Below are 144,179 nucleotides of genomic sequence, written 5' to 3'. Positions count from 1 at the left end.
TGGTGCGCTGCAACTTCTGGCTTTCCCCAAAACTAAAATCACCTTTGAAAGGGAAGAGATTTCAGACCATTGATGAGATTCAGGAAAATACGATGGGTAGCTGATAGTGACTGGGAGAACTGTGTGAGGTCCCAAGGTGCCTACTTTGAAGGATATTGAGGTGTCATTGTCCTCTGCACAATGTTTCTTGTATTTTGTATTTTCTTCATTAAATGTCTTTATTTTTCATATTACATGGCTGGATACCTTCTGGGCAGACCTCAGTACTATATATATAATACATATTATTTATATATAATACTATATATAAATATATACTTATAACTAGTGTAGAAATAGTATATAAATATATAAACAGTATATAATAAAAATGATAAATAAGTATACAAGTGTATATATTTTAAATAAAAAGTAAGTCTTATTATCATTATTTCTCTTACAATATGGCCTCCAACACAGCCCCTACCATCCCTGTCTGGTCCAAAATTTTCTCTAGATATTTTCACTTGGATGTTTCAATGCTACTATAAATCTATCTAATTTCCTGCCCCCTTTGTCTAAACTATACTTCCCTTCCTGTGCTCTAGATCCAACATCCTTAGCCTAATGGACTTCTACTTCAGTATCTTTCAAAACACATCTGTCATGACCCAGCTCCTTGATCCCTCAGGTGCTATATAGCTCTATCCAAAATGTTTGAATAGGTACAAAAGGGAAAATCCAAATAACTAATGAATGACTTTTCCCTCACTTTAAAAAAAAATTTATTTATTTTTAGAAAGAGGGGAAAGGAGGGAGAAAGAGAGGGAGAGAAACATCGACTGGCTGCCTCTCACATGTCTCCAGCTGGGGACCTGACCCCCAACCCAGGCATGTGCCCTGACCAGGAATCGAACAGGTGACCCTTTGCTTTGCAGGTTGATGCCCAACGCACTCAGCCACACCTGTCAGGTTTCCCCTCACTTTTAATATATTTATTGTTCTCAGGGATGCCCTTGCTCACCTAAAAGAAAGTGATATGATCCAGGATAGCAGAGGGAGCTGTTGCTGCCTGGAGAGCCCACAAATTCAAAGAGCAGCACCAAGGTAGCATCCTGGGTTGCCCAGTGGGGAGTGGTAACCTGAACATCATGAGGTGGTGATGGCCAATTTAACACCGAGAGAGTCAGTTCTTCCTCATCAAGGCCTCTCCTGGCCAGCAAGCCTCCTCTAACCATTGTCCCCTGTAATCTCATTGACTGCCTGGTCCAAGTCCATCTGTGGAGCCACTATCTCTGCCATGTAGTGGGAAGGAAACACAGTCTGTAAAAGCTGTAGAAGTTGGGAGCAAAGGTATGAAGTGCATGGCCAGGTAAGGTGGGGAGCTCACCCACTGCACTGTGCACATCTGCTGTTGACTAGCAGGGACAGTGGCCATCTCTCAGCAGTCACTCAGGTTCTGGTTTGCTCAGTTCAGGCAGGTTGGAAAGTTCTGGAATGTGATGTGATAGATTTTCCAAAGTTCAATCAGATCAATGAACTAGATGCCTCTATTTCTGAATATTTGAGTAAATTCCTATCTGGGTGGCCTAAGCCAAAGGTCACTTGTGTTGAATCTAAAGCCTTGTGTTGTTCTATGTCTACTGTCAGGAGGTGGCCAGCCACATGAAGAGGAGAAAAAAGGAAGGGACAGTAAAGAATCGCCATTTGAGAAATTCTCTGTGAAAGAGTAACGACCCCCTCCAACACACACACACTATCCAATGAACTGGCTCCAACTGTTCGTAAAGACTTGTGTTAAGTATAAATAGGAGAGTGGGAGAAGGCCTTTGTTTTACAGTCCTTCAGATGCACAAGGGAAAAAACAGGGGAGACAAAATTGTCCTAAAAGAAACGTTATTAGTGAAATAAAACATGGCATAGCCAATATGTCAGAGTGAAGAGACAGGTTAATGAAATGAATCTGGGAGAAAAGTGAGTTTATTTAATTATCCATTTATTCATTCAGTCATTCACTCCAACTATGTGCCATCCACTGCCATTGGGTCTAGAGACACAAAACCAAATAGGACACAGGTGCCACCATCACAGCCGGAAGCGCGAAGACAGGCAGCTAAGCAAACAAAAACACAAATGTGTCATCAGAGCTATCGTAGACAGGTACAATGTTCAGGGCGATTCCAACCAGGTGAGGAGTCTGCGGGCAGAAGTCAACAGGAGGCTGTCAAGAAGGGCAAGGGTGACAGCTCTGATGACCAAGGGAGAGCAGTGTGTAAAGAGCAGGTGTAGGGTCTGAGGTGCTGTATAATCTTAGAAACCCAAGCGCCAAAGCAACTGTTCGGTGGAATGCCTTTAAAACCTGGAAGGCAGCACCTTTACAGGAAAGGTGCATGTTCCAGGGAGAACATAATGATGGGGAACCACTGGCCTGTATGAACTGGCCGGACTCCCGCTGGGCAGGCCCCTGCCCTTGTCAGGGCAGCTGGTTATCAGACCGGTGATGCCCAGTCAGCACGGGAACCACCTTGATGAAGCAAAGAGCAAGCTGACCCAGCAAAGCTGCTTTTAAGAAGTGTTGCCCTAAAATTGCATCTCTGGAGTGGGCAGAAAGTGTCCAGGAGGTCCTGGGAATGGACTGGAGGTAGACAAACCCGAGTTGGAAGGCTGGCTCTTTATTTAGCAGATGGACAAAACACCTTTATGAGTAAGAACTTACTGATTGCAAGTAATAGATACTTGAACCAGCATAAGTGAAAAAGGTCAATTTAACATAAAGATATAGGGCTATCTCTTAAATAGAGAGCAGGAAAGCACGCAGGTGCCAGGAAGGATCAGAGCAGAGAGGTAGACGGCTACCTACCAGGAACCATATGGTGAGCTCTTCCTGTCTCTGCTTATCTCTAGGAATCTGCTTTCTCTGTCTCTTTCTCCCCCACTCTGTCTCAGCCTGGAGGCATATGGCTACCCATGGGGTTCTTGTTACCATCTTGCAGCTCCCAGCCCATGGAAAGCTTGAACTCTCACTGGACACAGTTCCAGATGCCTGGGAGACTCTGAGTCAGCTGAGGACAGGAGAGTAGGGTTCAAGCTGAACAGATGGCTGCTGGGAGCTACCACTGGTTCTTGTGAATCAGGTAAGTATCTCAAAAGAGCTCAACCATAGTTCTTCATATCACTGGACCCTGACCCCTGAAAACAACAGTCATTCCTTTACCTCATTATTGAACAGATTTGATGAGTTAATATATATAAAACAACTACTATAAAGAGCAGTTCCTTAGAAAATGGAAGTGATTATAATTATTATATTATTCAATAGAGTTAAAATATGTCCTTTTTTAAAGAAAGCCCAATCTAGGAGACAGGCATGCAGCTTTCTGTCCTCTATCATAAAGATGTGGTGCAAGGCTTCTCTTCTTTCGCCTCATCTCTCATCCCTTAGAGTGTTTACAACTTGTTAACTTACCGTTAAGTTTATAACTTAAAACTCCCAACCCCATATGCCCCCCAGGCTTTCTTCACTATTACAAATCAATCACTTACTCTTTGGGTCCTTGCCACCCCCACATGATTACAGTTAGGAGTGTTAATTTTATACAGCAATTATATGTCTTCCTTCTTTATTAAACTTTAAGCCATGGGCTGAAAGACCACATCTTGATACCCAGGGCCTGCCATCCATCTAGTGTTCACTTGATAATATTTGTTGATTCATCATGTTTCCACAGCAAGGGCAATATCCCTTTATAGACTCATAAAAGGAATCTCAAGAACCCATTTATTCTGGGCCACTGCCTTTAACCAGGATAAGGTTGAAGCTTCATAAATAAATGACATTGTGTTGGTTTCTACTCTAACGTCAGCCGACAGTCATACCACCTGGGGTTTGGCAGGGACCTGTAGATCTGTCACCCCCTGCTCCGGGTTCCTGCCCTGAGCCGTGGGCAGCTGGTCTCCACTTGAAGAGGGAGATTGTTGCCTTCCTAGGAAGCTTACTCCAGCTTTATTCTTTTATAATTTAGGGAGCTTTTTGTATAAAGAATCTCAACACTGCTTCTGCATCACTTCCATTAAATGTTCCAAATTGTGAAGGACCAGAACTAATACCTCTTCCCCATGGCAGCTTCCCTCACACATGGAGAGAGGGCCATGTGTGCTGTACCACATCCCCTCTAAACCTCTCCTCTTCAACCCCGGAAATCCTTCTCCCCTTCACACCCTGATCGGTTGTGATTCCCTTTGTTAGAACTCAGAACCCAGCCCTGCACGTAATACTCAGTGTGGTCAGGGTGCTCAGGACAGTGGGGTTGGGACCTTTGTTCTAGATAGAGCTACTGTGATTTTATTAATGCTGTGCAAATTTGGGCTAGTTTTTATTTCTTTTGCGGGGGAGAGCCATCACAATTTTGGCTCATATTAGTTTTAAAATTGTCATATATTTTCATAAAATGAGGAAATTACTTCTTCTTATAAATACAGTATACATTCATTATGGAAAATTCAGGGGGGGGAAAAAGCAAACCATGAAAGGGTAAAGAAGAGAAAAACAAACATATTGTAATTTTTCTTCTTCAACATAACTATTGTTTACATTTTGGTACCTTTTTCCCAGACATTATTTTCTCTGCATAAACACACACACTCTTTTACAGAAGTGGGCTTAAACCTCTGTGGTAGAGGAAACACAGCTGTTAATTCTTTGCCACTCCTCTCATGGAAAGGTGGGGTCTCTTTCCTCTCCCCCTCTCCTGGGCTCGACCTGAGGCTGGCTTTAACCAACACAATGCAGGGGAAGTAACGTTGGGTAACTTCCAAGGCTGGGCCTAAAGAGATCTCAGCTTCTGACTTCATCTCTTGGAAGATTCTCTTGGAGCCCAAGCACGTGTGTGAGGAAGCCCAATCAACCATATGGAGAAGGCCACATGGAGAACTGCAACCTGTGACGGAGCGTCCACAGAGCTCCAAGACGGCAGCTCACATCAGCTGTCAATGATGTGAGTAAGGTCCCTTTGGACCTTCCAATTACACCCAGAACCCCAGTCAGTACCAAGTGGTACAGAACAACTCACAGAATCGTAAGAATAGAGACTGTCATTTCAGAATGAAACCTTGCCATTTGTGACAGCATGGATAGACCTAATGGGTATCATGCTCAGTGAAATAAGTCAGAGGAAGACAAATACCACATGATTTCACTTATATGTGGAATCTAAAGGACAAAATAAATGAATGGACAAAATAGAAACAGACTCATAGGTACAGAGATAGACTCTTGTTTGCCAGAGGGGGAGAGGGCTGGGGAATTGGGTGAAAAAGATGAAGGTATTAAGAACTACAAATTGGTAGTTAAAAATAGTCCAAGGATATAAAGTACATCATAGGGCATATAGTCAATAATATTGTAATAATTTTGTACGGTGCCAGGTAGGTACCTAAAATATTAGGGGAACATTTTGTAAAGTACATGATTATCTAACCACTATACTGTGTACCTGAAACTAATATAAAACAATAATGAATATATATTGTATTTGACAAATAAAAATGTTTAAAAACTGTCATTTTAAACCACTAAGTTTTGGGGTAGTTTTTTACAACAGCAATAGAAAACTGAAACACACATAATGAGAGCAAATGCTTATGCAGTGTTTTCTATATGAGGTAAGTATTATGATTATATATTATTGTCCCCATTTTATAGATGAGGAACCTGAGAGACACAAGGAAATAAGAAACTTGCTCAGAGCCACAGTGGGAGTAGGTGATGGGGCTGAGATTTGACCCATCAGTCCATCAGGTTCCAAGAGTCTGTGCTCTAAACCATCGTATCCCATTGCCTTCCTGCTGCTTTCTCTCATTTAAGATATCATGAACAACTTTCAATGTCAATAAATATCGGTCTACAAAAATCGTACATAAAGGCCACATGTTGAAATCTTGATTATCCAAACTATTAGCAATCTCTTCTAGTTCTTTTTAAAGATTTTATTTATTTACTTTTAGAAAGAGGGGAAGGGAAAGAGAAAGAGAGGGAGAGAACCATCAATGCGAGAGAGAAACAGTGACCATTTGCCTGCCCCATCCGGAGCCTGAACCTGCAACCCAGGCACATGCCCTAACCAGGAATCAAACTGGTGACTTTTGCTTTGTGGGATGACACCCAACCAACTGAGCCATGTCAGTCAGGGCAGCAATCACTTCTAGTTTTGAAATTCTCTTTATTATATATCTATTAAAGTCTTCAAGTTGATAACATTTGTTGACTAGCACAGAGTTCAAGAGTGAGCCCCCTTGAACCCACCTGAGATATTCTACCAGAGTGACATCTTTTAGCAACACTCTTTAATTTTTAAATACAGACTCTTCAACAGTCTGGAAACTGCTTGGTGTTCTAGTATTTTGCCACAAGTGCAGGCAGGGAACTAGGCTGCATAGAAATCATGCAGGCACTTGTTAAAATACAGATTTTTGGGCCTTCCCCCAGACCTTCAAACAATAGAATCTCTGAAAATGGAGCCCAGGAATCTTCGTTCTAACAGCCCTGCATATGATTCTGATGACAACTAGACTGAAAACCACTGATCTAATTTCCATTTTCCCTTCTCATCTGTGTGGATAGCTTTGTCAAATCCCTCCCCAAATTCCACATACACTAAGACTCTAGCAATCATTTGGGAGGTCTAGTAATCAGCTGCTCTTAACCAGGTATATGATTTCATCTTTGGACTTTTTCATCTGTAAAATGAGGAGATTGGATTAATTATTACAGCAGAGGCTGTCATATGCCCACACATCCCTTGTTCAAGACTGAGTCACTCATTCCATGAGGGGATTGGAGTGTTGACTGCTGACAGATCACAGGTGGTGCAAGGTCTTATCTCCTTTAGGAATGTAGCCTGGACCCAGTGACTGGTTGATGAAGAAGCATAAGGACCCAGCCCCTCAAAGTGAGCCAGCTCTGAAGAATCATCCCATGGGATTGACTTCCGACCTTTGTTGCACCTGCATCGCAGTTCAACGTATCCCTCTGCCCACTTGTACTCCCTTCACTTGACCATGGGAGTGGATCCCAAGGGCGTGCTCAGCAAACTTCCTGTACACAATCTCCATCTCAGACCCTTTCCTCAGGAACTTATTACAACAATGATCTTTTGCTCCTGATTTTAATTGAATCAACAGCACAGACTCTCTTTTCAGGACCTTTTCAACTATCCTGGGCTCTCTGTTCAGCTTGAAAGGCATTCTTCTCTTCATACTCCTCCCATCCATTCTTCATTCACTGAAGGAACTTTCACTGTACTCCTACTACGTGCCAGACCCTGAGCTCAGAGTGGGGATTCAGAGACTCGCCCACGTCTTCAATAGTGAAAAGAGAGCAAGCAATTGGGAGCTGAATGTCTCTTCTGTTTCTCTGTCATTTGTTAACATGGACTAGGCTGTGGGGCCAGCCCATCTTCTTGCTCTGAACGTGACCCAGTAGGCCTTTTTATTGCCCTTGCCATGGTTGGCAAGGTCCCCTCTTTATAGAGGCTTTAACCTTCTTTACACTATTCTTATGGATTTGTGTCTCTCTTTGTATTCACTTCTTAGCTTCTGGGTTCCTCCTTCCAGTTCTTGTAGCCAGGCCTGGCAAGGGCCAATATAAATGTTTCATTCACTTAGGACTCCAGTGCCTATTTCATGCTTACTTGGCTCAGGGTAGTTAAAAATCTAGAGAAAAGGTTCTTAAAGCCTTCCCAAAGGGCTAGGACAGAAGGGATCAGGGTGCAGGGCCTACACACCTCAGGTGAAACTGGAATCAATCAACTGCATTTGCTGCTGGCACCCCTCTCTTCGATCAGCGCCAGCCCCCTGAGGGCACACTGTGGCGTGGCCTCCCAGCTCTCTGCTCTGCACACTGCCCCACCCCCTCCTGCCAATCATTTTCATTTTTTACTTGAATGAGACTGAGTCATAATGCTCATAATGCAATAATCCCTTTTCCAGGGATCATCACTCTTTAAGCTTTTAAAAAAAATATCAGATTGCAACTGAAGAGGCTTTGCCCAATGGACAAGGACAAGGCATTGATAGACATGAAGAAAACAGAGGGCTCTTTTTAGCTCTTTTGCAATCACATCATGATCAAGCGCTCTTCCCTGAACAGATACAATAATCTAGCGTAAGAATAAAAGGAACCCAAGCCCAACACTCTCTTGGTATGGACGACAACCAAGAAACAGGGAGGTCAAGCAGTGCTCCATAGGTCAAACAGTAGTAAATGCCAGGGCAGGAAAAGCAGGCACCTTCATTAGGCGACGAGAGAGTACACGGATGGTACACTTTAGTACGGGCTCTGCCTATGAGAGGTGCTCATTTCGCAGTACTACCCAAGAGTGTTACTTTGATCCATGAGGTACAGAAGTGGCCCTGTTCTTATTAGTCAGGCCTCTTTGACCTGTCACTCCTCCACAGTGGGCAAGACTAAGACCTAGTTGCCCTTTTTGATGGATCAGGAACAAACAACTGGGTTCCAGTCCACACAGTTGCATGACTTACAAGTTTTTGACCTTAAAAACACCATTTAACTGTCATTTCCTTAGTCCCCCAGCCTGGCCTTCCTCCCACAGTTGTGGGGTGTCAGGCCAAGCTAAGGCACACAAAATCTGTCTGAACGATGGAGAGCACCGTGCAGCGTGAGGAGTTATTTTCCATCTTGTCTGGGAACCGGAATCATCCATGGAGCTTGACATTGGGAGTGGGGAAGACTAGGGATGGGGGAGTCGGAGGGTGTGGGGGTGGGACCTGGTATCTGGGAGCTTTTTTAAAGCTCCACAGGTAATTTTGGTGCACAGTGGAAATCATTGATGAGACGAATAAGGGAGAGAAATAAATTACACTATTAACTAAAAGGAAGTTTTAAACTCTATTTAGAGTGGTTAACCAAGGGTCAAACCTAAAGAACAATAAAATTGCCTACTTTTTTCAGAGCGCCCAAAATCCTAATCTCAGGTCCCTTTCCTTCCCCTAGAAAAGATCTATATTATTTCAACGACATTTTTCTTACCTTGCAGAACACACACACACACACACACCCACACACACACCATGAGTCATCTCTACCTCCCTTCAGGCTGAAGTCAGATTCCAAGTACAGTGGTACCTCGGTACTCGTCATGAATTCCTTACGGAACTCGTGAGGAGTGGTGAAACCAATGAGTTCCGAGCAAGCGCTGAGAGCTGCAACATTTTTTTCCCCCCATCAAAATGCAACGAGTACAGGGTTTGACGAGTTCTGAAGCTGACGAGTACCGAGGTATGAATGTAACATCTGCTAATCTTTGGTCTCTGAGTCATCACTCTGGCCCTAGTCTCTTCTTTCAGGTTGAGAAAAATAAGTTGCTCAGGCCCTGGGAAATGGATTCAGAACCCAAACCCAAATCTCCTCAGGGTGATCCATAAACCAGACTGTTCGTGTACTCCTTGGAGACACCCCATTAGCATCCTAGTTCCCTTTTTTAAAATAATTAAGTGGCCTTGAGCAAGTTGCTTAATCTATGTCTCTAAGGTGATTATTGCCTGATCATGACCCTTTCTTTACACAGTATCTCCGTCCATGTGACACTTCTCTTTGGAATACCAGTTGAGTGTCATCAGAAACTTGCTGCAGTGGCCATAGCATTAAAGGAAATGCAGAAGACTGAGAAGAATGAATTTGAGGAATGTTCCACTCAGTCCCTGAGACGCCAAGGTTGACAGCTGTTACTTGTGTCTGCCTAGCATCTCTTTCCTCTCTTTTGGGAACAGAACTTCTTCCCTTGAAGGAACTTCTCTTTTCTTTCTCCACATGGTTCTGAGCTACTGATCAAAGTCCCCTGGCCTGCACCTCTGGGGCCACAGGGGTGGACATGTGACCCTGGCTTAACCATAATGACTTCCTACTTACTTCACCTTAGCAATTGGTCTGGAGATTCATTCAAGGACCAATAGACACACACACACACACACACACACACACACACACACACACACACACAAAACTACATACAGGAATTTTTCTAAATAAAACTGATGGGTAAAAACTATGTATTCCTTCTGGTCAAGTTGCTATGGCACTGTGACATCAGAGCTGCCACACGAGAAGGCTGGGAGGATGAGGCCACCATCCAGAGGTGAGGCTATGAGAAACAGAGAAGCAAACAAGGAAAGAGCAAGTTTTTATGGTGGCAAGTTCCATCAGACTGTCCTGGCAATAGTTGTACCAGCAACTATTCTTTTGATTCTTTGGGCTACCCTAAGACTTTTTTTTTTTTTTTTTTTTTTGCAAAAGCTTCTTTTTCACTTAAGCCAGTTTGTTTTAGGATTTGTCACTTGCAACCCAGAGTCTTGATAAACAGAAACACTCTGACAAGCTTTCTTCTCTACTGTATTTTTTTTTAAATCCTCACCCAAGGAGATGTTTCTTGATTTTTAGAGAGAGAAGAAGGGGAGGGGAGAGAGGGAAACATCGATCAGCTGCCTCCTGTACACATTGCCTGGGGATCAAACCTGCAACCTAGGTATGTGCCCTTACTGGGATCAAACTCACAACCTTTTGGTGTACAGGACAACACTCCAACCAACTGAGCCATCCAGCCAGGGCTACCATATGTTTTCTTGAAACTTCAAAAATTTGGGGTCTGTGTGTGTAAGAACTGAGTGTTTTCCCACATTTATGTGATCAGAGTGATGGATTGTCTGGCCACCTTGGTTATACTGGGAACTGTATTTCCCAGCACCCCCTTCTCTGTATGACTCTGGTTAGAGCTGGCCAAAACTGAAGTTGCATCGGATGTGGGAGGCAGCAGTGAAGCAGTGATCATACTCTGAAGGCCACTGTTGGCTGGAGCTAGTGATGGGGAGACACAAAGACGTAGGCTGGCCCCTGTGCGTTTCCACTCTCCCCTGCTCCATACTGTTGGCCCTGTTGACCAGCAGTTACTCCATGCCCACTGTCAGACGTTTTGCTACAGACTCACAGGCAGTATCTACAAGAACCAAATCCTCTGAAGATGCTCTGCGAGCCCCATGCCAGCATCCAGACCTGCCTTACTTTCTACAAGCTCTACTTTGTTCCCCTGTACCAAGGTTATTTTCCTATTTACCTAAAAATAGTGACTATTCTATAAGGCTTCAACACCTCCTTTCAGACATTCAGATCTTTACTCCTCCAGCTCCTCCCACAATTGTGTAAGATCTAATACTTAATAATAAATTCTTTATTCCATCATACTCATAATGGTATGCCTCCATACTCTGTAACTCTGACTAATGCAAATGGCATTGGGTGGACCCGGACAAAGCAGCTTCCTGCTTCCTTTCTATGCTTCATGTCCACACCCAGCTCTCCTATCTCGAGAGCTTTCCTCTTCTCTGCTCATTATGCTTCAATTTTTCATATCCCCTCCATGTGTTTATGGGAAGACCTGATCCCGTTCCGGCTCACCTTACCATTGTGCTATTGGTTGTCCTGTCTCAAGCTACTCTTGTCTTTGACTTCAGCCTGATTCACTTGCACGCTATTTCCTACTCTTCATTCTAATCACAAGACGATGTCTAGCAGGCAGCCTGGAGGTTTAACACAGACGGGCAAATCCTGGGATGTCCTGCCCACAGCCTCCTACTCCTGATTTCCAAATAGGAAAGGTCATTAGATTAAAAAATAACTGTCCTCAAAAAGAACTTAACGTGCATTAAGTGTTGCCTACAGTAGATGACAAAGAAATATTTTTAGAGTGAATTAATGAACTAAAAAAGTATTTGAGTTGGACATTATCAAGGAATATTTTAAAAGTGAACGTATGTGGTATGCTGTTGGCCCATTGAATGCTGCATGCATGGGTCTGAAATTTCCACTGGGATGGGCTCAAGGTCTCTTCCAGCTCTGTGATAATAGCTCAAAGGCCAGAGCTATTAATCTCAGCCAGCCATTGCTCAATGCGACCTTGGTTGTGCCAACTGGCCTCTCTTGGCTTTGGCTAGTCTATCTGGATCAATGAAGTAAACAGAGAAAGATTAAAAAATGGTGATATCTCAGGCCTGGAAGCAACCTTAGGAGTCACCCCTAATTTGGGCAGCTGACCTTGCTTATCTCCATACAACCCCACTGGCTTTGCTTGACCCTTCCCTCAGCTGGGGCCCTCAGGCCATGTACCACTGGCCCGCCACGGCAGGCAAAGGCTGAGGATGGTGACTCAGGCCTCTGTTGGGATTCTGTCCAAGAGTTGAATTGTCTTCACATAGAACTAGAAACCCTAAATTTGGCCCTGGCTGGCATGATCAGTGGATTGAGTGTGGCCTGTGAACCAAAGGCTTACTGATTTGATTCCCAGTCAGGGCACATGCCTGGATTATAGGCCAGGTCCCCAGTTGGGGGCATGTGAGAGGCAACCACACATTGATGTTTCTCTCCTTCTCTTTCTCCCTCCACTCCCCTCTCTCTAAAAATAAATAAATAAATAAAATCTTAAAAAAAAAAAAGAAAGAAATTCTAAATTTTAAAAAGGGCCCTGTTCCCAGTTTGACATGAGACAAATGGCAGAGTATAACCAGATAAGAACGGAAAGAACGTGGACCAAGCAGGAGGAAGAAAAATTTATTACAAAGAAGAATAAAGCAACTAGCTACCAAGATTGGGCATCTAGTATGTGCCCTCTCTCTCCCCTCAGCCTTCCACGCTACCTCCTGTCTCCAGCCCCAGGTCTATGCCCTTTCTGGGACCCCACAGTGGATATCGCAAGATGTGTTTTAAGATGCAGTTAGAGAAGGTTGTAGACTGCAGAGGGTAATCGCGAGGCCTGCCGGTCAAAGGTACATCTTCGAGCCAACCCTGGGGCCCTGGGTGAGTTCTGAGCTCTAGAGCCAGTGTGTCCCCTCAGCACAGAGAGGTGAGAGGCTCCAGGAGAGCTGACAACGCGCTGTGGTTAGGAACCTGAACAGGAGAGGATGAGTGAACCTGGAGGATGGGACGATGGCTTGACCCTGAGAAAACATTCCCAGAGTCCTTTGGTGACCGTTTATGGGTGAACAGTCTCCTGACTGAAAGTTCTGTTAGTTTACTGTGTTGGCCACCTAAAAACAACCGTAAGGACTGCGGTGGGTCTTGGTGGGATGGAGAAGGATACAAAGGCAGTCCCAGAGGCTCAGAGCGTTCATGGTGTGGAAAACACCACTGCGGGCCCAGTCAGGTGTCCCTCAGCCAGAGCCCCCCATTCCTGCCCCATCAGGGGTCTTGCCCTAGTAAACAGCTATGGAATGTGGACAGAGAGGTGAATGTGGATGCAGCTGAAGATCCTGGACATTAAAACACCTTTCCTGCCAGAATAATCTCAGAAAGTAGTTGGATAGAGCAGAGAAGGACATGGACCCAGAGAGCTTAAAAATTTTTTTTGCTAAAACCAAATACTGTTTACAATGTAAATGGCCCTGCAGTTTTCAGGGCTTCCATTCATGTTTCAAGATTTCAGTGATAAGGAACTATATTCTTAAATTATTTTTCTATGCCTGTAACATATCTTGGAAAATTAGAAGTTGAGGTGAATTATTTTTTCTTACTGCAGGGCCATTAAAAATATTAAAACAAACTTTTTGATTATTTTAAGTAACACATGCACCATTTAGAAAGAGTCACCTCCATGATATATTGACAGACTCCCCAGACTTTTAACTTCTGCTCCTGTACATGAAAATACAGTTGATCCTTGAACAATATGGGTTTGAACTACACGGGCCCACTTATATGTGATTTTCTTTCTGTTCCCTCAGATTTTGCATATGTGGATTCGACCAACTGTGGATAGATCAACAGAATTTTTGCTCCTCCATTGGAAATGCACTGTTTCCAATGTTTGCTATTACAAACAGGGGTGTTATAAACATTCCCAAACCTGTCTTCCTGGGCCCAAATGCAAAGGTTTCTTCAGTAGAAATTAAGGATGGAATTTCAGGGTCATAGAATATAGCTATTGTTAGCTTTATTAGGTGGTTCCAAAAGGGAAATCACCACTTACCAATAAAAATAAAAATCGTTGCCAATTAATAGGTAAAAGTTTAAATCTCATTGCTTAAATCTGCATTTCTTTCCATACAGTATTTGCCTTCCTCTGACTTATTTCAATGAACATAATTCTAAGCATAATGTTCTTTTTTATCATACAGTTCTTACAGTTTGGTGTGTGGTGCTTTTTGTCATTTGAAAGTTTTAAATTTGTATGTAATCAGAGCTACCATTCTTTTTCTCTGCAGATTCTGCCCTTTCTGCTGGCAGGGCGATGCTCAAACATATTTGTCCACTCCAGGATGGCCTGTGTGTTAAGGTGGCTTTATTTTTTCATAGATACCTCGCAGCTGGTGGTTTTCCAAATTTCCTGACCAGAGATAGTAATGGCTGCGTCAAGGTGTGACCCAGATGCTATTTCTGCTATGCAGATTTTAGAAGCAGGTGTGGTAATGAAGTTTCTATTATCTGGAGACCTGTCTTCATCATACAGAGAGTAAAAAGTGAACTGAGCTGTGCTAAAGCCAATTCTTTGCTTCTTGTACAAGGAAGTAGAAGCAATAGTGTCTTCTCCCCAGAACCCAACAAACAGGCTGGAGTCCTGGTGGCAGGGAAATTTCACCAAAGGGGAATACCTGAGGGACAAAACTGGTCTGCCAACGAGGAATAAAGGAACCGTCCAGCGGTGGCCTGGCATGGGCTCCCCTCCCATAGGGGCCGTTGATTGCTCAGGCTTTTACAATTCTCAAGCCCTGTTCCAAGGAGCTTTTGTGGTTTAAATCAATGTGCTTCTGGGAATAAGTGCCCTTATTATTCCTAGTTCACATTGTTTGCTGTACTCTTACACCACTGTGATATAATGCTCTTTGTGCCACTGTACAATAACAGTCCTTTCAGGAATCTCTAAGAGCTTTCTAATTAGGACCCACAACCACATGACAGTTGTAGAGAACTGAAGCCTAGAGACAGAAATGACACAGCTTTACCTTGGTCTCAGAGGAGTCAAGCCCTGGTCTGACTCCTCCAGGGAGGTTGCAGGGTTGGGGCTACACGACCGGCGAGGAGCGGGCCCCTGCAGCACTGGCTGCAGCTTCGTTAGGCTGCCCCGGCACACGGCGCGGGTGCTGGGCCCCTGGCGGAGCTGCTTGCAATTATCTAAGCAGTTGAGCTATTGAGTTGAGGACTGAAAACTAGAAATTCCCAGCAATGGTTGAGCAATAGCTCTTGTGTTTAAAACTAGTGTTTAGTGACTAAAGTCCTAGGATGGGGTAAGGCTAGGTCACTTGAAATGGAATTCTGCATTAAGTAATTAAATTTGATCGACTGCCTACTATGTGCAAAGATGAACTCCCAATACCCCCGGTGGATGTTCACATCCTAGATGAAAAAAGAGACGGATATGATAGTGAGGAGTTATAAGAAGCTGAGCACTTTAATAGAGAGCAGACCGGAAGGTTGGGGTGGCGCCCAGCTCTGCGGGGCTTTCAGGAAAGCTTCCTGGACAGGAGAACTTGAACCTGGGCAAATCTTCAGAGGTGGACTGAGCCTGCTACGCAGAGCCACGGGGAGGAGAGCATTGCATGCTGAAGGTCAAGTGCGGACAAAGGCCTGGAGGTGTGAAATGCACAGGGGTTCAGGGAAAAGTAAAAACATCAACACGCCGAAAGTGGCCATGGTTATCCCACTGTTCTTTCTCCGTTCTATTTTTATAGTCAAAACTCTGTCTCTTTTTATCCTCAGTATCTTATCTTGGATGTTGAAAAGACTGAGTTTGTTTGTCTTTGTCTTTGCACTATTGCTTTAACCCTCCACTTCTCAGGGCATTGTAGATGCCTCTGATTAGGGAAAGACCATGTACTGGGGAATGCCCAAAAGAAAAGCACAGAGATGAATATCCCGCTGCGTTATAAGGACACAGAGGCAGCTCAGGGAACTTTGGGCAGGAACTTCTGTGGGCCGTTTTCCTTTACTGTCCGTATAACAGTGAACATGGTTTTGGATGACTTCCAGGCTTACCTGTCACAGGTCCTGCCACCAAGAGGTTAGGCCCTCTGGTCTAAAAGCTGTGCAGTAGACGCTGTACCTGAAAGCAGGTGGGGGATGGGGATGCAAGAGGAAACAGGAGCTGGCTGGCAAGCTACCAGGTGACCCACAGAGGAGCGAAAGCACTGGTTGTGAGCTGTGTGAGTCTGGTTGCAGCTGGCTCTGGCGTCAGGCTGCACTGGAGCGGCCGCCCCTGGCTCCGTCTCCCTGCCTTTCTTTTCCTTGCTATCTTTCGTTGCCCACCCTGCTTCCCACGGGGTGCTCGGGCAGCACTTCGTAAGCCTCCTCTGTCAGTGAGAACAATAACGTGGAGCACCTCTCAGGTCTCTCCTGAGTGCGATTTCGATGCCTCTGCCTGCTCTTGGCACTACAGACAAATGCCGGACAGTCACTGAGCAAAGCTTCCTGAGAGCCGGGACTCTACCTGCTGTAGGGTCTTACCGGTACCAGGTACAACAGGTCCGTGGAAAAGAAAGGCAGAGAGAGAAAGGGAAGGAGGGCGGAAGGATGGACAGGGAAGAACCTGGCAGGAAAGTGAAACCCATTACCCAAAGCAACAACATATTCTAAAGTCTGACCAGGAGAAGGCTATTGCTGGAGGAGAGTGAAGGTGGTTCTACGGAAGGAGGCAGATGAATCTTATTTTTACTTTCTTGTGAGCTCCAGACACTGGCCCATGCCCTCTAGCCTCGCACCTCAGATCGGATCCTGAGTGGCACTCGGGCCACTGCTGGACCTCTGCGATACCAGTGCGCTGTGCTCCTATCTTTCTGCTGCTTGGGGCTTGCAACTCGTAGCGCGCTTGCTTTACCCTCCTGGCTCCAAAGTGAACGTCGGTCAGTGGGCACGTTGTCAGGACTGCCCCGTGCAGGGATGCCCATGAAGCAGGGCCTGGGGCTAGGCTTGAGCTGCATTATGGAGGGTCTTAAATGAGAGATGGAACCAGGCACCTAACCCCAGGGCCGGCTGTTTGTGGTAGCAGCAGTTTAAGCAGAAGGTGCTGACAGCAACAAGATCTTGTTGCCTTTGGGGGCTGTAGCTGTGTCCCTCCAAGTGAATTGGGAGGTTCTATACCTCTGGGGGGAAAAGTGGGGTGGGAGGGGAAAAAAAGAGAAAAATGAGAGATGGGAGAATTCAGGGTGTATTGGGAACCCAATGGGAAGAGGATTCACATTGGACGAGATGAGTGAATTGGGAAGCAGTGGGAAGAGCGGATTACTCAGAGGAGACAGACTAGCAAGCAAGGACAACAGGAAGCGAAAGTGACAGTCCGGGAACATACAACGAGGCTGTGAACTAGGGTGATGGGAACAGAAGGGAGGAAACACCAGGACGAACAGCCCCCTTCCTCAAAAGTAGGACAGCTCCTCGCCCTGCCTAGACACATATCTCATATAAAGACTCGCTTAGGAGGTGAGAGAAAACATAACCTCTTCACTTTCCTTCTTTCCTCAGCTGTCAAGCCTCCTAATGTCCGCCCTCCCATTTCTCCGTGTCTCTCCATCCCATTCTGGGCAGTGGCCAGAGGCATTTACTCTAAGGACAGAAAGAGTCACGAGGGGGGTTATTTATATCTGCAGCTGCACCGCCTGAGCCCTCTGTCGGGAGGGCATGTGTTGGGTGGGTGGCAGGCCCGCGCCGCCTCGCCCAGCAGAGCCCTGGGCCGGGGTGCACAAGGTCCTGCCGACAGGGGCACAAGCGCTCAGAGAGTCCACCGCTCTGCCTCCAGAGGGGTTGTTGGCAAAGGTGCCCCTATGGTTGGACAGAACAGCTTACACAGTCCAAATGCCCTTTCCTTTAGTATTTAATTATTTTCGCAGCTCACTTCTTCCTTAGGCCCAAACTAAATTTCTTACTGCGATTTTGTCCTCATGTTCTATTTGGGGGAGACAGCTAACTCTCCAAAACCTTTCAGTAGGGAAATAGTTCTGATCAGTCAGGTAGAAAGTGTCCATTGAATCATGGGGCTTGTGCCCAATAGATTTGATAGCAAGAACTAACTTTGGACATAAGCCCATTTATTTTGCAGTTACTAAATAACCCAGAGAGAATGACAGAGAAGCACGGGTTGGCTCGCTGAGTTGGTGACACTTCCTTTTTTATCCTCTCGCCCCAGGGCTCAAGGCTTGTGTTGACAGAAAAGCTGGGTGGACAGAAATGCCATCCTCCCAGGAGAAAAGAATAAATGCCTCTTAAGCCAAGAAATTTTAGTCCCCTTAAGGTTCTAAAATGACCCGGAACATCACTTTGCTTTCCGGCAGAGCCGACCTGCTGCAGGGCTGCTTCATGGGGCGAAGCTTCCTTCCCTGCTGTTCCCTGGGGCAGTACCCCATGCCAGACGCTGCCCCACAGGCGGAAGGCAACCAACACGCGGCCGGCCCCTGCCGAGGAGCAGGCTTTGTGCACCTATTATTACATTTAATTTTCACTACAGGGCAGGTGTCAGCCCCATTTCACAGCTGAAGAAGCCAAGGCTCACAAAAAGGTTCTGAGAGGAAACTGAGACTAAATAGCCAGGGGGCTGGTGTGGAGCACGGAGAGCTGGAGGGGGCTCCTCGTTCCAAGTTAACAGGGCAGGGCAGCTTCGGCCACCATCTGTCCACGTTTATGCCAACCCCAGGGTCAGGCAGTGCATGGTCCATAGGACTCGCTCTGATGCTGGCCACAAAGGGACCGGTACGAAGAGTGCAGTCTGGTTGGAGGAATGAGGGCCAGTGTGTTTCTGCCAGGTCTGGAGGGACAGATGGGTGTTTCAGGGTGGCGGAGCAGGGGTCAGGGGGTCAGGGGGCACTCTGATTAGCACTATTTCCCTGCGACCACGTTTTGGGGAGCTTGCCATCTCCCTCAAACACAGAGAATTGAAGCAGGAGGTTAATTAAAATTGCTGTCAGGGGGTTAGGTTGGGTATAAGAAAAAACTTGGTGAACTGGAGGCGCAGCTGCTCAGGCTGAGAGCTTTTCTGAAGGGCCACACAGGAGACGGCAGGTACTCTGACCTGGGCGGATCTGTGCGAACTCATTCCTTTCCCCCCTTCACAGGAGGAAATGATCAACCACCAAGGAAGCTCAGGCCCAACATAACCAAAGCCTTCTCTCCCACGGTGTGTGCAAAAACAAGGGGCGGCACAGTCGTGAACCCAAGGAGCTAGTCCATCACTGTATTCCCACTTCCTGCAACCCTGTACATATTCAAGAAAGATTTATTGAATAAAAGGTCACCTCTTTAGAAAATTGTGTTCTTGTTGGCTGGGCCTTTGGCATAGATCTGGAAATCTGCTTGAGCTCACAAATTCCTGCTCAGACAAATGTTGCTGACTGAGCTATAATGCCCTGCGATCTCAGTGGAGTTACCCTCAGTACTCAGGATGAAGGAAAAATGCTTCCCATCAGTTACTCTTGGTCAGCCACATGGGGGAGGGGAGAGGGGGGCGGCAGTGCTTAGGACACACAGGCCCTCCGGCGTCAAGGGTCCTCAAGGAGGTTCCAGATGCATTCGATCTGAGACAATTCGAGCCACAGCTAGTATGCTTTTGCACATCCCCGGTGACACCGGAACACTAAGACAGATTTGACATCGCTTAAGTGATTCCATGATTACAGTCACTTCTCTCTAAGGTCCTGATAACTTGGCATGTGACATCGAGGGATCCATGTCATCCAACAGCCTGGTAAGAAGCAGCAGGAGCTTCAGCAACGTGGCACAATGTTTACTTCATTTTGAGTGTTAAGGATCTATCTCCTTGAGGCAAATATTGACTTTACACTTTACCTTTTGTTCCAAATGCTCTTCTATTCCTCTCTGGCTTCCAAGTAGGAGGTACTCAATTGTCTCTGATTATGTCAAGAAGAGGCTTTCTGAGCAGGAAGGAACACCTGCATTCCCAGGGCTGCAAAAGGAGAAAATGCCACATGGGGGCTACTTTTCTAATTACCTAGGAGCCTGTCCTGACTGCAACGTCCAAGGGGTGATACTATCATAATTTCAGAAATGGCATCTTTTGTACTCTGTCAACAGGTTTTATAAAGCCCTCTTCACATCCTCTGAAAATAGAGGTCTTGCCCTGGTTGGTGTGGCTCAGTGTGATTGAGCACCGGCCTGCCAATTAAAAGGTCGCTGGTTCGATTCCCAGTCAGGGCACATGCCTGGGGTGTGAGCTGAGAGGCAACCCATCAATGTTTCATCAATACCTGGCATGGTATGGGCACATCTCAGGACACGCCCTCTCTCCCTGCTTGCATTTCTATAGGTTTTTCACCCACATCTCTTGCCACATGGGGAGAACTTGGGAACTGACCCTCCTGATCACATGCGGTCTGCCTTTGCTGGTGGGTGGGGGTGGGGAAGGGAAAGCAAGGTTGGGGTTATGAGTATTAACAATTCACCATCTCTTTTGTTCCTCTCCTCCAGGTGAGATGGCGCACAAAGACAAAAAGCACCATTAGCCTCACTCTTTCCAAAGGTAGAATGAACTTTTGGGGCAACGCAGCTTACTTTCACCTTCCATGGCATTGGGAAACAAAAATAGACTTTAGTATCTTCTCATAATGCCTCAGTCAAATTCAGTCCTATTTTATTTGTCCTAGTCCTCTATTTTAAGTATTTTTGACTCATAGCCACAAATAAGCTTCATCAAAATCCACATATAAAATCTCCCAGGAAAGCCAAAAGGTGAACTATAGAATATTCTTCTCTGCGTACAATCTCTTTTTCTTGAACTCATCTTGACTTTTGAGGATACGGGGTAGAGGCTCATTTTCCTGATTGATCTAATTCATTTAATATTGTATCACCTCCATAATTTCACTAAAAAAAAAAATCTGGAAACCACAATAAAAAATATTTTTTAGTCTGTTTTCCAGCTAGGTGTCAATAAACAAAGGCTCACCTGTAGACATGATCCGTAAGGAAGACAGTTCCCAAACTCTTTTCACCAAGTTTCAATCTTTAACCTGCATGATAAGCAAAGAGGGCAACTGCACAATGAACTTGGCTGTGCAGGAGAGAATGGCTCTGGGACAGATTAACAAGCGAGCAGAGGACAAGGTAAAAGATGCAGACTGAAAAGTGTTTTGTAACTGTGTAACTGTAGTTTGAAAAAAGTTAATTTACATTTCATGTTCTTCATTAGAATGTGGAAATCAATGGCTCTAGGTCTTGGTATGTCATTTAAGGAAAACAACACAACTCACTCTGTTTGAATCTCAATTACAATTAAAAATTAACTTGCTCATAGAATGAGTACTTCAGGCTACATACCACAGGATAATGCATTAGCTTCAGCTAAGCCAATAAAATACACAGCCCATAATGTTAAAAGGTCTTTGTGTTCTTGGGCAAGAAATGGAGTATAACTGGTAGGAAATCTAAGCCAATTCTCCAGACTTTTTGACTTCTCACTACATCCCATCATGCTTTTAACATTGTTGACTGACAAAGGCTAAATCCAAGGGCACATTATAGAAAGGACAGGGCTGAGTGTTTGGTTGAGTAACAGTTTGCTTTGCATCTGGTGGTATTTTATCACCAGATGCAAAGCAAACGTAAAAATCTCAAATACCTTGTCATCTACACAATCTTCCATGTGAAACCATTGGTGTGTTGAATAATTCCAAGGTAGATCCCTTGTCTAGAAACTTAGAGTTATCCCTGTCAGGGTAATAGTGGATTTCATTTCTTCACTGCTCACTCTTGCACTGTTCAATTCTATAGGAAGTAGCCATATGAGACTAATTGAATTTAACTGAATTTGAAGTAAATAAAAGATCAGCCACACTAGCTGTATTTTAGATACTCGATAGCTGTGTGTAACTAGCGGCTGAACAGGATAGTGCAGACTTAGAACATTTCCATCACCACAGAAACTTCTATTGGACAGTGCTGTATATACTCTATGTACCCGCTGGTGGGGTCACCCTGTTCTCAACACTGTTGGCAGATATTGGTATGGAAAGATCAAGTGACCTATCCAAAGATTCATGGCAAGTGATCTTATAAATAGAACTTAAACAGACATCTCTGAGACCCTAATGTGACAATCTTGTTTGGTTGGTTGGTTCTTCTTTGAACTGTATCTTAATATAAAAAGTGACTGAGAGCCTCCAGTTGCAAATTACCTGGTACCTTGGTTTGAGTTAGAAAGGTGGTATCTCAAATCTCTGTTTTAACTGGCATATAGTAGTACTTTAATTTTGAAACAGTTAATATTGCTATCACCCTTAAAGGTAATCAGTAGCCTTAGAAAGCATTTTCATAATTTTCTTTGTATGTTTGTCTTTAAATATTTTAATTAAATAGGATTTACAGAAGTATAGACAGAAATCCCATTTTAAGTCAACATTAAATTATTTTGTTATTGCTCTATGTACCCAAATTGAATAGGAGAGAAGACAGCTTAAATGTGTTTAGTAGCAGGAAAAGGTAACTTTTATTCTGAATAAATAAAATGCTGAGATTAAAAACTGGTCTAACACTGTGAAAGATAATACCAGTGCGGGTGACAATGATGACAGCAAACACATATATCTACTTACTTTGTGCTAGGTAAGTTCTGTTTATATACATATTAATTCTATAATAATTTGCTTAATCCTCACACCTATCCCATGAAACACTACTGTGCCTCCTCATTTTAGTTAAAAGGAAAATGAAGCATAGAGAGATTAAACAGCTTGTCCAAGGTCACAAATTAAAGAGTTAGGGTTTAAACTGTGCCAATATGGCTTCAGGGGTTGTGCTCTTAACCATCAGGTTACACTGCAAAGTTACTAAACACTGAGAAAGCTAAGTCCTGTTTTCTTAGAATCAATCAGCCTGTGCCCTTTATTATCCATATTTCTAAATTCAGGGAACATACTCACCTCATAATCAGTATGTGTATTTTTCTGTTCTGCATAATTCCTTGAGTTATTTCTTTTTCTTTTCATTCACTAGTGTTGAAATTATAAAGTTTCCTTGCACCACAACTAATTGTTTAACAGTTGATGCCAAAAATGCAGTAGATATTATACCAAGCATAATATCAGAGTCCCAAATCTGGATCTAATAGATGTACTGAAATAATATAGCTTTCTTTCTTTTCTTTTTTTTTTTTTTATACAAAGTTCTTTTTATACTCAACTATTTGGATGTTTTTATTTTCACAATTCTTTTCCAAGTCTGAGCCAGGGGCCCAGCGGCACACCAAGTCACAGAGTTTATAACTAGAGCTATCAAAATTTTCCCCCAAGATTGGCTTCTTTTCTAGAGAACTCTGCCTTGAAACAGTACCAGAAATCTGAAATCAACAATGTAGAATTTCCTTTGGAAAATATCCATTTAATGAATAAAAAAAGATTTTTCCCCAATTTTTTTTTTGGTGGGGGCGATCTTTAAGTCTTTCACACGTCTGATAACAAAACTCTAGACTGGAGTCCAGTGTCGCAAGCTAATTCAGCCATTTTACAGACAAAGCAACTAAAGTCTACAGAGATGAAGTGACTTGCCCCAGGCCACAGAGCTAATTCATCAAGGCCCAAAGTGGAGCCCCTTCTTTCTGACTCAGCTCTACTAGTAAAAGAGCGGGGCGGGGCGGGGGCGGGGCCCATCACATCCTCCGCACTGCGGGCAATTCTTCCCAAAGCTTCCGTTCTCAGATGCTGTCATGACTGTGCATATCACGTACTGGGTATAACTGGGCCACATCTACACAGATGTCATCTACAGTGGCCGCTATAGATTTACATGTTTTGTGACAATGTTCTGTTAGCAGTGGAATGTATTGCGGTGTGACAATAGCTCATGAAGCCAAGTGATCTTGGAAAGACCCGAGTTGCCAATTACTTCTCACCCACAAAGGCCATATGACAAGGAAATAAAACCAAAACCTCATTTTTTCCTTTCAACTCCATCCCTCATTTGAGCCAATGTCAACTTTAAAGAGAAAAAGGCAAACACAAGCAAAGAAATTGAGAGATTTATTTTAAAAAGAAACTTCCAAGGAATGTGCCTGCTTCATCTTAGGAGCTGCTTTGAGCGCAAGTGCCCACATCACCAATATCTCAATGCCGTGATCCCTGATGTTCAGAAATCATGATCCCAAAGAACTGAATGATCCCCAATCAAGAAGGAGCAGTTAAATTATATCTAGTATACTGTATTAAGACAGGAAAGTATATTATTATTAGATTTTATCATGGTTTTCAACGAGTACTGAAATAGAAAAAAGGGGATTTCTGGATAACCAGAAATTTCTATTCCCTGAGCATTCCAACTAATTGAAGTTGTGCTATAAAGAGATGTTCTTTCTAGACAGTTGAGTCTAGCATTACATCACTTGCCAAGAAGAAACTAAACCAATCAAAGACCTGCCCTCCTACTTAAAAACATTAAGAAATTAAATGAGAGTGATTTTTTTTCACTCTTAGAAACAATGTAGAAAGTCCACACAATTGCACATATTATTAGAAAAAAACAAATTATTAATGTCCAACCTTTCTATGTAATTTACTTTAAGCTGCTCTTTGGGTCAATTAAATACTAAAACAATAAATTAAATTTGCTTTAGTACAGAACTGATAGGTAAGTAGTTGAAATAATATAGCAGGATGTTTCAATTCTGTTGGACTGCCTGCTCTCATAACCCAGAAGAACGGATGTTTCAGGAGACTGTCAAGTCCACTGATGGGAGGACTCAGTTTCTTACACTGCACTTGCTGGTCAGAACCTCCCAAGGCTTAGCTCAGAATCGGAGGTCTGTGTCAGGCTGCAAGTGATATGCTTTGGTAAGAAGCAGTCAAATTTACTAACTCAATGATCCCAATATGTGACTTAAAAGAAAAAGGAAAGGCTCAGCAACAGTTAAAAGAATAATATTAGAATGAAAATGTCAAATATGAGATAAAGAACCTGGTTAAAGGAAAAGAAAAGAAATCTGGTTAGGAACTCAGTTTTTCTCAAATGAAATTTTTAAGGAAAAAACCCACATTGTTTCAGAATATTACATTACAAAAACCAATGAGTAAATGGACTCCACATTATAACTTCCATATCTTAATCCATATGAAAAAGCAAAGTATTTTTGTCAATTTATTCAATCCCTGTAAAGTCTGTAGTGCATTCGTCTCATGGTTAAAACCGCGTGTAGGCATTTCGTTGTTGCTGCTGTTGTAATGGTTGCTGGGCTTGCTGCTGCTGCAGGCGAATTTGCTGGGAGTAAGGGTCTTCCAGCGATTTTACAAATATGGTAGTTCTGGGACCGGTCTTCCATACGATGCCATTGGCGTCTTTCACTGAAGATTCCACTGTAATGTTGTGTGTTCCAAGGATGGCAAAGTTCAACAGAAATTGAGTACTAAAGTAATCATTATGAGGCTCAACCCTCTGCTCCATCTCATTGGTCATATTGTCAATGGGTATCTGGAATGAAAGAATTGTTAAATAACAACAATAGCTAACATTTATTGAGTGCTTATTATGAGCTAGGCCCTGCCTAAGTGCTTACTTAATCCATGCAAACCACCAAGAGGTACGTACAATTACTATCTTTGCTTTATAGATAAGAAAACTGAGGCAGAGAGGTTAAGTAATTTCTCCAAGCTCAAGCAGGAATCAGTGGTGGAGCCAGCTGGCCTCTGAACCTGGGCAGGCTAAACGCAGGGCCTATGCTCTTAGCTCTGGAGGGACCCGACTCTTCACTGTCCTTGCAGAAGGAGCTCCCAGAGTCTCTCAACCCCTTCCTAGGCTTGCCTCCCTTCCTGGTGAAGGCGTTTGGGACACGTCACCCCAAAACATGCTGCTTTGGCATCCTGACTATTTTGAGCTAAAGGTACTAGAGAAACAACAGATGCAAGCAGGGGTCTCTGACCTGCTCCTGTTTACCTAAAATAGGCAGTAAAATTTCCCACAAGAAAGGTAGCCTCCCTATACCAGGAAGAGAAGAGCATCCTTATCAGAGACTGGGCACCGATGTCGAAATGGATCTGTACAAACCTACTAAAATAACCCTTATCTTCCACTGGTCTGGCCCACTGCCCCGAAGGGTGTCCTAGTCACCTCTTCACAATTTAACGCCCCAAGCCCGAATACCTTTGTCTTGTCATTTCGTAGTGAAGTTATCATTTCTGTGTCTAAAGGTACATAAACTTTCTGCTCTGGTAACTTCATCGGGTGTTTATTCTCTTGTAAAGATTCCCATCTACATGTAAAATTCTACTAACATTTGTACGCTTTCCTCCTGTTAATCTGCCTTAATGTCAGTTTAACCTTAGGCCCAGCTGGAGACCCTCAGAGGACAGAAGAGAAATTTTTCCTCCCTTACACTTGCTTACCTGATCCCAACTCTAATTCCCATCTTTCTTTAGTCTGTGAAAAGGCATTCTGAAGAAATAGGAAGCAACCACCTGTTTCCAGGATTTTAAAATGTAAGAGGTTGCAAAGAACGTAACACACTTGGTATATATAAGTTAGGCTTTTTTCCTCCTAGTCTGCTTTTATATCTCTTAAGTAATACAGCGATTCTTCCCTCCTTTAGTATTAACTTTAGAATTAAATTATCTTCAGAACTTGTACATCGCTCACTGATTCAGTGTCTTGTTCAGATTGGCAGTACTAAATACTGTAAAACACAGATTTATGGGCTTATTAATTTATTTAGCTAGACAGACACTCATGCTGTTGTCCTCCAAAGTCAAGATGTAACCCTACCTCGACACAAGATGAAGTATGTCAGAGACACTTTTTCTGACAATGCATATAAAGGTAAACATAGTGAGTATTTGACTGCATTGCTCTACGTTTAAGTGTGCTTCTGTTGTATAATTAATTATATAAATGTGCCCTCAAGCTTTGTCTTAATAAGCAGTTATCAAGTCAGTTTTCCATGGTCATTTACATGTAATGTTAATGAAACAATGTCACCAACCAATTCAAGATCCTGGAATTATTTATAGGTCTTTTTTTTGTTTTTGTTTGCATATTCAACTTTTGTAGGGTTTTTATTTTCCTAAAGAATATGCCCACCAAAAAAGAACTTCCTTATAAGGACCAGAGAAGGACCTCATGGCTTTAAACGGAGGCTGCATTTTAAGTTGCAAACCCACCGCAAACAACATTACAAAGCAACCATGTACAACATGATTTACTGTATCAGCTTCATGACTTTAGTCACTGCCTCTCAAGCGGTAAGTCAGCAAGCAAAAGACCAGTACTTCTCAGTTTTAATGTTTTTTTCTTCATAGTAGAAATCATTATATATAAGGAACAGACAGAATCATGGGTACTGTTCTTTCAAACTCAAAGTGAGGAGAGGGCTGCAGACAGTTAACCATGTAAATTCTCACTATGATTTTCTGAGACAAGAGAGACCACCTAAACATAACAGTTGTACTCTAAATAGAGTAAATGATTTTTTCGTCACCAAGCATCTAGTGAGTGGCTACATAAGGCACCACGCTTTGGGTCATGAAAGTCAGAGGAGAGGAAGAGAAGAAAATGAAGACCGAGCCTTATCAGACAGGGCGAAGAGTGCCAGAGAGCGCTACCGAAGTAAAGAAAGCGAGGATAGCCTAAACCAGACCTCCCCTTGGCTTTTTTAGCCTAAAACCACCAGAGAGAACAAAATGTTCTCCTGGTCTTTGCTGATACTCCTTTCCTTGCTATGAACCCCAGTTCAAGCACGCCCCCCAAAAAACCCGGACACTGGCAATCTGAGCCTCTGAACAATTCTGTTCATACAACTGTGTTCTTGATACCTTGCTCTATTTACTGGGAATAAACCACTGCAGAAGGAGAAAGAGATGTCTCAAGGAAGAAACATTCTATGTTTGGAACACTGGCATTTCATGGACACAAATTCAGAATCTTAGCTTTGGTTAACAAAGCACGCATGATTTTGGTTAACACAGCCCATGATTCTCAAAACAGCAAATCCCTAGGGTTATACCCATAGGAAAGATTTTACCTCTGACCACTGTATGTCAATGCTGTACTGCACTTTTTTTTTTTTTGAAAATGCTAAAATTTCTTTAGAATAGAGAAAAATAAATAGACCTGTTCTTTTGGGGGCAGAGAGGCTATGGAGACACTTACTCCCCACTCCTGCTGTTTCCCTCAACATGAAAGGACCTTTCATTAGGTGAACAGTACCAGTCTCCTGAGGAGGTGGTGAATCCCACTGACAGTGAAGTTTCGGGGTGGGGACCGGGCATGGGGAGCTCAGTATATTCTCTCTTCCTTCTTCAGGCTTCAGGTGCTCCTCTCTGCGTTAGTTTTACGGGGCAGGCTTTGTGTGCACTGGCTGAGGCTGAGTGGGAAAATGAAATTCAGAGGTACGAGCCCAGAGGTCCTTACTACCAGGCACCCAAGCTAGGTTTCTCCCTGGCTCCAACAGCAACAACACTCACAGTTTGATCTCTGTCTGCGTGGGTGTTTGGTCTATCAAATGGTTCAGGCAGGGAAAAGACAAGTATCATTATCAGCCTCCGAAACCCTAATATGTGCTTTTACCTCGTGTCCATCTGATCCCCGGGGAGGCAGAACTGCAATCTGTTTAACCACGAAAAACACTAGAAAACTTCCATCAATGAGCTGATTAAATCACATCATAATTCTGCCCCTTTAATTACCTTGTAGTCTTGTCCAGATTTACTTTGTAGCGTGGAAGAAACATTCAGACAGACAGACTGAATTTTGCGAAAGAGCCCTGGTTTAGATCCATGCTGAACCACTCCCTCCACCTTCAGCGCCAGCTGCTGGTTGTTCTGGACAGCAATGGGCTCCGCAGGGTTCCGGGGGGATGGGGACAGAGCAAGCTGGAATAACAATATCAAAAGAAACCTTCATCACCAAGAATAGGCTTCCTTCCAACGCATGTCCGTGCTAATCTCTGGTTATGGGTTAAAACGTTTCTCTCTCTCTCTTTTTCTCTCTCTCTCTCTCATTCCGACTAGGCTGGGACAACCAGACAGATGTACCTTTAAAGTCAAGGGTTCCTCATTCCTAATGTCTCCTTTTAAATACACATTTTTTACTATTTTTTTTTAACCCCAAGCCCCAGTCCTATTTGAGGGTAACAGAAGATTAGAGAAAAGTGAAGGCACTTCTCTCCCAATTTCTGTGGAGAGGTATTTCTTTGGCAATGAACCAATTCTAATAGGGAAATACACTATGTAAATTTTCATGTCCAGCAGGTGTCTCTTTGGTCTTAGGTAATTTTAAATTGACTAAATTCAAATGCAAATGAACTTAAAATTCTAGGATTACATACATAACCAAGTCACCATGGTATAAAAGTTAATTCCCACAAATGGACCAAATGACATTTTAAAACCTCTCATTAGAGTAGTTTTTCTTTAAAAAACATATTAAAAATCCACTTCAACTACAGAAAGCTCAAGTCCTGCTAAATAAAAAGATGGAAAAAAAATTGGGTCTTTTTGATAATGCTGTTGAACCACTGAATTAATCAACTCTGGAGACCTGCTACCTTAGGGTTTCTTATTTCGATAGTCAATTTTCTTTATCCAGGTTGTTTGAAATGGCCTGCTTTGTTATTTGCAATCAAAAACATTTGAATGGATGCCAAAATGTACTAAAGACATTTACTGACAGGAATAATCCAGGAAATGTGTCAGAAGTGACAATTTCCCCCTTTCCCAATAATTCCATTCTTTGAAACAAAAATGGCTTTCAAATTTTAAGTAGTTTAAATATTTTAAAATACTAATTCTATTCATTGGTCAACTCCTCAAAAGTTGTTAAAGACAAAAGTACTTTGGAGGAAGGACTGGTTTTTGCTGGACTTGTTTCATTTGAAGTTAGGTCTGAATAGACTGACCAGAGGTGAATTCAGCTCAAGATCCTTGTCGGCAACTATGCTGAAAACCACTTAACATGCCCTTGCAATAGGGAGCCAAAGAACAGATCTCCAGGGACCCAAACGTTTGTCTCGCTGCATTTTGTACTGACAGGCATTCCATTCCCTTCACCAAACCAATTGGTAAAGGGAAGAAAGGCTTACAACTCAAGAGCATAAGTTTTATCAAAACCAAAGGTCAGATCAGGAAGCACAGTTACACCCCATTTAATCTGTAGAAGTTAACAGGGTTGTTAATCTCTATTAACTTTAGCATTCTTCCTATATTACCTTAATGCTGGTAGATTGCAGTTTCTGGAAAAAGTATCTCTGAAATGAAAGAGGGACTTTCAGCAAAGCAATGATGGCATTGCAGAGGCATGCTGTATGCTGTAGGGGGGGAAAAAACCTGAATCAAGTAAAAATAAATTTCCGAATTTCATCAACAAATGGTACATTCAGGAAGAAGTTGCTACAAACATTCATATATATTATTACAAAATCAATAATAATACTGTCAATGAGGAAATAGTCATAATACCCATGAACTGTGAACATTTGCCAAATCATTCATGTTAAGGAGTACAATTACAGATTTTTACTTTATTTTGAAGTAGTACATTCAATAAAAAATAAATGACAAAAGGGAGAAAATCCACATTGCTCAAGGCCAAGCAATATGCAAAATTTGCATTTCTATGGAGCTTAGAGCTAGTAAACATATTATGACCTTAAAATAGACAGTAACTATCATTTTTATAAAGTATGGCAAAGTATGAGAAAAAGTATATGGTAAAGAAGCGAGAGCAGTATATTGACACTCGAGAGCTGACACCAAATCCCACGTGGAACTTCGACTTTGCCTCATTCTGTCGACCCTTCTCCACAGGGCAGTCCCCTGACCCTATGGCCATGAGGTCCCAGAGAGTGGGCAATGGCAAAATCTTACTGGAATTCAGATTAAGAATGACTATATAGTCCAACTCTACAGAATTCTGAAACTTTAATAAAATACCTTATTTCTCGTATTTCACAAACTTCACTGAGTTTTGAAAATCCTAGCATTTACTACAGATTAACAGTAATACTATAGTAAATCCTTTGAATCTTACTGAAAAGGATCACGGAACCAGAATTTAAGAGTTCAAAGATTATTTATTTATTTAATTTAAAACCATTCTACTGATATACAATAACATACAAAAAGCTGTATATATTTAATTTATACAACTCGATGGGTATGGAAGTAATTATACACCCATGAAAGCATCAAAGCTATTTTTTATATATATAAAAATATTTATCTATTATTTATAAAATTTTATATATTATTTACACATAAATATATAAATTATATCTAAAATATACTTTATATATAAAATTTATATATAAAATTATATATTTATATAAATATATACATTTATATTTATGTCTTACATATTTACATATGTATAAAATTTATCCTCACCTACGCTGTAAACACTTTTCATAAGTTGGGCAGTAAGGCCGAGAGCCAGAAGAATCCACTCCTCACTGGTTTCAGGCTATTGAATATTTTGTGGCTGACTGACTAGTACTAATACAAATGCCAGGTCTATTACTTGAGAGAATGATAACACAGATCTAAAGACACTGGGTCTATTTTTTTTTCAGGTTTAACTGCTGAAACAGCACCATTCATTTTCCGGCTGGGAAGCATTTGCAGGGATATCCTATTTGTGGTGGAACCTTTGATGCCACAATAGTGTGTAAGAAAAGAAAACATCTGTAAAGGATAAACTTAGAGGACTCCAAGTGACCTCAGGACTTAGTGGACTCCAAGTGACCTCAGGCTGCTCCCAGGCAAAAAGCACCATTCTCCCTTTTAAAAGAATGGATACATATTTGCAAGTCCCCTCTGGGAATGCAGGACTACCTCTGAGGCCACCAGCCCTGGGGCACAACTCCCCAGGTAAGTTAACAGCAATTTACTATTACAGCAACAGGCTGGAGATGTGAAATCGCCTATCATGGTTTCTAAACCAAGCAGGAAGACGAGTGCATCACTGACACCCTCTTCATTGCCAAATCCTATACTTTTCAGCCTCTGTATGTTTTTCTTGAAGATTTTATTTATTTATTTTTAGAGAAAGGGGAAGTGAGGGAGAAGAAGAGGGTGAGAAACATCGATTGCACGCCCCCAATAGGGGACCTGGCCTGCAACCCACGCTTGTCCCCTGACTGGGAATGAAACCAGAAACCTTTCAGTTCACAGGCCAGTGCTCAATCCACCAAGCCACACTAGCCAGGGTCAGCCTCTGTATTTTTGACAATACTGTGGCACCTGATAATACTCTTCTTCCAAGGAATTTCATTTATGGCCGCTGCCCTCACTTTTCCGAATCTTCCCCTTTCCATCTTCTTTCCTAAGATGCTCTTCCTTTGCTTCTTCCTTAAATGTTGATGATCTCCTTAGTCATTTTCTCTTTTTAGTCCTTAGTTCCTAATGGGCAATTTCTCTACTCCCATGACTTTAAGAACCTCTACGCTCATAATGACCTTACATGTTTCCCAGCCTGTCTCCTTCTGACACAAGACTATCATCCAATTGCCTATAAGACAGCCACAGGTTTAAAAGTGAAACCTTCATGTTCTTCCACCATCCCTCTGTAGTCCCTGTCTCAGTAAAGGATCAACCACTTATGTGGTTGCTGACCTGGAAACCTGGAGGTCATGCCTCCATCCTCTCACATCTAATTAAACCAATCAACCGAGCCTTGACAATGTCGCCCCTCAGTACCTTTCTTACATATCCGTTCTCATCCCTGCTTCTTACATTCATCAGGCCCTTACCCTGGATTACAGCAGAAGCCAAACCTCTTCCCTCTAATTTCTTGACCTCCAAGCCATTACCTGTTCTGTGCCTACATAACAGGTACATGCACAATCTTAACCACTTCTCTCCCCTACCCATTAAAAATTCCTAAAAAACATGCCAGTGCCTACAGGATGAAGTGCAAACTCCCTAATACTGTGTTCAAAGCCTTCTGTCTACCTCTCTTCCCAATCTGTACATTCTGCTGCAAAGTAAACTGTGCACAGAAGACACCATCTGATTTCATGCCTCTGCTTTTGAACATGCTGTTCTGTGCCTGAAATTATCTACCCTCCTTATCTGCCTGGAAAACTCATATGCAAAGACATCTTCTGACTTACACGTTTACCCCATTTTGCCTATCCTTTGACATGAATTACTTTCTCTTTTGTGCTACATCTTTACCTTCTGCAGAGCTCTATTTCTGCACATACATTGTATTGTGTTTATTTACAAAATCTTCCTTATTAGACTACAGGCAACACGAAGGGAGACCCTGTGTCTGCCATTTTTCTATTACTAGGATTCAGTAAATACTTGTGGAACTGAATTTGGGGCTCAGATAATATCAAATATGTAAAATACAATGTGGAGAAAAAAAGAGAATATTTATTAACTACTACTATGTGCCAGGCCAGGCGCTGTGCTAGGCAATACACATTATTTCATTTAAACTTCACAGTAACTCTATGAGGTAGATGTTGTCTCCGTGTCATAGAAAAGGATGTTTAAAATCTGTTGAAAATTACAGACCTGCTGAATGGCAGAGGGTGAGTTTGAACCTAAGACTCTTTTCTCTGTACTGTGCTTCCTACTGAGCACAAACTTCCCCTTCTTTCCATATATTCAGTGGATTCAACTCCTTTAAACTCAAGTTACTGTTTGGCATCTACTTAATTTCTTAGGGTGCAGCTTAGAGGGAGTATGAAAATAATTTAATCAATGTCTAACACAGATGTGTGTGTTTACTTCAAAGATCATCTTTACAATCTCCCTTAGCAACCAATCTGAGTGTCAGACCTGTGTCAATCAATTCAGCAAATATGTACTGATGACTTTACATGGGATGCTGTATGTCAAGGAAAGTATCTGTCCTTAAAATCTAATCTAACTCTTTAACAACATATCCTGCCAATTTCTTCTAAAATACCTAATAAATGGTGAAAATACAGAATGAGAAGAGCAGGAACTAGAAGAGAGCTATGGGGAATATCAGCATCTACTGTGTGAGCAAGGCAAGAGAAACTCTCCAAGGAGTAAAAGTTCAAAGACAGTGTTATGGACTGAATGTGCATGCCTTCTCCAAATTCATATAACAAAGCCCTAACTCCCAATATATTGGTATTTGTGGAGATGGAGCTTCTGGAAGTTGACTAGGTTTCGATTGGTCATGAAGGTGGTGCCCCCATGATTGAATTAGTGGCATTATAAAATGAGAGGACCAGAGCTCTATACAACATGTTAGGACACAGTGAGGCAGCCTACAATCCAGCAAAAGGACCCTCACCAGGAACCAAATTGGTTGGCATCACTTAGCTTGTTAAAAAAACGATCCTGAACGTCAAGCTTCCAAAACTGTGAGAAAGAAATATCTTCTGCTTAAGCCACCAAGTCTACAGTATTCTGTTCCAGTGACCTGAGCTAAGACACTGGAGACTGGCCAGATGCGGAAGAGAAAATCTAGGTGAGAGGGTGTCCATCAGTACTGCAACTGGGGAGTCAGGTGACAGACTGAACAGACTGAGTGCTCACCAGTGCCCAAGGCAGCAGAGATTCAGGAGGCGAAAGGCAGACAAGTCTACTAAACAGTGTCATTGGCGTCACCTTGCAGAACTGATTTACTGTCAGTCATATAACAAGCCCAGTTCTTTCGGTATCAATTAGTCTACAGTTTCTCTCAACTCTGGTAGCATGAGAGAATTACCTGGGAGCTGTCAAAAATGCTAATGCCTGGGCCTCAACTACACATATTCAGAGTTCATTTGGTCTGGGGTGGGGCCTGCATACTGATGTATTTTTTAAAAAGCTTCTGAAGTGATTCTAATGTATAGCTTGGGTTGAGAACAATTACAACTTCAGTTAACTTGTTAAAAAAGAAAAGAAGTTGTATCTGCATTCTGGTAGAGCAGATCTGACCTCTTAATGCGACTGTAGCAGCTACAGATGTGCTAAGTGCTTTCATGGATCATCTTCTCATGTCATCCTCATAACAGTGCTGTGAGGTGCATGCCATATTAACCCTGCCACAAAACAGGCACAGAGGAAAGAGGCACAGACAGGCTGACTTGTTGAAGTCACACCCTAAGTACCAGAAATGGGTAAAGACCCACTTGCACATAATAAAAACTCAGTGAAACAAATGCAACTTGCCATGTAAGAAACAGGAGTATATTTCCGATTGAGTGATTCCACCTCCTCCAAGACATGATTATATACAGACATCATTCTTCTCTCATATTCACTGTCGGCATGGGCTGCTCCAACAGATCCATATTCCTGGAAACTGAAGTTAAAAATCAGTATCAATTAAGCAACCACAACAGTAACTATGTTACGCCTAAATGCATCAGGCTCTTTCCACACATTCTCATTTCAGTTTTTAAAATGAAGTATGCACTGTTAATTCCCTTTTATAGATAAGGAAACTGAGGCTTGGAGAGGTTAAGTAATTTGCCTTCAGTCTCATGTACGTAGTAAGTGACAAGCTGGAATTCAAACCCAGACTTGACTTCAAATTACATATGTGTCTTTATCATTTCGGTTGTTAGGTAGTATAAAAGTATTTAAAACTGTCCCTGTAGTTGTACCCTTATTTTGTAGGCAGTATAAATAAAGGTTAAATGTAAAGGAATCATGACAGACTGAATAAGAAGCTAGAATAGTAAAATGTAATGAACAAGCATCTCAAAATATTTTTTCCTGATAGTCCTGAAAGTTGGTATAAGGTAGATAATAACATTCATGATTATAAACATCGCTCCCATCCTGTCACAGATTTACTGATACAGCAGCACAGGTACTATGTTTGCTACTAGAGATACAAAGTTGAACAAAACAAGGTGTCTTTTCCCAAAAAACACCTTCTAAGTTATGAAAGAGATACACAGATTTCTGTAAAAACTACAATGAAATATCAATGTCACACATCATTCTTTTGAGGTTCTTTTTAGCAGTAGGCCCTTCTTTACTCAGAAGGTCTTTTTAGCAATAGGCCCTTCTTTACTCAGAATATATACTATCAAGAAAAGAAGTTTTAGGAGGAATCTACTCCTTGTAGTTAGATACTATTGCAAATAAAACCCAAAGACCTCTCCGTCAAAGTACCAGGTTTTCCCCTAATTTTTCATTTCTATGAAGGGAAAAGGCTAGGGGAATGGGTCTGAGGGATAAAAGGGGACAGAGGAGCGTGAAGAAAAGTGGTAGGAAGGGGAGAGGGTGAGAGAGCAACATTGCAAGCTGGCTAGATCCGTCCCTGTACCCCATCCTTGCTGACAATGTGCCTATCTCTCTGATCACAAGTTAATCAAGAAAATCACTAATTTCTCTTATGTCAACCAACAGTACAATGACACTTGATTTTTAAGTGGTTATATACTATTGTATAATGAGAAATGGTGTGACCTGATCAATTAATTGCAAAGATTCTGAAAAATATGGAGGTTTAAGAACATCTTCAAATTTAAACAGGAGGAGCTTGTTTGGAAAAAAAAAAACAACACAGCAAGTCAACACTGCAGACTAGGGAAAATAAACACAGACGAGAGAAGGATAAATAGACAAAAAATAAAAATTAGCATGTCATGAAAATATTAAAATAGGTCAGATAAGTGGGTAAAAAAACAAGTGGACTTGTCTGAGAGTAAGTAGTACTTTAAAACAGAACACAAGGAACTTGGTATTGCCCTGAAAGGAAACAGTGACTCAACCTTTTAGGATAAAGAAATTTAAAATGAATTGCTGATTATATTCTCTTTGAGAAAGTTGATCTTGGAATCACAGGCCTTACTAGATTTGAAATTATAAAGAGCTGAAAATTCATATTCCAAAAATAGAATATTATAATGGGAAAAACCAATGGGTCATCTTTTATTAAAATATTTGAATAATTAATTAGTTAATGGTGGAGGGAAGAATTGTAATAAAGCAAAAATGGCAGTATCTTTTTGTTTGGGAAACCAAAGGAAAAAAACATAAAGTTCAAGTTTAATTATATTATTAGCTCAATTTTTCATACCAAAATTTAGTTATAATAAATGAAAAGAAAATGTTCAAATTTAATGAATTTCTTCCCAATTATTTTTTGAAGTCAATGCTGAGGAACTAGGAGTTAGGAAATAAGGAAACGATACTGTCAGAAAACCCAGGTTTTGTTACTAGCTACATGACCTTAGACAAATGCTGAAGAAGTTTTTCATCTGGGTCCCCCCTCCCCGCCCTTTATAATACCTCTTCTAAAACACTGTTGTGATAGTTATGTAACATAACATATTTAAAAGTTCTCTTTAATGTAAACTATTATTAGAAATACCTTGCGGATTCTGGGTCCAAAATCAGAGCTTCTATTGCATGAGATATCAGTAAACAGCTCTGCTGCTGTCTGGATTCATGTTAAGGTTATACCTGAAAATAAAGAAATCTACTATAGACTTTATATTATCTGACTATTAAAGAAGTCAAGGTGAGGATCATAATTTTAGTGAAGCACATGTTATCTAGTTTGGGACTCTATTTTTTCCATTTAAGGGCTATATGGTATCGGAAACAGTTACTCTCAACTTCTGTATCAGGAAGTGTACTCCAGAGGCTGCCAAGTTGGGGAAGGGAAAACCAAGCAACAGGTTCTATGATTCATAGAAACTGTTTTTTTTTTTAAAGATTTTAAATTTATTTTTAGAGGGGAAGGGAGGGAGAAAGAGAGGGAGAGGAACATCGTGTGGTTGCTTCTTGTGTGCCCCCTACTGGGGACTGGCCTGCAACCCAGGCATGTGCTGACTGGGAATTGAATCAGTGACCCTTTGCTTCGCAGGCTGGCATTCAATCCACTGAACTGCACCAGCCAGAGCCACATAAACGGTCTTTAATCTGTTTTAGGCATAGCAGTTTCTCTGATAAAGGCTAACAACAATGGTTTGCAGAGTAGATCCTACACTGGCACTCAAGGGATCTGTTAACAGGACTACACTTGTATGCAGATTTTGAGGGGTAGGTGCATTACCGTATTTTGCTGTCTGTAATACGCACATTTTTGCACAAATTTTTGAGGGAAAAATAAGGATGCACATTATACATGGGTAATACTAATTCCATATCTATATAAATGCTTTTAGTTCTTTTATTTATGCTTATGTGTTAAAAGTGTAACTCTAGAAAGCAATAATGATATCCGTGTGTTCAAAAGTAAATGTTAAAATTCCTTTATAATACAAAAAACAAGTATCTAAATATAAATAAATAATTGAATTAAAAATTTAAAACAGAAGATTTTTTCCCCTGAATATGTGGGCCAAAAACATGGGTGCACATTATACCCAGGAGAGCATTATACATGGCAAAATATGGGTATGTTCATTTTTTAGGGGAAAGGGCCCATAGCATTCATTAGGTTTTCAGTCAGTAACCCAAAATACCAAGAACTACTGATTTATAGGTCTTACAACTTAAAACAATTTATCTATTCCTTCTTCTCAAAAAGGACTTGAGGCTGCTTAATAAGAAAATATGGAGACCTTAAAGAGAGCTTAGGGAACAAAAGTGATGACTAAAACTATTTAATAGATCATTAATAACGGTGATGGGAACTGGGGTTGTTGGCTATAAGATAAAAGGTAAGACAAAGCGGAAAACAGTTTCCTGGTGCGAAAATGTTTTGGGTTGTCTGCTGTAGGTCAGGTGTGCACAACATATGCAAGTCCTGGTAGGATCTGGGTTTTGAATGCTCTTCCTAGAGGTGGAGAAAGACCACTATTGAGTCACCACTTTTTAAAAAAGGCTGGTTTAAGTTAAAAAGTAAAATTATCCTTCTCATACTAGATTCCAAAAGGGAAATTATTAATTATAATAAATTTATAGGCTTATCTGATATATAACATATATATTTTAGTCAAGCATAGCTGAGGTATTCACATTTAAAAAAATACTTCAAAAGAACAAGACACATTGGGGCAAGTTCAGGATACAGCTCTACATTCCTTAAAGTTGCTGAATCAGCATCAAAAGATGCCTGATAAAGATCCCCATATCGGGAAGCAAGGTTTCGAAATTCTTCCATGGACTGCTTCATCTATAAAGAAGGAAAAAATATTATTTATGATAAACAAACATGCTATCGTTATTGTGTAAAAAAACCAAAACAGTCCAACCATAAAAAATACCTAAAAAATATTTAAACTTTTTCATTTTCATTCCATCCATTTCTATAAACTTTGTTAAATAAAATTAACAAAGGGCAAATAAAATTACAAATGGGCACAAAATTATGGTAATTTATATCTGAGGTACAGACACAAACAATAAAAAGCTGCATTTTCAGCTTAAGTTATGCTAAAATAATATAAACACCACAAGGTTTCTTTAAAATGTATATCCTTTCTCTTTATATAAATATGTAGCATTTAGTGAGACATCCTCAATCTCTTTGTTGTAATAAAACATCAGCCTATTTTTGGCAAAATAGATGAGGCAATAAGCATTTGAGGTTTAATGTCTGAGTCAAACCACTGATTTGTAAATTTCAAGATTTTTTGCCTCACAAATAACTTCAAAAACGAATGTAAATAAAAACTGCACTGAAAACAAAATTCAGACATGCCTGATTAGAGATGCGACCACACCTCTGAAGGTCATTCCCTAAGGTCATGGCAATTGTTGTGGCGATTGCAGGTGGGGGGCTTGTCTTGAGGCTGTTACAAGTACAGATGAGTTGAGAGAAGGCTTGTAGAAGGTCAATCCTGAGTTTTACAAATTCACACTGAAAACTTAAAGGATTCAGCGGTGTACTGGCAGCCTGGAAAAAATAAAAGATATATTTAAGATAAAATAAACATACAAGCAAGATGGTGCAGTACAAAAACAAGTTTTAAAGGCAATGATAATGTCTCATGTGCTAAACTGAGATATGTTTTATTATTTATATACCCTACATAAAAATATGTAAATATTTTATCTATTCAATACTTAGTAAAGAGAAAAAAACAAATGAAACATCTGCCACTGTAGGCAGAATGCTAAAATGGTTCCTCTGATTCATACCTCTCTGGTATCCACACCTTGTGTAATCTCCCTGCTTTGAGGGTGGACAGAACCTGTAACTTGCTTCTAACTATGAAATATGGCAAAGGTAATGAATTTTGAGAATGTAATTTAGGTCCCTAATGAGTTAAATTTATATTAATCAAGAGGGAGATTATTCTGCGTGGATTTCTCATAATCTGGTGAGTCCATTAAAAGAGGGTCTTGAAGGTGAGCAATTCTCTTGCCAGCCCTGAAAGCTTCCCCAAGTTCTACAGCTGTGAGGAAATAAAGTCTACCAATAACTACATAAATTTAAGGACCCTAAGCCTCCTTGAGTCTCATTAAGATTGGCCCTGGCTAACGTCTTCATGGCAACTTTTTCACAACATGAACAGAGGACCTAGCTAAGCCATACCCGGACTTCTGACTCATGGCAACGGAAATACTAAACAGGTGCTTCTTTAAGCTACTAAATTTGTGGTAATTTGTTATACAGCACAGAAAATGAACACAAACATTTTTTACAAGTTTTATTCCTAGGAAGTAAGAAAATTCTATCATCACTGTGTTGGGAAATTAGACACCCAACACTGCTACAGGGTCCGCATAAGCACAGAATTTTGAACTTCTCATGTTTAGTTTGGCTGAAACAGGTAAGAAGCATAATAATTCTCATCGATGTACAATCTCAGGTTAGACCATTCATGTGTCAGGGAGCACAAAGGGCAGCTCATGCTCATACCCTCTTAGTTAAAAAGATAGAAGGGTAATGTCATATCCATACTTGCCAAGTGAACAGATTAAAAATAAAATCTTTAAAACCCCCTGATGGTATAGTACAGTAAGAAATGTGGGAAGTGCCAAATGGCTCAAAGGACCACACTGCCTTCCCCTCTAGAACTATTTGCAAATGGAGAATCTTTTCCTGATTTATTATTTTTTAAATTCACAGCAGCGAGTGCTTACAGTCTGTTGAATAAAAGAACAACATTACAAAAGGAGATGATTTGAGGTCCAAAAACCTGTCGTAGGTCACAATGTGTTAATGGCAAAGTGGAGACTAAGACAAGAGGTCTTCTGTTTCCTGTGTCAGAATTCAGTCCTTAATTACTACCAAAGCCTCATTAAATACACATTCCACACAAATCATTACAAGACTATTAAACATTCAACAGGGTTTTTCATAATATTAGTTCTATCTGCCTCAGAGTTTCGTGGGCTTGTTTCAGTTTTTAGCACTTACTGTACTGAATGAGTAATAATTTTCTGCTCCACATAAGCTAGAATATTATGTAATTCTACTGATTAGAACCAATAATTGTAGCTTTTAATTTTCTGAGGCATTTATTAGCCTGATATAGGCAACAACAATCTTTTCCTAGAATAATCAAGAGGAAAAAATCATAGTAGTCAATGGCACTTTTTAAAATGGAGAGGAGTTTCTGTTTTAAAATAGCCATTGATCCTAACCAAAAAAATCATACTTCAAACGATATGTACCCACAGTACTCTAAATATTCTGTTTCTTTTGTGACATCAGTTTATTCTTTGTTCTACTTTGAAGTATTTCTTTTAGGATGTGCTACCATTAAAAATATTTTTGATTATGTGATAAATGTATATAAACAGTTACCAAAAGTTTTATGCCCCATCTATATATATACAACTTTAAAAGCTGTATGAGAATATTTTAAAAGTGTTTAATGTTGATTATATAAACTTTTTCCTCGTTTTAGGGAACAGGTTCTTTTTTGGGACTATAACTGATTTCAAGAAAACAAGAAATGTTAAGTGTCTGCCTTCTCTGCAACCCCTTCACTTTCTTGGCAGAGAAAATGAAAAATTTAGCTGGCTAACTATTAATTTGGCACAGGGGGGACATGGGGTCGGGGGCACTAATATCCTTGATAATTTCTTCTTAACCCACAAAGCCAGCAACTATAGTTTCTTAATGTGTAGCTGCAAGGTATGAGATGGGTGGGGATTTACGCTGATGGTGGTAGTGACCCAGGCTGGGGTCTTACTAAGAACTGCATTACTAACAGGATTTTGGAAAGGGAGGATCCTATTTCCATTTATCCCTTCTGCATAGATTCAGCAATCTTCTTCATTTGTGGTTCCTGATATTTGATAAAAACAAAGTGATAAACTCTCAACAATCTACGAATATTAAGAGGTAGGGGAGGGGTTAAGAATCTACTTCCATGTCCTACTTATTATTTTAATATTGCCATATATATGTATATCAGTAGATGTTTCAAGGTGGTTAAAATGGGATAATAAAAAGAGACAGGAGATCATTCTCATACAAGTCATCATCACCAAAGAAGAATAAAGAGGACTTACTGTTAAGGATGCAATCCCTTTGTGGTAGAATTTTAAAGACTCAGCAATGCAAGAAAGTGCTGAACTATAATTCTCTTCTTGCAACCCAGTGAAACACTGTTCTGCATGTGAGAACTCCTTCAAACTATTCAGCCAGAAGTAGAAATGTTCTGAGGCAACCTGAGTCAGCAAACTCTGATAGAGCTCTCTGGCCATGTCATGGTTACCCTAAAAAAAAAATCATGGCACATAATGAATTCTGACTCTTGAATTAGCAACTAAAGGACAAACCTAAATCTTGGATAAGCTTTGACTATCATTCCTCACATTATGTAATTATCTGAGATTCAGTCTAAGTATTTTCTCAAAGAACATGTGCTGATATATAACTTAATGCCTGCAGTTCTTCACTAAAACAGTTCCAAAGAGAAAATAAATGGAATTATCTACAACCTGCGTCTACAATTTTAGTTCAAAATATAGAAAGTATAAATACTTACTGTATGTTATTTGGTATGAGCTACTGAGTGGGGTAGGGGGAAATTCCAGTAAGTTCCATTAGGTGACTATCAGGAAGAGTACAGTGCCTGCCGCTGGAAGTGACTGGGGGACAGGGTAGTCACTGGGGGGAACGTGGGCCATTTAATGCTCAGGGCCCTGCAGTGCTTGGCTGCTTGGGACAGGGTGAAATACAGAACTGGCTTGTCAGCAGTGGTCCTCCTCTTGTCTGAGAAACAATGAAAACGTGTGCTTCAATCCCCGCCAGCAGAGACCACCAGCCTCCCTCCAGGCAAGGACTGCTACCAGTCTGGGCCTGTTAGGAACCCGGGCCGCACAGAAGGAGGTGAGCTTGCATGTAATATGGCTGAATCATCCTGAAACCATCCCCACACTCCATGGTCCGTGGGAAAATTGTCTTCCACAAAACCGGTCCCTGGTGCCAAGAAGGTTGGGGACCACTGTCCTACAATAATGCTTCTCCAACTCTACTCTTCAGACTTAGCCCAAAGGACTTCTATACTACCCAAAGCTCTGTGTCTCCTTCTTCTCAAACAAAATTAATGAAAATTGTTAGGCTTTCCATATGGCTGAGAAGAGAACAGCACACTTTCATTTGTATGAGGAAGACTTCCCGCTTCTACATATGAACGGTAAGGTTAAGGAGAGAAAGGGATTAAAGAATTGGCATATTGATAAAAGAGGACAGAAACAGGGAGACAGCTGTGGTTATGAAAATATGGGGCGAAATAAAAGTGGTGCTAGCAACCTACAGCCAGAAAGAGCTCAGATTTTTGTAATTCCTGGGAACTTCCCCATAACAACATACATGCCATTCTCACATGAAAAACACTAAAAATGAGGACTTTCTGTTCATGATCTTTCAATCCCATGACTAAGACATACTTCTATCTTCATTTTTCAGTTTTGACCAGGAGTAACAATCCCACAGTCTAAGGTATGTAATCTGCCATCTTCACTGACACAATTCACTCAGAAGGACCCCACCTACCATTCTGGATGCCTGTCTGGCAATTCGGTACACAGTCCATCCATTGGAGACACTTTCGAGCTGCTGCTTAATGACTGCCTTTACTTCAGCAGATAGTGCTTTCTGACTGGCGACAAAAATCACAGTGGCCAAACTCACCTAACATTGAGCAAGAAGTAAGACAATTTAAAAAAATCCCGTAATTCTATCAATAGCACAGATAACTTTACTCCAAAGGGATAAAAACTAATGAGGGCCCACCAAAAATGAAAATTTGTTCCCCCTTGACATTTATTAGTTTTTCACTTTGATGTTATTGAGCAATTTATTCCATTTTTCAGACAACTGTTTATAATAGCAAGTAATTCTGATAAATATGGATAAATTATAAAATTGCACAAGGAAATACTATACGGCAATGAAATGAGTAAGCTAGAGATACACTTTTCAACATAGATGATTTAAACAAAACAGGAATAGGCAAAATGCAAAAGATTACATGCAGTATGATAGCATTTATATAAAGTTAAAATATGCAAAATAATATGAGGTACATATTTCTTCATATATACACTAAGGTAGTAAATATATAATGATATGCATGGGAACGATAAACACCAAGTTCAGGAGAGTGATTATCTCTAGGAGAAGGGAGGGGTACAGGTAGGTACAGTTCAACTGTGTTGGTAGTATTATTTTCTTAAGCTAGGTAACAGATGCACAGGTTTTCATCGTATTACTCTTTACATTTTAAAAAAAATTATGTTTCATAATTTAAAATTGCCTTAATGTAGTACTAACAAAAAAAGGGATAAAGAATATTAGTTGAAAATGCTGCTCTAATAAAAACAAAACAAAACAAAACAAAACAAAACAAAACAACTTGGCTAACGACTTCATAGTATCCCGAAGGTGATATATACAAAGGTCCATCCATATTGTGGTAACTGGGTGGTGTCACTCCCATGGCCACCACTGCCGCTTGGTCCTCAGGGTACCCCCTCTCCTGATAGCAAGTGATGAATTAAGTTTTAATCTTTTACAAAATACACCCTGGAGAATTAAATATAAAATAGGCTTGACTAATTTCATTAAGCTTTACCCAATCCCTAAATTACGATGAGCAGAAACAATATGGAGTGGACAGCTTAAGGCTTACATCTAATTGATGCCTATTTAGAAGGTAGCTACTCTCAGCCTGGTAGCATTTCAATTAAACAACACTCTATCACTTCTGTGGCTTCTGTTTCTTTATAAGCATGCATCTTTCCCAATCTCAGGACTATACTGAAACCTAAACTGGATCCTAAACAGCTAAAGAGGTCCTGGATTGCAAAAGAGTAATCTGTGCTAATTTATGGTTGCTGTTATTATTAGGTCTTTAACTTACATCTTTAGAAGCCCAAAATAGAGTCTAATTCATTATTTACTTGCTTTGTATAAAAAAAGAAAAAATCCATTATCATTTTGTTCTTTGTAATAGAATAATAACAGATTGAAGGTTTTGGCTATACCAAGATGACTTGATAACAGTTATGAAAAAAGAAGTTCTAGATCTGAACTCAATAGGGCTTACTCAATCAAAGTGGAAATAGTAAAAAGCTCATGGTTCCAATTCTATTTTGACTTCAGCATTCCCTTGGTCTTAGATAATTGCTTTAACCTGTTGTTTGTTTTGCTTTCTAAGTAAAGCCAAATAGTAATGTTAACTTCTTAAAATAATTCTCACTAGACCAGATCCTATTCATCCATAGCAGGTTTACCAGAAGTTCCTGTTGCTTGTCTGTGGATGATCGGCCAATGACCTTGTAGAGCTCCACGAGGTCGCCCAGCATTCCGTCGCCCAGCACTGGCAGCTGCATGGCAATGGCGGCCAGGCAGTGGCACATCAGGATCCGGGCGGCATCCTGAGCACTGTGCAACTGAGTCAATAGGGTCTCAACCACAGACTGGCTGAGATGGGGTCTACCCTTGGCCAACTTTACCATACAATTCAGAGCAATCTGCACATTGAAAAGAAAGTAAGACCAGTTAGACTTTTAGGGTATTTAAGTAAAGCTTTAAAGAGAAGCACTTAGTATAAGTTATTGGAAAAAACTGAGGAAAAGTCTTCTTTGTAGGCATAACATTTTTCTGCCTAAGAAACACATGACGTAATGGATCTCATATTAGAATATACAAAGTGTGCCACGTTTAAAACCAAATAACAAGTCAGGACTGCACATTAACCACACACTGCAATCTAGTACTGTTAAAAAGTAAAAAGATGAGATGAAAATCATAGGGAATAATGCTGAAGAGGCAAAATATATGCCCAACTGAATGTCACCATTACTTTCACTGCTTCCAAGAACTGCTTCTAAAATGTGGTTTGTAAACACCTATGCCATCATCTCCCTATGCTAATTACAACAGAGACTCCTGGATCCCACCATCCTGAACTTAATGCATTAACTTGGTGTGTGTCACTGAGAGTTTTCAGTGTAAGAAAGGCACCCTAAGTGACTCTTAAGAATGCTGAAGTGGGGAAAGGCTTCTAATTTTCTCTTATTTCTCCAGCAAAACCGAAAACCAGTTGGCTTTAGAGCTTCTCTTTGGGCCAGTTAATGGCATCACTAATAGCCCAGTCATCAAAACTAGAAATCCAGAGTCCTCTCACTGTTTTATAGCCAAGTGATCACTAAATCTTGTAATTTCCACTTTTGTCAAGTCTCTAATACTGACCTCTTTAGCTCCTTTCCATTCTTTATATTACAACATAAATTTCTCTTTAATTCTAATCTTCTGAAAAGATGAGCTCATTAATCCATCCTTTACACTAAAACCATGTAGCTCTCAGTGTGCTGTTAGGAAGAAAAGTAAGCTCTAAAGTCTGAAAAACCCAGAGATGAAGGTCAGCTTGCTCTCTATTAGCTAGGTGTCTTTGAACAAGTGATTTTATCTCTGAGTCTTAATTTCCCATAAATGTAAGAGCAGGACACATTTCACTAAGATGAAGTAATCTTAGGGTAAAAATTAAAAAAAACTTATACAAGCCTTTAACAAAGTGTGGCATATAACAGACACATTTAAACAACAATAAAATGACAACAAAAGCTAGAACATGTCCATTATTTTAAAATTTTAGTATCTCCTCACTATTTATAGAATCATTTTAATGTTTCTTAGCATTATATTTGCTATCTTTCATGATTGAGCTGCAAACTACTTTTCCAATCTCCTGTTTATCATCTAACCACATGGGCTACTCACCATTCTGCCCAACAGAACAGGTACATTTTTGCTTTCAAGCTTTTTGTAACAATGGTCCCTCTGGTTCAAATGATCTTTCTTCAAACACTGAAATTCCACCCCATCTTTCAATGCTCAAGTGATTCCTACTTGTTCAAGTCTTACCTAACACCATCAGTTGGAATTAATCACTTTCAACTCTGTCCTCTCATTAGAAGTGCACTTTTGTAGAAGTGCACTTTTGTTTGTACTTTAGAAACTTACTGAATTTTACCTAGTTTCATATTCCCTTACATAAATGTCAGTATTGTCTAGATGGGGAGCTCCTTCAATTTGGGAACCTTTCTTGAGCATCTATGTATATCCCACTGTGGCAAGGCTAGTGTTTTACTTACATCCACAATTGGAGGAAAAATAATTTGGTTTTCTTTCTTTAAAAAAACAAAAACAAAAAAAGTTTACATATTGTGTTTCTAAAGCGACTTGGGATGAATCCTTCCAAATACAGGTTGCCTACTTCCTTTACTACCTCTTGATTATCAGCTTTTATTTAATGGTACTAATACGTCTATTGTTCATCACTATGACCACATCATACCATCACTGAATGTGTTATATTCCCTCAAACCATACTCCACTGTCTACCTAACAATCTTTTACTTCTATTAACCCTGCTTTTCTTAATTATTAATTTTGTACTATCAAATTATATTTCATGTTTTACTCCAAAAAGAGTAGTCCCGTTTCGCATTTAAAAAACCTTAAATACCTCTAAGATAATTTCTATAATTAAGTGAAATTTTTATAGTTCTTCATTTTGCCTAACAACTAGAGATTCTATACTCTTGAAATTAATACAAACCTATATATACAGAGTTTGGCTCCATTTATTTTATCAGTATTTTTGTGATCTTACCAGTGTTACTTCAGATTATAAACTTTGAAGAGTGCAGGACCTCTGCCTACTTAATTTTGCTTTATACTGAATAGGACCATTATATGTATCTACTACAATTTAATAAATACTGCCAACTGATGGCAAAAAAGGACAAAGCTTAGAGTTTTATTTTGTCTATCTTTTGGAGCTCCAATGGTCAAAATGCCAGTTTTGAAAGTGAAGACCATGCGAAGTGCTCCTTTAAACCAAGAGTTAATAAACTATGGCCCTTGGGCCAAATCCTGGTCTGTTTTTTGTAAATAAAGAACACGTACACCCACACCCTTTTTTACATCATGGTCAAGGGTTTGTCCTACAAAGGTAGAACTGAGAGTATATAACCTGCAAGATGTAAAATATTTACTATCTGACCCTTTTTTAGGGAAACTGTTCTTGACTTAGGCAATAATTCCTTGATTCCTGACTTAGGCAATGAAAATAGGCATTATATTAAAATAAGGGATGTTTTCACCTTTAATGTGGCTTGAGCACCGGGACTATCATCTTGACTACAAAGTACCAGAAGGGATTCCAGGCCAAAAACTGCGTCTTGTTCCAGCGCCAAAAGGTCTAGAGGAAAAACACGAAGTTTTATGAAGCAGAAAAGATTAAATACACACACAAGAAAAAACATCATGGAGTTTAAGATACAGGAAATACCTCAATGAGTAAAGCTAACCTTCCTGAAAATGTACATCTGGCCTTATTTCTTAAATGCAAAGGCTATCTTCAGACTTATATCTACCTCTGACTAAAGATTATAAAAATATACACATTAAATTAAGAGCTAAAGCCACAAAGATTTAAATAAAGCATAACTGAAATACTGTTACCAGATTAGCTGAGGAAAATACTAGGAACAGCAAACCATGAATTATTGTTTATCTTTCCTTTTATTTTATTTATTTATTTTTAGAGAGAGGGGAACGTCAATGTGTGGTTGCCTTTTGCATACTCACAACTGGGGACCTGGCTCGCAACCCAGGCATGTGCCCTGACTGGGAATCGAACCAGTGACCCTTGGGTTTGCAGGCTGGTGCTCAATCCACTGAGCCACACCAACCAGACCTGTGTTAATCTTTCTAATCAGATGTAAATTATGAAGGCACGTTTTCACCTAGAATGTTACAATTTTCAGCTTCTAATGAAAGCTGAACCACTTTTAAGATGTAATGAGGACCCCACATACCATATTAATGTTGTTAAGTCGAACCATAAAGAACAAATCCCTTAGATGTCTCATGCAATAGCAGTTTTTTTTAGCAATTTTCACTACCTTAGGGCTAAAATTTCTCTACAGGTTCTAGAAAGTCTTGCATATATTAGCTAACTGTATTTAGGGTAATATATGTCAGCTTTGAGAACATATAACAGTTTTCTATGTTATGTAATAGAAAACACTCATTACCATGCCAAAAATAAAACAGGTTTAATTATTCAAATCAGAATCAATACACAACTTAGAGAAATGTCTCCTGAGTTAGTGTAGGGGCTTGGAAAACAGTGTAAAAGCTAGTGAAGGTCAGGGTGTTAATAACACAATAAGTACCAGGAACAAGCAGTGCTGAAGGCTAGGAGGGATAGGAGGGACCACTAAGCTTATGATCTTTAATAAAGATCAAAATAAGCAGTGAAACAGATGGAACATCTAAAATGCATTTCCTGTTTTTGAACACCAGCCTGGACTTCTCCAAGCCTTTTGGACAAAAGGTGTCAGGAATTCAATAAAATATATGTATTATTTCTATGTACACCTTTCTTAGTTACACACATCAGTGTAATGGCCTAGATACCTAGAGATACATTCTATCGAAATTTAATTCACATTGTTCTATTAATTCACTTGCCCCTAGATGATCTATTTGTTAGTTAAGCCCCCTGGTAACTGAAGATTTTTTTTTTCTCTAAATTTTTTGGGGTTTTGTACAAGCAAACAAATTGCCTCACACCAAGGGTAATCATAAGCAGTTCCTGTCCACTGCTCCATATATGCAAGGGTAAATAGTGAGAGGAAATGAGAAATGTTCCGCAATAGTTTTCAATTCCACAGTGCCAATCCCAAAGTCCTTGTATTTTAAAAAACTTTTCAAAGGATTAAGTAGTCTTGAGAAACCCTGCTTTAAGAACACTTCCAAAGGAGGCAACTAGTAGATCAAAGCACACTGGCTAAAAATAATAAGGGATTAAAAAAATCAAACACACAGAAATCTGCCCAAGCTCCAATCCAAAAGCTTATACATAACATCAGTCCTGATCAAACTTACCTTTTTCTTGACAAGAGACAGTTATATTAGTGAGGACTCTGACTCCATGAGCTGCAATGCCCCTGTTGTTATGGTAACAGCATTCTTGGGCTAATTTGACTAAATCAGAGGATCTGGGGGAAGAACCCACATTTCCTAAACAAGCAGAGAAAAGTCATGCAGATTATAATTCATTTATATAGCTCAAAAGCTTTTCAGCTTACCAGTTCATTTTTCTCACTTTCAAGAGAAAACCTCCAATAACAAACTAACAAAATTTTCTACCTCTACATGGTTCCTCATCAATATAATATCACGATTTCTCTTTCTCCTGTCAAGGTACTTGGAATAGGTATGTGCCAATAACTGTGTAACGATTAGAATCTAAAATCAATGTAACACATTATTCATATAAATATTTAGAAAACTCACTAAGGAACAGGGCAAACGCCCAAAAAACTACAGATTGTATTCTGGGAGTTCTAATGGGATGTTATTACAGGCTTCTTGTCAGATAACACCTTACCTTCAAGAAAGGAATAAAAGGAGAAACAAAAAAATTAGGTTTGCTTTTCCCATCTCAATGGCTGCATTTAGTTATCCCTCAAAAGGTTTATAAACATTCATGATTTTAGAGATGGAGAGGATTTGGGGATCATGTGATTCAACACCCCACTTTTACAGAAGAAATTGAAGCCCCAAGATTTTAACTATCTGGCCACCAAGGTCATAAAATAACTACCCCTGTGCTTCACGCCTAAAGTTATACGCTATAAATGGCAGCACTTTTTTTAAATTCACAACTGAAATTCTGTAACTTAAGGTTTATGTTGCAAGTGTTCTTATTTCTAGTAGAGAAGCTCTTAGTTATAAAGCGAGCTTCAAGAAGAATTAAGAGATTAAAGCATATTTAACTTCTTAGCAGAGCGTCTCATTACTGTCTTCTTTTCCCCTGCTTATTTTTCTACCCTATCAACCTCATACTTGTTTCTCATACCAAGGGTGACCATATTTTTTTGAGCTTGAGGGGGACACATATCACTAATCACCACAGGCTATGACCAAGACTTTCTCAGGCAGTGTGGGACACGTGGTAACTTTACTGACTTCTTAAAAGTGCTAGTTCAGGTAAAGCCTCAGTGTTTTAAAAATAAGCAAAATATTAGAAATATGAAACTATGAGTTCATTTTAAAAGAAAACATGGACACTTCCTCCATTCTTTTTTCTTGCCCATGTGACATGGAAAATGCAGACGCATTTATAAATCTACAACCATGTTTTGCAACTCCTCCGACCCTTTCCTATCAACACTCATGAGACAAAACTTGGAAAAAAACAAGAAAAATTCAAAGAAAAAACCAAAAATCATCCCAAATCCCACAAACCAGCATGACCTTATTGTTAACTTTCTGGAGTATTTCTTTTCAATTTTCCCATATGAAAGCCAATACTATTTAAAACTTCATACATAATCAGGATACTGGCCAACATTCTGTCTTTAAACTATTTATTTTTTATCCTTTTTTTATGTTAACTATTTTAGGGATAAAATTATTTTTATCTATTTAGAAATGACTTTCTATGATAAATTCACATGGTTCAAAAGATTCAACAAATAGAAGGTAAAAAGTTAGTGAGTGAAAAGTTTCCCTCATCCACCTACTGTTACTAGTTTCTTGTGTATCATTCCAAAGAGAGTCTATAGATTTTCAAACATACATACTTTCTTTTTACTTTTATATACTGTTTTGCGTCTTGTTTTATTTCCTTTAAACATTATATTATAGGAGATTATTCCACGCCATATGCTCTTAAATAAATTGCACTGATTTTTACTGCGGTTATATATCATAATTTCTTTAATGAGCTTCCTATTGACAGGCCCTTTTATGCTATTACATCCCCTACTTGTTTTGCTATTTCATACAATGATGTTATGAATAACCCTGTACATGTCATTTATTAAATGTGTGAATATATTAGTAGGGTAAATTCCTAAAAGTGAAACTTTTGGGTATATATGTATAATTTTGATGAGTATTTCCAAATTGCCTATGCAGAGGTTTAATAATTTACATTCCCTCTAGCAATGAATGAGAGTAGCTGTTTACCCATATCCTTGTCAACGCAGCAGGCTATCAAACTTCTGACTGTGCCAATCTCAACAACTGGTAAAGTATTTCCGTGTTGTTTTGATTTGCATTTTTCTTAGATATCTGTGATACTGAACACCTTACATGCTTAAAAGCCATTTGTTAGTGATAATTTAGACACTAAATTTAAGTTTCTTTTATAAACTATCCTGACTACAGTGAAAAGAAAACTAATCAATGAAAATAAATATTTACTGTTATCTATGGAAATAATCTAACCTGGGAAAAATCCTTTACTTTCATTTCATGTGAACATTGCCTAGTCTGGTTATTCAAGCCTTTTGTGTAATTCCATATATAACTTACAATTTAACAAAATTCAACAAAAAGACAAAATATCTAGTGTGAAAAGTACCTGAATATTATATAACCTGACAATGTTTACAAATGTCTTTGAAATTAAAAAATAAAGAAAGAGAAAGTCATCTTGCATTAATTAGGTAGTTTACTATTAAAAATAACGTAAGTCAGAACCCTTAGGCTCAGACCTAAGCTTAGGCATAAATTTGCAAGTTTGGACATATCAAAACTTTGAGCCTTGGTTTCAATACTTACAAACTCCCTTGCATGTGCCTCACCTGCTACTTGTAAAAAAGCAATGAGATTCTGTATGAAAAGGCTCCTAAAAATTATAAGATATAATTAATACTCTGTCTGTAGCTTTTACAAAGTGTGTTGTCAGTTAAGACTATTAACTGCAAGCTAAGAAACAGACTGGCTGATTTGTGCAGAAAAAGAACTTATTGAAAGCACATTGAGTTTGTGGTAGATTGTTGGGAAACTGCAATAATCTCTCCCATCCCTCGTAGGCATGCCCCATTGCAATGTCATTTTCTAATTCCTCACATTAAGAGGTGTTTATTTCCCCACCTAGCTGGGCCTGGTCATGTGACTTGCCTTGCCCAATGAGACATTAAAAAACATATGCAAGCAAAAGGCTTGTGTGTGTGCTCATGGTGTGCCTTCTTTTCGCTGCTGCTAGAACTCTGAGAACCTGATATAAACAAGCCCCAGCTAGCTCGCTCAGAGTCACCTGGAGGAGAACCAAGGTGCCTCAGCTGAAAGCTGTTCAACTCCCAGCTGGTGAATGAGGCCATCGTAGCCCAACCCGTCTGATCAAGGCTCCAGATGACTGCGGTCTTGTGAGTGAGCCAAAGCAAAACCAGCAGAACTGCCCAGCTAAGGCCAGTGAAAATTACTGATGTGCAGAATCAGAGCAAATAAAATGGTCATGGTCTTAAGCCACTATGTTTTGAGGTGATTTGCTGTGTAGCAATAGATAACTGATACAGAGTATCTCACAGAATTACTGAAAAGGCTGGAAAACTAAGCTTGGAAAAACGGCAAGGCTGGAGACCAACCAGGATCACAGCCCAAACCATGCGTGGAATTAGTCCAGTGAAGACATTAATGCCATTGTCACTGACATCCTGATGTCACAGTTTACACTGATGCCAAAGGGACAAGACCTAGCCAACAACCACTGCTACAGTGTTCCTGGAAACTGGATGTTGCTGTGGTCATTGTTTATCACCAGAAAAGGGAGTCTCCCACGTCACCCCTTTCAATTCAGTCTGTGGTATGGAAATGATTAGGTAAGTTCCGGCCGCATGGAGTGCACCCTAGGTGGCTTGGCAACAGAATACCCAGGGAGGCTTGGCAACAGAGTATCAGGTCCTTTCAGCCTCTTATCAGACCTTACAGGTCAGGCAATTCACTTTACCCAGTAAGTTCATAAACTGTGAAACCATAAAAAGGACTAATGCACATTATAGTTCTTTAATTAATCCAATTCAAATTAACTGACTACAAAAGGAAGCAATAAAGATTCTACAAAACTTGCATTAAAACAAAACAAAAAACTTTTAGCCTGAAGTCTGTTACGTAAGTAAGCTCTTCACTGGGCATTAACAGGCACGGTGGAGTTAATTCATCTTGAATTAGGCAACCATCTAAAAGGTAGCATGACATTTGCTTTTAAAATTCACCATTACTTGGCCTTTGAAATGTACTTAAATTCAAAGGGCACTCTAAGTCATAGACATATAAAAGCAAACCAGCTATTTGAAGCATCCTCAAAAATATCGTGGCACCCACATATAATTAGAAAAAGAACAAATACAGAAGAACAATATCTTTAAGATCAAGGATGCAAGATTTCATTACCATGGGCATTAGTTAAGAAATAATTTTCAAAAAATCACTAGCATATAACAGAGTAGGAGGCTGAAACCTTTCCAGGTTCTAAAGCTTTAGAGAGGGAACAACCTGAAGCATCAACATAAGTTAAGGGATTAGCACATCACCCGTACATCCTCTCCTTTCTCCTCCTTACCTGTAGCTATGCTGAAATAATGTTTAACAGCAATGGTCCCAGAGAGTGCGGAGAGGACAGACAACATTCCCAGTTTTAGGCTGTCGTAAGGAGTCTGGAGGGCACATTCACAGAGTGCCTGAAATGCAGAAGAAAAGGGACGTAAAACTTAAAGCATCAGTATACTTTAAAAGTTTCTACTCGTTTTACATTTTCTAGCTTTTAAAAAATACATGTATTAATGTCTTTTTTCCATGATAAAAAACTTAGGTCAAACTGCCACCACCATGTTAGCTAAATACAATGCATTATCCTAGATGGGATCATGTAACAGAAAAAGAACATTAGGTAAAAACTGAAGAAATCTGAACAAAGTATGAACCTTGGTGAATAATAATAATGTATCAATATCGGTCAATTGCAATGAATGTACCACATTAATGTAAACTATCAGTAACAGGAGGAACTGGGAATAGCATGTCCTCTGTACTATCCATTTTTCTGTAAATCTGCCCCTGTTCTAAAAAAAAAAAGACTTTCTTTCTTTCTTTCTTCCTCTTTCTTTTTCTTTCTTTCTTTCTTTTTCCTTCCTTCCTTCCTTTTTTCTTTTTTCTTTTTAAATACATTTGTCTCTGCCTCCCCCCCCACCACTTTCCCTTGCCCCCTCCCTCCTTCCCTTCCTCAGCTCTTCCCCTTTGGTTTTGTCCATGAGTCCCTGCTATATGTTCCTTGACTTTCTCTTTCCCTTCCCTTTCCCTGCACCCCCTCTCCCTCCTTCCCTCTTGTCTCTGTTGATTTCTTTCCCTTTCAGTGTTGCTGGTCATATTTTCCTTGCATCTTTGTATTGTTGGTTAAGTTCCGCTTATAGGTGAGATCATATGGTATTTGTCTTTCTCCCCCTGGCTTATTTCGCTTAGCATAATGCTCTCTAGTTCCATCCATGCTGTCGCGAAGTTTAGTAGTTCTTTTTTCCTTTCTGCTGCGTAGTATTCCATTGTGTATATGTACCATCATTTTTTGATCCAATCATCTACTGATGGACACTTAGGCTGCTTCCAACACCTGGCTATTGTAAATTGTGCTGCTATGAACATTGGGGTGCATAGGTTCTTTTGTATTGGCGTTTTGGTGTTCTTAGGGTATAGTTCCAGCAGGGGAATCACTGGATCAAAAGGCAGTTCCATTTTCAGCTTTTTGAGGAAACTCCACACCGCCTTCCACAGTGGCTGCACCAGTCTGCATTCCGACCAACAGTGTACTAGGGTTTCCTTTTCTCCACAGCCTTGCCAGCACCTGTTGTTTATTGATCTGTTTATGATGGCCATTCTGACTGGTGTGAGGTGGTACCTCATGGTGGTTTTGATCTGCATTTCTCTGATGGCTAGTGATGCTGAGCATCCTTTCAAATGCCTCTGGGCCCTCTGTATCTCCTCCTTGGAAAAGCATCTGCCCAGGTCCTTTGTCCATTTTTTGATTGGATCGTTTGTCTTCTTGGAGTGGAGTCGAGTGAGTTCTTTATATATCTTGGAGATCAAACCTCTATCTGATGTATCATTAGCGAATATATTTTCCCATAGGGTTGGCTCCCTTTTCATTTTGCTGATGTTTTCTTTTGCCGTGCAGAAGCTTCTTATTTTGATGAGGTCCCACTTGTTTATTCTTTCCTTTATGTCTCTTGCTTTAGGAGACATATCAGTGAAAAAATTGCTGCGTGGGATATCTGAGAGTTTCCTGCCAATGTTCTCCTCTAGGACTTTTATGGTGTTGCGACTTATATTTAAGTCTTTTATCCATCTGGAGTTTATTTTTGTGTATGGTGTCAGCTGATGATCCAATTTCAATTTTTTGCATGTAGCCGTCCAGCTCTCCCAACACCATTTGTTGAAGAGGCTGTTATTGCTCCATTTTATGCTTCTGCCCCCTTTGTCAAATATTAGATGCCCATAGAGACCTGGGCTTATTTCTGGGCTTTCTATTCTGTTCCACTGGTCTATGGGTCTGTTCTTGTGCCAGTACCAGATTGTTTTGAGTATAGTGGCTTTGTAGTAGAGTTTGATGTCCGGTATTGTGATCCCTCCTACTTTGTGTTTCTTTCTCAAAATTGCTGCGGCTATTCGGGGTCGTTTATGGTTCCATATAAATTTTTGAAATGTCTGTTCTATTTCTGTGAAATACGTCATTGGTATCTTAATAGGGATTGCGTTGAATCTATAAATTGCTTTAGGTAGTACGGACGTTTTGATGATATTAATTCTTCCAATCATGAGCACGGTATATGCTTCCATTTATTTCTGTCTTCCTTAATTTCTTTCTTCAATGTTGTATAGTTTTCTGCATACAGGTCTTTTATGTCTTTGGTTAAATTTATGCCTAGGTACTTTATTTTTCTTCTTGCTATATCGAATGGTATTTTTTCTCTGATTCCTTCTTCTTCTATTGCATTGCTGGTATACAAAAATGCCTTTGATTTCTGAATGTTGACTTTGTATCCTGCTGTTTTGCCAAATTAATTTATAAGGTTGAGGAGTTTTTTGGTAGAGTCTACAGGGTTCTCTATGTACACTATCATGTCATCTGCAAACAATGATAGCTTTACTTCCTCCTTTCCTATTTGGATGCCTTTTATCTCTTTCTCTTGTCTGACCGCTGTGGCTAGGACTTCCAATACGATGTTGACAAAGACTATTTTTTAAAAAGTCATTATGTGTACTCTAGTCCTTCCACCATATTTTGCTTACCTAATAGATATGAATAATAGTTCATATATGTATATTTTGTTTTTTTAAAAGATTTTTTTTATTTGTAGGGAGAGGGGAAGGAAGGGAGAAAGAGAAGGAAAGAAACATGTATGTACAAGATAAACATAGACTGATTGCCTCTTGTAGGCCTCCCAAACACCCCCCAACCAGGAACCTGGCCTGCAACCCAGGCATATGTCCTGACTAGGAATCGAACTTGCGACCTTCCAGTTTGCAGGTGGCCACCCAACTCACTGAGCTACACCACTCAGGGCCATATATGTATATTTTTAAAAAATCGTAGAGTGTGACATTCCACCCAGTTTACGTTGAGTGACCTATCTCCTCCTCCCATTTCAGTTTATTTACTCTTATTCCTTACTAAGGTGGTCTGAAGTATTGCCAAAAACAAGGTGCTAGGGTTTCTTTCAGTGCAGTGAGCTATAAATATATGCTCATAATACAGGGTTCCCTCATTCTGTATATTTACTCTTAGGACTGTGACAAGACTGCATATAATATAAAGTTAAATAACAACCCTGTTAAACTGAACTAATTCCGGTTCTCCCATAAAGATTCAGAAAATGAGGAAAGACTAGGGGAAAAATTGAAAATAAAATTCCAGAAAGGTTAAATTAAATAATAAATTTCATATGAGCCAACTAAAGCCACTAACAAAATTTGGGGTAAAGAAGGGGTTAGATAATCTGCTTCTAAAGATCGTACAAAAAGAATCCAGAAAGATTCTGACAAAGTATAACGAGGGACCTAAAAAACAAGCCCTATTAAATATTAAAATGCATGATAAATCCATAGAAATCACAAAAGGTTTTTTCCTACTCATAAATGCAGAAATCAATGAAAGAGAACTGGTCCCACAAACAGATTCAAATATAGACTAGAATTACTGTATGACGATGGCATTTCAAATCAAACGGACTATCCAATAAACACTTCAAGAACTGGCCAGTCATCTTACTTGGTAAACAAAACTAGACCTTTGATTCTTTTTTATGGCAAATTAAAAAAAAAAACCTATAAAAATTACAAAGATATTATACAAATGGCTTTTAAACATAAGATATTAAACTTCACTCATAATTTGAAAAATTTAAACTAAAATAAGCGCTGCTTTTCACCAGTCAGATTGCTCAAGGTTAAAGTTTAATAATACATAGCACAGAATACAGTATGGGAAATAGGCATGGCCAAATCCTGTTGATGGAAGGGTAAGATGGCATCAACCTCATTGTGGGTAGCTGGCATTAAATCTCAAAATTTTCTCTCTATATATCATTAGACCACCAAATTCTTCTTTTTTTACATACTCCCTGCCCAGCAATCACACACCATTGCCCATGTCCATGAGTGTCTTTTCTTTTTTTTTTTTTGGCTCAATCTCTCCACCCCCACCGCCAGCTGTCAACCTGCTCTCTGAGTCTGTCACTATTTTGCTTGTTAGCTCATTTTGTTCATTAGATTTCATATATGAGTGAAAGCATATGGTACTTGTCTTTCTCTGACTGGCATATTTACTTAGCCTAATGTTCTCCAGGTCCATCCATGCTGTCACAAAGGGTAAGATTTCCTTTTTTTTTTCTTTTTTCTTTTTTACGGTCCAGTCCTATTCCACTGTTTTAGTGTACCGTAGTTGTTTTATCTACTCATCTATTGATGGAACACCTGTACTGCTTCTAAATCTTGGCTATTGTGAATAATGCTGCAATGAACATAGGGGTGCACATATTGTTTCAAATTAGTGTTTTGGGTTTCTTCGGATAAATTCCCAGAGTGGAATCGCTGAGTCACAAGGCAGTTCCAGTTTTTGAGGAAACTACCATACTGCCTTCCATAGTGGCTGCACCGGTCTGCATTCTCACCAACAGTGCACTAGGGTTCCCTTTTCTCCACATCCTCACTTGTTTGTTGATTAATTAATGATGGCCATTCTGACAGGTGTCAGGTGGTATCTCATTGTGGTTTTAATTTGCATTTCTCTGACCATTAGTGACATTGATTATCTTTTCATATGCCTTTAGGCCATCTGTATATCCTCTTTGGAGAAGTGTTTAGTCAGGTCCTATGCCCATTTTTTAACTGAATTTTCTTTTTTTTTGTGCTGAGTTTTTTAAGTTCTTCATAAATTTTGGATATTAACCCCTTACCAGATGTATCATTGGTATGTTCTCCCATTCGGTAGGGTTCCTTTTCATTTTGTTGACACTTTCCTTTGCTGTGTAAAACTTTCTTAGTTTGATGTAGTCCCATTTGTTTATTATTTATTTTGCTTCCCTTGCCGGAGAAGATAAATCAGAAAAAATATTGCTTTGAGAAATGTCTGAGATTTTACTGCTTATGTTTTCTTCTATGATTTTTATGGTTTTTGAGTTTAACAGTTAAGTCTTTAATCCATTTGAGTTTATTCTTATGTATGGTATAAGAAGGTCCCAAATTCTTCTTTTAGAAATATATGTTCACAGAGGTGTTTTTTTTTTTAAACAAACTAGTCAATATAGAATGTACACAATAATAGTAAAAGTACTGGAAATGAGTCTAATGTCCTCACAGTGGGGAATTGGGAATATAAAGGGAGCACCAATTATCTCCTTATATGAGAAGTTCCCCTAAGATGCACTGTTAAGTGATAAAAGGTTCAGAACATGCATATTGTGCAGTTTCATTTGTACAGAAAAGAAAGAGAAATATACATGCTTGCAAATGGGTGAAAAATTCAGGAAGGACATGGGAAGAGATGGAACACAGACTCATATTTCACTGATTGTATACCTATGAACCCTGTGAATTTTTCATCATGTGTATGTATACTTTTTCAATTAAAAGAAAAACCTAGTTAATAACAATAATAGAAGCAGCAGCAAAAATATCAGGGAAGAAATGGAAATGAACCTGAAAGATAGTTTTCTCATAAAGGAAGGAAACACAGTCTAGGTGATACAAGTAAGAACTATGGCAATTAGGCCAGAATATGGACTGTTTATTTGTGGCCTAAGAGAAGATACATCCCAAAGGGATGAAGAATAAGCGAGAATGCTGAATAGGGACGATGAGGCTAGATTCCAGGCGGTCTTGAAAATGAGGCAGAAGTTTAAACTTGATGAGAAAAGAAAAAGGAAGCCACTGGAGAGGAATAATATCATCTGAAGTGCTAGGCGAGATTATTTTGGCAATGGTAAACAGAGTGAGTTAATAAAAAGAGTTGTGAATCCAGGGCCAACCTGTAGTTCATGGCAATAATTCAGGGAGGTGGTGATGTGGCCTGAACTAGAGCGTGGTGGTAGGAATGGAAAATAGAGGAGGACTATGAGATGTATTTTGAAAGAGATTATACAGGGTGGGGCAAAAACAGATTTACAGTTGTTTGTATGGAAGATAATACAATAATAAGTAAACAGTACAAGACTAAACTCTGTGTTTTGCTTACACACAACTGTAAACCTGCTTTTGCCTCACCCTGTATATGAGGGAATGAAAGCAAGGATTCAATGGTTTTTACAAAATTTCAAACCTGGTGACCAGAGAATGTTGATTCCATTTACAAAGATTAGAAATTTATGGGGATAAGTTAATTTCAGAGGAAGGGCAGAAAATAGGAAGACTAGGAAGTCTAAGAAGAAATATCCTCCAGGCACTGGGAAATGGAGATGTAGATTTTTTTAACTGAAAGACTCGCATTGGAACTCCAGCTCTGCCACTTACCATCTCCGTGATCTGAGCCAAGTACTGAAATCTTTGAGTCTCACTTCTTTGTAAAATGGGGGTAAAGATTTATACAGAATTGTTGTTTTCACATAAAACATCTCTGAAAAGTATACAAGAACTCAGACACTGGTTGCCACTGGGCAAAGGTGATTAATGGATAGTAGAACAGTTCATGGGAAGTATTTTACTCTATATCCTTTTGTGGTTTTTGAATTTTGACATGTGAATGCACTGGCATTAAAAGAAATGAATTAAAATTTAAAATATAAGTGGGGGTGATATCTATTGTCTGTAAGATTAAACAACTTGAAAGTTAAAGCGCTCGCAGCCCCTCCAAGCAGCTATGCTGCAGGTCAGTTCAGAAGCTAGACTGTTGAAGAATGCACACACATACTGATGTTAAGGGAGGTTACCAGAATGGTAGAGAAGACATGGAAGAAAACATCCAGGGTCAAAGAGTAAACTCTGAGGCAAAGGGGCAGTGAAGAACTCAGAGAAGGTACAGTTCAGAGGACGGGAAGAAGAGTGAGGACAAGTGTCAAAGAAACCAAAAGGAGAGGTACATTCATAGTGTCAAATGTGTAAGGGGACAGATGATAAACGCAGAAAAGGCCTCTGTATTTAGCATTAAGTGCTTTTTAAGTGCCTAAGCAAAGTGATAGGGAAACAGATCAAAAGGCAAGTGTATTAAAGAAAGCAGGGGACAAGGAAATAAAAGCAGACTTAGACGTTGTTTTTGAAGTTCAAAACAAAGCATTTTTTAAAAAGTGACTGTGATCAGGTAATTCTTAGTTTTTATTTATTTATTAAATACTTAGGTCATTTCCTACATTTTTATTTTTATTACCTACACAGTCCTGCCTTGCACTGTTAATTAGCTTGTGCTTATGAATAATATCCTAAGCCAAATAGCCCCAGAGGTTAAAGACTATGTCCTATATTTATATGTATTCAAAATTATGTCTTGTAGAGTGCTCTGTGTATAACAGACATTTAACCTTTTGGTATGGCCAAGAAGAAAGTGAGACATTTTATATATGATGATGATATTAATAATTTTAAAGAAGCAAGAATTTTACCATCTGAAAAATGGAACAAATTTTTAGAAAATTTTATGATAGAATTCTTTATAATGTTACCTTTTAATGTCTGTCACCTAGCACAGTACTGAATACCTAAAATGCTCTCTGTAAATATGTACTCATTTAAAGGTTCATTAATTCAAGTTAGTAAGCTTAACAGAGCACATCACAAAGTTCCCTAGAGATGGTACGTCAATCATATCTCAATAACAAAATCTGGTTCAAGTTTGTTTCAAGGATATTACCTATTACAAAATTGTTCTTATCAGGACCATTTTTCCTATCAACAAAAAGGAAAATCTAACTCTTCAAACAAAGTCCCCTCTTCACTGTCCTCCACTGACTATTAGGTCTGAACTTCTTTATGCTGGTTTAACTCACTGCTCAAACGAGGCTCTGTCCTGAATTGCTGTTTTCTGGGTCAGTTCCTAAACAGGGGCTTCTCCTCTACTCTAGAATGGAACTGACCACCAGGGATGTGTTCCAGAAAAAGATCGGCAAAAAGTTTATAATTTTTAAAGAAAACGCTATGCATAAAAAGTACTTAGTGTCTGAGGTAGAACACCTCTAAATTTTCTGTTTCCATTGTACTAACTACATAGGAAAAGATTATTAAAAGAATTAATTCTCAGGCTTAGCTTGTCATCCCTCCTAATATAATGTAAAGTACACATCTAACCTGGCAGAAGAGAGAATGCCAAAAATAAAATGTCTTTGAGAATATCTAGAACTTTGTAACAGAAAAGTTGCATAAATCAAATCTTTTCCAATAACACTACAATATAATAGTGTAAACTATAATACAGATTAACACCAACTAAAAGGAATATTTATCTTAGCAAGACATAAATAAAATCCAAAGAAAATATAAATATATAAAAATATTTGTGTTCCTAAAAATTAATTGCTGTTGATGACTTTAATAATAATACACTGTACTTGGGCCCTTCCTTCCATCAGGTTTTGAAAATATTAGAATGAAAGCATTTCCTTTAAACCTGTTATACTTGATTCCATGGAGAATTACATTACTTACCAACACACTAGTAAAAGTAACAATGAAGCAGACACAATTTGCATTTGAAATACCAGAACTCCAAAATCAATCAGCATAATAAGACTGGCTGAAAGGAAGGAAAGAAAGAAGAAGGAAGAAAAGAGAGAGGGAGGAAGTCTTAGAATAATAATAATTACTCTTGGTAATTGAGAGTAAAATTCAAATTTGAAATCAACAAACTATTACCTTGTAAAGTAAATCATTAGAAATGTTTGCCTCTGCTCTATTTCGTTGTTTTCAAAAATATAACTAGGCTTTGGAAAAAAACGATGAATTGACCACATCCAATTAGTGAAAATCAATATGCTCAGGTTTTAGGCATAGTGGGAAAAAATTCTTTGTGGGAAAGACAAATATTTAAAAGTATATATTTTAAATTAAAAGTAGTTAATGTTTAAATAATAATTAACTTTTAATAGCTCAATAACCATGTATGTAATTGGAAATGTTCTCATATTATCCCTGGAAAAAGTTCTACATTCAGATGGATTTATTGTGCTTTTTAAAGCTATACCTTCAAGAGATAGAAAGTTTCTGTCATAGCTCTCAACCCCTCATGAGCTTACAAAGAGAAAAATCCCAATTCATTTTATTAAGACAGTAAAATGCCAACCCTACAATTTGTCAAAGTATACAAAAAGGAAAACTGTAGAATAATCCTACCTTTAATACTGTTTTTTAGAGCTACTCTTATAAAAGCATTTTTAGGTATATGCCAGATACTATCTACACGGGTAGGCTAACCAAAGTAGGTTTTCTGTATGAGAAAAAGACATGCAGGTTTTGATTATTACTATTGCTTTATTGACTCAAAACAATGTCACAATGGGACAGTAAACCCACTTTTTGCCCACCCCATGTAAGCCTTCACTCAACTATCTGGCCATCCTCTAATAGCCTAGTTTATTTGCATTTCCATGTTTCTTCAAATCTCTGCCTTTCCATACTCCATTCTCACCCACAACTTAAGATCATGTTCCCATATTTGGTCTTTCCCTTTTCCTGCTGCCTTCTATTTTACCCAGCATCATTATCTTTTCCAAAGAACCCTGCTTTCTCATGAGATGCCCAAAGTAGGACAGCTTTAGTTTTGTCATTTTTGCCTCCAGTGATGTTTCAGGCTTCATTTGCCTTAGGACCCATGTGCTTGTCTTTCTGGAGGGCCAGGGCACCTGTAGAGGTCTCCCGCCAAACCCATACAGGGTGGGGCGAAAGTAGGGTTACAGTTGTTCACGTGGAAAATACAATAATCCATAAAAAATAATACAAGATAAACTGTGTTTTGCATACTCAAAACTGTAAACCTACTTTTGCCTCACCCTGTATTTCAAATGAATCCTCTTTTTTTCCTATTGGCCTTCTGATAATACTTCTGATAAATGGATGACTCGTAGATCTGCTCACCAAACTCCAGACTCAGATGTCCGTGGCATCTCCACTTGGATGGCTGACACTGTAAACTATAGGCTCAGAACTGAACTCCTTCTTGACCTTCTCTTAAAGAAATAAGCCTCCCAGAATTTTACTCAGACCAAGTAAATTTTTTGAAGCCAATAACCTTAAGGTCATCCTTTTTTTCCTCCTATTCCCTACACATATCTGCCAGTAAATCCATCAGCTTTTCCTCTAAAACAGATCCAGAATATTAGCACTTCTCACTGCCACCCTGCTATACCCATGGTTCAGGTAACTGTACTATTTTCTAACTTGATTATTTATCACCACCTCCTAAATGTTCTGCTCCTGCCCTTGTGCTCCCTAGAATCTAGTCTCAACATAGCTAGGCCAGAGAGTCCTTTATAACTCAAGTCAGATAATTCCTCTCCCCCGACCTCCCATCCCCTGGTAACCACCATGTCACTCTCTGCTTTGACCTCTGCAGGTTCCATAGGTGACATCATACAGTATTTGTCTTTCTCTGTCTGACCTGGGGAGAGGGTAACTGGAGGGACAGGACAGATACTATTCAAGGGTACCAACTTGCAACGAGTAGTAAATAAGTCTTATATATCTAATGCACAGTACAGTGCATGTAGACAAAAATACTATATTATAATAAGCAAACTTGCTAAGAGACGAGAACTGCATTATTCCAACCACTAAAAAGAAATAATTACATAATGATAGAGATGCTAATTATTGCTATAATGACAATATTATAACATATAAATGTATCAAATTAACATGTATACCTTAATACCTTAATTGACACAATGTTATATGTCAGACATATTTCAATTAAAAAAACAAAAAGATAATGTCCTCTGCTTCAAATTCTCCAATGGTAATCCATGCCATGTACAGTAAAAGCTAAGGTCCTTACAAAGGACTCAAGGGCCCTACATGACCTGCTCTCCCATCCAACCATCTATCCAATAGCATCTCCCACTCATCCCCCTGCCCCCCCGCCTTTTTTTTTACAGGCACTGACCTCACACTCCTGAACACTCTCACACTCATGCTGCTCCCTCTGCTGGTGATGCTCTTCTTTCAGAAGCGCAGGAAGTCGGTGCTTCCTCCTTTAGGTCCTTGCTCAAGTGTCAACTCCTTAGTGAGGGCTTTCCTGACTGCTCTGTTTAAAATTCCATCTTCCACACTCACTACTCCTCTTTCCTGATTTTGTTTTCTCCACAGTGTGTATCGCTACATGACCTCTCTATGTAAGAGAAGCAAATGCAGATCTTCTCTAGAAGAACACTCTTTCATTTGAGGCCTTAGAGAATTCCCACACGTACTTTCCCAAGGAAAATGAGTAGCTCAAGGTAAAAACAACCAGGTATACAAGGAAAAAGAATACAACAGAGAACCAATAGGAATCAACAGCAGAGACAGATCTGAAAAGATTTTAGATGAGTTGGAGGCGTAATTAGTAAACTAAAACATGTATCAGAAGAAATTATCGAAAATGCAGCATAAAAAGATAAGGACACGGAATATATAAAGATAAGGAACATGGGGGATTAATGGAGAAGGGCTAACATACATTTAACTGGAGATGCGGAGAGAAAAGCTTGAGAGACTGGCAATATCTGAAGGAATTATGCCTGACAATTTCCCAGAACTGTCGAAAGACACCAAACTTATAATTCAAGAAACTCAATAGTCTACATAGTTTAAATAGAAAAAAATTCATATCCAGACATTTCATAGTGAAACTAAAGAACACCAAATTACAGAGAAAATTTTAAAAGGGGAAAAAAATTCCTGTAAAAGAGCACTGCTACTTTTCAGCAGTAACAATGGAAATCATTAAACAACAGAATGGTATCCTCAATACTCTGGGAATTCTACCCCTAGAGAAAGTATCTTTTAAGAGTGAGGGTAAAACAAAGACATTTTCAGACAAGCAAATATGGAGGAACACAGACCCTCACTAATGGGTTTTCCAAAGGCAGAAGGAAAAGTATCCCAGAAAGACACCCTGAGATGCAAGAAGAGCAAAGACAGTGGAAGGTCCTAATGAACACTGAATTTATAGAACAGTAACAAATTTTTTGACAAGAAAAGATAGAATTAAGACACATGACAACAATACATAAAAGTTTAGAGGGCTGTAAATGGAATTCAAGTGTGTTCTAAGGTCTCTGTAACATAATTTTAGATTTTCAATAAAAATAAATAAATAGTAAGATATTAAAAACAGTCTAGATGGTGGCCAGTAAAAAGAGGAGGAAAGAACAGGGGAAATATATAGAAAATAAAAAATAAGATTTAAACCTTAATACATAATAAATCAAAGTAAATGTAAATGAACCAAACACTCCATTTTAAAATGACAAAGACTTCCAGGCTGGATTAAAAATAATACAATTAAATGCTGTTTTTAAGACATATCTGTCCCTGGCTGGTGTGGCTCAGTGAACATTGTGCCGACCTGTGAACCAAAGGGTTGCTGGTTCGATTCCCAGTCAAGGCACATGCCTGGGTTGTGGGCCAGGTCCCCAGTACAGGGCGTGTGAGAGACAACCACACATTGATGTTTCTCTCCATATCTTTCTTCCTCCCTTCCCCTCTCTCTAAGAATAAATAAAATCTAAAAAAAAAAAAAGACATATCTGAAACATAATGATACATAAAGTTGGAAGTAAAAAGATGGCAAACAATATACCACGTAAATATATCCAGGAGAAAGCTAAAGCAGCTATGAAAATATTAGATAAAACAGAGTAAAGCAAAAAACACATTTAAGAGACCTAAATAAACATAAAGATATAACATGTTTATGCATTAGAAGAGTTAACATTATAAAGACATAGGTTTCTTACAAATTGATCTTTCTGTTCAATGCAATTCTAATCAAATTACCATTTTTTTTTAAAAAAGTGGAACCTGACTAGCTGCTGCTGAAATTTATAAAGAATTGCCAAGGACCAATTAAATACAAGTATCCAGAATATATTCAGACTGACTAGTAATCAACAGGAGAATAAGGCAAGAAACTTGAACAGTCATGTCACAAAAGGAGAAAGTTCAAATGGTCAATAAACATTGAAAAAGATGTCCAAATTCTTTAGTAATCAAGGAATTATAAATTGAAACTACAGCTTCTAAATTGGTTAAAAAGTGAAAATCTGATAATTCTACCTGTTGGCAATTAAAAGGAAAAAAACATGCAGCCATATAGATGAATCTCACCAATACAATGTTGAGTAAAATAAACAAAACTAAGCAGTATTTTAGAAAAGCACACATAGATGGTAAAGCTATAAAGAGGAAAGACATGATTATCACAAGTCAAAATAGTGGTTTCTTTTGGGTAGGTGTTAATGTTCTGATCAAGTAGGACCACAGGAAGGAAGGAAGGTTCTGATCTTGCAAGTTTCTATTTCTAGCTGGATGGTGGCTACATGGGTCTTCACTTACAATTATTAAACTATTAAACATACTTTTCTGAATGTGTGCTCTATCTCACAATGAGGAAAAAAATGAGAAGGAATAATATTGCGATATTCCCTGGTTTGGTTCGATGCACAAGTTCCCTAAGGTGACAAATGTGACTGGGCACATTCTCTTCTTGGAAAGACAGTTGTTTAGTAGAAAACGCACTAGATGAGAGAAGTGCTCTTAATTAAATTCTTAATTAAGTCCTCTTAAGAAACTCTCTTAAGCATATTAAATCTCTCTGAACCGAAATTTGCTCATCTACTAAATGTAAATACTAAACTGCCCTTATTTCTTGGAATACTTGTGACTATCAAACCATGATATATTGAAACATATTTAGAAAACTGCAATCAAACAAAGAAACAAACACAGGAGCTTAGTTTTAATAATCTGAAATCCAAAGGTTTTTGTTACACTGTAGCTGTAATGATACCAAGAGATAATAGAATCCATGAAAATAAAGTGCAAATTCTAACAATCTTCTACTTTAACCATCATTTTTAAGAAAATGGTGCATCTGTTATCAGTAATGCAGAAACAAATAGGGTTACTGTTTGAGGAAAAGAAATAGTAATTTAACCCAAGAAATGTTATAAAAAGATACCATATTAAATGTCTGGAGAATGAGATCTACCCTTGTATTAGTTACAAAAGAAAACTTAAGAATGTCTTTTGCTGTCTGTGAAAAGGATATACATACTTTGCCAAATTTCCCATCTAGCATCTTCTCCCTAATAAATCATAGCAGCACCAAAATTATTCTCCTTAAGAATAATTATTCTCCTTAAGAATAATTCCTGACTAAAGGAGACAGGAATAAAATAAACAATTTAATTGGCCTTCTTAATTAGCCTTATAGTACTGTTTATGGGAAAATTAGCAAGAAACTGACAGGTGAGTCTCAATCACAAAAAGAAACTTTAAATGATAGAAGTTTCATGCATTTATTTTGCCACTTAAAACTTTTGCTGTAAATTCAACAATTCTCTTAGAAATTTTTCATATTCATACACTTAGAAGATGACAAAGATGATATAAAAATTTAAGGAAAAAATTTATTACAATGTTATATTATTTTCCTATATAAATTAATGTTCAAGGTTCTACATACCTGAATGTTTTCCCTACTCCAAGTATGTGGTGTTTTATTTGCAAGTAATTTCAGATCTTGAATAGCAAGTCTCTTTACTGCTTTCCTGGGGTCATTCTTCAAATACTGCAAGAGCAGCTGAATCTATAAGGGAGATAAGCCACACAGTTAACAATATTGTTACTGAAATTATCATTAGGGATGCAATGTTGTTTAGTGAAATTTTTAGACTTCAGACAGGACTCATTTCCAATCGCAGCCCTGTCATTTATCACGGCTGCCATGGCTGCCATGTTTAGGCCTCGTTCTCTTGGTGTATTAAATGACACTATCGTTTAACTCATAAGGTTCCAGCACAGACCTGGCCTTTAAGACTCAATCCTTTCTTTCTTTAGGCTCCATGCTCTGCCATGTACCTGCCTCTACCTCATTTCCTCAAGAGGTCCCAAAAGTCAGCATTGTGAATACAGAGAAGGCAAAAACAAGCAAAAGAAAATTAAACAGATCTTTATCAGAGAAAGGGTATCTTAATATTATCAAAATGTATGAGTTACTTATTTTTTTATCATATTCTTAATATACAAGATTAGGGAAGAAAGGGCAGTTTAAAGAAAACTGAAATTACCTGCTTAGGTGTATCCACCAAAGATGAAGCTGCAAGCAGAGTAAAAGTGTGTAAAGAAACAATCACCATTTTGGTGGAAGGATAGGCTGTGACTAGCTGCTGTAAAAGCTGACGAGCGCTGGAAGCCAGGATTGCATCATGGTGCATGTGCTGTAGGATTGGGATCAACTTTAGCTTCAGGTCTACGGGTGTGGCTAAGCCTAGATACAAAAAGAATTCTTGAGATTCGTGATCATCATCCTTGATAACAGCTCACATGTAAAAGGTCTAACTCAATTAGCACAATAACCATTTAAAAACAACTAGTATAGTAATATGTTTATAACATTAAACATAATTATATTAAAGCTAATCAATCAGTACAATAGTTTTTTCCAAAAGTATTTATCTTAACATTAATTTTCAATGACTATACAACTATATTCAATAGTAGGAAATGCCTTTAAAAGGCACAGTGGAAAGCAAAGTCATTTTGCTGCCTATTTCTTCTCATAGTATACTAAAAAGGTATAAATACGTTTATATATATATACAAGGTCTGTCTGTGAAAAGTTCAGGAAATGAAGCAGAGGATGGAAGATGATATAACGAAAATGGTTTATGTAACGTCAATGTAACCTGGCAGCCAAGGAAAGTGGACTAGAATGCACATGTGTGAACAACGGTGACTTCACTGTACTAGTCAGTGGAGGGCTGTAGATGCCATTGAGTGTGCATGTGTACTGTGTGGTCGACACATTCAAAATGACTCTGAGCGAGTAGAGCAACAAATCTGCATCAAATTTTGCATTAAGCTTGATCATTCCTCTGTGGAAAATATTTGGATGACTCAAAAGGCTGCAGCTATGGGCAACTGGTGATTGGTTTTATCACAACAATGTGCCCACTGATGCATCATATCTTGTGCAGAGTTTTGGCGAAACATCAAATCACACAGGTGACTCAGCCCTTCTACAGCCCAGATTTGGTGCCCAGTGACTTCTAGTTTTTCCCATAACTAAAATCGCTTTGAAATAAAAGAGATTTCAGACCATCAATGAGATTCAGGAAAGCCAATGGGGACCAGAACTGTGAGGTCCCAAGATGCCTACTTTGAAGGGGACTAAGGAGTCATTGTCCTATGTACAATGTTTGTGTCCTGTATCTTCTTCAATAAATGTCTCTGTTTTTCATAGTACATGGCCGGGTACCTTCTAAACAAATCTCGAATACACACACCCATACTCAATGGCTAAAATCTCATGATATTTACAATTTTAATGGTTTCCTTCAACATTAAGTCAAAAGCAAGATGTGAATAGACTGTGCATGGAATGGTTTTGAATTTCTGTGAACTCTGTGCAGCAAGGCTTTTCTTTACCGCACACACAGCTAGAATCCCATGAGGATTAAATCCAATGCATCTTTCCCTATCAAAATTAGAGCTAAGCAGAATTTGCTCTAAGCAAAATTAGAGCAAAATTAGAGCTAGAGCTAGGGCTTTGCGGTGATAAAGATAAAAAATTGTCAATCATAATGTACTGCATAAATGCCAAAAGCTAACTTATAGTCTGCAAATCACTGGTTTCCCCACTGTAAAATAACTCTTAGAGTGAACATATGATAGCGTTTCAACTTTGGCTTACATCAACAAACTCCCTTGCTATTTGGCTTCTACTTGAGTTTGGCCAAAGCACGGAACCCCAGGAGACGGGAGGGAGAAGAACGAAGTCAGAGTATTTATTCCCTGGTTCCCTCTGTGCTGGGTCACATCATATTCATCGAAGGTCAGTTTTTCAAAGTGGCCCTCTTGACATGACTCCAGGTTTCTGATGACCACTCCCTCCCCAGCATCCCAAAGGGGTGCAAGACCACATTATCAGCTACGGTTTACCCTGCCCATGTGTTTGTAAATGGTTCCTTCATTAAACACTCCTTGGATTATCTTAATTCAAGGTATAACATCTGGTTGGTTGTTTTTTTTTTTTTGCTGAGATCTTGTCTGAGAGAGCAGGATTCAATAAACACTTGCTCCATGAATAACTGATGCTTCCTTCTAGAGAAAGCCCTTTGTGTAGGAAAGCCCTTTTAGGATGGTAGGAAAAAAGGCACAGGAATAAAGGGGAACAGGATAAAACTCAATCCCTGTATCTTGGTCTTCAATTTAGTCATTTTATTTCCTTTTCTGTAAAACAGACTTAATAGCAGTACCTATCCAAGCCTGCCAAACTGCACAATTCAAAAGGATGTCATTTAGCAAAATACAAAGGACGTGGTGTTCTCTGGAACCGTTCAGTGCTATGGCCCCTGAGCTCCCTTTTACATGGGGTTAATACACATGAAACAGAGCATGGAAGATGGTATTAGGAAACTTGGCATTTGTAGACTACGGCAAGGAATGTGGATTTTAGTTGCAACTGAAGACACTGAAGGGACATTAGCCAAGTGATGAGAGTGTCCCAGAGCTTCTCAAGGCACTGCCCTCCCCGAAACCAGAATGTTCTTCCCCTAAAAAACTGCACTCCTCACTCTAATATCACGTTATCAGAGGGCTTCCTTCATGACCATATATACAATAGAAAAGTTCCCCCTTCTACCTACCATCTACTCTAGGGATTTGCTATCCTTCTTACTCACTTTTTCTCCATTGCACTTGATATGTCCTGTTATTGTCTATTGCTACTCCCCCTCTCTCCACCACTAGAATGTAGGTTACTTGAGGGCAAGGATTTCGTTTTGTTCACTACTATATCCTAAGCACCTAGAAAAGCTCTGGCATTTAGATGATGCTTAATAAGTATTATTTGAATGAATAAATGAGTAAATGGTGACTAGCACATAGTACTTAATAAATGTTAGCAGCTATTATTAATAATATAAATCCCATTAAGTCACTTCATAATACTAAATAAAGCATACATACCTTGAATCATTTCACTAATTTTGTTACAGATTCCTACAGCAAAATCCCTTTGGAAAGAGAGAACAGCAAAAAATTTAAAACTAAATAATTAAGATTTTCTAAAGACTTAAAAGAAACACAACACAATCAGCATAGGAGAAATGCCGATACATACTCCAATTTGTAACTAATATTCCAAAGGTTAGGTGCTATGGGTAAGGTTAGAAATGCAACTGAAACCAGAACTCTAACCAGCATATGGGTTTACGCCAACACTGTTCTCACTTGGTATGCAAGGAAAGATGCTCTGATTTATGAGTGTTGTTGCAATTCGTGTCACTGAGTCATACTGCCTGAAAGATTCAATGTTGCTGTCTCAATCTATTATGTTTTAGGATGTACTTTTAATTAAGCTTTTAACACACTAGCTGATTACATAAGCAACAAAATACAATAGGAAACACAGATAGAATCTTACTATAAAAGCCAAATTATTTCAAGTTAGCCCTGTATTTGTAATACTATATATGTGTAAAGTACTTTGCAAGGTGTTGCTTTTGATTCAATGGCAACAGAAATATCACAGAATGTTGCACAAGTATTAATAACATGAATATCTGAGATAAAATATAATATGTAAAGAAATATGGTAAGAGATAACAGGATCAAATCTGGCTTATTTATCCACAATAAATGATATATAAGACATAAACTACTGTCCTGGCTGATGTGGCTAAGTTGGTTGGGCATTGTCCTGCAAACCAAAGGTTGCCGGTTCAATTCTTAGCCAGGGCCCAAGCATGGGTTGTGGGTTTGGTCCCAGGTCCAGCCACGTACAAGAGGCAACCGATTGATGCTTCTCTCTCTCTCTTTCTCTCACCCTTCCCTTCTCTCTAAAAATGTATATCAAATTTTTAAAAAGGACGTAAGCTACTTTCCCTCTACAGTTCAATGGATGTCTAAATAAAATACTTCCTGCCATTAGGATATGATTTGTCATTTTCAAATTAATTCTCTCACAAGTGAACAATGGAGTTTTCCAGAGGCTGCATGATATATGATGACAGTCATCTATTGACAACTAAAGGAATGCATGATTGTGTATTCTTTTGTTTTCTAGAATTTTCTATGGTGGTTTAGTGTTTAAATGTGTTTTCTGAGATTAATTCGGTTTGTTCTCAATTATTCTATTGTGCTCTTACTCTCTTTGACTACATCCATAATAATCTCAGTAACCTCATTATCATTCAATGCATCATAATTCTGAAATCTCCTAGTTTTCCTTGTGCCTATGTAGAAACATATTAAGAAGTATACTTTTTTGGTGTGCTTGCAGTAAACTTTTGAATGGTTTTTCTAAAATTTTATCTAAAATTGCTTTGGTTTTAGAAATTAAAATATTTTATTCAAAAATAAAGTTCATTTGTAAATTATTTTTCTTATACTTAAGAGTGAGTTGTTGGCTTGAAAGAGATTGTAAGGCTAATTTTCTCAACCCAGTTCACCGCAGTTACCACTAGAGGGCACCTCTCCCATTGACAGGCTCCCATGGTCCCTGAAGGCATTTGGGTTTGCATTCAACCGGGATTTGTGACCCTGGGAATAGTTCTTTAAAAATATAAAATCCTAACTTTTTTTTAGAACAAGTTAGATGTGGTTATGGTAGTAGACAGGGAGAAAATAGAATTAAAATCTCAAGGCCTTATTTGGCCAGTTATTCTTATTTGTTTAAGATCCAAACTTGGTAAATTGAGATACTAAGATAAAAATCCATCACTATTAGTTGAGATATCTGATCTCAGGCCAGGTCATCCATCTTTCTCTGGGGAAAGAGGCAAACTCAAATCTCAAAGAGATACATTTTGTTAGTTTCACACTCTGATACATTTAGATAAGCCCTTCAGGCTTTCCATTGTACTCATTTTGAATTGCAAGTGTATACTGAAGCCTGGTATGTCAAAATCTGCTCCTACATAACTGTTAATTTAAATGTTTGGTCATCAATTCTTTAAATGAAGAACTTGGCTGATTCTATATTACTTTGTCTTAATCATTTCTCAAAACAGATAAAAAATTCTAGAGCTGGTAAAATTAGCTTCTGATAACAGAAGAGAAAAACTGAACCAAAAATGATTCTAATAAAATCGAATAACTAAATTACAAACTTATCATTTAGGAACTACATTTAGAAAACTACTTTTGGAGTCACTGTACATATTTAATCTGACAGTGCTGATTAGATGCTAATTACTCACTAGATAGTACTACCTCCTTATCCAAAAAAAGCAATTTTTAAAAGTTCTCTCAATATCAATGACACTCACAATAAAAAATTTCCAATTTTCAAAAGCATAGATAGGAACTCTATTTAACTCAGATATTTCACCTCCTCAATTACTGCCACACCTACTGATTTTGAGTAGTAAGTTAAAAGTTATATCCCTTCTATTCTTTACTCTCCTTTTCCAATGAGTAATCCTGAACTTCTAAGGTGTGATAAAAGCAGCTGAAGAGTATGCACATAATTAAAAGCTGAAGAAAGAATATTGATTATTTCAGTTACTCGAATTTATCGGAGGTTCTTAATGGAGATGCTATTTTTTATTTTAAAAAATAACATTTAATATTCACTTGATTATAAAACCAAAACTTGCTCATGACAGAATACACAGAAATTTATTAAAAAGAAAGTAAAAATTAGATACAATCTTACCACCCAAAGACAATGTTTTAATATACACTGTTCTGTAAGAACATGACTTCCCAAACAGGTTAAAATTGGTTTCAACTCAAGTCACTACAGTTTTTGTCTATTGCCAAACAGCTTAACTTGAGGACTGTACGAAAGCAGCAGTTTTGTATTAGGGCTATGCATATTTGGGGGAAGCTCTTCAGTAAACAAAGCTTCTGCTCTCAATGCCTTCCCCAGCTCTGTAATCTATGCTGATCCTGTCCTTCTGGAAACTCTTATTTCATTTACAGTTAATGACAACTTTTGTACTTAACTATTCTTTTCTGTGTATTTAAGTTTTGCTTCCCCAAATGCGACGTAAACTGTCTTGGAAAACACACCTTGCCATTTACATTTTTTTCCGAATTGCTTAGTATTTAATACATATTGCTGAGTTACTCCTTCAAAACCTCTCCTTGGGAAACCAAATGTCTGAAAGGCCTGTGCTTACTTTGATTGTGCAGAAAAGTTTGCAGCAGCAAAAACAGCAGCTTCGACTTCTACATTATCATGTGAATCCAGGCTCTGACGAATACTATGGTGAGCATTTTTCCTCTCAGGAATTATTGATGCCAGACTCCCCAACATCCTACAGAAACAGAGAAACGAGAAAGAATGAAAACACAATAAACTTGAGGCCAGGAAAGGAAGAAGCAAGGCAAAGCTGCATTACCAAAACTAAGATTTGTAGGTAATTCCATAACCTCCAGTTAATTAAGCATCAACCTTAGGAGTCAAGCAGTGACTGAACTTGTAACCACTTTTTCATACTTCAGCATGTCAGAAAAATTAACATGGATTGTCTAATACAAGTAAAATTTTTAAAAATCATCTTGAAGTATATCCCAGGTACCAAACACAACCCAGAAAAGAATCTTTTAAATTATTAAAGCATTAAAATATCAATTTCCAGTACTGCGTAAAGAAGTCCAGTTTAACGAAGCATTAGGAGTCTAACATTTTTGGTATTATGTACATCGGCAAGTAAAAAAGTAGGATTCCCTAGTCCTTTTTTCCATATCATAAATGTTGGTACCACGATTTGCAAACCCCTCCTCAAAATCAAAAACACCCAGGCAGAGGATGCCCCCTGGCACTCCTATCAGAATCTGCGAGGGTGAGGAAGAAGAATTTGAGAAAAACACAGCCTACTTTATAATAAAATCACAAATTCAGAAAAGGAAAAAATCTATTATTTGTAACAAACTATAGAAAGTAAAGCTTGAAAAATCTTCTCAGCAGAAAGGCAGGGATTTTAGAAGGTTATAAAATATTTCAAGAAACAAAACAGGTTCCTACAATGACTGCCTTCCTCAAAGTCAATGTCCAGAGTTAGCTTCCAACTTGACATATCATCTCCTAATTATCTTATGGAGATATAATTGATTGGACACAGGTAGAATTCTTATAAGCAAGATACTAAAATGGACAAAATATGTAATTTAACTTCAATTGGAGAGTTCTGAAATTACTTTGATGAATTATTTCACAAAATATGTAACTTTGATGGATTATTTTTCAAAATATGTAAATAACAAATGGCTATTAAGCTAATATTTTTATACAAGGAAAGATCAGACTAGGCTAATATTAACATACATTGATTAACAGTTTGTTACTATGTAATATGTAAAGGTAAAAAAAAGCATAATCCCGTATGACACTACCTTCTAAAATATTTCTGGTAATATTATAAATAATTTGTAGCACTACACTTCTAATGCAATGAGTATTTCCCACCATCTTCTATTTTTTTTGGAACTTAGTAAGTCCAAATTAACAGGTGCAAAATAAAAAATCTTTAAAGTATGAATCATAAAAGCACTTAATTCTGAAAAGGAAAAACCGATTCCTGATGTGAAAATACAGAAACTCTGGGGAGAAGTGACACCCTAGACTTCGTGGTTAAAGAGAGTATTGTCTGGAAGGGGAAAGTCAGAAATGAGCCCTATAATTTAGGAATGTAAACTTCAAAAAAAAATCCCCAAATTATACATGATTCCACAGATAGCACAGCTAAAAAGAAAACATAGTTCAAGTTAAATATAAAAGGCTTACAATTTTTTAAAATACATTCTAACAAAATTTTTAAAAAAGTTTTAAATGTCAAGAAAGAAAAAGCTGAAGAAACTATAGTGGTTATATCTGGCATTCTCCAAGGAGTTCAAATATAAATGATTGCATACAATGCAATGGGTAACTAATATAAATTATTAATTATAACTTATAGTATATAAATAATATAAACATGATAAATATATAAATATAAATATTATATAAATATAAATAATATAAATTATTGCAAAAAAATGAGTAGGTAACTGAGGATGACTACAGAAAACTGACACAAAACAGTAAGAACAAGGTCAGGAAGTTCAAAATAAGTTAAAGCTAAGCTACATTCAGATCCTAGTTCTTTGATTAGAACATCTACCTACAGAAAGGAATGTTTCAAAAACAAGTTAGGTAACAATGTACAACCAAAACAGTATGGTAGGTGATAACTGAGAAGAATTTACAGGTTAGGACAGTTACAATATTTTTGCATTGAGTTCTAGTTGAAAAAACAAAAATAAATTTTTAATACTCAAAATGAAAAAATAAATATATTGCCTTTTTTGGCTACATAATTATAACTCAAACATCTTGTGGTGAATCATAATAGCAACGCAATATACCGGAGTGTGATGGCTCTTGCTACAGGATCATTACTATGAATCACGGAGAAAATTCTCTTCACAAATTCATCCACATTTAGAATCTTCTCCAAATGCTTCTCACTTTGTTGAGTAACTTTAAGAACACAGAGCCTCAGGAAATTGTTTCTACAAAAAACCAGGAATAGAATAAATTAGACCATTTTAGGAAAGTAATATTCAATTAGGAATCAAAATGATACTATTAATATTAAGTTATAGCAACAGGTAGATGTTTTTCGATCTTATTTGTCTCATCATTAAGAGTTAAAGTCTGAAGTATTTCAGGTGGGTACCAAGCAAAAGCAGTCAGCAATGACTGCAGTCAGCCCTGCTGCAAGATGCCAAAATGGCAGTGACACAAGGGGCCCAGGAGCAGAGCTGAATCTCATCATATCATAACCAAGGCCAGGAGGTCAGATGGTCTCCCTCCTCTCTCGAGCTAATTCTACCACATCTTTTCTCCTTCAAGTCTGATTTGGTGTGTGTATGATCACATGAGTGCTTAGAAATGGTAGGAAGAAATGGGAGGGAGTTGGTAGGGGGAAAAAAAAAGAAATGGGTATTTTATTCAGTGCTTACACGTTTCAGGCACTTCACAGTAACATGTAATCTCATGTTATAAAATAAGCTATAAAATTACAAACTTCTTCAAACATTCAGTACAAAGCCACAGATATTTCCCAAATGTATAGTAATATATTGAGGTTGTCTTAATTTGATTTACCCTGTTACCCAAAGAAATAAGTACTCTCTAATTTACACTCTTGAATTTTGCTTAAAACGCTATTAAGCCTTCCACAAAAAAATATTACACACTACCCTGGTATGTCAACTAAAATGGTAACCAACCATGTGGAAGACCTAAAAGTCAAAGACCACAGTATAAAACAAAGATACGAACAAAGTACTTTGGGACACCAAGGATTTAAAAAAACTTACCCAACTCTGAAAACATCAGCTAACTTGAGGAATGCAGAATTGATGAGAATAGGGAATGGATACTTTTGAAAGAGCCTAGGAAAGCGGACAACTGCCTCACATTGTTCACCAAGTTTGCCAGATCTTAGACCTATGAAAAATAAAAAGAGGAGAATAGCTTACATATTTGTGGCTACAATAAGGCAAAAATAGCAAATACTTACACAGTTATTATCCAGTCAAGTTATATATGCAGTAAAATAATAATTCTTAACAATTAGGTAAAGTACAACTGTAACTCATTACTTTTAAAAAAATGGTATATAAAATAATAATTCGGTATATTGTCACTTGTAGATAAAGAATAATGGAAAAGGCTCTGGACAGTGTGGCTCAGTTGGTTGGAGCACTGTTCTGCAAACTGAAAGGTCACAGGTTTGATTCCCAGTCAGGGTACATGCCTAGGTTAGGGTGCTGTCCCAGGTCAGGGCACATTTGAGAGGCAGCTGATCGATGTTTCTCTCGCACACTGATGTTTCTCTCCCTCTCTTTCTCCCTCCCTTCCTAAAACCTTCTTAAAAAATTTAAAAGACTAAAATCATGCCATGTTTGATCTGTGATCATAAAAATTAAATCAGGAATCAATAAGAGAAATACCTGAAAATTTGAAATTAAACAACACATTTCTAAATAACCCATGAGTCAAAGAGATGATCAGAAGGAAAATACCTTGAACTAAATTAAAATAAAAGTACAATCTATGGGATATAAAGTAGTGCTTCAAGAACATTAAATGTGTTGACCCCAAGAAAAAAGATATCTACCAAGAAGGTCTCCTTGTGACGAAGTGGGCTCCAATTCAGAAACAGAGTCTGGTAGCTGTTGCTAAACAAAAGCCTCTCACACAGGCCACACTTCAGGGAGAGACCTGCACTGAACTGCCTGTTTGCTTTGTGTTCTTGCTCTCTGAGCTAACACTTATAAAGGAGGTCCTGGAATCATATTTTAACCAATAGGACTGAGACTTTCCCCACCCAATCAAAGCTGTGTGACTATATCCCCATTAGTATCTTCACCAACCAAACAGAGCAGTCCCACTTTGACCAATTAGGAAAGTGCTTTTTGGACCAATCAAACTGTCAGGATTTGGAGTCCTCATCTGCGCGAGAACAAACCAATCAGGAACCAGGGTTGGGTACTTCTCCGTGTACAAGTCAGCTCTCCTCTGGCTTGAGAACACACTTTCCTTTTCCATCCAAGACTAAAAATGCAATCACCCCATCCCCAACAGAGAGAAACTGGAGGGCCACCTTGCCAAGGCGCCCTAAGGCTGCCTCACAGCCATGTTGTCCCATAATTGAGCTGTAACATTACTGAGCTGTTCCACAGCTGTGCTTTATCACTACTGAGCTGTGTGCACTGAATGAAGTTTCCTTCTTCACCATACTCCAAACTGGAGATTCTGCTGGTACTGCACTGGCACCAATGATGATCAGTTGGCAAAGGCTTATGTTAGGGAAAAAGAAAGGTCCCAAACTGACAATCTAACAAAAGTGCCAGGATAATTCAATGATTGTGCAAAGGATAATCTTTTTTAACAAATGGTTCTGGAACAACTGGATAGCCATAAGCAAAAGAACCTTAATTCTAAACTTCTACCATATACAAAAATTAACCCAAAAAGAACCATAAACCTAAATGTGAGAGCTAAAATTATGCTCAGCATAGAAGAAAACACAGGATAAATCTTTATATGCTTGGGTTTGACAAAGAATTCTTGGAGAAAACACAGAAAGCACAAACATAAAATAAAAAAGTAATAAACTGAACTCCATCAAAATTAAAAACTCTTTAAAAGATAATGTTAAGAGTTCCCCAAGATGAGTCACATACTAGAAGAAAATATTTACAAAACAAGTATTGTCTATCATAAAGGACTTAATCTACAATTCTTATAATTCAATAAGACAACCCACTATTTTAAATGGGCTAGATTTCAAAGGAAGTTTCATTAAAGGGGAAACATGAAAGTCAACTATAAGCATATGAACAGATACTCAACATTGCTAGTTATCAAGAATATGCAAATTAAAAACCACAGTAAGATACCACTCACTACATATCTGCTAGAACACGAAAAAATAAAAAGACCAACAATGTCAAATGCTAATGAGAATATGGAGAAACCGTAACTTTCATACACTGCTGGTAGAAGTGAAATACTACACCCTTCTTTGGAAAAGAGTCTGGCTGTTTCTTATAAAAGCAAACACCTGCTATACACTCACTAATCCTACTTCTAAATCCTTATCCAGGTGAAATTCAAACACATGTCCATACAAAGACATGTACACAAATGTTCACAGCAGCTTTATTCATGATAGCCCCCAAATGCAAACCCAAAGGTCCATCGACTGGTAAATGAATAAACACAATGTGGTATATCCAATACAATGGATTGCTACTCAGCAATAAAAAGTAACAAATTACCAATTTATGCAACAACACCAGTATGCTAAATGAAAGAAGCAAGATCCAAAAGACTATATACTGTATGATTCTATTTTATGTGACATTGTGAAAAAGGCAAAACTATAGGGACAGAAAACAGATCATTGGTTCCCAGAAACGAGAGAGAAGAGATCAAATCAAAAGGAGTACAGGGCAAGTTTTTGGAGTGAAAGAAATGTTCTGCATTGACTGTGGTAGTGGTTTCATGACTACATATACTGGGTGAATGTTATTATTTACAAATTATACCTCAATAAATCTAATTTTAAAAATCAAAAAGGGGGATCCAAGATGGCAGCAGATGGTGTCAGGAACCCTCACCTCCTCCCAGGATCAAATTGGAATTATAACTAAAATATACAACAATCAACTTGAATAACCAACTGAAGACTAGCTGAACAGAAGTCTTACAACCAAGGACTTACAGAAGCCACATCAAGACTGGTAGGAAGGGTGGAAATGTAAAAAAGGCTGGTCCTGTTCCCACAGGTGGTGGCTGAGATTCTGGGCGGACATATCAGCTACAAAAGTTCTCCCTGAGGAACTTGGGGTCTCAACCCCACGCTGGACTCCCCAGCCCAGAGAACAAGAGCCAGGAAGAACACCCACATAACATCTAGCTGTGAAAATCAGAGGGGATTCTGTCCACCAGGGAGAGACAAGAGTCTCCTAGAAACCCGGGTGCCCTCTTAAAGGGCCAATGCCCAAAATCTCCTTCACAGCCACTCACCCAGGATTCCGGTGCAGAGTGAAGCAAACTAGAGTCATGCAAGGAAAGACTGGGGTTTGTGGCTCTGGGGAGAGAGCTGGGAGGACAGCCAAAGGATCCCCATGCCGAGTACCTCTCCCATAACACAGACATCATCTTTCTTTGGTGGAGTACCCCGCTCCTTACAGCACTGGCATGAGGGAATGCAATAGCTCCACACTCTCAACTCTCCATCACTTCACCCTGTGGAGCTCGCACCCTGCTGAGGAGTCAGCTGCCTGGACCGGGGTGTGGAGACCTGAGCAGGCTCAGGGGTTGTCGGTGATCGAGTTGTATGGCTTTGGGGTGAGAGCCATTCCCCCCACTTTCCCATAAACCTAACTGGTGTCTCCCCATCACGGGAGATCCACAGCCATACTTGGTCTGTTTGGACCTGATAAACTCTGTTGTTCTCACCCTAATGACGCCCTGAAACCCTGCCCAACCACAAAGGTCTGTGGGCCCTTGGCAGGCGGAGCTAGACGTGATATACCACGGGAATTTTCCTGAGTGGCCTCAGACCCAGTATCGGCACTGAGTTTGAACCTCTATCAAGATGGTGAACACCATTTACCCCTTCCTGGAGTCTCACTGAGAACCTACCTCATGTAACTGAGTACTGCCAGAGACTGGAAAGTGACTGAGCCTAATAGGCAGCCTGCAGGCAGAGGCAGGTGGAAGCTGATCTTGGGGTGACTTGGGCCTTTTGCTGACTTCACCCAGGCTTGGTGCTGGTGGAAACTGGTGTTGGAGTGTAACTCGTTCCTTCCCACACAAACCAAGGTCCAGCAGAAGCAGCCACAAACTATATGGATCACTTGGTAGTTCCAAACAGGTTGCTAAGGCCAGTCACAATCAGTGTCTGACATTGATCTGCACCAGAGTCCCTTCCAAGAGGCCCAAGAACAGACACACCCAGTGGCCAACCTCAGACAACATCAGAGCAGGATCCAATTAGCTTCACAAGTGGCATATCCAAAGGAACATCTTGACAGGCACCAGATCCTGCTGAGGCAAATTCAGCTTCACGTGGTCAGCACCTGCACAGCAGCGCATACACTGTGGCCGGGGCTGAGCCTCACAGTCAGCCAGCGTGAGGGTCGACCCTACTCATGAGTGGCCCAATAGCAATCAAGACTCAATTACAACAGGAGGGGGCTCACATAAACCACACAAGGGACATTCCTAGAGTACCCGGCTCAGGTAATAAAGGAGACTGTGACACTAAGTTCCACAGGACACACAGCAGGTATGCCTAATACATAGAAACAAATGCAAAGAGGCAGCGAAAACAGGAGACAAAGAAATATGCTCCAATATAAGAACAGGAGAAATCTCTAGAAAAAGAGTTAAATGAAATGGAGACAAGCAATTTACCAGATATATAGTTCTATAAAACAGTTATAAGGGTACTCAAAGAACTTAACGAGAACTTCAACAGCATGAAAATGGAAACAGAAACCATGAAAAAGAACCAGTCAGATATGAAGATACATATCTGAATTGGAGAATACACTATAAGGAATAAAGAGTGGGTTGGATGAAGCAGAGGACTGAATCAGCAATTTGGAAAAGGTAGCAGAAGACACCCAATCAGAGCAGCAAAAAGGAAACAGAGTTCTTAAAAATGAGGATAGTTGAAGGGACCTTTGGGAAACATCAAACACAACAATATCCTCATCACAGGGGTACCTGAAGGAGAAGAGAGAGAGCAAGGGATCAAGAACCTATTTGAAGAAATACTGACTGTAAACTTCCTTAACCTTGTGAATAAAAAAAGACACACAAGTCCAGGAAGCCTGAGAGTCCCAACAAGATGAACCCAAAGAGCTCCACACTAACATATATTATAATTAAAATGGCAAAGATTAAAAACAAAGACAGAATCTTAACATGACAGAACATGACAGTTGCCTACAAGGGAGTTCCCATAAGACTGTCAGCTGATTTTTCAACAGAAACATTTCAGGCTAGAAGGGATTGGCACAAAATATTCACAGTGATGAAAAGCATGGACCTACAACCTAGATTAATTTACCCAACAATGCTATCATTTAAAATTTAAGGGGGAATAAAGAGCTACCCAGAAAAGACCAAGCTAAAGAAGTTATACCACCAAAACAGTATTACAAGAAATGTTAAAGGGTCTTCTTTAAGAAGAAAAAGAAAACAAAACAGAAAAACATAGTTATAAAGAATAAAATGGCATTAAATATGTACCTATCGATAATCACTTTAAATGTAAATAGCTTAAATGCTCCAATGAAAAGACATAGGGTAGCTAAGTGATCAAGTGGGATTTATTTCTGGGGATGCAATGCTGGTATAATACCTGCAAATCAATAAACATGATACACCACATAAACAAAATGAAGGTTAAAACCACATGAGCATACCAATAGATGCAGAAAAAGCATATGATAAAATCCAATACTCATTTAGGATAAAAACTCTCAAAAAGTCGGAACAGAGGGAACCTACATAGTAAAGACCATATATGACAAGCCCACATCAACATCATATTCAACAGGGAAAAATTAAAAGTGTTTCCTTTAAGATCTGGAACAGACAGGGATGTCCGCTTTCACCACTCTTTTTCAACATAGTACTAGAAGTCCTAGCCACAGCAATCAGAAAAGAAGAAATAAAAAGCATCTAAACTGGAAAGGAAGTAAAACTGTCATTATTTGCAGATAACACGATATTGCATATAGAGAACCCTAAAGATTCCAACAGAAAAGTACTAGAACTGACAAATGAATTCAGCAAAGTAGCAGAATAAATAAATATCCAGAAATCAGTTGCATTTTTATAAACCAATAATGAACTATCAGAAAGGGAAACTAATAAAAACAATCCCACTTACAATGGCATAAAAAAACCCCCAAAAACCTAGAAATAAATTTAACCAAGGATGTAAAAAAATCCTTGGTTAAATTTATTGGAAAAAATTAAGACACTGAAGAAATAAACTGAAGAAGAGACAAACACATGGAAGCACATACCATGTTCATGGATAAGAAGAATTAAATGTCCATACTACCTGAAGCAATCAGTAGATTCAACACAATTCCTATCAAGATACCAATGACATATTTCACAGAACTAGAACAAATATTCCAAAAATTTATATGGAACCACAGAAGACCAAATCTTACCTTTGCGACAGGACGCATGGGTCTGCAGAGTATTACGCGAAGTGAAATAAGCCAATCAGAGAAAGATAAATAACATATGATTTCACTTATATATGGAATCTAATGAACAAAATAAACTAACAAAACAGGAACAGGCTCATAGAGAGAACACACTGACAGCTGTCAGAGGGGATGGGAGTTAGGGGGCTGGGTGAAAAGGTAAAGGAATTAAGGGAAAAAAACAAAAACAAAACCTCATGGACACAGACAATAGTATGGTGATTACCAGAGGGGATGAGGAGTGGGAAGTGGTAGCAAAAGGTAAACGTGGGATAAATGGGTACAGAGGGAAACTTGACTTTGGGTGCTGAACACACAGTGCGATATGCAGGTGGGTCCTGACTGGGTAGCCCAGTTGTTTATGGCGTGGTCCAATACACCAAGGTTGTAGGTTTAATCCCTGGTCAGCGCACATGCAAAAATCAACCAACAAATGCATAAATAAATGGAATAACAAATTGATATTTCTCTTTCTTTCTCTCTCTCCCCCGCCCCTCCCTTTTTCTCTAAAAATCAATAAAATTTAAAATGTATACAAAGTATGTAATATAGAATTATACACTTGAAGCCTATATAATTTTATTAAACAATGCCACCCCAATAAATTCAATAAAAATTAAAAGGTAAAAAGTTAATGTTCAATTCTTAAAATTATTATTATTTTTAAAGATTTTTAAAATTTATTTTTAGAGAGAGGGAAAGGGAGGGAGAAAAAGAGGTAGAGAACCATTGATGTGTGGGAGGAATATCGATCGGTTGCCTCTTGCACGCCCCCAACTGGGGACCTGGTCCACAACCCAGGCATGTGCCCTGGCCAGAAATCAAACTGGCAACCTTGCACTTTGTGGGACAATGCCCAACCCACTGAGCCACATCAGGCAAAGCAAAAAAATTATTAAGAATGAGTATTTTGATGTGGAATTAATAGCATCAAGTTCAAATATTTCTTTGTAAGTATTTTACCATTCCGATTTTATGCTGACTTTATCTACATAAGAAGACGTGCCTTACAGTATCACTGTTCAGTAACCTTTGCTCATCATTAAATAATTAAACAAAATGTTTATCTGAAAGCTTTTTACTAGTTGTCACTATGTTTCAATAAAAAAGACAACCAGAAAGTCAATATGCATAGGCAATTTTGATAATTCACTAATAGATTACATGTTGTAAATGCATTCATGTTAGCTATCTGACTTGGAACGTATTTCCTCATAGGAAAAAAAAATAGTTCTATCAGCTCTTATAGAACTCTAGAATCTAATAACTACTTATAATAAAAGTTCTACAGAAAAATTAATTCAGATTTCTAATTAAGATATTTAGAATATAAGTCCTCTTTGCCTGCTCCTTTCCTTCCCTATGCTCCTTGACCTCCACGTATACAAAAGAACTGCCACTAAAGCTCTAGGGTTCTTCTTCCCACCAAATATATAGTGTCAATAGACTTATTCTAAGTGACTGACAGTGGCTCATGCAGCCTTAAAGGCTTTTCTAAAGACCTAACTTAAAAATGGGTGTCAAGGGACAGAGAGCTAGAGTAGTGAAGGACACGGGGAAGGGGAGACGAAAAAAGGCACATCTAAGGATGAAGTGGGAGGAACAGAGAAAGAACAGATGTGTGCTTATGTATGTGGCTGGGGGAAAGGGGCGGGAAAATCCACAGTCATTGAATTTTTCCCCTTCCTCTTCTCACTGCCCGTAGTTGAGTTAGATGCAAAGGAGAGTAAAGTTTTATTTGTAATAAATTAACCTTGAATGAAAAAAAAGAAGGATGAAGCAATCCATGTAGAGGGAGTCTCCCAACAGAATATGATCTGTTACCTTTCCTTGAAAAACCACCACAGACCACATTGATTTGTTTAAACATGCTGATTAAAAATGTACCAAAGGTAGTGTTGAATATGGACAGAGAAATGTTTTGATTTCATTAGTATTTCCAAATCCTGTTTCTTGAAGATGGAGTAAACCCACGTTCCTCTAATTGGGCCATCAAAGTAAATAAGCTAAATAGTAAATTTCTTGCTTATTTCTGAAGAGCCTTGCAAGAGAGGAAATGACAAGTTAGGCGGGCTCTGAGGGACAGAAACCAGAGTGCGAGAGAAGATGGAAATGCATTAAAGCCTATTATTTAGCAATATTAGGCTGGAGCAGGATGGTACCCATCTTACTTTCTATAGACCAATTTCGACTCCATGATAAACCAAGCACCTGAAAATAGGTACACAAAACAACTGGATGTTGGTCTAAGGGGTTATTTGTTTTATTTACATTGTTAATTACAATCAACCTGAGGAAGAATGCCCTGATCCAATGATTGTGAGAATGCCACTACAAAGCCAAAGATTGAGGTGGAGGCATGGGATTGCTGTTTCGACATTTTACTTCTTATTTTCCCACCAAACACAGCTCTCTTCCATTTCAGTGCCCGGTGTTAAACAGTGCTTAATTCAGCTGCAACATGCAGGCAGACTATGGAGAATTAAAACAGGTTGTTTGTAAGCTGCATGTTCATCCAAAATTTGCTTGGCAGCAGTAAAACACATCTTCTAAACTTATTTAGCATCCAAAGCATGCAGAATGTTTTGTAGAGTAGGGGTTTTCAGCTCTGGTTCTGCATCAGAAAAATTTGTGAATCTTTTCAAAAATACCTATGCTAGGGTTATACTCCAAACCCACCAAAGCTCTGAGGCAGGGGCCCACGCTTCTGTTTAGCTGTGTTCAGAGGGCAGGCACTTATATCCTCAAGGTATCTTCTGTCACTTGTGTCTTACTTGACTGGTTCTGCCTATATTGATTATAGTAGATTAGGAAAAGAGTAGGTTGCTGAATCTAGTCCTCAGAATAACTTTATCTGATAGACATGTTTTTAAAGATTTTGAATTCAACATCAGAATTAAAAATGAGATTTCACGTAACATTCAGGATTTCTGGCTTTCTGTCAAAAAATTTAAAGATCTGAAATGTCAATAAAGAAGGGAGAGTTTTGATTAAAGAAACACCATAGTATTGCAGGTCTGTTTTAAAGGCAAATAGGGGTTTGTATCATTTCTGAGAATAGCCACACACCCTGTTTGTGGGTTTCTCTACCAATTTTTGGCTGCCTTTGGGCACATATGACTAGAATAGAACTTTGGATGAGAATTTAAAGTACTGGTAAGAATGTAAATGAACTTAATGAAACGAGGAACCATGAAATTTTAAGCTGGATAAAGAAGTGAAAAAAGAAAGGGACTGCTTGGTAAGGGAAAGCACAGAAATGAGTGTATAGAAGTTGAATGAAAATAAACAATGGTCAAAATAGCATTAACATAATGATGATGCATATTAAGTCCTTATACTGTGCCAGACACTCTACAAAGTACTTTATACACATTACAGCCTCACTTTATAATCATATAAGTTAGGCACTATTATCGTCATTTTAAAGATGAGGATAGAGACAAAAGGAAGTCAAGCAACTTGCCTAAGAAACAAGAGATGGGATTCCAGCTCTGGCAATCAGGCTCTGGAGCCTACGGTTCTAACTGTTATGCTAAGAAGCATACCTAGTAGAAAGATAAGAGTTTAAGATTAAAGATTGGAATATTTGAATTAGTGATTTCAGAGTGGTATAATTCCAAGGAATTACAAATTCCAGGGAACTGAGGAAGAATAACATAAGTTACTGTAAACTTGGGGTTTGTGATGTACCTTAACCAAATTTGCAAAACAGCACACATTTCCAGGTACTTATCAGCCAGAGCTCTTAGCTACAAGCAACAGAAGCTAACGCTGCCTGATTAGGCAGGAAATGAGTTTATTAAAAGGTTACTAAACATTTTCAAGGCTACCTTCTAAGAACACCGAAGACCACACTGCCAAACTGATTAGATGAGGAAACTGAAGTTGCTAGGAAACACCAGATGTTACAATGAGCTGTGCTGTCATCTAGGAACGTTGTGCCATTGCTGCTGCTACTATATACTAGGTACATTGCAGCCACTGCCAGTACAGGGAGCTGCAAGTGTCCTCCTCAACTCTGCCTTCTTACTCCTTACTTCTAAACTCCTAAATCACAGAATCTGGAGGAGGTCTGTCTGACTGGCAGAGCCTGGTTCACATTCTGTGTTCTTGAAAGGGAAACTAGGAAAAGTGAGTTTTTGCTTCTGTTTTGGTGAGACAGTTCTCATGATGTGGAACATTCCTCAAGCATAGGAAGAGTGTTCAAGAGATGGTAAGATGTGACCACCAGCATGACTAATATCCACTACAAAGACCACTGCTAATACACTGAATCAATAATTTCCGGCATGAAATTGGTCACCTGATACAAACTTGACTACAGAGGCCTCTCTCAAAAGTAGAACTTACAGCATTCTGACCCTATGACCTTTGGCTCACAAAACAGAAATACCTTAAAAGGTAAAGGATGAAATGACTCAGATTTAAAACTCTCTAGTAATCAGCTATTTGCAGAATCTAATTTCTTAACAGTTTTAAAAGGTATAGCATGGGAGGTGAAAAAGAACAAGTTTTGTTCTTGTCTTTTCAAATTATCTTTCTGAGCCTGAGACATCTGTAAAATACCCAGGACACTGCTGGGAGGATTAAATATTTGTCTTTAGAACTGGTAAAGAATGTTATATATCTGGGCCTGCAACTCTCAGAAGGGAATAAGCAAGGAATTACCAGAATGGTGAGGAAAAGATTATGTAGTGTTTAAAAAACACATTTAATGTTATCATTTTTACTTCAGAGGGTAAAAGCCCTATAGCTTTGGCAAGAAAAAGCAAGGCTTATATTGACTGATGAGGATGCACTAAAGATCCTGTGACTCAATCAAAGGAATGTCAAATTGGAGTGTTGTGATTTTTTTGATCAAAAGGAGTTAAAGGCTTTTTTAAAAGTCTGAGAAACCCTTATCTAGACCAACCCACTAGAAATGTTCACAGGTTAAAAAAGAATCAAACAAAACAAAGCAAGGCCCCCAAAAGTTTAATAGGGTGTCCAAGTTAGAGATGTGAAATGGCTCAAAGTGGACTTAAATTAGATCCTTCTAACCCTTAGTCCAGTTCTCAATACACTGTCCATTTGCTACAGTTAATCAAGAATTTACTGTATAGCAGGTGACAAAATGTCTTCCCCATTCAATAAAAATCGTTGAAGTACACAGAAACAAAGATTTCATTTTAATACCTGAGTTCTGTACTGACAAGTATCAGGTCTTGTCTCCATATTCATATTTACAACAATCTTGCCAGCTCAATGATACTGTGCCCACTTTGCAGACGAAAAAACCCCGTTAGGTGACTTGTCCGTGATTATAAAATTAGTGAAACTGGAATTCAACTCAACCTAACTCCAAAGCTCGCCCCAACTTCTACTACACCAACTGCTCATTCCTCGCCCCTATAAGGAAACAGAACTAGTGTAATTCTCTGCAGAAAATGGACAGGGGATGGTTTTCGTGTGCTCTCGGCTGTACTTAACCTGTCTAGTACCCGGCAACTAACAGAGTTACAGAACTCAAATAAATCCTTATAAAGTCGGTGCAAGGTTATTATTCACCTCTCTTGGTGAAAACCTGGTCTCAATTGAGCGTTCTGAAAAATAATTTCACAATTTCAATGAAGCATTTTTAAAAACTGCTCGGAAAACCGAGATCCTGTGCCCCTAAGTGGTCGGGGCGGGACTATCATCAGACCGCGCTTCTTGTTTGACTAGTCCAAGGCCAATCCAGAGACGCGGCAATTTCCCTGCAATCTCCCAGACTCACCAAACGCACAAGCGCCCGGCAAGGGAAGCTGTGCGCATGCGCCTTCCCCGCCTTCCCGAGGCTACCTCCGCCTGGTGGCGCCACTTCCCCCGACAGCCACTCAGCCCGCTCTTTCCAGTACCTTTGTCTAATTCCATAAGGGCAGAGTTAGCATCCAGCTCCTGTTCGCCATAGCCGGCATCTGCCAGGAAAGATTTAGTTGAGTTTGACGCCATGACCCGAATAAGTTACTCGGCTAGCCTATTCAGAAAGATTGCAAACTCTATCCCAACACCGCCATCTTCTTCCACCACCTCGCGGATTTTTCCTCCGCGCTCTGTCAAGCCGTGTTACGCATGCGTCCTGGTCACCCCGCCGTTCGCTAGCTCTTCTACGGCCCCCTGCGCAGGCGCTCAGTGATCTCTTGAACTCAGGTTCCCGCGGCTGGGAGAAAAGGAGGCGGGGATTGGAGGGGGAAGTGACGGTAGGAGCCAATCAGAGGGCGTGACGTCAGTTTGGCGGGGAGTTTGGTGGCCGGGGCTTACAGTGGCGGGAGTTGGAGGCTATAACTAGTCCTCTTGAGAAGGACGCAAGCCACGACTTCTGCTGAACCTGGTGACATTCCTACGACATTTTCCCTCAGTTGAGCCTTTTCCCCTGGCCCAGATGCTCTTCAATTCGGTTCTCCGACAGCCCCAGTTTGGCGTCCCGAGAAATGGTGAGTAACGGCCCTAACCGCTGCTTGTTGCTGGCGGGATTCGCCTCCCCCGAAACCACACCTCGGACCAAGGCCGACTCCAGTCGTTTCCCAGCCCCCAAGTTCTCTTACGGCCAGAGTGATTTCGTGTTAGCAAAGACGACTAAAGAAAACTGAACTTTCATGCCCTCGGGACACTTTTAATCGTAGTCTGGATTTCTAAAACTGTAATGTAGGCTGGCGGAGGAAAGGAAATGGACTTAAATGGCTTCCTTTACGGCTTATGAATTACACTTTAACTAGAAAACGCGTGCATTTGTGTGCTAGTGTGGTTCTCTCGACAGTTATGTGAGATCGAGGAGATTCGTATTTATATATTAACTTGTAAAATCTTAGTGAGCCCCACTCTATTTGACACCAGTGAATCTAACCCGCAGTTAACGAACTCAGTCATGCAGAGGAGACAGAACATCTGCTTCCAGCATGGTCAAAATGATTTTTCCCCTCTGATTACTTAATATACACAAAAATATGAAATTGTAGAGTGAAAAGTGTCCATAATCACACCCCCCAGAGATGACCACTGTTAAATAGGTCGAAGTATATTTTTTCAAATGTTTTTCAATGCCAGAGGTGGTGGTATTGTTATTTACAGAAATGATATAAAAATGTTTTGTTATTCACTTTAACGGTGTCGTTTGGGAACATTTCCATATTAGTATGTAAAAATCCTACTTATTCTCTACAGTTCTTGAGGTTCCTTAAGTTAAACATTGACAATAAGGAATTTTGAGCTTAGGTTTGGGTGTCATTGACCTGAAACTTTCTGATAAGGGAGTAACTACACAGACTAAGCCTGGATAGAATGCAGTTTTATTTATTTAAAGATGGATAGGTCTTCCTTCTCCTTAAAGCCAGGTGGAAAACAAAAAGGGAATCTGAGAAGGGAACTTTTTATATTTAAGAAGTAGGTCTAGGACAGCAAGTTTCAACCGGTGTGCCACAAGAATTTTTAAAATATGCAATACCTGACTATTTAGTCAAGGGCACTGACCTCTTTTCCCTTAGATTGTCAAATAAGGAAATGACAGCAGCCAACACAACAATAGCCATCCGGTGTGAATGAATCAAAATTATATCTATTTTTTGTCAGATCAGCAAAAAACATATTTGGGGTGTGCTGCAGAATTTTAGTAATTGGTTTATGTGTACCATGAGATGAAAAAGTTGAAAATCGTTGATCTAGGAAAAGGATATTGAGACTGAGTAGTCCCTCAACTTCCTGCCCCCATTCTAAAACTTTATAACATCCTTACCTACTTTCCTCTTAGATAATCTTTTAAATCATGCCTTAAATATCCTCTCTTTCTGTCTCCCCTGGGACCTTCCTTGAGTAACTTCTCTATTCTCTGTGTCCTGGGTAGCAATACAATGCAGTGGTTAAGAGCTGTGGTTTTGGAGATAAAATGCCTGAGTTTTAAATACAGCTCCACTCCTTACTACCCGTGTGACCTGGGGCAAGCTATTTAGCCTTGATTTTCTAACACATTTTCTTCTAATCCTCCAATCTATCCGTCCAATCATGTGTTCTCCATCTTTATATGTTAAAGACTCTGAAATTCATTCATTCTTCTGTATTGCGCACTGAACATTACAGGACCGTCCTCTCCTTTCCCCTTCCATGTTGGTGTTCCCTCCAAGGCCCCTTTTCTCATTCCATGTACTCCCATTGATGGTCATAGTCTTACTCAGGGCTTCCTCCACTACCACTTGCAACCTTCCTTGTCTAGACTTTTACATCCAGTCCTGTATGAGTATCTTAACCTAGATAGATGGTCAGTCCCACAGGCACCTCAAACTGAAATACCAGAACTGAATTCCCTTTTCCCCCAAACTTGCTCTATTACCTAATTTTGGCTGTGATTCCATTATTTTAAACTTAGTCTTCCCAGCCAGAAACCTAAGAGTTAAATCAGAATTTTCCCATTTTCAAGATACACATCCAGAAAGTATTCTTAAAATCTTGTTTTACCCTCTCCCAGGCCCCACAATCACCACACTGTTGTCCATGTCCATGAGTCCTTTTTCCTTTTTGCTCAGTCCCTCCACCCTCTAACCCTACCCCTCAGAGCTGTCTTCCTGCTCTCTATGAGTCTGTCTGTTTTGATTGTTAGTTCAGTTTGTTCGTTGGATTCCACGTATGATTGAAATCATAAGGTATTTGTCTTTCTCTGACTGGCTTGTTTGACTTAGAATAATATTCTCCAGGTCCATTCATGCTGTCACAAAGGGTAAAATTTTCTGCTTTTTGCCGCAGAGTAGTATTCCATTGTGTAAATATTCTCATAGTTGCTTTATCCACTCCCCTACTAATGGACACTTGGGCTGCGTCCATTATCTTGGTGATTGTAAATAATGCTGCCATGAACATAGGGGTGCTTATATTATTTTGAATTAGTGTTTTGGGTTTCTTTGGATATATTCCCAGAAGTGAAATTGCTGGATCAAAAGACAGATCCATTTTTAATTTTTTGAGGTATCTCCATACTGCTTTCCATAGTGGTTGCACCAATGCACATTCCCATCAACAGTGCAAAAAGGTTCCCCTTTCTCCACATCCTGGCCAGCACTTGTTGTTTGTTGATTTATTGATGATAGCCCTTCTGACAGGTATGAGGTGATATCTCATTGTGGGTTTAATTTGCATATTCTGATAATTATGTTGAGCATCTTTTCATATGTTTATTGGCCATCTGTATGCCCTCTTTGGAGAAGTGTCTGTTCAGGCCCTTTGCCCATTTTTTAATTGGATTGGTGTTTTTGGTGTTGAGTTTTGTTAAGTTCTTTATAAATTTTGGACATTAACCCTTTATCAGAGGTATGGGCAAATATGTTCTCCCATTATGTGGGCTATCTTTTTGTTTTGTTGATAGTCTCCTTTGCTGTGCAAGAACTTTTTAGTTTGATGTGGTCCCATTTGTTTATTTTTTGTTTGTTTGTTTCCCTTGTCTGAGGAGATGTAGCAGATAAAATAATGCTATGAGCAATGTCCAAGATTTTACTGCCTATGTTTTCTTCTGGGATTTTTATGGTTTTATAGAGTGTGATATTTAAGTCTTAAATCCATTTTTAGCTTATTCTTGTGTGTGGTCTAAGAAGGTGGAAAATGGGAAATTTTCCTCAAGATATACATACTGAAAGTTTTCTTAAAATCTCTTAACTCTGTCCTCTCTTTCCCTACTGATTTTGCCACTTCACCATATCTTAGATCTCTTCCTTGCCTACCATTACATTTCCTTAGGGTTGGGCCCTGATGATCTCCTGGTCTGGACTGTAACAAGTTTCTCAAGTGGCCTCTTAGTTCCCCTTTCTCAGGTTTATTCTCCACATTGCTGCCAATGATCTTTCTAGGGTGGAAATCTGATTGTTCTTCTTTGTATTTTTACAAAGAAGAATCTTTGGGATCTAAAAATTTTATCATACGTTTAAACAAATATGAAGGTTTAATTTCTGGCCATATTGTGAATATTGACATTTTAAAATAAAAATACTGCATTACTTTCTTAAAATGCATCTAGTACTGTAAATGCTATAGTGATTTGATAACCACATCAGTCATTTTTTAAAAATATGAACTAATTATTTTAACTGTTACATATTCTGCATAGTTGCTTAATGTAATTTGGTTTTAAAACTTGAAAAGTTGATTAATAACCCTATTGTACTCCTGTGTAAAAAATTTTAATTGATATTATCTAATCCTAAGGCTCTAAGTGTTAAAAGTTTTTCTGGATTGAATTATTGAAGTTATTAGTATGCAGTTAATCAAAATAATATATATTATTAATGTCAATAATTACTTAGCAAAAAGTAAAATTTTATTGGAAGTATATCTTTTCAAACGATGGATATGGGTGTTTTGTGCCTAATTATTAAAGGAAATATTCAGTTGTCTTTAATTTGGGGTCACAGTAGTTTTTATACTTTGTGTCAACGCAAAGTGTAAGACTGGGGCATGGAAATGCCTTTCTTTTGAGAGCAGAAGAAAGGCGGTGATGAAGGGAGATGAGAAAAAAACTCAACTTTTTCAGACAAATCAGTGTTAAAAATGCATATAGATGGAATTTGAATATCACAAACTTGATTCTCTGAAAACTCATGTCCTCAGGTACTCCTTGAAAAATCTGCATGTAATTTTAAATTATATATTGAATATATATAATGAGTGTTGTGAGGGAAAGCATTACAAGTTCATGTTGGAAACAGCAAAGCACAATAAGAATCCAAAAGTAGTTTAAGGGGCTGGTCCAAGAAATGTGTGTTGTGGGGAGTACAGAAATGGAGGGGACTAACTAGTTACTAAGTCATGTGAGTCCATTTGTTAGTGTTTGGATATTAGTCTATAGGTGATAAGGCAGAGGTGAGAGGATCACTGTTTAATTGTAAAGAATTAGGTTTCTCTAACATACGTATCATCATTAATTCCACCTAAATTGTTCAAGACTCAGTTCTTTTGAATTTATGGGTTGCAGTCATTATATTTTTTTAAAAATCCCAAACCACAAGTGTACATTTATGTAACTCTAGAACAGAGGCTTTGTTTTAGTTTTTAACTTCTTCAAATATTTTATTTATTTTTAGAGAAGGGGGATGGGAGAAAGCAAGCGAGGGAGAGAAACATGAATGTGCAAGAGAAACATCAATTGGCTGCCTGTTCCACAATCTAGGCTTGTGCCCTGACTGGGAATTGTGTCTGTTTGTTTATTTACTTGCTTGTTTGATGGAAAGTGAGAATCAAAAGTACTCAAAAAATGAATAGGAATCAAGATGGCGGAGGAGTGAGTGGAAGTCACACAGACCTCCTCCCAGGACCAACCTGGAATTACAACTAAATTGGGGAGAAATCACCTGGAACAAACAACTGAACAATAGTGAGAGAGGAGCCTTGTCACCTCGGAGACAGAAGAATTGGCATTAGCTCAATCTAACTTGGTAAGGAGTGCGGTACAGACCTGAGAAGGCGAGTGGGGTGCCCATGGGTGGCAGCACCAGAAGGATATTGAAACGGCCAGTTGGATCCCCCCGAGAAGAGTGGAGTCGAAAGCAAAAGTGGGGATCTCTAGCTCATAGCACCAGAGCCCAAAAAGTACACAGAAAACGGACAGCTGTGAAAAGTGGCAGGGTTGCTCTCTGCCAGAGACAGGTGGCTGGAGACCCAAAGAACTGTTTAAAGGGCCAACGCAAAAGTTTTATTTGCAGCCACTTACCCTGGTCTCTGGCAAAGGCAGGGGCAGAGTGGGCTAGAGATGCCTCAGGAGAGACTGGGGAAGGAGGCTTTGGGGAGAGAACTGAGAGAGTAGCCTGCAGGATCTCAGTGCTGACTCCCACCTCATGTGGCAGCAGCCATCTTGCTCAGGCAGAGACCACGCCCCCTGAGCGGCAGGGGCACCTGCGTCAAAGGACAGAATAGTTCTGCCCTTAGGTGGGATTCCACCTTGCCCCTTGCTGTCTAAGCTGTCTGCTGAGTGCAGAGCAGCAGCCACAAACAGTAAATCCCTGGCAAAAGGGGGCACAGAGAGGTCTGGTGACACTTGAAGAGAGACTGGGGACGGAGGCGTTGGGGAGAAAACTGAGAGTAGCTGGTGGGATCCAAGTGTGAACAACTCCCCCATATGGCAGCAGCGTGAAAGGACCCAATAACCCTGCCCCCAGGAGGGACTCCACCCTGCCCTGAGCTGTCTAAGGTGGCCTGCTGAGTGCAGAGAGAATAGATTAACAGCTGAAGGAGACAGCCACAAACAGTAGATTCCTGGAAGTCTTGAACAGGCTGCCTAAGGTCAGACAGGGTTAACAGCTGACATCATCAGAGGCAGATCCAGAAAGTAAAAACAGTGGTCTCCAACCATAGAAGTTCACACCACAAAGTCAGGAAATCAAGACAGATCAGTTTAAGAAGCAGAAGCAACAGAGAGGAGTCTCACAAATAATGGGAAGACAAAGAAATATGCCCCACTCGAAGGGAAAGGAGGAATCCCCACAAAGAGAACTAAATGAAATAGAGGCAAGTAAACTATCAGATATTGGGTTCCAAACAATGGTTCTAAGGAAGCTCAGTGAGCTCAGAGAGAATTACCAAAAACTACAGGGAAACTACGAGGAACTTAATGCAGACTATATCAGCATGAAAAAGGACGTAGAAACTATCAAGAAGAGATGAGAGGAAATGAAGAATACAATTTCTGAATTGAACACAGTAGAAGGAATCCAAAGCAGGCTAGATGAAGCTGAGGACTGAATCAGCGAGCTGGAGGACAAGGTAGAAAAAAGTTCCCAGAAAGAGCAAGAAAATAAAAAAAGACTCAAAAAGAATGAAGAGGCATTTAGGGAAATGCAGGACAATCTGAAATATAATAATATCCAGATAATAGGGATACCAGAAGGAGAAGAGAATGAGGAAGGGATAGAGAACCTGTTTGAAAAAGTAATGATGAAAAACTTCCCCACACAGAGGGTCCCATTCAAGAGGAACACAATGAGGCACATATCATTAAAACACATCATCATTAAAATGGCAAATATCAAAGACAAACAGAGAATCTTAAAGGCAGCAAGGCAGAAAGAGGTAGTAATATACAAGGGAGGCTGGCTCGGCTAGCAGCTGACTTCTGAACAGAAACCCTGCAAGCCAGTAGGGAGTGGCAAGAAATATTCCAAGTCATGAAAAGCACAGGCCTGCAACCAAGACTGCTCTACCCAGCAAGGCTCTCAATTAAAATGCAAGGCAAAATAAGGAGTTTCCCTGACAAAAGAAGGCTAAAAGACTACACCTCCACCAAACCAGCACTCCAAAATATGCTAAAGGGACTGCTTTAAGATGAAGAAAAAGTTTCTATGAATACCCTGTTCCTTTCAGAATTGCCAATACTTGATATTACCAATATTTTTAATACTCGTTAATCTGATCGTGACAATGATGTTATTTTAATTGTTCCTTTATTATTTGTTGAAATTAAACCTGTTTTAGTATATTTCTTGCCTATTTCTGTTTTTTTAAAAAAAGCTTTCAATGACTTTTTGGTATTCTGTACCCATTTATTGATTAAAGGTTTGTAGAACTTTTTTTCAAAAAAAAAAACACCTATTAACCATGTTTTAGATATGTTGCAAATACTTTTCTGTTCTATTCCTGGTCCTTTAACTATTTTTATATGTAGATTACTATATAGTTAAATGTTTAATATAGTCATATTGTCAGTATTTACTTTATAGCCTCTGGGGTTGAATATTTTACTTCAGGTCATGAAAAATATTAGTTTGTCTTTTCTCTGAAAGCTCCTTAGATTCTACATATTGATTTTTAACTCACCTGAATATTTCTTGTATAATGTGTGAAATAGGGCTTAATATTTGTTTTATTTCAAGTAATAGTGATCCATGTACCTTATTTGTTGAATAAGTAATGAATTATATATTGTACCTTATTTGTTGAACAGTAATGAATAAGGTACATTGTTAGACAGATATATACGTACCTTATTTGTTGAACAGTAATGAATAAGGTACATTGTTAGACAGATATATACGTTTGTCTCTAGAATGTTCATTATATTTCATTGATATACTTGATTATTTCTGTGTTGGTGTCATGTTGGTTTAATTGCTGAGACTTTATAAGGGTTTTAAAATTTTTTAATATAATTAACTTTTGACATTTAAAAAATAAGATCGATCTGCATTTAAGAAAGAGAGAGAGGTGGTACTGCTACCTTTTGTGACAACATGGATAAAACTGGAGAATATTAAGCTAAATGAAGTAAGCCAGTTGATGAAGGAAATACTCTATGATCTCACCTATAAGTGGACTCTATTCAACAAAATAAACTAATGAACAAAATAAACCACAGGCATGGAAACATGGAGCAGACTGAAAGTGACCAGTGGGGAGGGAGAAAGAGGACAATAGTGGAAAGAAGGGGAAAGGACTAGACAAAGAACATGTATGAATGACCCATGGACATGGACAACAAAGTGGGAGTGGGGAGTGGGGGTGGGATGAGGGAGTGAGGTAAAGGGGGAAAAATAGAGACAATTGTAATAGAATAAACATGATTTATAAATTAAAAAATAAAGTAAAAAAAATTTAAAAAAAGGAAGTACCCTAAAATGTGAGTTTGTTCATTATTTAGACAGATCTCAATAGATTGCAGCTTATTTTCTGCTATACTTAATAAACATTTGGTTCTCAATAACTTTATTAAGTCAGTGTTCTTTTTATAATATTAAAATGTTTTGACTCATATGAAAATGATTAATTTTTGAAGATGGCTTACTTTTTAGACCATAGTACGCATTAGGTTTCTGACCCAAGCAGAATAAATTTTCTGCCACCTTGAATGTCTTCCCGTCTCTTGTGTATTCAATGAATCGCTTATCTTTCACAACTTATGTTTGATTTCACCTCCTTTAAAGACTTTCCGACCCTACTACTTGCCAGGGCTATCAACTTGTGAATGTTAGTGGCTACAGTAGGCACACTGACATAAGTTATTTCCTTTAACTTTATGACATTTGGATTTTATATGACGTTGCTAATAACTTAAGAGTTTACAATAATGTTGCATTAGAAACTCTAAAATCAAAATTTTAATTGAAGAGAATGGCAGTTTTAATGGTTGTGGTCATGACCAAATGGTGGGGGAAGAGTTAAAATCTTTTTTAATATACAAAGGCATATTAAGTGTACTTAAGTGTACTAGCGAGTCTCCATTTAGATGGTAAGCCCAGGGTTATACATACTTGACCAGAATTTGGGAGCATTCTTTTATTCTTCCTTAGTAAAATACCAAAAACTGTATCCTAGAGGACCATAGAAAGAGAGTAGGTTTATATTAAGTATATAAAGTCTTTTAAAACACATACTTACTTCTGCATTTGTTAAAAGTACTAAAATGTGATGATATATTGGAATTCTATAAGGAATTGTATCTTATTTTAGGATGGTCTTCACAGTACCCTCTACAGTCCCTACTAACTGGTTATCAGTGCAACTCTAATGATGAGCACACTTCTTACGGAGAAACAGGAGTCCCAGTTCCCCCTTTTGGATGCACCTTTTCTTCTGGTAAGAAAATTAATGTCTAGCTAGGCTTGGTCAAAAATGATCTATTTCACACTTAGAGGAAAAATATACAGATGTCTCCCTTTAAAAAAAAAAAGTAAAATAGGTAGCAGAGTTTTTCTAAGAACTGTTCTTCCTGATTTATGAAGTACACTTTTCTTAATCTCTATGCATAATTATATATTTCCTCTAAAGCACAGGACCATTATAGCATTATAAAAACCGATGCAGGGAAAAGTTTACAAAGGTTCAGCCATCATGAAAAGTGTTTTGCTCAGTAGATAACACTTTTGATCTGAGTGAATCTATCTTTCTGTAATGCATTGGGGAACAAATGAACAGTAATGAAAATACTTGTTACCACTGTTAATATTCTAAAACAGGAAAAGTAAAATATTATGCAAAGGGAATTTTAAACTAATAGACTCAGCCTGCTGGTGGTCTATGTCATATGACTTTATTTGCCATTGGTCAGTACCACTCTTGTTCTAAGTACCACCCTTTTATTCATTGCTTCTCTAAATAAGAGGTTATCTGAAGATACAATTTTGATGGTTTTGAGTCGTTTACTAAGTTAATATGACAAATTTTAAGCAATTTTTACTTTAAATTACCTCTCTACCATATCAGATGCCATTTGAGTAGAATCATCTTCCCTCTTTTAAAAAAGTCTTTGTGTTTACCTAATAGCTTACAATTAATCTATGTTATATATAGGTTATATATTTACATATATGTCTTTATAATCAGCTTAAAATTTTTTGTTACTCTTTATATATTCTGTTCTTTATTTCTTATTTAGCTCCCAATATGAAACACATACTAGCAGTTGCCAATGAAGAAGGGTTTGTTAGATTATATAACACAGAATCACAAACCTATAGAAAGAAGTGTGTTAAAGGTAAGTCTAAAGTTTCAAAATTTTTAATTTGTAAACCCTTGAGTAAATTATCATTTGACTACATTTCCAGTTGTATTTACTTCTGATTAAGTCTGTTTAAGGACCAGGCTGTTTTCTGTCAATAAATGTTAACTATGGCAATGACTTTATTGAAAAATAAGGAAAATACATTTTAGGATTAAAAACAGTTCTTCTTTTAAAAAGGTTAAATCTTTTACACTTAATGTGGTTGGGAGAAACAGTGCTTTAAAATATTTATATTGACCAACTATCTTTCACATATAGAACTTTGACAAAGTTCTACTGACCTTAAGAAGCTGACAATTTGGAACTAGTAAGTCAACTGTTGAAATAACTAAGATAAAACAAAGACTATTAATGATAGAAACATACTAAGAAAATGCTATAGAAGTCAAAGAGAAAGCTATCTTACGTACTGGAGAAGAGGAGGAAATTTTTTATAGAGGGTAGGACATTTGAATTGGACTGTGGTATCTAGATCAGTGGAGATGGTGTAGGACACTCCAGGTGGAGGGGACAGCATTAGCAAAAGTCTAGAGATAAGAAAGAATAATATAGAATAAGGAAATAGTGATCCAGTTTGGTTTGACAGTAAGAGATAAAGGACAAAGTAACAGTAATAAAAGGGACAAAATGACCGCGATGAAGGGCAAAATGTGCAGAACCTTGAATGTCCAAGTACTTTAGACTCTCTTCAGAAAGCAGAATGGTGATTTTTGAACTGGAAAATGTTTCAGAAAAATTCCATTTTATAGAATATATTACTAGTCACCTCATGGAAAGGGATTTGATATCCAATGTAAGTTCTTTAAATCTTCCTTTTCCTTTGTAATACTCTTTGGCCAATGGACCATAGGGTGCTGACCACTGATCTTTTCAATACTGCTTTTAAGGCCTTTAAACTTCTTTGGCTATGACTACCACAGAACATTGTCTAGACATTTCACATTCACCATTTTCTTTGTTTAGAATGGATGGCTCACTGGAATGCTGTCTTTGACCTGGCTTGGGTTCCAGGTGAACTTAAACTTGTAAGTGATTTTCATTTTATTGGAATTTGAGTAGATACTGATAAAGGGTTGCTTTATTAAATTATAATAATATGTTTTTTAAAGGTTACAGCAGCAGGTGATCAATCAGCCAAATTTTGGGATGTAAAAGCTGGTGAGCTGCTTGGAACATGCAAAGGTCATCAGTGCAGCCTCAAGTCGGTTGCCTTTTCTAAGTTTGAGAAAGGTAGGTTTGTGCCTATCCTCTTTTGTCTCTTTAACCCCTTTTACAATAGGGTCATAAGATACTGCAATTGTTTCCACCTTTTCTACTTTGAAAGTTGCTACTTTACCTACAGAGGTGATTGAGGTTCTAATATGACTGAAAACCTACATGAAATTAAGATGGGCTTTAGTCTGATTCTTATGGACATTATCTCTAGCTTGTCCCTGAAAGTCAAACATCTTCAGGTAATTTTTTTTCTCTAATCTTGCTGATAATGTGAAGATTTATTAACAGCCACAATACCTCTGTTCAACTCTGAGTGTCCTTTGAAGTCGAAACCCTGTTCTGGACACTGATTAACTCTACTTGTAAAATAGTTACTTTGACTCTACTTGTAAAATTGAAATAGAATTTGAGGCTGGGATGGGAAACCTGTAAACTAAACATAATTCTCTACCTAACAATTTACCGTGCAATTTAATTACTTTAAATGGCTCTATTCCCTAGTATGTTTTCAACTCAAAATTGATCTTTCTATATTTATTTTACTATTATAATGCAGAACGAAGACTATATAATACAGAACACTACTATATGAGCTAGAGAAAAACTTTGCAGGGGTGTCAGAATGAGCTCTTCATTTTTTATTTTTTTGCTTTTTTGCTCCATTTATTTCTCACTTAAATAATTTTTTTACAAATAGACTGAGAAACTTTCAAAGAAGTAGTTGGATTAATCTAACTTTAATCTCAGAATATTAGAGACCTCCTTTATCATTTAAAAAAATTATTTTTAAAAGGAATAGTTTCACTTATTCAATTGAACACTCAGGAACTGAGTTGCTGGGCTGTTTAAACTCAGAAGAAGGTCTATTTTAATGTATTGTAGTTGCTGTTGAGACTGAAACCTTCAAGAGGAAACATGGCATAGTATTTATTTATTTATTTATTTATTTATTTATTGTCCTCACCAAAAGATGCTTTTATTGATTTTAGAGAGAGAATTGTGGATGTGAGGCTTTGTTTATTTTTTCAATATTCTTAAATTTGAGATATAATTTAACATACCATAAAATTCACTCATTTGAATTGTACATTTCAATGGTTTTTGATTTACTTGTAGGGTTGTACAGCCATCACCAGTCTAAGTTTAGAACATTTTCATCTTCCCAGAAAGAAGATAGAAACCATTAGCAGTACCTTCCATCTCCCTCCTAGCCCTTCACAATCTAAACTACTTTCTGCCTCCATAATTTGCCTATTCTGTGCATTCATATAAAAGGAACTATACAATACATAGCCTTTTTGTGACTGGTTTCTTTCGCTTGGTCTCCAAGTTAACTAACTTTTCCTCTCTTCTCTTCATTCTGCTCTTAAGCCTATTTGTTGAATTTTGTCATTTCAGAAATTGTGGGTTTTTTTGTTGTTCTAAAATTTCTTTTTTTTTTTTTTTTTTGGTAAGTTCTGTCTCTATTGAGATTTCTCATGTTTCATTGATTGTAAATGTCAATTTCTTAATGTACATTTGCTTTACAATTTTATCTGATAAAGCAGCATCTGAGTTGTTTCAAGATTGGCCTGTACTGATTTCTTTTCCATCATTTTCCTCATTCTTTATATGTCAAATAATTTAGGTTATATCCTGGGCACTGTGAATGGTGTGTTGGACTCTGGATTCTGTTATTTGCTTAGAAAAAAATTGATGTTTTTAACAAGCAATTAACTGAGTTAGAATCAAGTTGCAGACTATAAAACCTGCAAGAGGGCAGTGGGTTCGATCTCAATTCTGTTCAGTAATTTAAGTCTTAGTTGAAAGCTGCTTTCAGGTTTCCCCTTCAAAGATGGTTCTGGGTCAGCCAGAGACTTGCATTGAGTTTAAACACAGAATTAGGGTCTCCCTTTGTCTTGCTTTCTCTAGGGTTCCCCCCTCACTCTGGCAGCACTTGTTGCCCCACATCTCCTTTTCCTAATTTTTCTGATTTGAAAGACAGCAGGTGTTTCTATTGGCATTTTAGCTGCTTGCAACTGTGGCTACCCTCGAGATAAAACCATAGAAGAACAGTAACTTCCCCCAAGCCAATCATTTGGCTTCAGTTGACTCTTCTCCAAAAATTGCATGTTTTTGTTCAGTCTCTATAGAGCCCTCAGATCATTTTTTATATTTTTTTCCAGAGTTTAAAAGTTATGCATGTGGATTGGTTTGGTAAGTGTCCACTCTTTCATACAGGAAGCAGAGTTGTTTGGGTTTAATATTAAAGAATAGAACATCACAGATAAATTGAAGTTCTGTGTTTCTTCTCCAATCCCGTTGCCTTCCTTTCATCCCCAGAGGAAACCCCTTTCACAGATTTTGTATGGATCTGGTCCATAATTTTATACTGAGACGGTACAGCTTGGAGGTTTGGAGTATGGATTCTGGATTCATACTGTCAAGAATACCTTTACAGTTTACTTATCTTCTCTGTACCTTAGTTTTCTCATCTGTAAAATGGGGATAGTAATACCCACCTAATAGGGTTGACAACAAGGATTGAGGTAATTTACATAGGGCATGAGAGTGTATAGCACTTAGTAAGCACTCAATGTATTTTCTTTAATTGCTGTTTTATCATTATTCTTGTGTGTGTGTTTATGTATAGTGTTTTATGTGGTTTTAAGAAAATTTACACAAGGATTATTTTATAAAGTTTTTGTTCAATGTAAGTGTTTTGAGTTTTTTGTAATACTTTCTCTTCCCACTTTGTTTTCTCTTATTTGTTGATGAGCCATATATTTTAGATTTTTAATCTCCAGTTCCAGTTATAGACCCTAGCATGTAACAGATACTCTAGGAAACTTAAATTGAAATGTATATGTCATTGATTAGTTCTGTTAACTTTTTGATAAACTGTTTCCCCACAGCTGTCTTCTGTACAGGTGGAAGAGATGGCAACATTATGGTCTGGGACACCAGGTGCAACAAAAAAGGTAGTCTAGTTTCATTTTAATTTTGATGACTGTGGTCTGTCCCCATACTTGATTATTTTGAATGAAAGTTTCATTCATTTCATATGTTAACCACGAGGGGGCACTTGTTCATAATTCTTCATTTCTGCTTACTGTTCTAATTCTCATGATTTTAGTGATTGTTACAAGTATTGCCCTCTGTATTTACCTCGTATTGTCTTCTGCACTATAATGCTGTTCACCTAAGTGATTGATGGAATTGAAATTATTAATTAATAGGCTAATTGGTAAATGATCTTTTAATTTATAATTTTTTTGGCTTTAAAGGATTAGATTAAATATAAATATGCTTACTGTGCCCAATGATGCCATTAAGCAGAAACTAGTGATCATCTCTCTGCTTATTTCCTTTAAAAAAAAAAAAAATTTTTTTTTAAGACTTTTTTTAAAGCCGTTTTATATACACAGCAAAATTGAGCAGAAAGTATAGAGACTTCTCTCTATACTGGTATACCCCATCCTCATAAGCCTCTCCCACTAATAACATCTTGCACCAGAGTTGGACATTTGCTACAGCTGATGAACCTCTATTGATAACACCACTATCACCCAAAGCCTATCTGTACTTTACATTAGGTTTCACTCTTAGTATTGTGTATTCTATTGGTTTCAACAAGTAAATAACGATATGTACCTGCTATTACATTGTAGTATCATACAGGATAGTTTCACTGCTCTAAAAATACCCTGTGCACCACCTATTAATCCCGTCCTCTCCCTAATCCCTGGCAACCACTGATTTTTATATTGTCTCCATGGTTTTACCTTTCCCAGAAAGTCATATAATGACAGTATGCAGTCTTTTCAGATTGGCTTTTCTTACTTAGTAATATGCTTTTAAGGTTCTTCCATGACTTTTTATGTCTAGGTAGCTCACTTCTTTGTAGCACTGAATATATGTCATTATCTGGATGTACCAGTTTATTCATACATTTACCTACTAAAGGATGTCTTGGTTATTTCCAAGTTTGGGCAATTATGAATAAAGCTGCTATAAACATCTGTGTGCTTATTTCTTTTTTATGCATTATAATCTCACCATAAAAGATATAGTGTGGTAACACTGTTGTTTTCTAATTTCACTAATAAAGAGATTTTATTTATATAAATGTTACATTTAGCATAGGAATAAAGTTCTGAAAACTAAATTTCCTTGGAATATCTTTCAGATGGATTTTATAGGCAAGTGAATCAAATCAGTGGTGCTCACAACACCTTAGACAAGCAAACCCCTTCAAAACCTAAGAAGAAACAGAATTCAAAAGGACTTGCCCCTTCTGTGGTAAGGTTTTATAACTATATACATGTGTGCAGATCTCAACAGCAGGATAGAATCTTCATTTCCTCTAATATGAGTGGGTTTGTTGCTTACTTTTAATTCAACACCTACAGGAGTGGTGTTTAATACCTAACGTGCAACAGAGGAAGCTGGGGGACATGTTAAAAATTCAGCTTCATGAGCCTCATCCTTAGGGGTCTCATGCGTGCACTATCTGTAGCATAATGTGATTCACTAAGAGAGGGGGAGTAGTTTGGAGAAGTATATTTAAAGTTTTGGGTTGGCAAAAAGTTTGTTTTGTGTTTTCCTTATGATGGCTCTAGCAGTGCTTAGTTGTCTTTAACTTAATTTGAAACAACTTTGTTGCATTGTATTGTTGAAGCTATCCTATCAGCGTGCATTTTTTTAAAAAACTTACCAAAATGGTGAATTTTTGTGTATCCATTTTAATATTGAAGTTGGAGGAAAATACACAACACTTTTGGCATATTATACTTTATTATTTCAGAAAAGGTAAAAACACAACTGAAACACAAAAAAGATATGTGCAGTGTATGGAGAAGGTTCTGTGACTGATCAGATGTGTCAAAAGTGGTTTGTGAAGTTTCTTGGTACCACTGACATTGTGGCCAAATAATTCTTTACTTTGGGGCTGTCATGCATTGGAAGATGTTTAACAGCATCCTTGGCCTCTCTACCCACTAGAAGCTAATAGTGGGAAATAGCCAATATACTCAAAATATCCAAGTCAATAAAGTTATTGGTGAAAATAAAAAATGTGTCTTTTATTTTATGGAAAAAACTAAATGGAGTTTTTGTCCAACCTGATACTATAATACAGTTTCTCTTGGGAAAAAATTCCTGTTGTTTTCTCATAGTACTTATCTGGCAACTGATAGTCAAAGTTCAAATGGTACTCAAAAAACATCTTTTTTCCCTTAAAAATAAGTCACCATTGCTCTTACTTTAATGTGTTTATTTTTCTAATACTCCCAGTCTGTATGTTCCAACTTAATATTTTGGGGAGGTGTGGTTGCTAAAACATTAGGACCTAAAATCGCATACCGTAAATGAGACACGCATGAATGGAAACTGACAGGGTTAGACTGAGGTCTTTAGAGACCAGATGAAGTTAAATGAGTAATATTTCAGATCTTTAATCAGATTCTGAGCCAGGGAAACTTGTTAACAGTATTTAGGAGGTAAAATCTCCTTTGTGTACCTTTAAATTTTTTAGAGCATGCAATCATTTTTTTTTTAGTTATATTTTATAGATTATGCTATTATTGTTGTGTCAGTTTTTCCCCTTTTGCCCCTCTCTACCCAGCACACTTCCCTCAGGCAATCCCCATACCATTGGTCATGTCCATGGGCCATGCATACACATTCTTTGGCTACTCTGTTTTCTGTACTGTAGTTTACATCCCCATGGCAATTCTGTAACTACCTACTTGTACTTCTTAATCCCCTCACCTCTTCATCCACTCCTCCACATCCCCCTCTCATCCTGCAACCATCAAAATGCTCTCTGTATCCATGATTCTGTGTTCTTATTGGCTTAGTTTGTTTTTTAGATTCAATTGTTCATATGTACTCATTGACATTTTATTCATAGTTTTGATCTTTTTCTTAAATAAGTGCCTTTAGTATTTCATACAACAATGGTTTGGTGATGATGAACTCCTTTAGTTTTTTTCTCGTCTGAGAAGCTCTTTATCTGCCCTCCATTTCTAAATGATATCTGCTGGGTAGAGTATTTTGGCTGTAGGTCCCTGCTTTTTGTGACTTTGAATATTTCTTGCCAATCCCTTCTAGCCTGCAAAGTTTCTTTTGAGAAATCAGCTGATAGTTTTTCTGGAAGTTCCATTGTAGGTAACTAACTGGTTTTCTCTTGCTGCTTTGTAAGATTTTCACTTTTGGCATTTTAATTATGATGTGCCTTGCAATGGGCCTCTTTGCATCCATCTTGTTTGGGACTCTCTGTGCTTCCTATACTTGTATGTCTATTTCCTTCACCAAATTAGGGATTTTTTTTCATTATTTTTTTCAAATAGACTTCCAATTTCTTCCCATTTCTCTTCTGTCACCCTATGATACAAATGTTGGAGTGCTTGAAGTTGTCCCATTGGCTGCTTACACTATTCTTGTCTTTTTCAATTCTTTTTTTCTACTTCTTGTTCTGATTGGTGGTTTTTTGCTTCCATATGTTCCAAATCATTGATTTGATTCTTGGCTTCATTAACTCCACTGTTGTTTCCCTGTAAATTGTTCTTTATTTCAATTAGTGTATTCTTCATTTCTGACTGGATCTTTTTTTGTGCTGTTGAGGCCCACACTAAGTTCCTATAAACATCCTTATAACCAGTGTTTTGAACTCTGCATCTGATAGATTGCTTATCTCCATTTTGTTTAGTTTTTTTTTCTGTTTTCATCTGTTTTTTATTTTGGGCCATGTTTCTTTGTCTCCTCCTTTTGGTAGCCTTCCTGTGTTTGTTTCTATGTATTAGGTAGAGCTGACTTGACTCCTTGTCTTGGTAGTGTGGCTTAATATAATAGGTGTCCTATAGGGTCCAGTGGCACAGCCTCACCTATCACCCAAGCTGAATACTCAAGGTGCACCCTTCATGTGCACTGCTTATACCTTCTTGTAGTTATGCCTTAATTGCTGTTGGCAGGTCAATCAGCTGCAAGGACTGGCTGTGGCCACTGGCCACCAACCTCCATCCTCCGTGGAGTATCAGCTGTGCAGGGGCAGGGTGGTGCTCTGGCGTGGTCTGTAGCTGTCAACTGGGTGCACAGGCTCTGCCATTTTCCAAGTGGTGCATGCCAAGGTCAGCCCCAACCTGTGTTTTGCCCGGGGCCACCCAGCCTGGGCTGTAAAGCAATCTGAGATGGTTGATACTTGTGCTGGGCTTGGAGATTCCCAGGTGAAGCCAAACTGTGAATCTAGGCTTGTGAGGCAAACAGTGTTAGCCAGATTGATGGAGTCTCAGATACGGCGCCCACCTGCTGGCTCTGCAGCTCTGTTGGGGGAAGGTTCAGAGAAGGGACAATGCCCTCTGCCTGTCTTTCTGCCTGGGAGAAAGCTGTCCCCCAGCTCCCACCTTGATGCCAGACACTTCAGTTCCTCCCTGTATGCCACTGGTGCTTTTTGAACTGCTACCCCAGTGCTAGAGTTCAGAAGTAAGTCTGAGCAGGTGAGTCTGTGTGTGGGTTCTTAAAGAGGAACTGTGTGGGAATCTAGCAGTTTCTTCCTCCAACTGAGTCTCCACTGATTTTTACAGCCAGAAGTTGTGGAGATTTATCTTCCTGGCACTGGAACCCTGGGCTGGGTGCCTGGTATGGGTTGGGACTCCTCCTTCCTGAGATATTTCTCCTGCATTTTTATTCATGGGTGTAGGACCAGCCCATTCCATGCCTCCACTTCTACCAGTCTGGATAGGTATGGTTTCTTTAATTCTGTAGTTGTCAGACTTCCATTCACTCAATTTCTGACAGTTTTGAGTGATGACTATTCTACGATTTAATTGTAATTTTGATGTGGTTGTGTGAGGAAGCGAGCTGTGTTTATCTATGCCGTCATCTTTTCCATAAGCCCCCTGTAATCATCTTTCATTCCTAATTCTTTAGACACTCTGTTAATCTACAAAGGTGGTGACATTTTATAGATGAAACAGGCACAGGAAAGTTAAATGAGTTTCCTAAGGATATGCAGTTTATTAATATGTCTGATTCTTAGAGCCAGCAGGTTTAAACAAGTTAAATCTTTTAATAACCAATATTTTTTTTTTTTTAGTATGTCAAAGTGTTAACACTGTATACTATAACTTAATGATGTTTAGGTTATTTCCTAAGTAAAATTATTTCTTAATCAGCACTGATAAGGATTATTGGAGAGGGAAGATTTAGTCTAACTCAGAGTTTGGGAAAGGAAAAAAAAATATTTTAGCATCTTGGTCTCTTCATGGTGAAGATTGATATATCCAAAGTAGGATTTATTCACTTTCTTTTTCCTCCTTGTGTTAGGATTTCCAGCAGAGTGTTACTGTGGTCCTCTTTCAAGATGAGAATACATTAGTCTCAGCAGGAGCTGTGGATGGGTAAGTCTTTATTTCTCAGTTCTTTTGATAAGGTCTCTTTCATGAACTGTGATGGGGAAGTCACCTAGTCCCATTATAATTGAATGTGTGTTCTTTTAACTTTCAACATAGGGAATACCCAGCTGAGAAGATGACCTGCAGATCACACTGGAAAAGATCTAGTTAGGACTGTTACTCAAATAATTGAGATAATACATATATCACACTTAGCACATTATCTAGCATATACAAGTAGTTTTGGCTTCTCCTGTTATGGAGAAGATAGAAGGATAAGTTGCTTGTCCATGCAGTATAACTTAGTCACTTATTCTTTAAGAAGTAAAATTTCTACTATCTTGGATATCATCTTCTCAGGTTTAATAATAACCTAAAAGAAGGAATCTGATTCTGAGCATATAGTTGGCATTTCTGGAAGTACTTTAGATTGATAGTATGGCCTAATCACTTTCAATTCATATCCATCCATGATTGGTCTGAATTTTTGGCTTCCAGATAATTTTGTGGTAGTTCTTGATTGGTTGCTCTGTTAGAATATAGCTAGTTGAGTATAGGGACTCTCTTTTTTTTCGCACCCTTCTTTGTCCCTTTATTTGCTCATTATCTCTCTCAAGACATCCTTCCCTTGAAAAAAACATAGTTTAAAAAGATGATGATTTAATAGGATTTCCATTGTGTTTTCTGGACACCAAAAGTCTTCTGTGGACCAAATTCTGAGGCACAAATGAAGCATTATTTAAAGGTTATCAGTTGTGCTCATAAATGGTTGTGAGAGCTTGCTCTCTTTGTTTCCAGGAATACTGCCCCGTTACACTTGAAATGTGTTTTCAAGTTGTCTGCAAACTAGATACAGAGGATTAAGACACCCCTAATAGAAGAAATGAAAAAATACTTTATTTTACAGGAAAATAATGTTTAGCTTAAGGAGTTCCATATAGAAATATAACCATATGGGCACAGCTTGTTACTTATGCTGTCAAAGGTTACATAGAGAGTATTAAAAGCTTAGGAAATGTTTTTTCTGCAAACAATGAAACAATGGCTATCAGCACCCAACCTTCATCTTCCTTTTCCGCTCCCTTGAAGTAAACTCAAGGTAACCCATCACTGGGTCATATCACATCTGTTTCCGTTCTGCCAGAATTGTAAGCCTGACATTGGAGACAAGAGTATGAGGCAGTTCAATCTATTTCCCAATGAGATACCCTCACTGTACCTAATTCATGTGCCAGAGGAGTTAGATTAAAAGTCATTTCATGTTCAATATAGTTGAAACTGGTTGGGGTTGGAAAAGGACTACAACATAACTATTTCTTTACCTTGGTTTTAGAGTAATTAAAGTATGGGATTTACGTAAGAATTATACTGCTTATCGACAAGAACCCATTGCCTCCAAGTCTTTCCTGTACCCAGGTAGCAGCACTCGAAAACTAGGTAAGCCTTTTCATAGACTATAGGACTTCTTTTTTGTAGGACTTTTTGGGGGGACTGTAAGTTTTTGTTAAAATTTAAAAATAGCGCTGGCTGGGTGCCTCAGGTGGTTAGGACAGCATCCTGTGCACCAGAAGGCAGCGGGTTTTATTCCTGGTTAGGGAGCATAACTAGGTTGTGGGTTTGAACCCTAGTCGGGGAATGTATAGGAGGAAACCAGTTGATGTTTCTCTCACATCTATGTTTCTCTTTCTCTCTCTCTCCCTCCCTCCCTCTCTCTCTAAAATCAATGGAAGAAAAACATATCCTCAGGTGAGGATTAAAAAAATAATAAAATAAAAATAAATATTAAGCTAGTTTTCAGCAACAGAGACTGGAGAAACTAATATGTGGTTGTATCTTTTTTGGAGTTCAAAAAATAAAAACAAGAATATTTTTGGTTTGTACATACTTTGGAGAAGAATTTTATGGTTCTTGTGGAATGATCTCTTGGCCTCAGCATTTTTACCCCATTTCTACTTACTGTCATCAGGACATGCTAACTAAAGTTTCCTTTTTCCAGGATACTCAAGTCTGATTTTGGATTCCACTGGCTCTACTTTATTTGCTAACTGCACAGATGACAACATCTACATGTTCAATATGACTGGATTAAAGACTTCTCCAGGTAAGATCTTCATCATTCATGTTCTCACACAGAAACTAGAACAGACTTTTCTGTTGAAGATAATTTAATGTTGGTTCTTTTCTAAGCCAAACTTACTAAGACATATGAGGGTTTTAAGGTCTTTGATTAGTTTTACTAATGAATTATCTAAATTTTTGTGGGACAGAGAAAGCTGTTCTGCTCAGCTTTTGTTCTGTTTGCAGGTTGTTTATGAAATTAGGCGTCTGAAGTTTTTAAGCCTCAAATAATTCTGCCTACTTCAGTTTTCTCAATATTAGACAGAGGCTATTTTGCCTCTTTTATGTTTTCCCCACCCACACCCCTTTTTTCCTTCAAAAAAAATTAAAAGTAGAATCTGACATATAAAGCTGATAAATTACATTTTTAAAAAGAAGCCAAAATTTCTCAAGTATACTCTGAAAGGGTTATTTGGGTCATACAGTTTCAAGAACATTATTAATTAGTTAAGCAAGCTATTTATTAGTAACCGGTTCTTCCTATAGACTTTGAATTTTATAACCAATCCCCAGACCTACCCAGTTCCCGCTAAAGTAAAGTGTGCTGAAAAACAAATCTCAAAATAGTACACAACTTAGCAGAGCTCTTACAGAAGTTTCCAAAGACTGTCCCCAAGCCATTATTAGGACTTCGAATCGGTGGCGGCATCACAACTGGCATTTCCAATGCCCTGAAATAGGTCTGGTGTTACCTAAACAAGAACAAGAGTATTCAGGAAATGAAAAAGGTTTTATAACTTACTTTGCTATTTTCCTGAGTTCACTTTGTCCCTCTGGTATCAAACAGATATGCCCAAGGCCACTATACCAATAATTCAGCAACTTTTTTCTTGCGTTCTTAAAAAAACATAATTGGACCCTGGCTGGTGTAGCTCAGTAGATTGCGCGTGGACCTGCAAACCAAAGAGTGGTTCGATTCTCAGTCAGGGCACATGTCTGGGTTGCGGGCCAGGTCCACAACAGGGGGCCCGTGAGAGGCAACCACGCATAGATGTTTCTCTCCCTCTCTTTCTTCTCCCCTTCCCCTCTCTCTAAAAATAAATAAATAAAATCTTTTTAAAAAAACTTAATTGCCTCAGATATGTAGGTAAGTAGGTAGGAAGATAGATGATACTGTTTCTTTAAAATTGAGTAACAGGCAAATGTGTGTGTGTGGCACGTCTGGTAACTGCTCTCTTTTTCAAAACTTCAAAACGATCCTGGGCTCAATACTTGATCTCCCATACTTTTTTTTTTTTTTTTTTTAAATATTTAAGATTATATTTATTTATTTTTTACAGAGAGGGGAAATGAGGGAGAAAGAGAGTGAGAAATACCAATGTGGTTGCTTCTCGCACACCCTCTACGGGAGATCTGGCCCACTTTTAATTCATAATATTTTATTATACTAAGTGATACTCATAAGGATGACTGTGAAGCACTTTAATGAAACACTTTAAGAGCTCAAAGAAAAATAAAATTGAGCTCAAAATAGGTTTTAGAAGGATTTTTTGCTTCATTGTGCTTGAATATACAAAGTAATAGTGTATTTTATGTTAGCCTTTCTTACACCAGCAGAGGGCAATAAATACTTTCAGGTTTAGTGGGAAATATGGTTTCTAAGTTTTTCATTCATAGTTTAGAGTTGAGAAAGATGAACAGTTACAGTTTTGGAGTTGTAGTCAGAGTAAAGGAGCCTGTTTATTTTGTGGGGATTTATTCCTTATCAGGGAGGAAGAAAATTTCCTATACCCTTCTAGGCTCTTCCGGCTGGTCTAAGAATTAAATTGACATGTTGCAGATTAATGGGAGAAAATTCAATTTAATTTTTTACATACAGGGATGCCACAAGAATATTGCAGGGGAGATAGCAACAACAAACTGGCCGTTGAGTTTATGTCATTGTGAGCTAAGAAGAAGGGGATCGCGGTTTGGGAGGAAATTCAGAGGTGTGGAAGGCAATTCACATGGAGATGGAAAAGCAAATGTTTAGTAGGCAAATGTTTGCTGGGTCATACTGGGGAAGTGGGACACAGCAGACTCTGATCTCTAATGTTCCCCACCACGCATAGTCTATATTCTTCAGAGATGCCTCTGGTAATATCTGGATTATGGGAACAGACCCTTTATCTAAATTCTTTTAGGCAGTTAAGTGGGGGAGGCAGGCAAAAGAAAAATTTCGTGAGCCTTCTGTTTCTTAAAAATAATCAGCTTAAATTAATCCTTATGCCAAAGAGACACATTTGGGATGGGTAATTTCGCTCCCCTACAGTCAGTCCTGCCTTTGAAACTTCTCCAAGAAGGTTCACGGTCCAGAAGCTGAGTTGGTAGATTGTTCTCTTGCATTGAACCAGTCTCTTAGTCTTGACAATAGGTCAGTCCAGTTAAAATTCATTTCAGAAATCAGAGATGCATGTGATCTTCCAAATTAGGTTTATATTGTGTAAGCAAGAAGTCATGTATTTAATATAAAGAGGCATTTCTTTGGAAACAAAAGAGAAACAAAGGTCAAGGATTGGAGCAAATTATATTCCAATTTCTGACCCTAGGGAGTAACCAGACAGGAAGATTTCTAGATGTAAGGGTTGAAACATCTTTTGCAGTTTGAAATGTCTTTGATGATGTCATCAGGTGCTCAGATAAACTTTCTGAGTGGCTTACACAACAGCAGGCATAAAGAGAGTCTAAAAATGGACTTAACTGTGGTGATCCCTCTTAAGTGTTTATGAAGTTCAGTTTCAGTTTGCAGGGCTTTGGGGAAAATGCAGCTCTGGTTCTCAATGATTCCAAGTCAAAAGTGGGAGAAAAATTGGACATGTTAGTTTGTTGAGTTATTAGCCTAATGTTAGTTTGTTGAGTTGAGGAAACTAGAATTTAGGATCCAGCCCAGTTTATAGATGGAAAACAAAATCTCAAAGACAATAGACAGTAGAACTAGAATCTTATTTCCATAAGTGTGTCTTATAGTTTCTATTGAAACAAAGTGTTTTTTTCTCTATAACCACCCTCATTTTAATCAAAGATAACCAGATTATGACTATGGGCAAAATAAGTATCATTTCAATAAACTTGGTCAGATTATTTACATAAATACTTCAAGAATAGCAATTGATCATATCGGTTCTTCTAAATCTGCTTTGCTGTAACATTTCATAAGGAATCTCCAGACTGAACTTTTAACAGCCTCTCAAAGCTAAGCCAAGCCAAAGGCTTGCGATTGGACTTCACCTGTGATACCTTTAGATTTGAGTTAATTACTGAGGTCCCTAAAATATCCTGTTTCCTGTGCCTGCCAGGAAAGAACTTGTTAAGGCTGGTGAACCCTGTAAGCAAGGTACCATGCTGATTTTTTTTCCAAGGGGGCTTTATTGCCTTCCATAAAGTCAATCTTAGTTCCTTAAGGTGTCTGGTCATATCTGAGTGTATGTGTCTCTGTCAAACATGACATTCCAGTCAAAGTCTTGGTAATATAACCAATGTTTCCACTTATGTCCTGTTTCAAAGAGGACAGATTCTTAGTGAACTTACATAAATAACTATATTGCATGGAAAAAAGAATACTTAGTAAGAGTTTCCAAATTCTGTAGGGATCAGGTAGGAAGAAAAAGATAAATGTTTTAATTCTGCTTAGATAGATATAATTTACCAAATTGCTCTGGGTCATAGGCAGCTCAGGAAGGGAAAAAATGCTCTTATATCTGGAAAACAAAGATTAAAGAACCAATAATATTTCAAACTAAAAGTCATAAAAATTATAATCATCTTTATTAGTTCATTTAGTCCTATGTAAATATTACTTTTTTAATCCTCACCTGAAGATAAGACCATTGATTTGAGAGAGAAATACCGATGTGAGAGAGAAGCATCCATCGGTTGCATGCCATATATACCCTGACCAGGAAACTGAACCTGCAGCCTTTTGGTGTATGGGACAATGCTCCAACTGAACCACCCGGCCAGGGCTCTAATTCTTGTTGCTCTTGCTTGACCTTCTGTTAGCAGTTTTATGAAGCCATCAATTTTTTTTGGTTAGAGTTCTACAAATTCTGGCCCAATTTAATAGTATGGTCTGAAAGTTAACATTCACCCATGCAATATAACCTAAGAAGGCTTATTATCTCTTATTTGACAATGTTTCCCATGTAATGTAATATTCCAAATAAGCCTGAGTAGTTTGATAACTCTTTTTTTATAAAAGAATAAATTCTTTGAAATGTTTCAAGGGCCCTCTGAAAAATTATAGTTAGTTGAAGTCAAAAAGACAACATTTAGAATTTGATTATAGGAAGTTTGTCAAAAACTGTCACAATGTTTTAAAATAATCAGATAGGATCATAGGTCACTGTGAAATAATGCTTAGTTATTCATTTAAGCATGATGATAATTAAAGATTTTGCAGCCAAATTCAGAAAGTTAGATACTTATAAGTAAAACTTAGCTCTTGTAATCAAAGACCTGATAAAAACAACATACGAGTTTATTTAGATAAAACATAAAATTCCTGTTTTAAAGGTAGATTTCTCACAGGTAAAGAAAAACTATTCAGAATCTCTTCATCAAGAGCAGACCAAAAGTGCAATTAAACTTCATTCTTTTAACAGAGAGAAAACCAAATTCTAATTTTGTATCAGGTTACTTTTGGTATTAAGACTCATCTATTTGATTAAATTCATCTCAATGTTAGCAAGCATGACCATGCATAAAACTCTTCTTAAGGTTCTTTTTTGACAAACCTCCTATAACTTCCTTTTTTACATTCAGATATTGTCCTATTGTTTCTCTCCTTTTTTTTAAACTGCTCTTTAGGACAAAATTACCTTGTTTTCCCTTAACAAAATACATTTCCATTTCTTATATTATTTTTGTTTTTTCAACTGAAAACACTGATTTTCTTTGCATACTAGAATGTTTCCCTTACTGTTTTAGTAGTTTTAACTATGTATATTGATTATAATTTTTAACCCTTAGAAACCTTAATTTCTAGTGAAAACTTAAGAAGTAAGCAAGTGTGAATTGTTAGTTATACCAGTATTTTTTTGGTTGGCAAACTATGAACACATTCCATAATTTCTAGAAACATGTTTGTTCATAGTACAATCTTTCAATAAAACACAAAAAGTTTCCTAACAGACCCAAACATAGTATTCTATAATATATGTATCTGAAGTGACTTATACCCTGCTTAACTTAACAGTGAAAGTGTTTAATGTGGAGAGTATTTGATATGTAAGCTTTTTCTTAAAAAGCTATAAATAGAAAGTTTTTTCCAGTTTTATTCTAGCAAAAGGAAGGGATTTCTGTGAGCACTAATGGAAAGCTGTTCAGTCCCTTAATAATTCTTTCCCCTCTGTTAGAAGATTGAGGTGGGATTTTTTTCCCCCCTGCCTAAATGTATTCTTAAGTTCTCAATAACAAGTTTTTTCTTTTATATCCTAGTAATTTTCTGATGCTGGAGACTTCAAATTTTGGTCTCCTTAGGATAGAACAACCTATCCAGCACATTACTCTAGATTGGATTACTTGCCCTTTTAACCACGTGTAATGGGAGGTCTAAACCTAAAGGCTAAACCTAACCTATTTGGAGCATTTTATATATGAACATATAGTTTACCCCTTCTAGCTCCTTCTGCTGTTCAGCCTATTTTAAGTGCTGGGTTTTAAAGATTCCCTCATGCCAGACAAGCTGTCCATAAATCTTAACTCTGGTTCCTGAATTTTACCTATTCATGCAACAAATGTTTGAGGATCTACTCTATTCAAAGCACTATAAAGTCTAAGTGAGGAAAGAACAGGACGTAAAATTATCCTCAAGAGATCAGAACTCTTAGAGAAATAAAGATCAATATATTATGCAACGGAGCAAGCCATACCCTGAGGTGGGGAGAGAGGGTCTATAAAAGCACTTTACTGAAAGATTGGACATTGGCTCTGTTTCTGTCTTTTAAGAATGTTTTTTATTACTTTCTTTTCTGTAGTCAGCTCCATTCCAAGTATGTGGGTTTGAATCATGAGATTGGATTTAATATAATATAGCCTCTTTCTAGAATTTGCTTTATTTTCTGGTAGTGCCCAGTTCCCTTTTATTTGGTGAATGTAGCTTGACCATCTGCATCAATAGTCAGTACACTTTTTTTCTTCCCCTCTGGTAGTGGCTACCTTCAATGGACATCAGAACTCCACCTTTTATATTAAATCCAGCCTTAGTCCAGATGACCAGTTTTTAGTCAGTGGCTCAAGCGATGAAGCTGCCTATATCTGGAAGGTAAGTTACCAAACTTCCCCCACAAATGTGAGACTAAAATATTCTTGCAAATATTTCTTTTTTCAAAGATGAGGTAAGTTTAGTGTAAACATACGCTATCAACTTTTTTACATCAGACATTCAGTAAAAGTTGCTTCCTGTCTTTTAATAGAGTCAAAATCTCACTCTGTTGTCACAAAACATATCATACTTTTATGGCTAGAGCTTCTCAGAAATTGACAATCCATATCCTCCAGTAGTTTCCCAAGTTATCAGGAAATTGAAAATTCAGAAGACTGGAAAGAACTTCAGTTACTTTTGTCCTGCTTCCTGGAGAAACATGCTGTACTGCCTTTTGGCCCTGTGTTTTAAAACTCATTCAAAATACATTTAGTATTTTAATCTCTAGGATTCAGTCTGTACCCAAATCAGCCATAGAACCTTGCACAAAGCACTGAAAAGTATTTGTATAACAATTGTGTTGTTTACTCTCCTATCTTAGAAGTAGTTCAATCTTTAGCCTACTAAAATAGATGTGGCTGGTTTAAAAGTTTTGTATGTATTTAATAGCATTATTTAAATTTTTTGATTTTACAGATTTCTCATTGCTGCTGCACAAATTTATATATATACTGTTTACTTTTTAAGTAAGTGACTCTAAAATGATTACTATAAGCTAAAGAATTTAAAACTGTCCATTTGAAGTTCACTGGAGAAAACCGAAATGTTACATACAAATAGCATAAAAAATAACTGAAAAGTGTCCTTCTTGGGAATAAATAATTATAGAAATGTCTGGAAGTTCAAGAGAGAAGAGCATTGAGATGCTGTTTGCCTACGAATAGAAATTAGTTATCTTCTAGGTCGCCTCATAATTTCATGAATGTCCTTGACATTGATGAATTGAATGATCAAAGTTCACACGTTCTGGATTTTTGTTTCGTTTTGTTTTTTATTGATTTTATCTTATTTTTTTAATAGTATTTAGTCCCCTTATATTCCCCACCCCATAGCAATCACCACACCATTGTCTATGTCCATGAGTCCTTTTTCCTTTTTTCTTAATCCCTCTACCCATTAATCTCCCCTTCCCCGCAGCAGTCATCCTGGTCTCCATCCATGAATCTGTCTGTATTCTGCTTGTTAGTTGTTTGTTTATTAGATTCCATATATGAGTAAAATCACATGGTATTTGTCTTTCTCTGACTGGCTTATTTCATTTAGCGTTTCCCCAAGTCCATCCATGCTGTCACAAAGGGTAAAATTTTCTTTTTCTTTTTTTTTTAGGCTGAGCAGTATTTCATTGTGTAAATGTCCCATGGTTATTTTATCCATTCATCTACTGAGTGATACACTTGGGCTACTCCCATATCTTGGCAATTGTAAATAACGCTGCGATGAACATAGGGGTGCTTATGTTCTTTCAAATTAGTATTTTGAGTTTCTTTGGCTATATTCCCAGAAGTGGAATAGCTGGGTTGAAAGGCAGGTCCATTTTAAATTTTTTGAGGTATCTCCACACTGCTTGCCACAGTGGCTGCATCAGTCCGTATTCCCACCAACCGTGCAGAAGAGTTCCCCTTTCTCCACATCCTCATCAGCACTTGTTTGTTGATTTATTGATGATAGCCCTTCTGACAGATGTGAGGTGATAACTCATTGAGCTCTTGATTTGCATTTCACTGATGATTTTTGACGTTGAGCATCTTTTCATATATCTATTGACCAATTTCCCAACACCATTTATTGAATGAACTATCTTTCGCCCATTGTATGTGCTTGCTTCCTCTGTCGAATATTAATTGACTGTAAAGGTGTCGGTCTATTTTTAGGCTCTCTATTCTGTTCCATTGATCTATGTGTCTGTTTTTATGCCAGTACCATGCTGTTTTGATTACTGTGGCCTTAGAGTACAGTTAGATATTAGGTACCGTGATTCCTCCAGCTCTGTTTTTCTTTCTCAGGATTGCTGTTGCTATGTGGGGCCTTTTGTGGTTCCATATAACTTTTTGAAATATTTGTTCTAGCTCTGTGAAATACGTCATTGATATCTTGATAGGAATTGTGTCAAATCTGTAGATTACTTTGGGGAATATGGATATATTAACGATGTTAATTTTTCCTACTCATGAACATGGTATGTGCTTCCACTTTGTATCTTCTATTTCTTTCTTCATTGTCTTATAATTTTCCAAGTATAAGTCTTTTACATCCTTGTTTAGATTTATTCCTAGGTATTTTGCTCTTTTTGTAGCAATTGTGAATGGGATTGTTTTCTTAATTTCCCTGTTAGTTTGTTATTGGCATATAAAAATGCAAATGATTTCTGGATATTAATTTTGTATCCTGCTACTTTGCTGAATTCATTTATCAGTTTTAGTAGTTTCTTGGTGGAATCTTTGGCATTCTCTATATACAGTATCATGTCATCTGCAAATAATGACAGTTTACTTCTTCCTTTCTTATTTGGATGCCTTTTATTTCTTCTTCTTGCCTGATTATTGTGGCTATGACTTTCAGTACTATGTTGAATAAGAGACGTGAAAGCAGATGTCCCTATCTTTTTCCTGATCTTAAGGGGGAAAGCTTATGTTTTTTGCCCATTGAGTATGATGCTGGCAATGGGTTTGTCATAAATGGTCTTAGTTATGTTTAGGTATGTTCTCTCTATTCCCACTTTGCTGAGAGTTTTTATCCTAAATGGGTGCTGGGTTTTATCAAATGCTTTTCCTGCATCTATTGATAGGATCCTGTGGTTTTTATCCTTCATTTTGTGTATGTGGTGAATCACATTTACTGATTTGCGAATATTGTACCAACCATGCATTCCCAGAATAAATCCCACTAGATCATGGTGTATGATGTTTTTGATGCATTGCTCTATTCAGTTTGTTAATATTTTGTTGAGGATTTTAGCGTCTATGTTCTTCAGGGATATTTGCCTATAATTTTCTTTCTTTGTAGTGTCTTTATTGGGTTTTGGAATTAGGATAATGCTGGTCTCATAAAGTGAGTTTGGGAGCTTTCCCTCTTGTTGAATTTTATGAAATAGTTTGAGAAGGAGAAGTGTTCTCAGAATGTTTGGTAAAATTCACCTGTGAAGTCATCTGGCCCAGGGCTTTTGTTTGTTGGGAGTTTTTTTATTACTGCTTCAATTTCACTGGGTGTACTCTGTCTATTCAGAGTCTCTGATTCTTCCTGATTTAGTATTGGAAGATTGTATGTGTCTAGGAATTTATCCATTTTGTCCAGGTTGTCCAGTTTGTTGGCATATAGTTGCGCATATTTCATTACAATCCTTTGTATTTCTTTGGTGTCAGTTGTGATTTCTCACCTTTCATTTCTGATCTTATTTAGTTGAGTCCTCTCTTTTTCTTAATGAGTCTGGTTAAAGGTTTGTCAATATTGTTTCTCTTTTCAAAGAAACAGCTCTTGGATTTATTAGTCTTTAGTATCATTTTTAGACTCTGTTTCATTTATTTCTGCTCTGATCTTTATTATTTTCTTCCTACTACGCACTTTGGGCTTGGTTGTTCTTTTTCAAGTTCCTTTAGGTGTAAAGTTGAGCTTTACACCTAAAAAATTGTTTAGTTGAGCTTTTTCTTATTTCTTGAGATAGGCCTGTAATGCTATGAATTTCCCTCTTAGAAAAGCTTTCCCAGTGTCCCACAGATTTTGGATTATTGTGTCCTCATTTTCATTTGTTTCAAGGTATCTTTTGATTTCTTCCTTGATCTCGTTGTTAACCCATTCATTGTTTAATAACATGATATTAACTTCCATGTCTTTGTGTGCTTTTCAGTGTTCTTGTGATTGATTTCTAGTTTCATAGCATTGTGGTCAGAGAAGATGCTTGATGTGATTTCAGTCTTCTTAAATTTATTGAGACTTGTTCATGCCCTAATATATGGTCTATCCTAGAAAATGTTCCATGTACACTTGAAAAGTATGTGTTTTCTGCTACTTGGGGTGAAATGCTCTGAAAATATCACTTAAATCCATTTGATCTAGTGTGTTGTTTAATGCCACTGTCTCCTTGTTGATATTCTGCCTAGAAGATCTATCCACTGAAATCAGTGATGTGTTAAAATCCCCAACTATGACTATTTCTATTGTTCTCTCCCGTTATGTCCATCAAGATTTGCTCCACATTTCCCCTTTCTCTCCCTTCCCTCTCCCAGATGATAACCCTCCAAATGGTGCAAGGATTACGCATAATTGGTAGGAACAGAATACACAGGGGGAAGTTAAGAATAGCATAGGAAATAAAGAAGCCAAAGAACTTACATGTATGAACCGTGGACATGAACTAAGTTGGGGGGATTGCTGGAGGGAAGAGGGTACTGGGCAGAGGGAGAAAAGGTGGAAAAAAATGGGACAACTGTAATATAAAGCATCTTCTCATAAAGTGAGTAATAGCATAATCAACAAGCATCTTCTCAATAAAACATAATGAAAAAATTTGCTTCACATATTTAGGTGTTCCTATGTTGGGTATTTATGTGCCCAACATAGGAAGCTTTTTCCCTTTCCATTTGCATGAAATATCTTTTTCCATCCATTTACTTTTAGTCTGTGTATATTTTTTGACCTAAGATGTGTCTCTTTGAGGCAGCATATACATGGGTCTTGTTTTCTTATCCATTCATCTATCCTATGTCTTTTGGTTGGATAATTTAAGCCATTTACATTTAAGGTGATTATTGATAGATATGTATTATTGCCTTTTTTTTGTTAGACTTTTTTTTTTTTCCATGTCTTTCTATTTTTCTTCTTCAAGCAAGCCCTTTAACATTTCTTGCAGTGCTGGTTAAGTAGTAACAAACTCCTTTAGCTTTTTGTTGTGTCGGAAACTCTTTATTTCTCTTTCAGTTTTAAATGATAGCCTTGCTGGGTGAAGTAGCCTTGGTGGTAGGTCCTTTTCATCTCCTTGAATATTTCATGCCTCTCCCTTCTTGCCTGAAATGTTTCTGTTGAGTAATCAGATGACAGTCTAATTGGCATTCCTTTGCACGTAACTTCCCACTTTGCTCTTGCGGCTTTTAGGGTTCTCTGATTGCCTTTAAGCCTTGTCATTTTACTTATTATGTGTCTCTGTGTAGGCCTCTTTGGATCCAGCATATTTGGGACTCTGAGCTTCCTGGACATGTGTGTCTTTTTCCTTCACCAGGTTAGGGAAGTTTTTGGTCATTATGTCTTCAAATAGGTTCTCAATCCCTTGCTTGTTGTCTTCTCCTTCTGATATTCACATGATTTGGAAGTTGTTACACTTCATGCAGTCCAAAATGTTTCTTAAGCTCTCCTCATTAAAAAAAATTGTTTTTTCTTTTCACTGCTCTGCCAGGGTGTTTTTTTCTACCTTTTCTTCCAAGTCACTGACTCAGTCCTCTGCTTCATCTAACCTATTCTTTAATCCTTCCAGTGTGTTATTTATTTCAGATATTGCATTCTTTATTTCAGACTGGTCCTTTTTTATGGTTTCTAGTTTCTGTGTTTTTCGTGCTATTTAGTGTTCTTATAATCATTACTCTCAACCCTGATAAATTGCTTGCCTCCACTTCAACTAGCTCTTCTAAAGAATTCTCTTGTTCTTTCATTTGGGGTCTGTTTGTCTTTGTGGCTGCTTCTGTGTATTTGTTTCTGTGTCTCAGGTAGATCTGCAAAGGCTATGGGGTAGACCTTTGTCAGATGCTGCTTGTGACTGGCCCTGGTCATCCTGTTTGGAGCTATCAGAGATCCACAGTGTGTGGCTTCCTCTGCTGGTCCTGTTTGTGTGCAGAAAGAAACAGGCTGCTCATATCAGCACCAGGCCCTGGGGAGGGTCAGCTGAAGTCTCGTAGAGCTCACAGAAATGTGCCTTAGTTAAATTAGTCAGTGATATGGCCTTAAGCTGTAATCAGCACCCTGGCTTATGCACCACAGGGTGGGGCAGAGTAATTCCTGCAGGTGGGGCTATTGCTCCCCTCAGGCTGATGCCATCTGGAAAAGAGTTCTCTGTCTGAGAGGGGCGGCTTCTGCAGCATGAAGGATAACTCAGCCCAGGGATCCTGGCGTCTGTTCCTTCAGTTCTCTCCCCAGAGCCAACAACCCTAGACTCCTCAAGTGTCTCTAGTCCAGTCTGCCCTCCCTTTGACAGAGCCCAGGGTAAGTGGCTGCAGACGAAATGTTGTATGTTGGCTCTTTAACAGGCTCTCTGCATCTCCAGCTGTCTCTCCCTGGCAGGCAGAAACCCTGCTGCTTTTCACAGCTGGATGTTACCTGGGTTCCTTGCCAACTCTGGTCCTGTAGGCTAGGGGAGCACAGCTTGGGGTTTAGACCCCACGCTTCTCGGGGGGAACCATCCCCCCGCACCACCACCACTGAAATACCCCTCAGGAACTTCAACTGCTACCCATGGGAGCCCAGTCAGCCCTCTCACATCTCCACACTCCCTATCAGTCACATTGTGGTGAAGTGGTTTCTTCTGTTTGTTGGAGGTTATAAGGCTTCTCTTCAGCTACTGTTCAGTTGGTTATTCTGGATGATTTCTCTACAATTTAGTTGTAATTCCAGATTGGTCATGGGAGGAGGTTAGTGTGACTTCCACTTACTTCTTTGCCATCTTGGATCTGTCTACATTCCAGATAATAAAATCAGAGGTTCAATATTACCAAATCCCTTCTCAAGAGAAATTATATCATTTTTAGTCCTGCCAACCTCCAGGAAGACTATGTTATTTTAGGACAAGGGTGGAACCTGTCAGGTATGAAGCATAATTCTTGAGCTTAATTTCATATGGTCCTGAGGGAAGTACTAAAAAGTAATTTCTCTGTATACCTATAGTTGCAAAAATGCAACACTACCGTATAAAAAGCTTTTAGTAACAATATCATAGATGGTCACAAGGTGGAGATATTCTATCCAGGATGCTTTTGTGTTTGGCTTGCCCCTTTTTCTACAACATATTTTTTATTTGTATTTTTAAATGAAAATTTGCTTAGAAAACATATTTGAGACCCCCATCTTGTGATGTTTTCAACTAGTTTGTTGTCTATAAAATACTTCGGATTTGAGCTTTAAAGTTTAACAATATGTGTTACTAGCACTAACGCTTCTGTCTTATATTTTAAATATTGAGTTCCAAATTTGGCCTTGTATCTTTTTAAGTTTCTTAAGAAAAATCAGACATACCAAAAACCATAATAAAAGATTGCCCAAAAAATGTTTGTGCCCTGATCATTTAAAAAAATTACTTTAAATCAATTTCATATTATATACATTAAGACATACAGTTTTATTGCCAATTTTTACAAAGTTTCTACCTATCCCTGTTTGCTAGTACAAAGACCTTTTTTGTATTGTTTCAGGAAATGAGGGTTGAGAGATACTCAAGGACATGCAGTAAAAATAATTGGCAGTTGTTAGTAACCCATTTTCAGGTATCTAATTAATGGCTGTCACATACATGGGTGATCCTTTCTGAATTCTAGGCTGGGTCACATGTTAGTGCTGAATGACGTGGGTCAGACATGATGTTCTCCCGCCTGTCCACACATAACTCAGTGTGCAGACTCTGATATTTGAGATCCTGGCAAGCTTACTGCTCCTAAAATTGAATTAGCCTAGTGAGGTGGCTCAGTTTCTCTTTTCCATGATAAAACAAGGGGGTGGGGGTTTTAAAAAAATTTTTTTACACAAGCCAAGTATCCAACTTGTTAGGTTGCCTTATAACTCTGCTACCTTTCCAAAGAGTCAGAATTCTTTCAAGTTTTGGTATCTTTCCTACACTAAAAACTCAATGGGTGTAAGAAGACATAGTTAAAGAAGGGGTTTTAGATCTTGAGGCACAAGAGAATGGTTTTTTAATTCTCACCACTGCCCAGCAAAGGGAAGTATAATATAGACTGATTCTGATGTCGAAGACTTAAAAATAAAAGGATTTAATATTATATTTTTCCTTTTTAATTTTCTACTCCTGTGACACCCTCATCCATACTCCCTCCTTCCCTGGTTCATTTCTAATAGAGCCACTGAATAGTATTGAAGTGGTTATAAATAAACTGATTTGGCACAGTCATTCTACCACTGACTGGCAAAACATTGAGCCTGACACTTTAGGAAGTGTAAATGATCTCATGGTAGAAAGAAAGATTAGATTTGGTTTCTCACTGGACAGAGTAAGGACATTTTTTTGAGGAAAGCTGCTGATCTTTTTTGTATGTTTAAATACGTAAAACGTTTTATGAGGTCTGTAGGTTAAAGCCCGTTACTATCAGAGGTATCTTCATGGTTCTAGGAGTTTAACTTTGGAATTCTTATACCTTGAATTAAAGTCTTTGTAACAAGTGGAATATGTAAGAGAGGACAGTTTTCTGTGTTTTGACCAATTCCAGAATGCAGAGATGTAAGTGTCTCTTGGACTTAATAGTTTCCCTTCTTAAAAATAGAGGGAGGCTTTTAAAAAAAAATGTAATTGTGTAATTATGGCAATGTTTTTTATAATAACAGTGACCATAAATAAAAATTTATTTGAATAAGAATGAAAACCTTAAAAGCCACCTTAGTTTCATTCAAGGAGCCTAATCTTCCTTGAAGCAGTCATCAAGTATACCATACCATACAAGGATAGTCCTAACCTGCGTTCATAAATATTTATTGGACATGAGCTCTCATTTCAGCTCCCAACATGCTCCTTCCTCCACTTTTTTTAGTTTAGGTAGAATTCATGTAATATAAAATTCACCATTTTAGTCATTTTAACTTGTACATTTCAGTGATTTTGAGTGTAATCACAATATTATGCATCTATCACCACCATCTCATTTCCAAACATTTTTATTGCTCCAGAAAGAAACTCTATACCCTTTAAAACTCACTCTCCATTCTCTGCTGCCCCTGGCAACCATTAACCTATATTCTGTTTCTATGAATTTGCCTATTCTGGGCATTTCATATCAATGGAATCATACAATATGTGATCATTTATGGCCTAGTTCTTTCACTTAACATGTTTTTAAGCTTTGTCATTGTTGTTGCATTTATCTGTACTTCATTCCTTTTTATGGCTGAATATTCCATTGTATGTATAGTCCACATTTTATTTATACATTCATAAGTTGATGGACATGGGAATTATACTACTCTTTGGCTTTATGAATAAAACTACTATGAACATCTTTGTACCAGTTTTTGTTTGAACATGTTTTCAATTCTTCTGGGAAAATATACCTAAGACTAAAATTGCGGGGTCATATGGACATTAATTCTATGCTTAACTTTTTGAGTAACCTTCCCTTCACTTTTAACGCTATGTAAAGTGCCTGGCTCATGGTAATTCTTCAACAAATGCTGACTTTTATTGTCATTATTGTTATTCCTACCTTATTATCAAATTGTAAAGAGTTTTTTTCAAGGGTTCTATCCTTTGTCTTTTGCTCTTAGATCCTGTAGATAAATGCAGTAATGTACATACATTCTAGTGGTAGATGTTTGGTTTTTCTTGAAATTTATTTTGATCTTCGAGTACACATTTAGGTCTCCTGGGTATTGTAAAATCTGGAAACTGAGGAAGGGGCAATATCATGAAATGAAAAGCTAGAGGCAACAGCAGAGTAAACCAATGGAGTAAAATAATGTGCTTCTACCAGGGAGGGTCAAGAGTACATGAGGATTTCCTTTTCCTTTTAACTTGCTGCTACCAGACCTGCTTGGGTCTTTGGCGATTAGAAACTTAATGGGCTGGGGCCCATTAGTAGAGGAAGAAGAATTTCTGTGGCTATTGAGATAGTTAAACTTTATCATAAAAGTATTTTTTAAAATATGCTAACTCGAAGGGGAATAAATTATTGTTCTCTGTGACATGGTAGGAGTAGGCAGTAAGTGAATTCCTTTCAGATAGTATTCAGAAAAAGCATCCTATATATTAAACTTTAATTCATACAACAAGGCAAGTTAGACTCTAGTTTTTGTCTTTTTTTGCTTTTTGAATCATATGTGTGCCATTTAACCCAAGAGAGGAGTAGTAATAATTTGGATAACCTTATGATTCATTGTGTCAAATCTCTTAACTTCAATCTGAGGAATCTATTAAGTTTACTTAGTCATACAAATATTCTTTCCGGAGTCGCCTCCACTTTCTTTATATAAATGAGCAATGATTCAGAGCCTCAGGAAAATAAAGAGAATAATTTCTTTTTTTAAAACACATGCTAATAATAGTTATGTGAGTTTGTACTCCATATTGTACTAATTAATTCCCATGCCCTCTGAAACGGATTGACAACTCTTGAATCAGACACCTGTCAAATGCATGTTAATGGTAGCACTCATTGAGAGGGAAAATATGATTCTTAGTTACATGTATAGTACTTCACAATGCAACCCTTTTTATATATTAAAATGTGGCAATACTTATTTGAAAATTCATGGTTTCTTTAAGCAAATTAACTGAAATAAAACTTTAGAGGAATTTTTCTTCCAAAAAGGGTATCAAGGAGTCATGTAAAACATAGTTTATGGCCTTTAAAATGCAGGGATATATAACGTTGGACTTTGGTAAAAGTCAGTGGGTCTTCTTTTGTACAAATGACTATCCTCTTGTCCCAAGAAGGATGATAGCCTGTCTCAGGTACCTTCAGGATATAGTTCATGTAGTGTCCCTGAAGGTAGCTGGCTAGAAAAGATCTGAAAATGTCTAGGCAATGTGAAAACAGGATGCTACTTGAAGTGCACTGGCTAGTAGGTGAATCTCATCCTTCCATCAAGTTTACCAGCTAAGAGGTGAGGAACAATGTCAATCTTGAGTTTTAGTTAAAATATGTATAGCTAAATGGTCCTGATTTGAAGTAAGACCTAAACTAGTATCTGAGTTCACTATTTACTTACTTTTTAGCCTTTTTTATTCTGTTTTCTCAGATTGATAACATAAATACTTTTATTATCCATTGGGACTCTCTTCCTAATCTATAACTCGGCATACTTAGGGGCCTTTGGTAACAACCCTATAGATCTCTAAGACACAAATATGAAGAGATTCAAAGCCTTTATCTGAGAGCACTTAACACTGCTCTGCTGACTTTTTTGTTTCTTTTTGACGGTGCACTAAGGTGTCCACACCCTGGCATCCTCCAACTGTGCTCCTGGGTCATTCTCAAGAGGTGACATCTGTGTGCTGGTGTCCATCAGATTTCACAAAGGTTTGTAACAAATATTCACAGTTGTTTTAAAAAGTAGATCATAGATTTGTAAGTTTCCTGAAGGTTATTTGAGAGTCATATAAACTTTCATGCTTAAATAAAGATTTAAAAGATCTAAAGGCTATCCAGGATCTGTATCAGCGTTAATTGTACATATTCTACTTTTCTCTACCAATGGAGAAAGTGTAAGGAAAAGGATTGATTTCTTGGTTTCCTAGAATCATTCCTTTAATAAACATAGAATTAAGTTTTTAATGTAATTAAAACTTAATCTTAAACTCTAAGGTAAAAGAAAATCTAAGGTAAGAACTTGTCTTTTTACCTTTTCTACATATTATAAATGTAATGGATTGAAGGTAACACCTTGACTGTTCTTCACAGTCCGGCTTGGATTTTCACATGGCTAAAAAATGCTTAGGGTGAAGTCCTGCAATGTTAGGTTACTTGTGGCTAAACTACACAAGAAATAGTTCCAAAATATTTTAGATGCTCTAAAATAAAAAGAAAATACTGTCACTTAAAAAAAATTTTTTTTTAATAGTGAAGATGAATAAAAAACCTGAAATGCAGAAAGGCCAGAAACATAAACAAATCTCTAGATATATATGTAGGAGTTTCATATAATACTAGCCCAAGTTCCACTCTCTCTCCCAACTCCTACTGCCTCTGGTCTTTGAGTTGTTCTGGATTTATAGGAAATCTCAATTATGTGGAGAGCCATCCCTTTCTCATTTTGACATTTTAAAGTTTTGGGGTTGTTGTGTTTGTTTGTTTGTTTGTTTGTTTGTTTGTTTGTTTTTTTTTTGCATATTGTTCTCATCTGTTATTTATCTTCCAGAAACTTCTCAGTGTCTGTGCTACTCCTGGCATCCCTGCTAGCCCTGTCAGTATTGATTTCTGTGGTCAGCTTCATGATAGACTTTTTTTTTTTATTTCCATAGATTAATGACATTTTTATTTTATTTATTTATTTATTTTTAATTTGTTTTTTTCAGATACATTTGTCTCTGCCTACCCCCCGTGATAAACTTTTTTTTTACGTCATTGCTTTAATTACCAATAATTACATTGACATTACACTAGTGATGTAATTTTTCTTCTGAGATTCCATGTTATTTACAGTGAAATATCTCCTTTTAACATGAAGTTCTGTATCATCAGAATTTGCTAAGATGGCTTTTTAATTATTTAATTATGTCATCTTTTTGTAACCATCATAAGTTGTCTTTATCTCTATGCACAGAAAGAAGTGGCAGGGCTATTTACCAATACTAAGGCTAATGACCACCTTTTAAAAAAGTACTTTGAAATAATTTTGTCCCTAGCTTACAGTTAGGATGGTAAAATATGATTAAAAGAAAAAATCTAGCTTTGGAAACTGGAAAAACTTGGATTTACTAGATCTGCCACCCAGGTATGGTGACCTTAGACAAATAACTTTATTCCCATTTTGTAGATGAGATTATTTGAGTACAAGGATTTTTATATTATAAGAATTAAATAAGATAAAGAGTGCAAATTATCAGACACACAATAGGTGCTCTATGAATAATAACTCTTGTTAATAGACTATAGGGTAACTGGGGATTCCAGGCATTTTTTGTTGAGCAGTTAAATATGTGTCTTCTTTTGGCCTCCCAGTAAGGAAAGGAAAAAGCTGCCAGTCTCTTGGGGGCCAAGACTTAAGAGAACGTGTGTTCTTTTTTTTTTCTCTCTCTTTAGTGACTGAAATAGAGAAATTATATAAACAAATGCTGGGAAACAGCTCTGGTACCAGTGGCCATTTGCCACAAGCTCTTCAAGCTGGACTTTCTCTGCCATAAAAGGATTGGGACCAAGATCAGGAATGGTCAGATATTTTTAAAGGGGCAAAGGTTATTTTTAACTTCTTTCAGCCTAACGAACTTGTTTTACCAGATTGCTCCTTTACCTATCTGGAAAAAAAAAAAATCTCAGGATTGGTTCCATTCTGCTCGTCACAGCCTACTAGAGTCATGGACTAAGTCTGATCTTGGAAATGATCCCATTACTTCAGCAACAAACCAGAACATGCAGAATTCAAAAGAAAGTTTCAGAAGTTGAATATCAGTGACATACACTGTTTGATCATCTAAGAGAAAGAGAGAGCTAAAAGGGTTTCTTAATGAAATATTTCATAGATACATAGAAGATGATAAAGATAATGACTTGCCCAACTTATTGAGAGTAAAATGAAATGAATCTGGTTTATAGTAGAGCTTTGGGTTAATAAGAAATGACTGGTAACAAAAGACATACTAGCAGAATATATATTTTTTTAAAAACTAGAGAATTCACTTGTTTGGAAACCTGCAATGATTCCTTTAAAAAAGGATAGAAATATATGATCTTTCAGATTTCATTTTCTATATCCTGTTATATTAAACAAAATAATTTTCCAGTGAGGAACCCTTAAGACTCATGTACTTTTTACTTTGTTGCGAATCTTTGATTAAAACTTAACTCCCTCTCTGGTTCTCATTAGATTGCTACCTGCTCGGATGACAATACACTGAAAATCTGGCGCTTGAATAGAGGCCTGGAGGAGAAATCAGCAGATAAACTCTCCATAGTGGGTTGGGCCTCTCAGAAGAAAAAAGAGGCGAGAGTTGACCTAGGTAAGGATCCCATACATATCTTTACATTTCTTACGGTTTGAGTGGTTTAGTTCTGCAGTACAGAATGATAAGCTACATATGATCTTGTGTTGGTATGTATTTTTTAAAGATTTTATTTATCTATTTTCAGATAGAGGGAAAGGGAAGGAGAAGGAGAGGGGGAGAAACACCGATGTGAGAGAGAAACATCAGTTGGCTGCCTCATGCATGCTCCTAACCAGGGACCCGGCCTGCAACCCAGGCTTGTGCCCTGAGTGGGAATCGAACCAGCGATCTTTTAGTTCATAGGCTGGCGCTCAGTCCATTGAGCCACACCAGCCAGGGCTACATTGGTATATTTTTAAAGAAAAGTATCTTAACATTTTTTATTTTTAATAAAAATTTTCTGAATACTACTATGTTTATCATCTACACAAAATACTTCAATGCATTGCTTTTATTTGTAAAATATTCATTGAATGCTTTACTGTGTGCTAGGCAGTGTTCTAAGTTGCTGGGGATTCAACAATGAATAAAAGAATCAAGAATCCCAAAGGTGTAAATGAAGGTTACATGTTAGCGTGAAAGGCAATAAACGAATTAAAGAAGTAAAAAACATACTATGCCAGATAACAGCAGTGCTTAGGAAAAAGGGAAGGGGGTAAATTGTAAAGTGTGCTATTAAAATTTTTAATTAGGTGCCCAGGGACGCATCGAAGAAAAGATGATGTTTGAGTAAAGAAAGTGAAATAGTGAACCATGTGGATATTTTGGCAGACAAAACAGCAAATACAAAGACCCTAAGCAGGAGTAGGCCTGGCATACAGGGTGTGACAAAAGTGGGTTTACAGTTGTAAGTATGTAAAAACACCAGAGTGTATTCCTGCATTATTATTTATTAATTATTGTAATATATTCCATATGAACAACTGTAAACCTACTTTTGCCCCACCCTGTATTCATGTTCCATAAAAGCACCTATTTAAAGTATACAATTCAGTGATCTTTAATATATTCGGAGTTGGGCAGTCATCAACACAGTCTAAATCTAGAGTATTTTTGACACCCAAAATGAGGGTTCCAATTTCTCCATATCCTTACTAACATTTGTTATTGTTCATCTTTTTTATTTTTAACATCCTTGTGAGTGTAAAGTGGTATCTTACTGTAGTTTTAATTTGTATTTTGCCCTGATGGCTATGTTGATGAACATCTCTTCATGTGCTTATTGATCATTATTTTCTTTGGTGAAATACCTGTGAAATCTTTTGCCCATATTTTAACTGGGTTATTTGTCTTTTTATTGTTGAGTTGTAAAAATTCTTTATATATTCTGGATATAAGTCCCTTGTCATGTAATGATTTGCAAATATGTTTTTCTTACTCTGTAGGTTGTCTTTTCACTTTCTTGGTGGTGTCCTTTGACATACACAGTTTTCTAATTTTGATGAAGTACAATTTATCTCTTCTTTATTTTGTCATTTGTGTTTTTGCTGGTGTATCTAAGAAACCATTGACTAACCCAAGTTCAAGATTTACTCCTATGTATTTCTTCTAGCTCACAGTTGTTTTATTTTTAGAGCTGTATCCATTTAGTGTTTATTTTTGTGTACAATGTGAGGCAAGGATCCGAATTAGTCCTTTGCATGTGGATATCCAGCTTTTTCTCAGTATCGTTCTTTAAAGAGGCTATTCTTTAACCCATTGAATTGTTTTGGCATCCTTGTCAAAATCAAATGACTATAAATGTAAGAGTTTAGTTCTGGACTCTTCATTCTATTCCACTGATCCGTTGGATATGTCTATCCTTATGCTGGCACTACATAGTCTTGATTACTGTAGCCTTTTAGTAGGTTTTGAAATTGGAAATTCTGAGTCTCCAATTTTCTTCTTTTTAAAGATTGTTTTGACTATGCTGGGCCTCTCTTATTACTATATAAATTTTAGGACCATTTTGTCAATTTCTGCAAAAAAGCTCTCTGGGATTTTGATAGGGATTGCATTGAATCTGTAGACCAGTTTTGGTAGCCTTGTCATGTTATCAGTGTTAAGTCTTCTGATCCATGAACGTGGAATGTCTGTCTGCTGCCTTGTCTTTATATGTACTTTTCTTTCCCTAATTTTAGAAAACATAAAAGAGGGGAATCATATGAGGAAAAAGCCATCAGTGTTTCTACCACTTGTGAAGAATTTTAACATTTTGAGGGTTTTTTCAGATTTTTTTCTTCCTTTATATTCTTGAGTCATAGTTATTTTGTATATACATTTGAATTACTGGGGGATTTTTTTCACTGAACATGATGTTCTAAGCACTTTGTATGTTATGTTGTTAACAAAACTGTAAAGTAGTGCACTGAGTAAGTGGTCCATTAATTACCTGGCTATTCTGTTACAGTTGGACAATTTGTTTCCAATATTCTGTGAAATTTTTTTAAACGAATTTAGGATCGCCCCCTTCCATTAAAATAGATTTCTAGAGGTGGACTTTCTGTGTCAACCGCTATAACCATTTTAAGATTTTTGATGAAAAGTGTGTTGCTTTTAACTTTATTTTTAGTGCGTTGTTAAGTATTCTTAATTTTGGGATCCAAGTCCCCAAAACAGTTCTGCGTATTGACCAAATTCGGACCATAATAATAACACCACCATATAACCATTATTATTGAGTACTACATAATTGTTTTAAGGACCTACTTGGATTATCTCAGTTAATCCTCCAAACAACTGAAACTGAAACTCAAGGAGGTTAGACTTGCCTAAGATGACACAGCTGTGAAGTTAAAGTAGAACCAGAGTTGAACCCTTGCAGTCTGATTCTAGAGTGTGTGTTTGAAAGTACTGTACAGTACTGCCTCTTTTAGAACCCGACACAGCAAAGCTAAGTTCAAAGACCAAACCAGGAGTTATACCTAGATTTCTCCATTTCTGGGTGAAGCTCGAGTTACTCTGAATAACACTACAGGGTAGCAACCTGCCGCGAGTGCCAAAGGCTGGCACCCTGACCATTCAGTCCTATAAGCCACCATCCAGCCACAGATTGGCTGCTGCTAAGCATGCTGCCATTTTGAAAATTATGTTCCTCTTTTCCCAAGCTTCTAATGGCCACCCCAACTTTCCTTGCTGTTCTGGACTGCATATCTTCTTGCTATTTTAACACACCAGCTGGAAGGCTTTAAATCCCAAGACAGAGCCCCTTTTCCCTCTGCCCCACTTTTCGTAGCCAGTACCTACTCTGTGGCTTACTATTCTTTCACTGTTTCAGCCAGAAACCTGACAAGGCCAATGGTTCTTAACCCTGGCTGTGTATCAGAACCACTTGCAGAGTTTTTAAAAGTGTGTGTCCCCAGAAATTGCTTGCTAGATCTGGGATTGAAGCCAAGTACCTGTATTTTTATAAAGTCCCAGCTTAGTCTGGTATGTGCAGCCAGGATTTGAGAACTTCTGGTCTAGGCATTATTGAGTGACAAAGATGATAATCCTTATCTTGAAGAGAAGGAAACCTTACCTGTTCTATCTCAAGTGCTTGTTGCAGTCTCAAAAGTCAGCAGAATGTTTACAGAGTCTCTTTTTATTGATGCCTAGAACCTCACCCTCATCCCCCTCAGTAGTAATAAGATTTAACAAACATTTGATAATTCCAGGCTAGATACATTTTAGTCACTTGATGTAAAGATGACTAAATCATCATCACCGGCACTGTAGTTGGTCTCAGTTTAGTCCAGGAGACAGATTTTTTTAAAAAAAACAAATATAATAGCTATAGTACATTCTAAACATTACTCCTAGCTGTATAAACAAAGGCTCCGAAACCCCATTTCCTATGGGAGAGAGGAGATGTATGAGATAGAAAGAAAGAAGTTTGTGAATTCAACACAATTGTCTTCAGAGCTTGGAAACATGAGGAAAATTTTTGCCTGGCAAAGAAGGGGTAGACTTGGCAAGAAAACCACATGAATAAAGACAGAGCTGTTACAGTGCACAGCTTGTTCAGGAAGCAGGGAGTAGTCTCCTGTAACAGGATCCTAAAGTAGCATAGTACGTAGTAAGATTGAAAAGGTAGAGTGAGGCCAGGTGGCAAACCCTTGTGTAAAAAGAAGCTGCAAACTGAATGATTATTTGTAAGTTTTTTATATAATTTCTCAAAGGAACTAACTTTTCCAATGTCTTTAGAGCAGTAATCCAGTCTATACTGTGTCGCCAGATCTCATGCAGTGCTTAAGGTTAATAGGGATTGAGACACTTAAGTAGGTGAAGTACTATACGGCATGTCATATTTGAATCTACAGGCCCGTATGGTTACATACTATCCAGCTGTTAAAAAATAGCATAGTGCATCTAGGCATACTTTAATGAAAAGATATAAAGAGGAAGAGATATACTGTTTAGAGAAAAGAGCAAATTGCAGAACATGTGTTAATCCATTTTTTTTAAGGTATATTCATATACCTTTGTGTATGCAAGTAAGCACAAAGAAAGTTGTGGAATGCACAGGAGAGTGAAATAAGAAGATTGAAGAGGACTTTTTGCTGTTCACCTTATTCCCCTCTGTAATTGAATTTTGTTACCATGGACTTTTATTACTTGTATAATCTAATTGCTGTTAAAAAATTAAAAAGAGAAAGGATTTAAACTTGACCCAGAGTTTTAAGTTCTGTTAACCTTCAAAGTTAACAAAATCTACTCTTTGACCCTCATGGTCTATTTCTTCTTTCATTATAACATCCTGAAGGAAAAAGAAATGCCTCAACTTTCTACCACATCATATTTCCCACTGACCTTTGATAAACACTTCAGGCGTCTGACATTCAAGTACCAGAAACTTATATACTTCCTTTGTTCCTTACACTAATCCTGTCTTGAAATCTGCATGTTGTAAGACTCATACTGTTTTAGAACTTTCTGCCTCAAACATACACTTCAATCCACTTTAATGGCACTAATGACTGAAAGGCTGTGCAGTGACTGTTGACTTGCACAGAGGAGTGTAGCAAATGAAAAGTTTCTTTCCTTTTGAAATAATAACTATAATCAAACTGGAACATGACTGTGAGATCTATTACCAGACACTCCATGGACAGGTACCAGTCTCTAGCTCCTCCTCTATAGTACATTATAACAAAATGGGGCTTTCTAGTAATGATCGTTATTGAAGGAACAGTATCATTTTGGCCGTTTCTTAACGTGATGCTCCATGTTTAGAATGGTCAACCATTTCTAAACAAGGTTGATGAGAAAAGTTGAGGCAATTCAATTGGTAGAATTTCCCCGTCTCAAGGCAAGGCTGCTTGAGTAGTGAAAAGCAACAGGGTAAAAGTAGAGGGTAACTGACTGAACTTAGTAAACCTTTCTTCTAACTAAAAGATTGTATTTTTATGTCAGGCCATTTTAAATTCAGTTGCATATAAATGCAATTCAATTATTAAACTGAATTAAATAACAGTTATAATTCAAAGACTTTATGACTGAGAAATAAATAAGTGTCTTTTCCTTATTATTTGAAGACACAAACACTACTCAGAAATCTAGAAAGTTCTGAAGGAAAGAAAATACAGTGCTCTCTGTGGTGGGGCATGAGGGGGAAGAAGTGTAAAGTTTATTATAAGAATTTGCCTGAAATACTTGCCATTGCTGATAAATAAGGGGCAGGACACACAGAGAATAGTTCTACCCACTGTTTAATTTGCTTTATAGAGAGCAAGCACTGAGTTTTGGAAATGTTCTTTGGCATACTTTGGCTTATGGAGAGTAGTAGCCATATGTAAATCAAGGTGGAAAACCACATGGGGCCTGATAACCTTAAGTGTTTGATGGAATATTTGTGGACATTAAAAACTATTTAACAAATAAGGAAACTGAGGCAGAGGAGCTAAAGAGTTGTGCTCAAGTCACATAGATTACATGCCCAAGTATAGAAAAAACACTAAAATTGGTTCACCCAGATGCTTTTAATCTTTATTTTTTTTCCTGAATTATCTAGATTTTTACAGGTATAAGTTTTACAATGGGGTAGTCGGGAGGCTGGCAGTTAGGAAAAGGTAAGGAAATGCTAAAAGGATGTGGTAAGAATCAAATGATTTATTTATATGATCAGTTCATTGGGAAGTCAGCCCCTGGGTGATTAAGTTAACTATAATTTTCCTTGATGTGAATTCAGGGATTTTCTTTGGCTTTCACTTCTGACTTTTGTGACCCTTTTTTTTTTTTTTTTTTTTTTTTAAATAGGAACAGTGACAAGTGGCCAGAGTACTCCTGCCAAAGCCCCCAGAGTAAAGAGCAGTCCATCTAGTTCCTCCCCTTCCTCAGCAGCTTGTGCTCCGAGCTGTGCTGGGGACCTCCCTCTTCCTTCAAATACTCCCGCATTCTCCATTAAAACCCCTCCTGGCAAGGCCCGGTCTCCTGTTGGCAGAAGAGGCTCCGTCTCCTCTGTCTCTCCTAAGCCACCCTCATCTTTCAAGATGTCCATTAGAAACTGGATGACCCGAACACCTTCCTCATCACCACCCATCACTCCGCCTGCTTCTGAGACCAAGATCACATCTCCAAGAAAAGCCCTCATTCCTGTGAGCCTGAAATCATCCCAAGCAGTGGCTTGCTCTGAGTCTAGAAATAGAGTAAAGAGGAGGCTAGACTCAAGTTGTCTGGAGAATGTGAAACAAAAGTGTGTGAAGAGTTGCAGCTGTGTGACTGAGCTTGATGACCCAGTTGAAAAGCTTCATCTGGATCTGTGCTGCCTTACTGGTAACCAGGAAGACCTTGGTAAGGACTCGCTAGGTCCTACCAAATCAAGCAAGATTGAAGGAGCCAGTATGAGTGTGTCAGAGCCTCCTTCTCCTGCCAGTCCTTATGCTTCAGAGGGCTGCGGGACACTGCCTCTTCCTTTGGGATCTTGTGGAGAAGGGTCTGAATTGGTGGGCAAAGAGAATAGCTCCCCGGAGAACAAAAACTGGTTATTGGCCATGGCAGCCAAACGGAAGGCTGAGAATCCATCACCACGAAGTCCATCATCCCAGACCCCTAATTCCAGGAGACAGAGCGGGAAGACTTCCCCAGGCCCGGTAAGTCAACAGTGTGGGCGGACGCATTTCCTAACTTGAACAAGGCAGGTTCAGATCCCTTCTCAGAAGTCAGAGTGCTTTATAAGCAAACCTGTTTATTTTAGGGTTGCCAGATTTAGTATGTAAAAATACAGGACAAATATTGCATAGGACATATTTATACTAAAAAATTATTTGATGTTTGTTTGAAATTTAAATGTAACTGGGTGTATGCTGTATTTCTATCAGGCCACCCTTATTGACTCCCATTACAGTCACTCCTGTTAAGGTCCGTACCCCTCAGCCCTGTTGTCTGATTCATCAAAGCCTCCTCATCCTCTAGGATATCAGTTCAAAAATACCTTTCTCACCACTGTTTGACATTCTTTCCTCCCCACCCCCTTTTTTCTTATTTTCCCCACCCTCAAGCCCTTGGCACAACACTTTTTTATATTTTCCCTTTTTACATATAAATTGCCAACATCCATAAATAGATTACCAGTTTGTAATTACAGTTTATGATGATTTAAAATAAAGTGAAACTTAGATACCTGCAAAGCAATTTAAGTGCAGGCTCCTTCTAGGTTTTAACAACTATCCCTTATCTCTTACAGTTATCTTGCTCACACCAATGTTGTGGTAATTCACCTGTATCTACGCTTTTTATAAACATCAGCTTAGTTTTACTTATCTTTTTAGGGCTCACATTTTTCAGCTGATATACTATTTAAAGTTAGATAATTTCAAAAAACAGAGACTGCTGGCAGAAGTAGATTTATAAACCTTAAAAAACAAGTGACTCATTATAATAATGGAGGCAAAAGTAGCTGTGAGCATAAGGTGAGATATGGGCAGCAAAAGGAATAAAATTTCTGTTAATCAGTTTGTAGGTAAAAGGGAGGTGAGCTAAGGAAGTTTCTGCTGTAGTTCATAGTAGCTCGTGCCCTGTGTTAAGGAGAAAGTGGTGGAATGATTAAAATGCACTCCAGAGATCATGATCAGCAACATCTGCCCTTTTAAAAGGTACAAGCTGGGTAACCTTTGGCCAGTTCTGTCACCCACTTACTGTCATGCAGCCTGTCCCATAATTTTAGTAATAAACTAGAAATATTTTAAGATTACTTTAAACACAAACTTCAGGTATAGCCTTGCTACAGAACATTTTAAAGAGAGTGTGCTGGTTCAAGATACTTTCAGTGTTAAAAGAACAAAATTCAACAGTTTACGAATCAGGCAGCATCCCATCTAGCAAATAGAAAGGAGCCCTGAGGGGCTGTACAAAATCAGCAGCTTTTTTTATTTTATTATTATTTTTATTCACTTGAGAAAGACAGAGAAACATCAATTTGTTGTTCCACTTATTTATTCATTCATTTGTTGAATCTTGTATGTGCCCTGACTGGGCATTGAACCCTCAGTCTTGACATATCAGAATGACTCTCTAACCAACTGAAATACCTGGCGAGGGCTAAATGAAAGGCTTTTAAGGACAGAAAAGGGGAAGGGAAAGGAAAATTGAAAGCATGAATTATTTCAGACAAGGTCCCCTTTCCTTAGGGGAAAGCTTGGGGGTCTATCAAGCAGATTACCTCACTGGTATTAATCAGGAAATTCCAGATTAACTGGTTAAAGGTCACATTCCTGGGAGAGGCTGGGGCTGCAAATGGGTGTTACATTGCTAGTCTCCATTTGCTGAGATAGGGCTTTGCACATGTGCCTCCATTCTGGGCCAGTTGTCTCTTTTTTAACACTGGTTTATGTTTTCAACCTTTGAAGCTAAACTTTTTTTCTTTACGTACACAACGATAATGTGGACTTCTTCAGAAGAGGGTAGTCAGTAGCTGCCATTTGAATACCTATCTTGTTTTAAATTTGGGAGGGTAATTTACTCATTTCAAAGAGGATAGTAGTTTTAACCTCTTTGGTTCCTACTAGGAGGTTTAACTGGCAAATAATTCACGTTCACATGAAAAGTCCCTGCCTTCCTTGTGCACTGTATTAAATTTTCACTATATTCAGTACAAATCAACCAAAGGCAACATTATCATAAAAATGTTTGAGACTGAAAACTGGCTGACTAATAATCAAATTTCTAGACATCCTAACATGAAGAATCTGTTAGTTATAACTTTCTGGGATAATAGCTGGACTTTTATGTTAGAAAATGTCTGAAATCTAAACTTTCTTCTTCTAGGTCACTATCACTCCCAGCTCCATGAGGAAAATTTGTACATACTTCCATAGAAAGTCCCAAGATGACTACTGTAGTCCTGAACAGTCAACAGAATTATAGATCTTAATCTGAGTAAGTTAACTGAACTTTGGCCCATTAAAACAAGATAAAAATACAACAAGAGTGGCTCTGTAAGAAAGCTACCATTCTTTCTTTTTTAGAGACAATCCTTTCAACTGAAATTTACCTAGTCTGATTCTACTACCATAGTATATATGCAGCTTTCTCAGAATGAATGCTGCATTTAAATTTCATAAAGTAAACATTTTCAATAAGTAGTCTTCACTTTTTTAATTATTCATATTCTGTACTATGGTGACATCCCATCTTATAGAGGCGAAAAACAAGACTTGTCTCTTGTTACTCTGAGACTCTCTATGTACAGTGTAAAGTATCTGCTGGCCAGGGCAGAAGGCCTGCCTGTGAGGGCCAGCTGCTGCAGACCCCTGGATCTGTGCTGCCTCAAGCAAATATACTTGCATTTAAAATATATAATCTTTTCACTATGCTTCTTTTGCTTTTTTTTTTTAGGTATGTATATAAATGTGACGTTCAGAGAAGTACATTTATATTGATTTAGCGTGTGATTCAATGGTAACAGTCCCTTTAGTTAAAATCATTTTTATTTTAAAAACAGTCAACTCTTAGAAAAAAGTAGAACAACACTAGAACCCTTATTTGTCTTTTTTCCCCAAAATATATTTCGCACATGAGATTTAAGTTCCCCATATTTTTGCTAAACAATCTACTATGTTACCAACATCCAACATCATGCTCTATACGAGGTTATGATTTTTGCCATTTATAAGAGATGCTTATAAACTCAGTAATTATACACTGAAGCTGGGGTTTGAATTCAGTCCTCAGTTCTCCAGGTGCTGCAACTTAAAAAAAGAAAGAAAGAAAGAAAGTCATCAGATTTTAAGAAAAAATAATGATATCTTACTGATATTTTTATAAAAGAAGATAGTTCTGAGCTGAAAATCCAGAACCTCAAAAATAAATCTTGGCTTTAACTTGCTGTTTTGGATTATCTTCGTATACATAAAAAGCAATTGCCTTCTAGTATAGCCCTGAGTCAAAAAGTCTTGGAATTTTTTGTACATATTTAATATAGAGTATATAGACTAACTCTAAGTTATAATGTGCTAAATATCCTGAACATCCCTTCCCTTGTTAACAGTTAATTAACAGTT

The 144,179-nt window shown here is 38.1% G+C and overlaps 2 protein-coding genes and 1 non-coding gene across 4 annotated transcripts; 2 read left to right on the top strand and 1 right to left on the bottom strand.

The window, feature by feature from the left end:
- Positions 1-16,979: 16,979 nt before the first annotated feature.
- LOC129062494 (small nucleolar RNA SNORA68) lies at positions 16,980-17,112 on the top strand. The gene has a single exon (XR_008528285.1). It is a non-coding gene; the product is annotated as a small nucleolar RNA SNORA68 (small nucleolar RNA).
- Positions 17,113-24,959: 7,847 nt separating this feature from the next.
- On the bottom strand, positions 24,960-91,592 carry INTS7 (integrator complex subunit 7). Its single transcript, XM_054562950.1, has 20 exons — positions 91,402-91,592; positions 79,088-79,217; positions 78,128-78,274; positions 75,901-76,038; positions 72,740-72,786; positions 69,838-70,037; positions 69,234-69,356; positions 54,663-54,780; positions 50,195-50,329; positions 48,403-48,500; positions 45,526-45,765; positions 43,784-43,921; positions 42,295-42,501; positions 39,527-39,721; positions 38,895-38,998; positions 37,247-37,315; positions 35,089-35,221; positions 30,156-30,254; positions 28,636-28,821; positions 24,960-25,429 (listed from the first exon to the last, which is right to left on the bottom strand). Exons 1-20 carry the CDS (start codon positions 91,493-91,495, stop codon positions 25,142-25,144), a joined length of 2,889 nt encoding a protein of 962 aa, XP_054418925.1. The 5' UTR covers positions 91,496-91,592; the 3' UTR covers positions 24,960-25,141.
- Positions 91,593-91,925: 333 nt separating this feature from the next.
- Positions 91,926-143,043, top strand: DTL (denticleless E3 ubiquitin protein ligase homolog). 2 transcript variants are annotated; one of them, XM_054562815.1, is made up of 15 exons: positions 91,926-91,977; positions 100,952-101,077; positions 101,877-101,975; positions 102,966-103,027; positions 103,112-103,232; positions 106,112-106,177; positions 107,386-107,498; positions 111,522-111,595; positions 112,923-113,026; positions 113,586-113,690; positions 119,836-119,948; positions 131,012-131,101; positions 133,605-133,737; positions 139,939-140,771; positions 142,945-143,043. In XM_054562815.1, the coding sequence occupies exons 1-15, from the start codon at positions 91,926-91,928 to the stop codon at positions 143,041-143,043; spliced, it is 2,190 nt and encodes a 729-aa protein (XP_054418790.1). The 2 variants fall into 2 exon arrangements, with proteins under 2 accessions (XP_054418790.1, XP_054418791.1); XM_054562816.1 differs by lacking the exon at positions 100,952-101,077.
- Positions 143,044-144,179: the final 1,136 nt, after the last annotated feature.

Source organism: Pteronotus mesoamericanus, unplaced genomic scaffold (assembly GCF_021234165.1).
Source record: "Pteronotus mesoamericanus isolate MK-2021 breed Mesoamerican mustached bat unplaced genomic scaffold, CSHL_Meso_final scaffold_705, whole genome shotgun sequence".
Taxonomy (NCBI): Eukaryota; Metazoa; Chordata; class Mammalia; order Chiroptera; family Mormoopidae; genus Pteronotus; species Pteronotus mesoamericanus.
The sequence above is the reverse complement of the archived record's forward strand: the minus strand, read 5'-3'. Positions and strand labels throughout refer to the sequence as shown.

Coding starts and splice junctions, on each gene's coding strand:
- INTS7 (XM_054562950.1), bottom strand. CDS start 91,495: ATGGCGTCAAACTCAACTAAATCTTTCCTGGCAGATGCCGGCTATGGC. Junction 79,218..91,401: donor CCTTATGGAATTAGACAAAG/GTACTGGAAAGA, acceptor TATTTTTCATAG/GTCTAAGATCTGGCAAACTT. Junction 35,222..37,246: donor TTGGACCCAGAATCCGCAAG/GTATTTCTAATA, acceptor TTTTAACTTCAG/TTTCCAGGAATATGGATCTG.
- DTL (XM_054562815.1), top strand. CDS start 91,926: ATGCTCTTCAATTCGGTTCTCCGACAGCCCCAGTTTGGCGTCCCGAGA. Junction 106,178..107,385: donor CACCAGGTGCAACAAAAAAG/GTAGTCTAGTTT, acceptor AATATCTTTCAG/ATGGATTTTATAGGCAAGTG. Junction 113,691..119,835: donor TGGATTAAAGACTTCTCCAG/GTAAGATCTTCA, acceptor CCCCTCTGGTAG/TGGCTACCTTCAATGGACAT.